The sequence below is a fragment of the Ursus americanus genome, chromosome 7 (genome assembly GCF_024610735.1).
Source record: "Ursus americanus isolate L20-20 chromosome 7, mUrsAme1.1.p, whole genome shotgun sequence".
In the NCBI taxonomy this organism is placed as follows: Eukaryota; Metazoa; Chordata; class Mammalia; order Carnivora; family Ursidae; genus Ursus; species Ursus americanus.
Window position 1 is genome coordinate 78,993,209 of NC_142133.1, and position 144,179 is coordinate 79,137,387.

At 44.4% G+C, this 144,179-nt stretch overlaps 1 protein-coding gene across 4 annotated transcripts; it reads right to left on the reverse strand.

Annotated features, from left to right (window-relative positions):
• Positions 1–10,554: 10,554 nt before the first annotated feature.
• TAF1B (TATA-box binding protein associated factor, RNA polymerase I subunit B) lies at positions 10,555–80,559 on the reverse strand. 4 transcript variants are annotated; one of them, XM_087863871.1, is made up of 16 exons: positions 80,476–80,559; positions 79,007–79,105; positions 74,442–74,529; positions 71,840–71,937; positions 69,879–69,974; positions 63,724–63,877; positions 57,145–57,301; positions 51,210–51,309; positions 50,665–50,768; positions 28,984–29,135; positions 27,180–27,357; positions 26,586–26,632; positions 24,625–24,715; positions 20,964–21,034; positions 20,170–20,392; positions 10,555–14,856 (listed from the first exon to the last, which is right to left on the reverse strand). In XM_087863871.1, the coding sequence occupies exons 1-16, from the start codon at positions 80,491–80,493 to the stop codon at positions 14,655–14,657; spliced, it is 1,878 nt and encodes a 625-aa protein (XP_087719997.1). In that variant the 5' UTR covers positions 80,494–80,559; the 3' UTR covers positions 10,555–14,654. The 4 variants fall into 4 exon arrangements, with proteins under 4 accessions (XP_087719997.1, XP_045631919.1, XP_045631920.1 ...); XM_045775963.2 differs by lacking the exon at positions 50,665–50,768 and having other exon boundaries at positions 28,984–29,131; XM_045775964.2 differs by lacking the exons at positions 50,665–50,768; positions 69,879–69,974 and having other exon boundaries at positions 28,984–29,131.
• Positions 80,560–144,179: the final 63,620 nt, after the last annotated feature.

A 144,179-nucleotide genomic window follows, 5' to 3' on the forward strand; every position in this document is an offset into this window, starting at 1 on the left:
GACGATTTAGCAGCATGGAAGCCCCTGGGGGCTTCATTCAGCACTGTCCCTCAGCGATCCCAGCCAGTTTCCTGCTCCCTGTTCTCCAGGCGCCTTGGGCTCTGAATCCACATCTACAGACACTTCTCACAGTCCCCTTTCTGCCAGTTCCCGTTTCCACCCCCTAATCCTAGGTACAACACTGCAGCACGGAGCCTGTCCTTTTTTCTTATTCACTAGTTTCCTGTTTAAATAGATTGTATGGTTTTAAATGAGACGATTTGAGGGCAAAATTAATAACAGTATAGGTGGAAATCATCAGCATTGCACTGCTTGAAGCGACTCACGGTGGGACCCTGTCTCTTCCTTGAATTTTCTCTTCTTCCTCTACCGCATCTCCAGCTGTGGCCAGGCTGGACTTCGTAAAGCACGCATTTGAGATCATGTCACTCTGGTGCATTCAAGATAAAGTTCAAACGCCTTAGCAGGGTGTGTAGGTGAATAGCTCAACCTGCCCTTTCGCTCTTCTGCTCCTTCCGGTGTTGCTCAGTACTGAGAACCATTCCTGCCCCAATTCCCTGCTCCTCCACTTCCCACTTGGCCCACTCCACTCAACCTTCCAGACTCAGCCAGGACTCCCCATTACTCCAGGAGGACCTCCCTGACCTCCTAGGCTGGGTCAAGTGTCCTGTGCACACCCATCGTCCCCCACGCATCACCCCATCACCTTTACCACATTCTGTTTGCACTATGCAATTTTCTGTTTGTGTCCAGCTCCATCATGGTGGGGGCTCTTCATGAGAGGGCAGGGATCGTATCGCTTCCATTTGAATGTCCCCAGCCTCATGCGATACACATAGAAAATATCCAGTAAGTGTTCATTGAATGGGTCTGAGTCTGGACCATGTCTGGGGTTGATCTAAATGGCCTTCCTGTTACAAAGACTAACAGCCTCATGCCTCAGTCCCACTGCCTGATACATGGTAGGCACAAAATAAATACGGGACGAATGAATAAATATCAAATCACAAAACCAAAAACAAGAACAGTAAGGGCCCGGGTTGTTAGACCTCAGATGTATTAATAAAAAACATTGGATCTATTTTGTAAATGTTAATACAGGTTTATTGAGCTTGTCTCTAAGAGGTCTCTAAAATAGAAGTTAAAATCCAGATCTATGAGCAATCCATCTATCTGTTGGCAATACCTTTATTTTTTTAAATTATAAAAATCATACATGGTCATAGTTTTTTTAAAAAGCAAAAAAGAAAGAAAGGGAGAAGTAAAGGAACAACAACCAAAAAAGGAAATAAGGGAAATTTAAGTAACGCAGAGGGTTTAGAGCACAGAGTGCCTCCCTCCTCCCTGCCGTCCCTCTCCCCAGAGACAATCACTGGGAACAGTTTTTGTGTCTCTTCCTAGATAATGCCTATGTTTCTACAAGCATACATATGTTTTATTTTCTTACACAAATGGGATTCACACTGTGCACAGCCCTCCTCAGCCTGCTTGCTTCCATCTTTAACGTCTTAAACATTTCCCATGTGAGCGTATCTACTGCCTTTTTAAAAAAAAATGGCTACATATTATGTCTTTCTATTGATGTGTGACAATGAGGTCCTATGGGTGAGCAATTATGGCTTTTCTCCCCAGTTTTTCACAATTATAAACGTTCTGCGATAAACATCCCTTTAACTATACACTTTGCACACCAGACTGGGTACGGCTATTGGGTAAATCCTAGAACTGGAGCTTCGGTGAAAAAGGCATGCAAAGTGCAGTTGTTATAGGTCTTACCAAACTGTTTTCCAAAAGGTTGCCCCATCTGGTTCCAACCAACAGGACGTCGGACAACCTGAAGGGCCACACACCCCCAACCACGGGCACTATCAAACTTTGCTCTGCCAGCCGGTTGGATAAAAAAAAAATCCCTCATTGTTTTGATTTGCATTTAAAAAAATTATGAGTGAGGTTTAGCATCTTTTTGTTTGTTTGGCAATAATTCTTTTTAGCTCATGGATGGGGTTGTGTGTTTTGTTTTGTTTTGTTTTGTTTTGTTTTTTTAAGAGAAGGAAGATCTTTGAGGCACCTTCTTAAGTCATGGGCTTCCAAGTAGGGAATGTGGCAGTAAGGAGCCCGGGTTGAATAGATCGAGTGGGTTCTAGCCCAGGTTCTTCTGCTTTCTGGGCCTCAGAAAAAGGAAGAGGTTGGACTGGCCATCTGGTCCCTTCCAGCTCCAGTGTCTCACGACTCAAAAGAATGATCGTGAGGAGTAGCTCTGATCTTAGCTATCCACCGTTTACAACCCGAGGTCCAGCCTCCTTAGCCTGGCATTTAAGTTCCTTCTCTATCTGGCCCCTATATACATTTCCGAATTTATGTCCCAGTGAAAAGCCCCCAGTGCTCTGGACGCCCTCACAGTGTTCCCTGAATATGTCCTACAATTTCCAGCCCCTGGTTGCCCCTGCTGTTCCTTTCCTTCTCTCCACCCCACCACCCCCTCCCACCTCTGCCTCCGAGGCCACCTGCAAGGCCATCTCCTGCAGACATCCCTCCCCTCCCATCTGAACGACTCCCGCAGCGCCTCAGCTGTCCTGTTATTAAACCGCTCAGCACAAGCTGCTCTGCTTTTCAGTTCATTCAGCTCTGCCTGAGTTCAGGAAAATGACTTTAAGGCCATCGGATCTGGATTCAAATCTCAGACCTGCCTCCTATTTTTACCTCAAGCAGTCTACCTCACTGCCAGTCCTCAGCTTTCCCTTCTGTAAAATGAGGAAAACAATACTGAGTTTTGTGGAGTCACATCAGATCACATGCTTAAAGAAGCTCCCACAATGCCCGGCACAAAGGCACTTGAGCTGTTGGCCTCCAACTTCCGTAGAGATTAGGTGGTCGGGAGGCCAGCCTGGTTCCTCCCCGTGCCTGTCTGCTGGCCATGTCACCTCACCATCACCTGACCAGCCAATTGCAGGGCTCGTCACATGCAGGGACCTCACTCTGAAGAAACAGTCCGTATCGGGGAGACATCTCAAGTAGTTGCCATGGTAGGGCCTCCATGCCTGCCACCCGAGAGTCAGTCCCGCCCAGCGTCCCACAGCCATCCTGTCTCTTGCTATTGTGACAGGAAAGTCTTCTGCTCTGGAGATACCGGGTGTGGAAGGGAGAGTGTGGAATCCCCACCCTTGCCTCCCAGCTCTGTGACTTAGGAAAGTTACGTAACCCTGAGCCTCAGTTTCCACAACTAGGGGATATGAGGTACTGATTCCTATCACCAGGGGATTTATCTGTTTTGTTTTGTGAAAAGTGTCTCAAACTATGCCAGGCCTATTGGAATTCAATAAATATGAAGCATTCCTCTCCCATTTTTCTTCACTGTATTTATTTTAAGCTGCTTAAGGGACAGAAACTATATCTCATATTTAAAACCCCCTCATCATCTAGCATGGCAATAAGCATTTTCTAGAGTATTGGTAGTTGTTATTCAGTTGTTAATGTGATGACATTAGCCTGCTTTGGGCAGTACTCATTGATCAGAGATCACATACCTCAGCCCCTTTGATCCTTAAAACAAGCCTCTGAGGTAGACAGGGTTATGCCCCACCTTGCAGATGAAGAAACGAGGTCCAAAGAGATCAAAACATGTATTCAGAGTCTCATAGTCAGTAAATTTGGGACTTGAATCAGAGTCTTGTTTCCAAATCCTGCACTTTCCCTTCTGGATAGTGGTACGGTCAATATGAGAGCATTTTGCCTGACATTCTGGGTTTAGCCTGTGGCCCCATTTTAAGGCAGCCTGGACACTTTAAATGTGGCGGAGGCATGGCCGGGGCTTCTAGTGACATCATCTGGTGTAGGGAATGGCGTTTGATTATTCTCCAAATTGATTGTCCAACTTAGAGAACATGGCAACCCGCAGAACTCTCGCTCCATCTTCCGACGTCCTTAAGGGCACTGTCCTGAACGTGCTTTTCCACGGAGGCTTCACCCCTTCCCTACCATGTCTGCCTGTCATGCCAGGATGACTGCAGTCTCAGGTGAGTCTTGTTAAATACCTGGGACTTGATCCAGACTCTCTCCCCATTTCTGAATGGAGGCAGAAGAAGCTATGTCAAGTTGGGTGTCACCCTCTTGCTGGCAACTGGAACCCAGATATCTCACATTCTTTTCTTATGGCTTCACACAGATCGATCATTCCAGCGAAGGCTCAACACTTGCAACACGGCTGCCAGAAAGCCCTTGGCTTAGACACGCTGGCCTTACCCTTCAGTAAACCTCTCTTGTCTGTGACTAATACTGAGTGGGGAGGAGCCATCATGCTTTGCGGCCATCTCAAGAAAGCGCTCCAGGCTTGGGAGTGGGAGGCCTTGGCTCTGCTCGCTGGTTCACATTTGCATATTTCACCCTTTGAAGAAAAGGTTACTAGTGATAAAACATCTTCATTATAAAATGGATATTTAAAATTGTAGCATCTCACCACTTTTTAATACGAGAAAGAGATTATCCTGCCTTTAGAGGAAGGAAACAAGGGATCAAGTTGTTTGCCCAAAGTTAACATTTCATTAACTCAATTTTTCTAGTAATTTTTCCCCAGGTGAGTTCCTTTTTACTTGAAATTTGAGTATTTTGTGACTCCCCTTTGGTTATCTTTCCTAAACACCCCAAAACTGTCAGTTCCAATATCTGGAATTTTGAGTTACTCCTGTTGGTGATAATTAGAAAAAGGAAGAACTAGGGGTTGGAAAAAGGAAAAGGAAAAAAACATCGGGAGAATTTCACAACAAGCATCAAGAGAGGGAAACGACGGGAAAGCAGGATTTGGAGTTGCAGGACTGCCTTTCACGAAGGGACAGGGCTGCTGTGTGCTCGGTCTGAAACCACCTCGAGCACCGCGCTGGTTCTCTCGCTTCGGAGTTGAGAGGCAGTGGGGCGTCACTTCTCAGGTATCCTTCCATCCTCTGAGTCAGCGCTCCTCAGGGCATCACAAAACTCCAAGTGACTCTACTCTGGGGCCGTCGTGGGGATCAGCAGATGGGGACAGGAACTCTGAGACAGGAAGTCAGAGGGCTTTTAACACAGAGACAGAGTGGGCAAAGCACAGAAAGTGCTTGTTGGGATGCAAAACAACGTACTGGCATCGCACCGAGAACGCACAGAAGAGAGACCCTACGAAGTTTCTGGTGGGTGGCAAGTAGAAATTAATTGTATGGGGCACCTGGGTGGCTCAGTCGGTGAAGCGTCTGCCTTCAGCTCAGGTCATGATCCCAGGGTCCTGGGATTGAGCCCCAAGTCAGGCTCCTTGCTCAGCAGGGAGTCTACTTCTCACTCTGCTGCTCCCCCTGCGTGTGCTCTCTCTCTCTGCCAAATAAATAAATAATAAAAAATTAAAAAAAATATATTTTCTGCCCTCTCCTCCCTCCCTAAATAAATAAATGCTTGCATTTAAAAAAAAGAAATTAATTGTATGAAGTTCATTATTATAAATCAGGCGTGTGAAATCTCCTAAATGATCTTCTTTGGCATGTTACCTATACTTTTTAAATCTTTGTGAGCTCTATTTTTCATATAAGATCTCAGGTTTCTTAGCCGCCAGATCTACGCGGCCCGTGGGTGCGTGTATCCAGGACTAACTCACGGTCTGGTGCCCAAGTTGCTCGACCTGGAGACCTGGGCACATTCATGCAAATGCTGTAAGTGCCCTAATGGGGATGCGTGTCGAACGCTTAGGGAATGATGGATTCTGCCTGGGGGAGCGGAGGGAGCAAAGAGAGGACATGGCATTTGAGCAGGGTCATAAAGGAAGGAAAAGGGGTCACCTGAGATGAGAGAGGATGTTTCTGATAAGGAATATGGCACGAGCAAAGGCCCTGAGGTGGGAGATGTCATGGTCGTTCAGGATTCCCTTGTCTGTGTTGGAGGGAGCCGGGGAGGGGGCAGGTGACTGCAGGGGCTATGTGGGGGCCACACTCTGAGGGACCGCCCAGGCCAAGCCATCAGGTTGTGGGCAGCAAGGAGCCATCAAAGGATGCTGAGCCTCAGAGTGTCATTAGATCTATTTTGGGGACAAAACTGGCGGGGGCAGGACAGGGAGAGATGCTTGGAAATTAGAGTGGTTTTGCACACACCAGGAGGGAAATGGTGAGGGCCTGAGCTGGGCAGTGACTATGTTGTCATAGGATTGGAGACTGGCCAGAGAGGCCGTTGGTGATGAAACTGTCAGGGCTGAGTGACAGAGATGTGGGGTGACAGACTGGGAGGGGTTGGCGATTTATGGTGATGAGGTGAATGGTGCCGTAATTGAGAGCCAGGGAGCATGGAGGACGAACAGGTTCAGGGCGGGGGTTTGGAGGAGGGGCTGGTGAGGAAACATGTCAGTCATAAACGCTAATGTTTTCTCCTTCACGGTAACATTTGGGCTCCTTTGATTCCAAACTGACATCACCAGGGCCGGAGCTGAGAGGCAGGGCTGTAAGCCAAAGGCCACGGATTCAGGATCAGAACTTCTCAGTGTCTTTATTTGTCAAATAACATACTGCATCATGGGATCAGTCAGGGGATGAGAGGGGAGGGATTTGTAAGTGCTGAGACCAGTGTCTGGCACATTCCCAGTGCCGCGGAGACATGTGATCTCTGTGGTATTGTCACAGGTGTACCTCGAGCAAAAGTGAGGCCCCTGTTTCCCCGTTCTGTTTTACAAATACTTCCATTTGATTCAAAACCCACATTTGGAAGGCAGACAACCAGGTTCATTCGTCAGGCAGTGACCCTTGCAGTGCCTAGCTGATAAGAATGTAGGAAGGTTTTCATAATCGTTCCCTTTTTATCCCCATTCCGTCCGTCGGACCCCTTTCTTGAGCGTCTGTGGGATGTGGGGTTTTATACGGAGCATGAGAAATGGCCCCCGGTCTCAAAGCCTTCCCGGGTGGCTGGGACAACAGGACGCGTGCAGAAGTAGGCTCCCTTAAATGCCAAACATAGGCTGTGTTCCTTTTTGAGTGCTGAGGAACGGGAAAGAGCTCTCCCCGATGCTGTGGAAGGACTCGGTGCCCTTTCAGACGGGGAGGATGAGATCAGTCAAGGGACTGAGTGAGTTGGGGACCAGGAGGCGGGGACCAAGTAGTGGAACAGACAGCAGAATTATGGTGCGTGGGGGCTAGGGGTGGCTGGGTGATAAAATGCAGACTCTGGGGCCACCCCACCCACTAGGAGCCCCAGGCCGTGCTGAAGAGGAGGCTGGCAGGGGGGTCAGGAAGGGTCTTAACAAGCACCACCTACATGAGACGCCGATCCCTGGGCTGCACTTGGACAAACTCAGCGGATTGACCGGGAGACGTGGAGAGGGGCTGACATGTGCACATGGTGTTTTGGCAGAATGGCCAAGTGGGGAGTGGGAGGAGAGGGCCCAAGCAGGGTGACAAGGGACCCCAGGCAGAGGAGACCTTCCCAGGGAGACTTTTATTCTGGTGTGGATTTCTAAGGAGAGAAAGGTAAAAATAAGTAAACATGTTTATAATATTTTTTTATTCTCCAACATGGTAAGGAACACATCTTTCCTACTTAAAACCTTTGAGTTAAAATCAGAGACCACCTCTTCCATTTTAGGTAATGTTTAACTTAATCACTTAATCTGGATTAATGCAGACAACAATGGTGACAAAAGGTAATTACATTTAAGTGGAATTCTAACTTAAAAATTCTTTTGGCAATATCTGTGAGTCACCCAGTTCAACGCAAACATCCATAAAACATGTACTAATTGTTCCAGAGGAAATAATTGTCGCAGAAGGGCAAAAGGCCAAGTGAGCTGAAATACCAGGTTCTTAATTTATAAAGTCACTAAAAGCACTCTTTTGTAAGTTCTTCTCAAGTCGTAGCCTATTATCAGGTAAGTCTGGCACTAAGATCGCTTTATGCTTCAATACTTCACGAGGGCACAAAACAAGGGAACACACACTAAGAGCTTCTTGAAAACATTTTGTGAGAGACTTAATACTATGTGAATTTACTCAGCTTTCAAGAATAGAGAGGTATTTAAAATGAAAAAAAAAAAAAAGTCACTGGCTCTATGCCCAACATGAAAATACACACTTTTAACTATCTGCAATATATAATGATTTATAGAACTTTGGAAATTCTACTCAGTTTTCCTTAAGACTTGGAAATAATGCTCCTTCTCTCCTAATAGCGCTTTCTGTATAAATACAAGGTTGAATTAATACTGCTTTTTTCCCCCCTCGGCTTTGTGCCAATGGAGGGAAAAAGCAAAAACCAAAAAAGAGAGAACAAAGAACTACAGACACTCTACGGGTAAAGGTGCAACCCTTGCTGCCCCAGCCCTGGGCTCTCCTCTCCTCCTTCCTTTGGGCTATAGAAGGTTCCACTTCTGTGTGGCAATGACAAGCCTGTTGTGGCCCCAGAGAAATGCTACCCTTCGGCGAGGTAAGGCACGCAGAAGCTCTTCGCCCTGTTAACCAGCATCGCACTCTCATGATGATGTCCATTTACCCACTGCAAGAGGAGCCAAGGCTGGCAGGTGGAAGGCCCTCCTTCTCCTTTCAAGTCTAACCCAGAATCTCAAACTGCCTGAAGAAATCCACATTCTCTGAAGGCTTGTCCCCCACCAAACACAACCCCCAAACACCCAACACCTATGTTCAGAATTTATGAGGTATCTTTGTAGAGTAACAAAATATTTAGGCTAGTGTTCTGTATTCTTATGGGAAAGGATTCTCATCGTACTTCACTGGTTTAATTTCTTAGTTTTAAAAATGTAGAAGTTTTTATGTTCATTTACTATGATCAAACTTTTAATTGCCACAGATGTAGACACAGTAAATGAAAGACTTAGCGTATGAAAAAATAGATTGGTATGTCTGGTAAATAGTATATAGTGGTAGTAGATAGAGTAAAGGAAAAAACACGCACAACGTTTGGTAGGTAGATAGGTGCAGAATAAGTGTGTTCACAACTGTGTTTTTCACGAGGTTCTGATGATCCAAATTTGATAGACAACTAAGAACATGAAATTTTCTCCACTTCAGCACACATATGCTGTACTTGCATGGCTTTGAGCTTAGACGCATCACTGACAGACACACAATTTAAAGACTTTTTCTAGAAGTACCTATTGCATTCTACTCTCACCCCCGCCCCCCGGAAGTATCTGCTTCACACGATTACAATAGTTTTACAATAAAACTTGGTTTTATTTCCCTTTAGGGTGGTCACCTAATCTGTAAAATTATATTTCGTTGCAGTGGTAGGGAATCTAATGGGGGAAAAAAAAGGTAAAATAAGTTTTGTTCGTAAAAGAGATTCCACCCAAATCAACAAATATCACACGTCACTCTAGTCGCAAAATAATTTATTGCTTCCCCTGAAAGGAAAAGAAAAATCTGCTTCCTGCCCCGGGCAGGGGCAGCCTGGGAACTGGGCACCCCTCCCTGGGAGCCGAGCTCCGCCGTGCTGCCCCCGCCCGCTCTGCTCTCCCTTCCTCCTCCCTGCTCCTGCGGCTCCATTTGCACCGCCATCATGGCCCTCAGCCTCCTTCTGCCTTATCTCATCATGGTGCACTTCGTAGTTTAGAAATAGCTGAGGCAAGTATTCAGGCAGAGCTAGTTCTTGAGGAGAACCTACAGGGCGCCCTGTGCCGATCCGGGGGTACCACAGCAAAGGAGAAGCGCTGCCCCCTGTGCTAAGGCATCCCTGAGAGTGGAGGTGATCCAGAAGCACCTTCGTTCTCTTGGTTGGAGTATGGGGGGCGCCGGGGGAGCTGAGCCAGCATTCCTTGTGGATGACCCAAGCCAGGGGGAGCGGAGCGGAGCCATCCGCACGCACGACCACCTGCGTCAGAGCCTGGCTGGGACACATACAGGGTGGGGGCTCCTCCTGCATCTCACCCTTGAACCCAGAGGCCATCTAGGGAAGGAGATGGATGTGAGCAACGGCCTTAATAGGGACTTCAACTTTCACTTTGCCCAATATTTATTCCAAAGTGGCTGTTTCCACCCTGAAGAGGTGAAGATATCTGTAATTGGTAAGATTAAGGATTCAAAGCAGTATCTTGGCTGCCCACCACCCCCACCCAACAGGATGGAGGCTAGGGAAAATTTACAGATAATAAAACTGAGTGGCATTAATTTTGTATATTGAATGTGGTGAAATGAACTTTGACTCTTCTGGGGCGCCAGGCTGGCTCAGTCGGCGGAGCAGGCGACGCTTGATTTTGGAGTTGCGAGTCTGAGTCCCACATTGGGTGCAGAGATTACTTAAAAACAAAACTCTTAAAAAAAACTTTTTTTTTGACTCTTCAAATATCGTAAGTTCCTTGGGAGCGAAGGCTGATTAAGTCTCAGGAGAGACAGCGTAGTGCAGTTTATTCTGGACTAGCTGTGTGACTTTGGGCGAGTTATGCAACCCCACTGTGGCTCAGGTTCCCCATCCGTAAAATGGAATAATAGTACCTACATCATGCGGTTATTGTGAGGATAAATTAATAACTCATTTATTAATTTAACTCCATTGTTAATATACATGAAAAATATACGAAGCACTGAGAAAAAGGTCTGGCACGTAATAGACATTATGCAAGCATTTATTATTAGGTTATTCCGTAAGACTAGAACAAATCCAGATGCTAATACAAAGTTTCTAACAGGATGCCCTGGTGGCAGACGATCAATAGATGTTAAGAATTGTTTTACCCATAATAGCATAGCATCATATTTTGCACATGAGATGTTGAGACTTTGAACTAGAGAAGAAAGACCACATGTACAGACATTGCTCATTGACTATCAACAAAGAGTCCCCCCGCCTTTCCCTGCTAATAGTACCCTAATTTTGCTCAAATATTAGAGAAAGATCCTTAATCCTGGGGAAGGTAGGAATGCATCATGATAATCTAAAGCAGTCATGGCGATCCTATTCCCCTGGTGCAGTTCTGGCCAATGGAATGTAAAGGAAACTCTACCGGGGGGCTTCTAGAAACGGTTTTCTCACCAAAGAGACCCTTGAGGAAGTGGTTAGTCCTAGTTCCCTCCTTCGACCAGGATTTGTGTGGAATTGTAGTATCCATCTTGTGACCAAGAGGTAGTGAGCTGAAGAAGAGACCAACATGCTGAGAACGGCAGAGCAAAACCAGTCTGAGTCCTTGCTAACACTGTTGGGCCACTGAACCAAATCTGGAATGACTTACCTCCAGAACTTGCGTTATGTAAAAAACCAACCAACCAACCAATCTCTGGTTTAATAATTGGAGGGGATTCTGTTAATTGCAGCCTAAAAGCATTCCTTACTTTCCATTCCATGTCATTTATTTTTGAACTTTACTGATATGTGATGGAACCAACGGTGGTTCTCACACTAGTGTGTGTGCATCAGAATCGCCGGGACGGCTCGCGGAAACATACGTGGCTGGGCTCCATGCTGAGTTTCCGAATTGGCAGGTCAGCGATAGGGCCTGGAATTTTGCATTTCTAATAAGTTTCCAGGGAATTTCAATGTTGTTGGCTCAAGGATCACACTTTGAGAACCACTGTGATAGATCATCAAGACATTTTTATTGGATTATATTTACTGAAATGTCCACAAATCTTCCTTCTAGTAATGGAGAAACAACGTATCTTACAAACACGGATGGAAAAATTCTTCATATTTCAACCAATCAAATTCAACAATACGTAAAAAGGATCATAGATCGTGACCAAGTGGGGTTTATCCTAGGAATGCAAGGCTGGTTTAACATTTGAAACTCAATTGAATTTCACATTAACCATATTGAAAGCCATATTGACTGGCTAAAAAAGAAAAAAAAAATACCACCATCTCATAGATGCAAGAAAAGCATCTAAAAAAAAAAACAAAAAAACCCAGAAACAAATCAACATTAATTCCTGATTAAAAAAAAAAAAAAAAACAAACCTCTGCAATCCAGGAGCAGAAGGGAACTTGCTGCAGCACAGACAGCGTCCATGGAGACCGCGTCTGTCTATACAAACTCTAGGAGATCCCATCTGGCCTCACAGTTTTTAAATTGTACTTATATTCTGAGGTTTCCTACATTTACATGACCCCAGACCCCTGAACTATAGACGCCTGCCCCTCCAACTTCAGACTTTGATGTCTCTCCAATGTCTAACAGGCATCTCAAACTCAATATGCCCCAAACAACACTCATTTCCCAATAGCCACTCTTCCGAGTTCCCCTGTGGCGTATGGCCTAAAATTTAGGCCTGATACCATGACCGGCCTTAACATCTGGTGAAACTGGGAGGGCCCCAAGGTGGCCTAACTTTGACTTCCCCTCCCCACTCTGCTCCCAAGGATAGGGTCCCCTAACCAAACATGCCTTATTAAGAGGACCAGAGGAGTTCCTGCCTGCCCATGGGATTCTTCAAATAAGCCAATCATACCCTTGTGCAGGAACCAGGGACCACTCCATCCCTCTGATACGACAAAGCCTGCCTCCCTGTCCCTGGTTGTTCTCTGCTCCCGAGCGTGACCCCACTGGCCCTGCCTAGTGTGCTGCATCCTCTCCCAGGTGCTAAGTATATGTGATTAATTGGCTGCTGTCAATCCCATCTATTCAATCTTGGGTACCCTGTGTTTGGCTATTCCCACAGCTCTATAACCAACCCAGTTAACTTCCCTCACAAACAGGGTAAATAGGGGGAAATTAAAGCAGCCCCATCTTGATAAATGGTACAGGGGGAATAAATTGGGGCATTTTCATTTCTCACACCTACAACCAACCCATCACCAAATCCTTATTTATTTCATATGTAAACTGTATCTGGGATCTAATCCCTTCCTCCCACTTCCATTTCCACTACAATCTCTGTAGTCCAAACCACCACCTCTTGCCCAAACCAGAACAGCAGTCTCTGTTGTGGCCTCTACCTCTGCCCATTTCCCCCTGCAATCTATTCACCACAGAGCAACATGGTCCTTTTATGACATAGATCTGATCACACCACTCTTTTTTTTTTTTTAAGATTTTATTTCTTTCTTTGACAGAGAGCGAGAGAGAGCACAAGCAGGGGGAGAAGCAGAGGGATAGGGAGAAGCAGGCTCCCTGCTGAGCAGGAAGTCCAATGTGGGGCTCGATTCCAGGACCCCAGGATCATGACCTGAGGCGAAGGCAAACGTCCGACTGAGCCACCCAGGCGTCCCAGATCACACCATTCTTCTGCTCAGAATTGTCTAATGGCTTCCCATGACGCCCTTGGGATAAAAGCCAAAGTCCTTACTGTGGCCCCGAATGCAAACTCTTCCATTTCACATGCTACTAGTCTCCCTACAACCCTAACACTCCAGCTGCCTGAACAACTTGCTATTCCTTGGCTCCATCAAGCACTCTTGCCTCAGAGCCTTTGCCTGTTTCCTTTGCTCGGAATAACCTTCCCCTGGAGAGCAGCATGGCTTGGCCATACCAGTTGATCTCTGCTCAAGGTCACCGCCCAGAGGCCTTCCTCAAACGCCTTTTATAAAAAGGACCCCCTTCTCACCCTTACCTTGCGTTTCCTTTGTTGCACCTCATTAGCCCGACTGCTGCATTTATCTGCTTCCTCTCTGCCCCCACCCAATTAGCATAGAAGATCCTTAAAGGCAGGGACCTTGTTTACTGCTATAGCTCCAGTGCCTAGAATATGCCTGGAACACAGCCGGCCAGTGTTTGTTGCATGAATAAACTGCGAACGAGAATGCCTCATTTTCCAATACCCTCACCAGGTATTATAAAGCTTTATATATCTTTGGTAATCTATTTTAATTTGTATCATTTTTTTGGGTTGGCCTTTGTATTTCTTTTTTCCAGAAAGCTATCTTTTCATATTCCTTGCTCAGCTTGTCTTTTTCCTATCGCTTTGCAGGATCTATTGATACATTAAAGAAATTATTCCTTTGTCTGTCCTATGCTGCGAATATATTTTCCTACTTGCTATTTGCCTGTGACTTTGCAGTCACATTACCAATTTTTCCCTTTTGGCTTTTCGTTTTGGGCCATGTTTGGAAAGTCCCTCCCTGTTCCAAGATCATCAAAGCAGCCATACTTATTTTCTTCTAATACTATAATATATGCATATGTAAAAGATTATGATGTTTAGATCTTTGACCCATGTGGGATTTCCTCTCGAGCATAAAAAGTAAGGAAGCGATCTAGTTTAAAAGCAAATTTAGCTTTAAAATACAATGAATACAAGTTTCTGGATACCATTTTATAAAATTTACTGTTTAAATCTTCTCAAAGAATATTCATAATTTAGGGGCGCCTGGGTGGTACAGCGGTTAAGCATCTGCCTTCGGCTCAGGGCGTGATCCCAGCGTTATGGGATCGAGCCCCACATCAGGCTCCTCCGCTATGAGCCTGCTTCTTCCTCTCCCACTCCCCCTGCTTGTGTTCCCTCTCTCGCTGGCTGTCTCTCTCTCTCTGTCAAATAAATAAATAAAATCTTAAAAAAAAAAAAAAAGAATATTGATAATTTAAAAAATAAATTCAAACACAATTCACTTATTTTCCAATACACATTTTTATAAACACATTTGATACATATATATGTATCTATGTATGCATGGATAGATGATAAAATTCTATTTCCCATAATTATCTGGGATATTATAATTTCACATTATTGTCACTATTAAAATACTTTCCCAATAAAGTTTCTATTTCATTTTTCTCAGTATTTTCTCCCTTTCCTGGATCTTGATTTCTTTTTCGTTTTACCATACTTTCTTTTAAAAAGTATCTTTTCAATTAAGCTCACTTCTTCATGGAGAGAAGAGGTCTTTATTCTCAGGAGGAAGGAGAAGAGATTTATTATGAACTGATAACTCAGTGAAAAATTTGATTCTTCATAGGTTGTCACATGTTTACAATAGCTAGAAAGGGAAGAAAAAGGAAGAAGTTATCTTAAAATGACCATTTAAAATGTATGCATCTATCCCTGAAACATCCCCCAAACTAGCAAATATATATGGGTAGGTTTAAAACAGTACTCAGAGTTGGATGGAAACCTGGAAAAATTTGGCAAAACAACTTAATTTTACAGAGGCAAACACGTTAGCACCATCCATGGGGGCTACCATGCCAGGGTAACAGATGGTACTAGAGCCCGGTTTCACAACTCCTCGCCCAGAAGTCCTTCCATTCCAAATGGGCTGCTTCTTTTTACCATGCTCAAAGCAAACAACAGCACACAGGAAGAGATTCTGGGCATAGTTTTAAAATAAAAGAAAATAAATAATCTCTAATCCCCACCCGAAATAAGACACCAGACTTGAAAATGTAGCCTACAATCTGGTACCTACTATAGAAAGAAGAGTTTACAAAGCTATTTCGCTTATCTTAAAAGTAGTAGATCAAGTCTCCAACCACCACCAAATCTCTAATCACGAATCTCTAACTCTGACACTCCATCTCTAACTCTACCAAGGTGTAGGCCATCCAGGGCACAGAGGAACATGTTAAATGCTATCACTGGTTGTAATCAGCAAAATGCAGACTATGGGAAATTGTATAGGACACAAGACCTGGATTATTCAACAAGTAATTTTTTCCCTAAAGCAGAAAAAAAAAATGACATAAAAGGGGAATTTACCAGCCAAAACACTTAAGGGATATCTTAGCTACTTGCAACGAATGGGCCTTATTTGGATTGAATTATATTAAAAATTTCATAGCAATTGGGAAAATCTAAACATTGACGGCATGTTTGATAATATTAAGGAATTACCATTAGGTTTTTAATGTCTGATTGACATTTGTTATGGTTTTGTTTTTAAAAATATTATGACATTTGAGATATGCTTCCAAATAATCTGGGGGCGGGGGTGGAGGAGCGGGTTGGCATGGGCGAAGCAAGTCTAGTCATGTTGACAATTGTTAAGGCTGAATGACAGGTACAGGGGGGTTCATTATGCTATTCTATTTTTGAATATACTTGAAATTTTCCATAGTAAAAAGCTTAAAAAAACAGGTAAAAAACATACAGAAGATATAAACTTCGATATTGGATTTATATAACACAGATGGTCCCAAGTTCCTGAAAGAAAGTTTATGTGTGCACCACAAAACTCCACCCCCACCAGTTGTGACTATGGATAACTAGCCTTGGTTAGTTGTGACTACGGATAACTAGCCTTGGTTCTCTCACCTGTAAAACAGGAAAAAACAACAGTGCCTACCTCGTACAGTGAACACAAGTATCGAATGAGAAGATATATTAAGCACTTAACCCACTGGTCAGTACACAGTATGGGCTCAAAAATGTTCACCTCCGCTATACTTCTTTAAAATTGATTTTTGTTTTCACTTAAAATCTTAAGACTAATTTAATGATCCATAATAAAGCCAAAACCCTACCATATTCAGTAATAGGACATTTAAAAGCCTCAACTACTCATTGGTTTAACAGAAATCAAGTATAAGCCATGTACAGGAATTCTCACAAACTGGTGGCCTCTTGCTCTTATTTTCTTTTCAATTTCAGCTATTTCAAGAGAGATTCTTCCAGACAAATGGTTACAACAAAAAGGGTAAAAAGTATTGTTTCTCTTACCTAGGGAAGCTCTTTTTCTACATCAGAAAGATAAGAAAAGGTATACAAACTATTTGCTCCCATAATAAGGACTTCTATTTTTAAGCTGAATCACTAACAATACCGTATAAGGATTACATTCTTTATCACAAACTCAGAAAACTATCCTAGAGTTATAAGCCATAAAACCGGATATAACATAATTTGTTACTGCCAAGTATTTTGCTGTGAGTAGAACACGTGCAGACGGATGTTCCTTGAGCTCTGACATGGAAAATGAATGTGTGGCAAACGGATGCTGTAAGAATATGTTTATAGAAACAATTTTATGTGAAGGGATAGGCACAGGTTTACATTTAAAAGGGGGTATAAGGTACATCTGAATTTCCTTATGAGAACTTCCTTGTGAGATTTCAATGTATGCAAAAAGAATGGTCTCTCAAGTCTGCATACATACAAAATTAAATAAACCTGCTAACATAAGCTAAAGTTTTGGTGGTCTGAAAGATGTTCACATTTGGCATATGACACACATATTTGAGTACTGTTTTTTTACTCTAGTTTAAGATATTCGTTAAAATAAAATTTTTAAAATTCAAATCAAATTTTTGTGGGACCAAAAAAAAATTTTGTGTGTGTATGGGGGGCAGGGGGGCACCCAAAGCCTCTCCATTTCCTGTGGCTGGCAATGCAGTACCTCGGCTGTTCTTCTTGTAGAAGGAGAGAGGAACCACTGCCCCTCTCAGGGAGGCCAGGGATAGACACTGATTAGCCACTGCCTGCAGCGGGTCTTTAGACCTAGCTAATTGTCAGTAACTGGCCTACCTACAGACGGGTACTTCTATAAATGCGAGGAATATTAAGGGCGTTTAAATTCATGAAGACTGTTCATTCTGCCTCAGAAAAGAAGCATAAACAGCCTCTCATATCTGAAGTGCTCTTACAGCCTTTCTCTGCTTAGTTCTCAAGGCCTGAGTGTTCTCACAAGTATTTTACTGGACGTTTGTCTCTTGAACCCTCAGACATGAGTCCTTCTGTGTAATAAAATTCTCTATACAGCTGAAGATCTGCTCTCTTAAGCATCAAAATACTTCATTTACACCATTTTGTATGGACATCTTTTAAAACTGAGTTATACGTTATTAGTATAAATTACAAATTTAAAGTATAGTATAAATGAGTATAAAATGAGATTAATATAAAAATATAAAGTATATTATTATAAGTTGCTCATTTTTACTGTAAAAATATTAGAAAATACAGCTAAGAAAAACAAACCCAAAGAGAACGCACACAGCATTCTGGGTTACGCTCTGTGTTAAAGCTGAGACCCCATCAGGCTTACTTTGTTAGGGGAGCAATCTAAGCAGTGTGTCACGAGTGAACGTCAGACTGCTGTAACTTGAGTTCTTTTGTCTGCTTCCGATTCTGATGCTGGCTCCTCTCTCGTTTGTCAAGTGGATGTCATTTATGTTTGCTGTCAAGATGCCTATCAGCAGAGCACCTCTCAGTCTCCCTCCTACTCTGTTTCTTTTGATGGTTAGGAGTTTGGAAGTCAGACAGCTGAGCCTGACAGAAACACACCCGCAGGCAGAGCGCGCTGGCTCCGAGTGAGGCGCTAAGGGGCTTTCTGAGAAGAGCGCGTTAGCTCCAGTCATGGGCTTTGCGACATTTTTACTGGTTGGCAAAAGCCTTTTTTGCTTACTCTGTGGTTCTAGGCTAAGGTCTAAATAGGCGAAGTTGACAGAATTTTGGTGCTTAAAGTCATGGTATCACTGATGCTTCATCTATAGGTTATAATTTTTAGCCTTATAGTTCATGCAGAGAAAAAAAAAATCTCAGCTGTTTCATCCCTGACTATACAAGGTCCATTTGTAACTAATTGTCTTACATTACTGTATTAAGTCTGTGAAGATTTAGAAAGATCTAGAAATCCACAGACTGCACCATGGGAAAAGCATAAAGGTATAAGCTCCCCCCTAACGAACTCGGGACCGATTCTGCAGGCATTAGAGACAGAAGGGCACCAGAACACCACTTCCTAACTTACTGGTCTCATGCGGGTGCTCTTCACCGGCCAGGACTGCAACCTTTTCTCTTCCTTTTGATGAAATCTTAACATCGGAAAAAGCCATCGCACTGACCACTGCACAGGAATGTAACACCTCAGATGGGGAGCTGACCCTGGGGTTTGGATTCCAGCCTTTCCCTGTTGCTGCTGCTAGGACAGTGCCACTCTGTAATCATTCCAGACTCAGCTAAACTTTTGTTGAGTAGTAAATTTTCATACAGATAACTTCATTTTGTTATCTCCTATTGTATTTTCTAGATTTTACTTATCCTTGATTGATAACTCAGGAAGAGAAACTCTTTAATAGAAAATTAGTTTTATTTAAAGTAATGATCAGAATTATCATGTATTGAGATTTACTATGTGACGACACTAAATTCTCATTCTCTACTTTTCATACATTCATTCAACAAATAACTGGTGAGCACCTACTATGTGCTAGGCTCTGCTCTAGCCTCTGGGATTTTTTAAGACAGACAGAGTCCCTGCACTCAAGGACCTTACATTTTTTCTAGTGGGGGGAGGCAGACAAAAAAGCAAAACAAAGCTATAATAATCTAGTCAATACGGACAAGAGCTGTAAGAAAGAAAACACAGGCGGGGGGCGGGTGGTAGAGAGTGATGAGGTGTGCCCGTTAGGGTGAGGGGAGAGCTGCTGCTATTTCAGACAGCATGGTGAAGTGTAATGTGAGCAAAAACCGGACAGGAGTGAGTCCGAGTGGGTATGTGGGGGAAGAGCATTCCAGGCTGGAGGCACAACATGCGCCAAGGCCTGTGTGGGGCGTGTGCTCGGCAAGTTCAAGGAACAGCTAGGAGGCGGTGTGAACAGGGGCAGTGAATGTGGAGCAAAGGAGGCGAGCAGGGAAGCTCAGAGAACTGCAGGGGCCTGTAAGCTCCTTAGGGTCTTTTAACTTTATTCTGCGTGAGATGGGAGCCACTGGAGGTTTTGAGAAGAGGAGAAAGATCAGTATTACACGCTGTCTGTGCCATGGGGAAGATATAAACACATAAGCTTCCCCCGAACTCACTTGTACACTGTTTTCACAACTGGGACAACAGAGCTGTAAAGATGGTAAATAACTTGCCCACAGGAGCAAGCAGCAGAGCTGGGGTATGAACAGCCTGATTCATTAGCACGTCCTCCTCACTACTGGGAAACTGCCTTATCAACAGTTTCTAGGTACAAACAGTGAGATTAGTATAAAATGAAATTGGTATGAAAATATAAAGGCACCATGAAAAAAGTCTTTAAAAATCTAAAACCTTTTCCAGCTTTATTGAGATACTATCAACATCACATATGTTAAGTTTAAAGTGTGCAACGCGTGTTGTGAAATGATTATCACGGTAAGGTTAGTTAACACCTCCATCCCTAAAACTCTTAAACAAGACTCAATATATAATTCCAATTTTCTTGATTATAAGCCCAGTATCTTCTAATTCCAACAAATAACCTATCTGGTTCTTATCATAGTCAACTGTAATTTTATGTGACTTTTTTAAATTAGAAAAGAATACTACTTCATACCAAACTAGAGATTTCATGATGTTTTTTATCCTTTGATTTCTAAGAGCATCCCATACCTTCTACAGAATTTCTGTGTACTAAGCCAATATAGTGAATTCTTGGTTGTCAGTGACTGGCCTTTCTTCTTCAGGATCCCCTGGAGGCCATGTCCATGGAAACAGGTTCTAGCAGAGTCTCCTTCAGTCCAGTTGAACTGAAAACTTGAAGGACTTTTTTTGTCAACAGTGGGTGTTGAATCAACCAGTGCGCTAAATTGCTTTTGTAGACTCACCACCATTTCTGGAAACAGAGGGAAAAAGGAAAGGAATAAAATAAAAACTAATGTTAAATCACAGATAAGTTTACTTGTTAGCAATGCACTAATGTTGGTTTCTTAGTTTTGATAAATGCACCACGATAATGCAAGACGTAACAATGGAGGGAGCTGAAACTGGATGAGGGGCATTGGGGAACTACTTAGAAAAGGTTAAAATGCTAAATCTTTTGTATTTTTATCACAATTAGGAAAAAAAAGAATGAACAAGACAACCTACAGGCAATTCTCCACAGAAAGAGTTCTGAAAGTCATGGAAACACAGGATGATTTTAGATTTTGGTGGGAACTTAAGTTCTGTTTTAAAGAATGCAATGTTCCTAAAACAGATTCCTCTGGAGACTTCTTACGAAGGACGATACTTCTTTGGATGGGCACTGGACATGGGGCTCGAAACACAACCCCGAGATCAAGAGCTGCGGGCTCTATAGACTGAGCCAGTCAGGTCCCCCTAGGCACTCACATTTCAAGAAGTCAAGATATTTAGCTTTTCTACCACAGTACAGCTACATGGAGTTAAGAGAAAATGCAACTCACCTCTCCTTTTATACACCACTGCTCTGTCAATGGATGAGTGGTAGAGTGGCTTTTCACTTTTCCACAGATACCTGTACAATGTAGAAAAACATTTGGAGCAGGATGGAGAAGAAATGGACCCAAACCCATTTCAGAGAAGTTTCTCTGAAGCAACATCTGAAATTCTAGATACTCAGTGTAACAGCTGTGCCTTAGAATGACCTACTGACACAGGTCGATAGAGCTTACGTCACAGATGTAAGCAAGTAGCACCGAAGGAGACGGCAGGCCAACAGAATGGCGTGCTCATCCCTAAAGCCTCCCAGATGTCATAAGGTCCTGCACAAAAATGTAGAAAAGATTTCCTTCACCACAGAATTCTCTTGCTGTCTGTTCTCAGAAAGTGAAACCACCGCCTAAGAAACAACTGTTCTCTTGCCTTTGCCCAACCGCCCTCCTGCTGAGGATTAAATCAGAGGTACTTCTGGTAACTCACACAAAGTGAACAGTAAGTACCAGTCTTCTGATGCAGAGATGCAATCGGCGTTAGTAAGTGACAGTTTTCCTGAAAATTAGTGTGAATGAAATTTTAGTGAACATACCACATTTAAAATATATCAGAGAACTTGTCATTGAGCCCTATGGTAAAGGAGTTTGTGATTCTTTCAAATCTTTTTTGTTATTTGTTTGCTTAAGTAATAAATGTAACAATATACTCAAGGTAAAACATAATAAAGAAGTTCCCTAAATAGTCTAATCCCAATCAGTGGATAAACCCACTACTACAAATCCCTTGCAAACACCTCATTTAGACAGATCTTCATCTATAAAGCCTATACAGGTGGCAATTATGCTATAGTCAAGGAGGCATTACTTCCTTGGGTGGGGTAAAGTGAAACAGACAGGTAACAGACCACACACACAGGGGCTCTGTGCGCAAGCACTAGTCAGTAGTGATTTACACATGGTATTTCACGCATTTCACTCAGCTCAAAGCATCTACTCCATACAGAAGGATCTTGACATATCTCCAAAGGCAAGAGAAACAAAAGATAAAATGAACTTGTGGGACTTCATCAAGATAAAAGCTTCTGCACAGCCAAGGAAACAGTAAAAAAAACTAAGAGGCAGCCCATGGAATGGGAGAATATATTTGCAAATGATACTACAGATAAAAGACTGGTATCCAAGATCTACAAAGAACTTCTCAAACTCAATACGCGAGAAACAAATAAACAAATCATAAAATGGGCAGAAGATATGAACAGACACTTTTCCAATGAAGACATACAAATGGCTAACAGACACATGAAAAAAGGTTCAAAATCATTAGCCATCAGGGAAATTCAAATCAAAACCACACTAAGATACCACGTTATGCCAGTTAGAATGGCAAAAATTGACAAGGCAAGAAACAACAATTGTTGGAGAGGATGTGGAGAAAGGGGATCCCTCCTACATTGTTGGTGGGAATGCAAGTTGGTACAACCACTCTGGAAAACAGTGTGGAGGTCCCTTAAAAAGTTAAAAATTGAGCTACCCTATGATCCAGCCATTGCACTACTGGGTATTTACCCCAAAGATACAGATGTAGTGAAGAGAAGGGCCATGTGCACCCCAATGTTCATAGCAGCTTTGTCCACAATAGCTAAATCGTGGAAGGAGCCGAGATGCCCTTCAACAGATGACTGGATTAAGAAGTTGTGGTCCATATATACAATGGAATATTACTCAGCTATCAAAAAAAAAAAGATTTCTCAACATTTGCTGCACCATGGACGGGACTGGAGGAGATAATGCTAAGTGAAATAAGTCAAGCAGAGAAAGACAATTATCATATGGTTTCTCTCATCTATGGAACATAAGAACTAGGAAGATCGGTAGAAGAAAGGGATAAAGAAAGGGGGGGTAATCAGAAGGGGGAATGAAGCATGAGAGACTATGGACTCTGAGAAACAAACTGAGGGCTTCAGAGGGAAGGGGGGTGGGGGAATGGGATAGGCTGGTGATGGGTAGTAAGGAGGGCACGTATTGCATGGTGCACTGGGTGTTCTACGCAACTAATGAATCATCGAACTTTACATCGGAAACCAGGGATGTACTGCATGGTGACTAACATAATAAAAAACCATTAAAAAAATAAAATAAAATATTACATCTTCATCTTACAAAATAAAACCAAACATCATGAAAATAAAAAAAAAATAAAAATAAAAAAGAAGGATCTTGGTAATGTATCCCCTGGACAATTTCTTCCCTGAGCCCTGGTCTCTCTCTGGAAGATGCCATTTTGGAAATAGACATACTCTCTTTGGTTATTAAATTCTGCCCTAAAGTACCTAAAAGTCAGTAAGTCTAAGATGTGTAACTGAGCGCTAAAATATCAATTTGGGCTCTAATAGTTATGTCTGCAGTGTAAGCTGGTGCCTGGCTTGAGCTAATGAATTCCTAGTTGCCACTGAGATGCCTGAGTGGCATGGTCCTTGAATACCAAGCCTTTCAGTATCAGTCAGGACAACCCGTGCCGGCACCATAAAAAGGAAGGCCCAATGGCTGGTACTCCAAAGATAACCTAAGACAACAGAATGAACTTCTGTTCTTCCTGATACTCTTGTAACCACTGAGATCCAATGACCAAAGAGACACTCCTTCTCGGACAAGGAAGAGGAAGGACCCAGTTTCCTGGGTACCCACAGGCTGTCAGAATAAGTCCACACCCCACCTCTTTTCTTTCATCATTGTGTATCAAACCTGAATAGTGAGAAACTACTACACCTCTCCCCTTTCTGGCAAGGATCCTCTTCCCCACAGTGCTTTATTCATCCCCGTAAGTCTGTTTCTCTATTTAAAAGCTCTCGTAAATGTAGAGGAAAAATAATCCAGTTCTACCTGTGAAAACTGAAATTCAGTTCTTAGAGCACAAAGCAGGCATTATTATCCCTATTTCATTGATGAAGAACCTGGAACTGAATGAATTATTTTAACTAATTTGAGGAGCCTTGATTTTTCTCAAAGTATACAAAATTAGTTGATCAACTGAGTATTATTATAAATTTACATAAAATACAGAGACATTAACTTTTTCTTCAAAGTCTTGCAAAGACTCAAAGTTCTAAGAATAAATACAAAACTGTTCAAATCAGAGATCAATAGAAATATACTCTATGTTATGTAAGATATAGCGTCTATGAGAATTTATGAGCAAACTAAATTTCAGTGTGCCGAGGCTAAGAAATCAAGTAACTTGCCCATGGTTACACAACTAGTCCACAATACAATCAGGATTCAAACCCAGCACTGTCTGTCTCGACAGCTATGCTCCTGGTAAGCTACCAGAAAGCAGACGGGAAATGATCAACTTTGAGAAATGAGGAGGAGGAATATTAGAAATGTAGGTGTGACTCATGCAAATTATAAAAAAATTAATAACTAAATACAATATGGTACTCTGGATTGAATCCTGGATTGGAAAGAGGACATTAATGAAAACACTGGTGAAATCCAAATAAAATCTGGGATTTGGTTAATAGTAATTCCAAAAAAAAAAAGTCGATTAGAACATACTTCTAGAAAAAATGTCATAATGCTAAGGAGTCTAACTGCTGAAACTTCAGCTTTCAAATATAAGGTAACAGACTTGGAAATCAAGCAGATAAACCTAAAACCAGAAGAGATAACATACTTTGCCCTGGCTTCCTCCCATTTTTGTTTCTTCTCATCAATAGATTTCTTCATAACTTGGTACCATTTTCTGAAGTCAAACCATGGCTTATCTGAAAGAAATGAAATCCATGATTAGTAACCAAATAAGTCACATTATAACCATATACATTATTCATTGGAGTCTTCATTCATTGGTACAACTAAACATTATGGAGTCAACATTGTGGGAATTATGGAGTCACTGTCTCCATACTTTTTTTTTTTAAATTTTTTTTAAAAGATTTTATTTATTTATTCGACAGAGATAGAAACAGCCAGCGAGAGAGGGAACACAAGCAGGGGGAGTGGGAGAGGAAGAAGCAGGCTCATAGCGTAAGAGCCTGATGTGGGGCTCGATCCCACAACGCCGGGATCACGCCCTGAGCTGAAGGCAGACGCTTAACCGCTGTGCCACTCAGGAGCCCCACTGTCTCCATACTTTAACACGACTCCTAGCAATCCGTCACTGAGTTCCTATCTGTATTGTGGCCCTAACTAGATTATACTAAAACCATCTTTTTTTTTTTTTTTTTTTTGAGACAGAGGGAGCATGAGAAGAGACATTAGAAGACACCTTGTTCAACCTTTCCCACTGTGTAGAGGCTGACATAAAGCAATGTGTAGAAAGAAGTATTTTGGATATATTCTGGAAAGAACTCACAAATTGATTTCTACCATTAAATCCAGGCTCTTAAAACTAATGAACATGTATGTGAAATCTTGGGGGAGGGGGGAGTCAAACTCTTAGAAACAGTAGTTTCTACTCTAACAGAGTAGAAAAGTAGTTCCCAGGGGCTGAGAGGGAAGAGACAGGGAGAGGCTGGTAAAAGCGTACAAAGTTAAGGTCTGAGAATCTCACGTAAAACATGGTAACTGTAGTTGATCACACTGTATTATATCAAGGAAGTTTGCTAAGCGAATAGGACTTAACTGTTCACACACACACACACACACACGATTAAAATATGAGGTGATAAATGTATAACCAGATGAGAGAATCCTTTCACAGTGTACACATATATCAAATGATCGCAATATGCACTTTAAATATCTTACATTTTTATGTGTCAATTATAAAGCTGATTTAAAAAAAAAAACCAATGAACATAAATCTGATTTAAAAAAAAAAAACCAATGAACATAAATCCTAATGAAGGACCTAAGAAACTGGAATTGAATTTAAGATCTCATATACCTACCCAACTTCACTGAATTGTTCTTAGGCCAGACACTACGTCAGGCACTAAAGATCCATTAAAAAATAAAAAAAGAAAGAAAGATATGGTTCCTCCCTCTAGAAGCTCACAATCTACCTTATCAATCTATCATTTATGTTGTGCTTTTATTCTATGTCACCTATTCTTAGCACTTTATAGACACTAGCAATGTAACGGGACAGACACACGTAGTCCACCAGGTCTAATTCAGCGTGCTAAATCCCTAACAGATGTTTGGATAGGAGCGGCTGTGGCAGGAGTGATTCGTTCTGATTTGGGAAGTGGTAGGGTCGGGAATGGGTATGAAGAGAAGGTAGAATCTTGAAGAATAAAGGCAGATTTGTCAGGGATTGAGGGAGTTGGGGGGTAAGAAGGAAAACATTTCAGGTAGAAGAACCAGCGTGAGCAAAGGCTGAGGCATCACAACAGGTGGTACAGTCACGGAACTGCCAGGGCGTTCACACTCCAGCACGGCTAGTGAGGAGAAGCCGGGAATAACAAAGCAGGCTGTCTTTACACATCAGAGGAAATCACTGAAGTTTAGCAGGCCAGATGCAGAATTAGATAATTATATGAAGAAATAATTCTGGTATAAGGCACGATTTGTACACAAGTGTTTGTATATGTGTACTTGTATATTTTTCAAAGTCTTCCTTACATTTATTGCATCTTTTAATCCATTACTTACAATCACGTTGAATTTGAATGATAAAAAATTAAGTACCTTCTTTGTTCTTTTCATTATATTTCTCAGCAATATTAGACAAAGTCCTGGAAAAACCAAAAAGCAAGTCCATTTATTTGGAAGTCACTTATTTGAAGACAGCTAAATTTTGAATTCTTCTGAAAGTATAGAACAGTACTTGAAACCGATGCTAGCTTTTAATGGAGAAGCAATCACTATACACGCTGCCATTGTTTATTGGCATTTGGGAGAAGTGATGCTTCAAGTTTCATTTACCTTCCAAAATAATCTTTGAAGTCACATAGAGCCCGAAGCCTAAAGGCATACGGATAAACTGCTACAAGATTCTTTAGGATTTGTGTATGACGATTTAAAGTCGGGAAGCAGTGACGCAATGAGAACATGTGTACCTACTTAGGAATACAACATGAGACAAACAACTTACTAAGGTAGAATTAACTCTCTGACAACTAGCTGAGTCAAAATTCATGTAAGAAGTAATTGCTGCTACTAGTCAGTGTTCTACAACTGAGAGGCTCTATTTGCTCTTGAGATAATATAAGGATTCCTTTACTCCAAATAATTAGGTAAAAACAGTATAATTTTTTCCTCATAAAACTGACATACACTTACCATTCTAAACTGTCATCCAATAAAAAGAGCAGTTTCAATACTACTACAATGACAGCGACAGCTTGTACATCATATTTAACAGTTTTTGCCATTTTAGCTATGGGATCGAACGTCAGAAAATCCACTTCTCCTATTCCAGTCATTTTTACCACTTGGCAGGTTAAATCATTCATTTCATCTGTTGAAGTAAAAAACAGCAAAATGTGAATTAAATTCTCTGCCTCACTAGACCATACTAATGTGTACCTCTCTAAGATAAGCTTTATCATCTTAAAACATGGTACGATGCTAGAACTGAGACACTCATTTTATGAATAAAATTAACCAAAAATGGTATCTGTATAGAAACACTAATGGTAGAATCCTGGCAAGGCCTCTCTTTTCCTATTTGGATTTCCTAAAATATCTGCTATGTATAGGACACATTCTGGTATCTAAACACTGTGTTTCTACAGCAATTTGCACTTGCTGGAAACAAAATCCCCGCGAGACCAAAAGCTTCTCTAGGAACGTACACTAACTTGCTGGCTGGCACCCTGGCTAGCACACTAGAGGCTTCGTGTATATTAAATCTGATGTACTGCTTTCCCAAAGAAATTATATGGTCGGCTTAGCCTCCATCTATTATTCAAGGCTGAATAATGGGCACTTGGAACCAGAAAGCCTAGCTAGGGCCTATATATTTAGGTTTCCAATCATTAGCTTTGTGACTCTGTGTTAGTCACTTAACCTCAGTTTCTTCACTTGTAAAACGGGTTGTGGGAGGATCAACTGAGATTAAATTAGATAAGTGAATATACTCTGAAAACTCTAAATTACTAAGCAAATTTCTTTACCCACTAATCTAAGTACCCAAGATGTACAATATTCTATTTTAATTAATTTTAAGTGAACAGCTAGTATTTATAAAAGCATAATAAATTGTACTGAATTAAGCGGCATTTCCTACATGCATTCAGTCGCCATGTCCGATGGACTCTATTCCCCTTCTCCATCCAACAGCAAGCACAGAACCAGATGCTTGCCATGAGCCAGCCTGTGTCAGTTCCATTTTGGGAATCCCTTGTGTTCCTTCTATTACCTACTATTACATTTGTGTGTGTGTGTGTGTGTGTGTGTGTGTGTATTACTACATATTTATATTTATTTTTACCATTGGAATTACACTATACATACACAGTTCTGTATATTGCTTTCTGCATTAACATATGCATTTTCCTCCCCTATTAAAAATATATCCAATCGCATTTTTTATATTGCTTAAGCAACAGGCTAACCACACCATGTTTGTATTTTCTCTTACGAATGTAAGTCCTGAATTTCTCACATTACTCGTTTTGCAAGAAATTCAGGAATGGGTTCCATTGGCAGATTCCATTGCCTGCATCTTGGTATATTGTGAAGGTCTAGGGAGGCTGTCTTCACATTCTGTCTTTCATTGCCTTAAAGAGTTCACTGTGATCCTACAAATGGTGAAACGCTGCCTTTTTTTCAGAAGGGGGGGCATCCAGCTCATTAACACATACTGAAACCTTTGTTACTTTAATTGCACTTAGCAAACTTACTGTAAAAACCAAGCATATCCCTCACATCAAAACAGAATTCTTTATTTCTGAACAATGTCCTTTTAACCTTTTTAAATAGTCTGGAATATTTTAAGAAAGGATTCTGAAATTAAGCTTCATGTTATGATGGCCCCTGTCAGGTGGCTCTAATTGTCTGTGATTTGAGAGGAATTCTATACTTTGTTCATTGTAATTTTACAATTCTATAAAAGCTCCCTCACCACATATACCACACTTACCAGGAAGATTGACTTCCATCAAGTATTTCATACACAAGATGTTTGGATGAAGATACGAGTCTTCAGTTATATCTGGAAAACGTGGCAAATCTAAGAATTTGGCAATTTCGATCACTTTTTTATAGATATCCTCATAGGTAGGCCAAGACTGAAATAAAAAATAATCAAGGTAGCAACTTGAGCAACATAAATTATTTTAAAAAACATTTTCTGATTTTAAAAGTAATATGCATTTACTGAATGAAATTTGGAATGTGGAGAAAAGCATTAAGGAGAAAACACACATAAATCCCTAATATCCCAACTTAGCAGTTTAAAACAGTAGTAACGCTAAATTAAAAAGCCACTAAAATTCCATTGGCTCATAAAACTCCTCCTGGCGATAGAGTGAAATCATTACTTCTTGCCAGTCACAGAAGAACCGGGGGGAAGGGACAAAGCTGTGACCCAAACTGGAGTTCAGAGCCTTCACGACTGCTCCACTGCACGACTGCCCTCTCACACTTCCTCACCACACCCTTTCATTCACCTGCAAGTTCATGGCTAACAAATTTAGTTCCCTGTTTCACAATATTCACAAGCTTCCATGTGAGAGCTAACACCAGGATTTAAGTCTAATAGTTAAAAATACACAATTCAACTTCATATTCTCCCATATAATCACATATAAAATTTTATAGAATCCAGGAAAATCTATGAGCTACTATTAATAAATTTATTCTGTTCACTTTAAGATCATCCCTTTAGTTTATCTGGTATGCTATTTTCATTTTTGCAATTTATAAACATCCTTGAAATTAACACTGCATATAATTTTTCCTCATTTCCTCATCCATTCACATAAAAATATTAAATTTGGAGTCTACGTTATGCAAAGTACTTTGGGAAATGTAAAGATGAATTAAACAATGCCTTCAAGGAGTTTATAACCTAGAAAGGGAGATAAAATATGTGAAAATATAATATAAAATAGAAAGTTATCAAGTACCTCAAGTAAGATTTTTTTTTTTATAAGGCTTATGGAATTTCGGAAAAACCAATATTTCTCATACAACAGGACCCTATTAAAATTGGGCCTGAAGACAGACATTTTGGCCACCTGTTTGGCCGTATTAAGTTGAGCATGTGTACATTCTGTGGCAAAGCAATTCTACCCTAGCTACCTATCCTCAACAGAAATGTGTATGATGTCCATGGAAAGACATATACTAGAATATTCTCAACAACACTATTTGCAAAAGCCCCAAGCTGGAAACTACCCCAATGCCATTACGAAAAGTAAATTTTGATATAGTCTCATAATGAAACACTTTATGGCAAGGAAATAAATGCTCTGCCTGCAACGACATGAATGAATCTTCCAAACATCACTTTAAAAGGAAGAAGCCAGATGCAAAAGAGAATGATTCCAGGTATATAAAGTACAAAGCCCAGCAACTCAGCACCAAGCCTCCAAGCTTCTACAGAGTGAGCACTGACTACTCAGGAGTGGGGGAAGTGATGACGCAGTGAGTACCAGGGCGGAGCTTCAGGGCTAGTAATGTTTCCCGCTAGGGACTGGTTCCAGTTGGAAAATTCATCAAGCTATGTACATTTGTGATATGTTCACTTTTCTGTATGTCGAGTGTACCTCAAAAAGTGGCAAGAAGGATAATACCAGTTAAGTAAACCATTTCGTGTAACAGAAATACTTCATACATCACTTTGTAGGAGAAATAACCTAACTGGCATATTCAGAGTTGGAAACACCCTTAGGAAGTTTGTGGTCCAACTTTACAAAATCCCTAGCAGGCAGATGTCTGGCCCTTCTTACAAATCTCCAGGGACAGGAACCCAATACCTTCCCCAGATGTAGTCTGTCCTATTTGTAATGGGTTTAAGTCATTAGGAAGTTCTGTATTCTAAGTAAAAATTTTCCCAATTCTGAGCTAATAGTCAATTAAGATCCCCCCGGTTGCTTGTGAAAGCATTGCTGTTAAATCATGTCTTGCCCATCTTCTAGGTGTGTGAGTGTGTTTGGGAGCCAACTAAAGGAATGACCATTTCTCTGTTAAATTTTACTTTGGTAAATTCAGCTCAGGTGCAATTGTAAAGCACAAGGAAATGCTTCATTAATGGTACAGGGATATGCTTATAGAAGATAACCATACTGTTAATTTCTAGAAATTATAACTGTGCTTGATTTTACTTTGCCTGAAGCTACAATCTCGTTTGTATTATATTTACTCTGAGTTTTATTACCAAAAAAAGGCCTTTGGTTTATGCTGTATTATTAACATATGATTAACCTGTAGCTGAAGACTACAACGTAAATTTCTGTCGATCCAAAGTAGCAGTGTTGCCTTTTAAGTTTTTTAAAATGTTGAGACAGAGTGATTCTACTTGTACACTAAAGTACTACAAATTGCCTTCTAATCTGTGAATTTAAAAGTGAAAAAAGGAAAATATAAATTCTCAGTGGCCTTTGGGAGGAAGTGGTCTTTTCTTTTTTACAAGGTTAATTCATTTAGAATGCTGGGATGGAGTGCTAAGCAAACAGGCTTCATTTTGCACAAGATTTGAAGCATCTCTTCAAGTTAAGATAATCTTAACATTACTGACAAGATTTATGGCAACTCTAATCCTTTCAAATAATGCAGGTAGGAGATGTAATTAAGCACTTTTATCTGCAAACAAAATAAATACCAGAGCAGTGAATATTTCCCTTAGAAAAATAATCATCTCAAAAAAACCCAATTTAATTTATGATAAATTCATGACTAGTGATTGTAAGGTCCTTAATGAAAAGGAGTCTGATAAACTACAAAGATTTAATATATTTTCAAATGTCCACACTAAAAGCTGGTATGTCAAACTACATATTTGGTGACAAATAGGCTACCATTCTATCACGTATGAACTGAGGATAAAATAATTAATTATCAATAATGCAAGCCTATAGATTTATATTACAGTTTACAACAGATTCTAGATTCACCTAGTCTCAAGTCAGTATGGCAGACTTCACTTTTAAAATTTTCATTTATTTTTAAACAGACTTTTCCTTTTTGAATAACACTGAAACCCCCTTTTTAAAAGGTGACTACAGGGTTTTCAAGATCATTCTACTTATTTTTTACCCATCTTCTATAACTGTTATACATATAAGTTGTTTCCAATTTTTATACTACTATAAATAATTCCAAGAGACTGTATTCTAGCAACACTTAAATTTGATTATAAAAATACATGATCATTACAGAAAATTTACAAAATATAAAATACTATAATAAAGACAATAAAAATTGCTCATAACTTACAGCATGTTGGAGGACTTTTCCCTTAGCCCTTTGGGGCATATCCACATTTATAACATTGGGATTTCAATTCAACAGCCTCCTTGACACCTCCACTGGAATATCTTTCCACTATGTCAAACGTACATGTTCCAAACTGAGTTTTTCATCCCCCATACCCCTGAATTTTATCCCTCCATCAGGGCTCCTCATCCCGTCACAAAAACCATTTAGGAACCATCCTTGGCGGCTCCATTTCCTTGCACACCACGTGCACACAGACTGTCTACCTCAAAGCTGGGTCTGGAATGCTGCTATTTCTCATCACGTCTACAACTACTATCTTCGTCTAAGCCTCCATCACCCCAGACTGGACTGCCAACCAAACAGTATCCCCATATCTGCTTTTGCCGCTTTAAAGCTAGCACCAAGAGTGATATTTCAAAATGCAAATCTGATATGTCACTCCTCTACTAAAATCTAATAGTTTACCTTGCTCTTAGGCTAAGCTCCCATCTGTCCGAGAACCGCTGTGCAAACTGAACTGGATGCACACGGCTTGGTCTCCTGCACTTTCACCTAACATTATATTTTGTGAGTATTTTCTAACATCATGAGATCGCCTTTGAAAACATCATTTTGAGTGACTGGAAAATATTCCCCTCTATGAACCCATCGCTTCCTTATTATCGGACATCTATGTTTGATACACATTACATGCATACATACTAAGCAGCTATTAAAAAGCATATTCATAGGCTGTTCTATGACTTAGGAAAATATTCATAGTACAATTCTGAGTTTAAAAAATCAAGGGAGAAATTTGTATATAGTCTTCAAGCCTAATTTTGCAAATATGTTTATGTACATTAGACAATCAAAAGTACTGAATGTTAAATGTTAATGGCATTCATAAGAAATTGGATTGTGGGTGATTTTTACTTCCTTCTCTATACATTTCATTGTTTTCTACATTTCTTTTAATCACTCTGAATATATTTCTTTCATAAGAAAAAATAAGTATTCAAAAACGTATTACAGTGATCTAAAAAATTACACATAGAATTACCATATGATACAGCAACTGTGCTTCTGTGTAGGTGCCCAAAAGAACTGAAAGAAGGGACTCTAACAGGTATTTGTACACTAATGTTCATAGCGGCATTATTCACTACAGCCAAAGGTAAAAACAACCCAAATGTCCATGGATGAATAAACAAAATGTAGTATATACATACAATGGGATATTTAGCCTTAAAAAGAAATTTTCATTTCTGACACATGCTACAACACGGATAAACCTTAAAGACATTATCCTGTGTGAGATAAGTCTGACATAAAAAGACAAATACTGTATTATTTCACTTGGACGGGGTACTAGAATAGGTTCACAGAGACAGGAAATAGAATGGCAGACCTTAGGGGCTGGGGCGTTAGGAGTCAGGGCGCAGTGGGGAGCTGGGGTTTCTTGGGGACAGTTTCAGTTTGTGAAGATGAAAAAGGTCTGGAGAGGGATGGTGGTGGTGGTGTTTGCACAACATTGTGAATGTACTTAATTCCACTGAACTGCGTACTTACAAATGGTTTAAATGCTAAGTTTTATGTTATGTATATTTTGCCACAATTCTTAAGAAGTATAAAAGAGCAACCTAAATAACATCTAAAGGGAAAAAATCAACAACATATAGAGAGGTCATAATTAGAAGTAATAAAAAAGATGAAGATTATAAAAAATCAATATATAAAATCTACTACAAACATTCGACATCTATTACTACATGCTAATATCCACCTTTATCCTCTGTAAAATACCTTAACAAAAGAACCCTACATAGGGGAGATGGAGTTTATGAAATTATAATTTATTAGATATGTGACACTAAAGTATGGGTCTGCCTTTCCCAGAAGACAAAATATACTGAGCAAAAAGAAAATATAATATCTGCAGACTCTCTTGCTCCAGGTCTCTTTATACGGAAATGACTACTTAATGGTTCTAGCACAGTACCAAAAGGGATTGTCTTCCTAGTACCTCAAATGAGGGAAGAGTCAGAACTGAACGTGACCACTGCATGCCATTCCTATCCCAAAGGACATCATCAAAAGGCCAGAATGCTACCCTCTGCCCCCAACAACACTTGTTCCCCAATTGTCCCTACAGGGCTTGGCTATGGACTAACCTCCCTATGCATCTATCTGCTCCTGTCCCAACTAAGACAGGCCAGTTTGCAGGGCAGCAGAGCACGTAACCTCGGGCAGGAGACTGGGAGCACGTTACACACAGCACTGCTGTACAGAGTAAGACCACAGCGGAACATTTTTGGTTCCTGTCCCGTTGTCCTCAGCCCACAGAGGGGAATCAGGCTCTAATTCTGACAGGATTCTGAAACATGGATAACTACGACATAATAATTATAGTAAACATTTATAGTATAGCCTTACTTTGACTTGGAAAAACGCATTCCTTAGAACACACCCAAGGAAAGGGTCTCACAGAAGCTGCTGGTATTCGTACTGTATTTTCATCTGGTGTGTGGAATCTCTGGTGTATTCAAGTGGAATAAGAGGACTACCAGAATCCTGTTTAAAACTTTGCAGGTGTCAGGGCGACTGGGTAGCGCAGTCGTTAAGCGTCTGCCTTCGGCTCAGGGCATGATCCCGGCGTTCCGGGATCGAGTCCCACATCGGGGTCCTCGGCTAGGAGCCTGCTTCTTCCTCTCCCACTCCCCCTGCTTGTGTTCCCTCTCTCGCTGGCTGTCTCTCTGTCCCATAAATAAATAAAAAATCTTTAAAAAAAAAACCAAAAACTTTGCAGGTGTCATAAAGTATAATGACATTTTGTTTGATACTGGCTCTTTGGTTATCTGACTAGTCTAATTCTACCTGGAGTCTTTTGTGCAACAAGATGGAATAATAACAAAAGAAAGAAAGAGGCAGAGAGATACAGCTAGTCTGTACTGCCCAAAGCACCACCTTTATCAGAATCATTGCAGGACAGCTGTTAAAAATGCATATTCCTAGATCCCACTCCAGACTTAATGAACCAATCCCTGAAGAATCTGTGCTTTAAACAAGCTCTCCAGGATATTCTTATGCACGCACTCAAAAAATAATTAAAAAAAAAATAGCAGTGGCTTCCCATCCTCATTTTTCCTGCAGTCTAGAAGACAGCCTCCGATGGCTTAACTCAAAGCTTGAAGAGGGAAGTGTGCCCACAACTCCCAGTGATGGTTAGGATACTGTGGGAGGAGAGGAACAAAAGAAAACATCAGTTGGTTTCTATCCATGCTGTCTGGCAGTGGTGACTCTGGAAGGAGGGGTGGGAGTGAGGGAAACTGAGAACACCTGTTCTTATTACACTCACCTAAATTTCCCTCGGGTAGATTTAAACTCGCCACATTACTCTAGCACAGGTTGCGTAACAATCCGAAGCACGGCACATGGCCTACAGAGTAAGACGGCGAACAAAGCTAGAGTGAAGTTGGAAGACTCGAAGACCTTCACTTGGAGGTGCTCGAGGAGTGACTGACAGCTCTGGGGCAGTCTTTTTCCTCCTTCAACCGACAGGGACCTAGTTTCACAAAGCGTGTAAGATCGCTCCGAGGCAGGATGAATCATCTTGGCAAAGTGCCACTCAGTGGGTTTGGCTGAACCAGCATTACATCTTTTCTTTTTACTCATTCAGAGAGGAGATCAGAATGTTGCTGATCAACATTCAAAATACTGGAGATGTACTTCAAAACGAATTTCCAGTTTCCTTCTTATCCCTTCTTGCTGAGTCTAGTGAGGGATGACGAAATGCGTAATTCTTGAGAGGATTTAGAAACACTGTCAAGGAGCAGAGCAGAATAACATGTATGTGACATATTCTCTGTGTAGAAACTGGTCTGGTGGTTTAACATGTCTAAAAATAAAGAAAATCAATACTGAAAAGATATATGTACCCTACCGTCTGTAAGTCCTCAGCAGATCAAGCAGTATCTATAACAGAGACACAAGGGTGTCTAGGCCCAGCTTTGGTTCGAGCTGCAATCTGATCATCTGGGACTCTGCACAGAGATGGTCCTTGAAAGAGACTACATTTTTAGCTTATTCCACAGATGAACTGAAAGATTTTTTTGCTAGAAGTTTAAACGATGCTTTCAATCAGCACCATACTCCAGAAACTTCTGTCAAAAATAAAGCAGCAGAAGAGGCAGAGGCAGAAAAAAGAGGAGGTTATTTTTAAATTAAATAAGTAAACAAAATGAAAAGCCTATCCACCCGGAGTTGGGAATCATAACTCAGAAAGAGGAGATGGTGTGAAACACTAAAACTTAACTCGCACTAAAACTTAACCTCTTCTCCTGAGCTTTGCTCTTCAGGGAGGGTAGTGGCAGGAAGACTCAAGTGTTTATGGCCCGCTTGGAAAAAGAAAACAAACCACAGCAATACTCTGTATTCCATTCCCCTCGGTTTTAAGTGAGTTCTGTCAGATTTGTTGTCATTGGGACAGAAAGGCCCACTTAAATACTAACAGAACAACCTAATGGAAAAAAAAGAGGTCGCCCAGGATAAAGGTTTAAGGGTCTTTAAAGCTCTTTTTGGGAGTGGTGGTTTGTTCTTAAGGTGTGCTCAACTTTCTAGAATAACAAAAACAAAACAAAACCAAACACAGAAGAAAAACAGTCCCCAGCAGCCCACACACAAAACACTCCACCAGCATTATCTTCACCGCCATCTCCTAGAACAATTGCACCTTTTGTCGTTTCTGGTGGAGGTACAGCTGCTGAAGAAGCCAAGACTTACTGGAGAAAGCGAAGACATGGACGGAGGGAAGAAAATGCTTCCTTTGTTAACCAAAAGCCATTTCCATTGAAAAGTTTCAACATACTATGGAACAGTGAATGCACTTTTGTGAGCAAAGGCAAAGCATACAATGAAGAAAAGCTGCCTGTCAATTAAATAAACAGTCATTTGAAGAAATCTCAAACCTTCCCCCCTTTTCTTGAAAAAAGGAGGGGAAAGGAGAGGGAATGTGAACTATTACCAGACATGGCCAAAGATGTGTCTAAAAGGTATAGCAAATATACATAGGGCTTCTGGAGTGATACAAATTCATTTAATTACAATAATAAGAAATCACCAGGTTAATATGTTTTTTAAAAGACCACAAAGCTATAATAAATTCTTGTAGCATGCATTAAAAACGAAGTGCTTGGGAAAGCATTTTATTGAATTTCACAAATATTCCAGCGAGTTTATTTTCCTTCATGAAGCAATGCCTTGAGACAGGTAAGGACAAGCTAGAGTTTCTGTTACACAACAGCAGGCTCTGGTGATAAACCTGATTACAATACCCTGTCAGAGGTGAACTTCCTGCTTAGCTATTAAAAAAAAAAAAAGAGTACAGTGCCTCACCCTTACTTATTCTTATGATTGTTTTGAAGCACAGATTCAGCTGAGAAAAAGCTAATGCTACATGCACCTGTTAGTCCAAATTTAAAACAAGACTTTCTATTACAATGGAAAATTAATAAGAAATAAAAGTAATGTCAGGAGCAATGACAAAGCATGTCAAATATTGTTTATGGAGGAAAGATAAAATGATTTCCACATGTATCATGATTCACAAAACAGTCCACTTTGCGTTTTTAGTTTGCTGGAATTATCTTAATGGTTGCAAATCTACCATGTAGTAACATAAAATACTTTTTTATGTTCAGAGTCTAGTCTGAAAGTTTGTGGTGAACACATTATGTGAAATATAGTCTTGGTCCTGGGGATGAGACTATTTTAGAAATACATTGTCAAATTGCACAAAGACAAACCTCATGAACAAACACAAATTTATGAACTGATAACCAATGAGGGCTTGCCAACTAAACAGGGAATCACAGTTTGTTTTGGGCCCAGGATGAGCGCTGGGAAAAACCTACTGGAGTCCTCCTTCTTAAGATTTGTCTGTTCTCCAAATATTCTCCTGATTGTTGCACACCTATGTTCAAACTTCACATATTTGTACTAACAAAGATTAAATGATATCCAGAAAGCAGATGATTCCCAAGTAATTTCTATTTGATTTTGGAAGGGTTATGTGGTTATTTTTGCTGCAGATTGACCTTTGTCATTACCCAGTTTTCTTTCGGCTAGTGTAAAACCTAGGTCCCATCTCTCTTCTCCTGAGAAGCAAAGGTGGGGGAGACCCGGGCTGAGCATGCTGGGTCCTGGGGGTACTGGCCAAGGATCAAACTAAAGCACAGATAATCCACATGAAATCACCAGTTTCACAAAGCAAATATGAAGTACAAAGATTTTCCCAAAAGAAGTATCCTCAGTGTAGCCTCACACATGTATTTTCTAACCAGAGTAATTTATTATTGGTTTTAGTATATTCGTGAACAGTACAAATTAACTGATGAGATTATTTATCTCACACACGGGTTTTCACGAGTGATACTGACACACCATAACTCGCATTTTCAATGTCCTTGCTTATACATCGAAGTTATGTCCCTTTATACACTGATTGCTAAAATATTAGGATGCTTTTTTATTTTTTCCATCAAATGCCACTATTTAATGGCCTCCTCATATTTTATGTAATAAATACATCTGAAAGTTTCCTACTTAGGTGGAAAAAAAACCCCAACAGATCAATTTGAATTCTCCTGAAACTGAATTATTTAAACTTACTGTTTTTTAGCTATTTCAAATCATCTAATTGATAAACACAGACTGAATCCTTACCATGTATACAGAATTATGTTAGGTCTTATGGATAAAAAATAGAAACATTAAATATGGTTCAAAGAGTAGTTGGGGATTCAGGACATAGACAAACAAACCCATGCACCACACATTGCCTTTTATTTCCGTTTTAGAAATTCTATTTGGACCACATCCTCTAGTTGCCTTTAAAATCTTGAAAATACAAAAGAATACATGTAACATACCTGTAATCTTGAAGCATGATAATAAAATGAACACCCATGAATCTCCTACTTGACTTAAGACCTAGAGCACTGCTGACACCGCTGCATCTACCACTACACTCCTTCCCTACCCTTCCCTCTGCCTCTCCTCCCTCTAGAGATACAACTAGTATCCTGAATTTTGCTCATCACAAACTTACTTTTTAAAAAATACTATCATACACTTAAGCACACCTAAATAAATAGTTTACCTCTTTTTAGGACTGAATACAAATGGCATCATACTATATGTAGTTTCATGAATCTTGCCTTCTACACTCAATAGAATGTCTTTTAGATTCATTCATGTTGCCTGTGGCTGTAGCTGTTTAATACACCAGCGTCTGTCCCATTTTATCCATTTTCCTGTTGACAGACATTTAGATGTTTCTAGTTTTGTTTCCTTTTTTTTTTCATTAGCTAGCTGCCTTCTTTAGCCTTTTATCGCCAAGTACAAAACTCATCAATAAAGAACTAGTTAAGTAAACTGTGGCATATCATATAGTGTAGCTCTTAGAAAAATGAAGAGTTAACTAAATTGTAGTTCTATAAGAGAATATCTCTATTCTTAGAATATATACACCAAAATATTTAGGGGTAATGGGCCATGATAGTTGTAACTTACTCTCAATGATTCCGAAATAGAATTGCACAGACAGATAGACCAATAGACAGTAAGAACAGCACAAATGATAAAACAAATGGGATAAAATGTTAACAGCAGTTGATCTGGGTTAACGATATATGGGTGTCCTTTGTACTATTTTTATTTTTGTAACTTTTCTGTAAATCTAAAATTATTCCAAAATGAAAAGTTTATTTCAAAAAGATACTCTCCAAGATATAAGCAGAAAAGGCAAAGTGCAATGGTTATTATTACCAAGACATAATCTCATATTATTTTTATGTTTATACTTTCTACCAAAATCTGTAGAAGAAATCACTCCCCAGGGGCGCCTGGGTGGCACAGCGGTTAGGTGTCTGCCTTTGGCTCAGGGCGTGATCCCGGCGTTATGGGATCAAGCCCCACATCAGGCTCCTCCGCTGTGAGCCTGCTTCTTCCTCTCCCACTCCCCCTGCTTGTGTTCCCTCTCTCGCTGGCTGTCTCTATCTCTGTCAAATAAATAAATAAAATCTTAAAAAAAAAAAAAAAAGAAATCACTCCCCTATCTTACCCTTGTCCCCTCACTCAAGATTAACTTAAAATAGTCAACAAAAGATATCATCACTAGGGGAAGTATTTTGTGTAAACAAAAGCCCATAACCAAGACCTTACAATAATATGGTCCAGCTGGGGGAAAATTTTTAAGCAAAGATCAGACTAGTGATAACATTCATTAACAGCGATTATAATTTTTTTTTTTTGCATTTCATTCTTCCTTTTTTTAAAAAATATTTTTTTATTATATTATGTTAGTCACCATACAGTACAGTACATCCCTGGTTTTTGATGTGAAGTTCGATGATTCATTAGTTGCGTATAACACCCAGTGCACCATGCAATACGTGCCCTCCCCACCACCCATCACCAGCCTATCCCATTCCCCCACCCTCCTCCCCTCTGAAGCCCTCAGTTTGTTTCTCAGAGTCCATAGTCTCTCATGCTTCATTCCCCCTTCTGATTACCCCCCTTTCTTTATCCCTTTCTTCTCCTACAGATCTTCCTAGTTCTTATGTTCCAGAGATGAGAGAAACCTTATGATAATTGCCTTTCTCTGCTTGACTTATTTCACGTAGTGATTATAATTTTTAAAAAAAATCCAAGAATGAATGAGCAGTGAGATACTTTAGGCATTCAAGAAAGAATTTTTTTAGGTAACACTTTCCTAAAAAAAAAAAAATCTGAATATTGAATCTACTTCTAAATGTCTAAAAATTAGTATCTGGCATGCTTCCATTTGTGCCCATCAAGGATTAAATACAATGGAAACTGATTTCCCACCAAAAACACAGACTGGAAAAATCCATGAAATAACAGTTTCAAGCAATGGACAACAGGAAGCATAGGAATACAATGCCTGAAAGAAAAGAAATAAATGGCCCAGTTTAGTGCCTGGAGGCAGTTTCCAAGCTGCAGTGCAGGGAGCCAAGGAGTGAAACAGAGCCCTGTGGACTTGTCGAGTTGAGGAGACAGAGGCTGCAGCTCGTGAAAGCTGAGGTGGCTACACTTTGCAGGCAGAGTAACAGCTAGGATGAAATCATACATAGAGAGAACTCTGGAGAACTGCAAAGGGTCCTCTCAAGTCTTTGGCTGAGTACTGATTCATGCTGTGTGAGGAAAAACCTAAGGCCAAGGGAAAAAAAAAAATCACTGGATTCTTTCCCAATGAATCCAAACAATTCCCAGAGCTCATACAAGGCACCAGCTGCAGTGCAAAGGCTGCATAACACTGGGGCACTAGATGGAGTCGTCTGAGGGAACATGCCATAGTAGCAAGGATAAGTTAGTCCCAGAATAAAGGCCCTGGACAAGCAATGAAAAACTTAAAAACAAGCTTCTACAGGATCAAATATTACCTAATCTCCATATTACCTAATTATACACCAGAACTAAAACCCAGTATTCAACAACATAAAATTCACAATGTCTAAGCATGAAAAGCAGGAAAAATCCGACACATAATCAAGAGATAAACCAATCAACAGAAACATACCCAGCAACAACAGAGACAATAGAATATAGTAGACAAGAACCTTAAAACATCTGTTATAAATATGGTCAATATGCTCAAGGATGTAAAAGAAAACAAATATAATGAGGGAAATGGAAAAAAATAAGATTAAAATGAAACCTCTAAAAATGAAAAGCACAGGATCTAAAATAAGAAACACACTTAACAGCAGATTAGACACTCAAAAAGTAAAAATCAGTGAAACTGAAGACATGACTATAGAAACTGTCCCAAACAAAACACACTGAGGAAGATCTAAAAAACAAACAAATAAAAAACCCTGAAGCCTTAGTGAGCTGTGGGCACTATCAAATGGTCTCATTTGTAACTGGTATCCCAGAAAACAAATCAAGGGGAGGACAGAAAAAAATATTTGAAGAAATAATGAATGAAAAATTTCCAAATTTGATGAAAACTATACGCCCACAGATCTGAGGTCAATGAACCCTAAGCAGAAGAAACATAAAGAAAACCATGCCAAGGCACATCGCAATCCAACTGATGAAAAACAGTGATAAAAAGAAAACTTTAAAAGCAGCTGGAGGAAAAAAAGACACGTTACACAGAGAATAGAAAAGATAAGACTGACAGAATAGAAAAGATAAGAATCAGAAATCAGGCAGGCCTATATCGGACAAGCCCACAGCTAACAGCATACTCAATGATGAAAAGCTAAAAACTTTTCTTCTAAGATCAGGAACAAGACAAGGATGCCTACTCTCACCACTTTTATTCCACATAGTATTAGAAGTCCTAGCTAGAACAATTAGGCAGGAAAAAGAAATAAAACGCATCAAATCAGAAAGCAAGTAAAACTGTCTCTTTGCAGATGACATATTATCTAAAAACCCTAAAGACTCCACCAAAAAACTATTAGAACTAGTAAAGAAATTCAGTAAATTGCAGAATATAAAATCAATACATGAAAATCAGTTGGGTTTCTATACACTAACAGAAAACGGTATCAGAAAGAGAAATTAAGAAAACAATCCCATTTACAATGGCATCAAAAAGAATAAGGGCCACCTGGGTGGCTCAGTTAGTTAAGTGTCTGTCTTCAGCTCAGATTGTGATCCTAGGGTCCTGCTCCGTGGGGAACCTCTTTCTCCCTCTCTTTCCTGCTTGTGCTCTCTCTCTCAAATAAATTAATAAAATCTTAAAAAAAAGAAAGAATAAAATACCTAGGAATAAATTTAACCAAGGAGGTAAAAGATCTGTAACTGAAAACTATAAGACACTGATGAAAGAAATTGAAGACACGGGTAAATGGAAAGATATTCTGTGCATGTGGATCAGAAGGATTACCAGTGTTAAAATGTCCATATTATCCAAAGCAATCTACAGATTCAATGCAATTCCTATCAAAATTTCAATAGCATTTCTTCACAGAAATAGAAAAAAAATCCCTAACATTTGTGTGGACTCACACAAGACCCCAAATAGGCAAAACAATCTTGAGAAAAAAGAACAAAGCTGAGGGCATCACACTTTGATTTCAAGCTATGTAACAAAGCTATAGTAATCAAAACAGTATGGTATCGACATAAAAACAGACACATAGATCAAAGGAACAGAATAAAGAGCCCAGCAATAAACCCATGCATATGTGGTGAATTAATTTACAACAAAGAAGCCAAGACTATACATGGGAAAGGATAGTGTCTTCAATAAATGGTGCTGGGAAAACTGGATAGCCACAGGCAAAAGTGGGAAATTGGACCACTATTTAACACACACACAAAAATCAACTCAAAATGGATTAAGGACTTAAATGGATGACCTAAAACCCTCAAACTCCTAGAAGAAAACGTAGGGGGTATGCACTTTGACATCAGTCTTGGCACTGAGTTTTTGGATTTGACACCAAAAGTAAAGACAAGAGCAAAAATAAACAAATTTTTACAGGATTACATCAAATGAAGAAGTTTCTTTTTTTTTCATGAGATTCCTTTTTTATGTTTTTATAATAATATTTTTTATTATATTATGTTAGTCACCATACAGTACATCCCTAGTTTTTGATGTAAAGTTCCATGATTCATTACTTGCGTATAACTAAGAAGTTTCTGCACAGCAAAGACAGGCATCAACAAAATGAAAAGGCAACCCATGGAATGGGAAAAAATATTTGCAAATCTTGTATCTGATATATCCAAAAAACATAAAGAATTCATACACCCCTCATAGCATAAATAATCCAATTTAAAAAGTAGCAGAGGAACTAAATAGACATTTTTCCAAAGAAGACATACAAAGAAGACACACCAATGAATACCAGGTACACGAATAGGTGTTCAATATCACTAATCATCAGGGAAATACAAATCAAAACATCGCCTCACACCTGTTAGAATGGTTACCATCAAAAAAACAAGATCACAAGTGTTGGTGAGATTGTGCAGGAAAAGGGAACCCTTGTGCACTGTTAGTGGGAATGTAATTTGGTGCAGCCATTATGAAAAACAGTATGGAGATTCCTCAAAAAATTAAAAATATAATTACCATATGATCCATCAATCCCATTTCTTGGTATACATCTAAAGGAAACAAAAACAGGATCTCAAAAAGATACCACACTTTCATGTTCATTGCAGCATTATTCACAATAGCCAAGATATGGAAATAACCTAAGTGTCCACCCACAGATAAATGGAGAAGGTATGAGATACACACACACACATACACACACACAAAGACACACACAATGTAACATTATTCAGCCCCAAGAAAGAAGGAAATCTTGCCATTTGTGACAACATGGATGGACTTTGAGAGCATTAAGCTAAGATGGATAATCAGAGAAAAGACAACTACTTCATGGTATCACTTATATGGCGAATCTCAAAAAACCAAAACCAATAACAACAAAAAACACCCCATCGAACTTATAGAAACAGTGAGTAGAAAAGTGGTTGCCAGGGCCTGGGGGTAGGGGGAACAGGAAGACATCAGTAAAAGGGTACAAACTTTCTGCTATGAGTAAGGTCTGAGGATCCAATGTAAAACATGGTGACTATAGTTGATAACACTGTATTATATAATTGAAATTTGCTAGGAAGGTAGAATTTAAATGACTTCATACACACACAAAAAGACAACTGTGTGAGGGATGGATGTGTTAGTTAACTCATGGGGGAATCCCTTCACGAGCTACATACAGAGCAAATCACCATGACGTACACTTCAAATATCTTACTGTTTTGTCCATTATACTTCAATAAAGCTGGGGGGAAAAAGAAAGAAAGAAACCAGGCAGGCCTGTTGAAAATGAAACTTCTTTGAAGTGCTGAAAGAAATTAAGTATAAACCCAGAATTCTGTACTAGTGAAAATGTCTTTTCAAAAATGAGGGCAAGGGGTGCCTGGGTGGCTCAGTAGGTTAAGCATCTGCCTTCGGGTCAGGTCGTGATCTCGAGGTCCTGGAATCGAGCCCCATGTCCAGCTCCCTGCTCAGCGGGGAGTCTGCTTCTCCCTCTCCCTCTGCCCCTCACCCCTGCTCATGTGCACGCTCTCACTCTCTCAAATAAATTAAAAAATCTTTTAAAAAAATGAGGGCAAATAAAGACTTTTTTAGAAGAAGAAATGCCAAAAAATAATTCACTGCCAACAGATCTGTACTTAAAGAAATGTTAAAGGACTTTTTTAGACAAGAAGAGTGTCAGAAACAACAAATATGTAGGTAAATATAAAATCATTTTACCCATTCTAATTTCTTAAAAAGATACGTGAATTTTTAAAGCAAAAATAATCCAATGCATTGTGAAAATTATAACCAATAAAAGTAAAATGTTTGAGGGGCACGTGGGTGGCTCAGTTGATTAAGTGTCCAACTCTTGATTTTGGCTCAGGTCATGGTCTCAGGGTTGTGAGACTGAGCCCGGCATCGGCACCACGTTGAGTGGGGAGTCTGCTTGGGATTCTCCCTCTCTCCCTTTCCCTCTGCCCCTTCCCCCTCAAGCTCTCTTTCTCTCTCAAATAAAAAATAAACCGTAAAACAAAAATTAATAAATAAAATATCTGACACTAGAAGATGGGAGCAGGGAAATGAAAGTATATTGTTGAAAGGGTCCTACATTATACATGTACTGGTTTACTAGTACTTGAGGTAGACTGTGATAAGTTAAAGACGAATGTTATAAACTCCAGAGCAATCTCACACACACAAAAATCCAGAGGTATAGTTAATACATCGATAATGGAGATAAAATAGAATCATTAAAAAAAAAGTCAATTCAAAAGAAGGTAGGAAAAGAAGAAAAACAGAATAAAGACTAGATGGAAGAAATAACAGCAGGATGGTAGATTTAAACCCAATCATATTTATGTTTAATTAAATGTCAGTTGTCAGACATACAATTCTAAGGCAGAGAATATCAGACTGCATAAATAAAAAAAATCAAGACAATTACAAACTGTCTACCAGGAAGCCACTTTAAATATAAAGACGCAGATAAGTTAAAAATAAAAGATTTCCAAAAGGTTGATTAGGCGAACATTTTTTTTAATTAACACTGAACAAGATAGATATGAAAACAAATATTATTGGGGGGAAGAAAAGGACATTACATAGTGAGAAGAGCCAGTTCATCAAGAAGACAAAATATCCTAATTATTATGCACTTGAGCTCCAAAATACTTGAAGCAAAAACCGATAGAACATGAAAGAAAAAGCTGTAATCCTAGGATATTGGCAATCTCAACACACCTCTCTCGGTAACTGATAGGATGAGTAAAAATTAGTATCTGAACAGTTTCAGAGCAAAAACAAAACATGCAAGTAAATATAAAATAACTGATTTTGACTCTTAATTTATAAAATTTAAGTCTCAAATTACAAAAATTTCAGAGGGGCAGAGAACAGTCTAGATTTGATACCATAGTGAGAACATAGTATTTCAGGCTGAAACCCCGAATCACCACCAGAAATAAATGTGGCTATAATTGCAGGCACCCTTCCCACAATGCCTATCGGAGGGTGAAGCCAATCTCAGCTAAAGGCTTGAGCGAGGCTTCCGGGAAACATAAGCCACACTGGCTATGACTGCAGCAGTCTCTTGGTTCTACGCATTATACGTCACTCTTGCAGTCATTTCAACATTTGGGAATAATGGGATCTATTACTATCTGAAAGGACAAGGTGTATATTTTTTAAAATAATTATTTTTATAGAGTGAAATTTGAGTGTCTATTTGAGTATAAAGTGAAACCAAATTTCTTAATTCAAAAGGAAATTACTGGTTAGCTACCACTCCCAAGCATATAAACTCAGCCCAGGAAGCAATATGCTTTCCAAGAAGCTGAATTTATGGTAACCAAAATTATAAAACACTGTAACGAAAAGCAAGAGTCATATCCATGAACGTCCTGGCACCTCCTTGTAGCAAACTCAGAAATGGGCATATTCAAAGGTTTTTCGTTTTGTTTATAACAGAGCTTTAAAATGAAAACTTTACACCCCAATGTTCATAGCAGCATTGTCCACAATAGCTAAATTGTGGAAGGAGCCGAGATGCCCTTCAACAGATGACTGGATTAAGAAGATGTGGTCTATATATACAATGGAATATTACTCAGCCATCAGAAAGAACGATTACACAACATTTGCAGCAACATGGATGGGACTGGAGGAGATTATGCTAAGTGAGATAAGTCAAACAGAGAAAGACAATTATCATATGGTTTCACTCATTTATGGAACATAAGAAATAGGAAGATCGGTAGGAGAAGGAAAGGAAGAATGAAGGGGGGCTAAACAGAAGGGGGAATGAACCATGAAAGACTGTGGACTCTGGGAAACAAACTGAGGGCTTCAGAGGGGTGGGGGGTGGGGGATTGGGATAGGCCAGTGAGGGGTATTAAGGAGGGCACATATTGCATGGTGCACTGGGTGTTATACGCAAATAATGAATCATGGAACACTGCATCAAAAACTGGGGATGTATTGTATGGTGACTAATATAACAAAATAAAAATTATTAAAAAATAAAAAAATAAAATGAAAATTTTAATTTCCAAAAATGATACATTTTTTTCTTCTGAGTAGCTTGAGGATAACTCTTAATCTTTTCCTTAGAGGAAAAGCTTTTCCATCCTGGGACCTAGAAGGAATGTCCATTTCAATGTCTATGACATACCTGCATTTTGAAGATATTATCTCAAATAATCCTCATGAAAACCCTAATGAAGTAGAGGTTTACCTATTCCCAAATCACTTTTTTTCTTAGGCCTGTTTCCTTACTGAAAAACTAAGAAATGTAGACTAAGTGATATCTAAATTTCCTTCCAGCTTTAATATTTCATAATTCCATATAAAAGATTCTGGTTTTTATTCCTGAGAGTTGAATACAAGTAAGTAATTTTAGGACCAGCACAAAGTACAAATAACCCAAACTAAGCAAAAATGATCAATATAACTTGAGTAGTAAATGGTTCTGAGAAATCAGGCTAAAGCCCAGTCAGTTAGAATGTAAGATAAAGACTGGACTGGAGGCTAAGGGAGAGGAGAAGGAAGGGGGGAAGGGAGGGGAGGGAAAGAAGGGCAGGGGGAGAGTGAAAGAGGGAAAGAGAGGAAAGAGAGAATTTTTTGTTAGCCAAGACCACACTGGAGAGATTTAAGCAAAAACGATTAACTGAGTTCCACTGGTCCCTCTAGAAACACTGAACTGTAAAGATACACACCAAGAATTACTGAACTAAGTGTCTAGCCATGAACAATTTTTTAGCAGCTAAATCTGAAATTACTAATTAGTGAATTATACAGATTTTCAATAATTTAAAAAAAAAACCTTCCATGTGACAGTTTTAGGGTAGCATCAGTATTGTCTGAGGCATGCCCAGGAAATCCAGATGCGTCTCATTGAACACGGGATGCTATTTAAAGATGAAAAACTAATCAACCTTGAATTCAGGCTAGTTCTGAAACTAAAAACTTGTGCTTTTCTTTTCCTAGAAGCAAACAGGGCTCCTGAGGTGGTAGGGGCACCTTATACTTTGTAAATACCTCCCTGACTTTACTATTCCGCCACATCTCTGAAAAATTAGTTGGGAGTCTGGAGTGCTGACTGGAAAACGGGATGTGTCCTCTGTGCCCCTAGTCCTTTAAATAAATTATCGCAACCCTCCAGTTACGGAATGAATAAGTCATTGGAATAAGACGTACAGCATAGGTACTATAGTCAGTGATCCTGTAATATGGTGACAGATGGCAGCCACGCTCGTAGTGAGCATAGCGAAAACACACAAACATGCTGAATCACTCTGTTGTACACCTGAAACTAATGTAACACTGTATGTCAACTGTACTCATATTTAAAATTTTAAAAATAAAATTAAAAATTAATTATCACAACCCTGGCCAAGCTAAGAAAATTTTCATAAAGACCCATCTTTCAGGAAGACTATTCGGGCTACCTAACCTGTGCTTCATGCCAGGACACATGTACCCACACTGTCACTTCTAGCCTGGACCATCCTCCAGCTGGATCCTCTAACCCCTGCCTTCCCGTTCTGGTTGCCATGTCTACCACAGGGCTACCTCTTGGTTTTGGTAACCAGTCCGGAGCCCAATGAGGGGCTCAAACTCACGACCCTGAGATCAAGAGCTGAGCTAAGATCAAGAGTTGGACGCTTAGCTGATGGAGCCACTCAGGAGCACCCCAGTCCGGAGCTTCTTTATTGCCTCGATAACCTACTTCCACTTCTTGCCGCTGCTCTCCCTGCCCCACCCCTCACCCTACCCTCACTGCTTCGTATGGTCCCACTTTTTTTGTCTCCCTCCAAACTAAGGCTGCCTTGGCCATGCTGGACTATGTTCAGAGTGAGGGTACCAGGCAAGTTACCTAATCTGTGTCTCAGTTTCCTCATCTGTAGAATAAGCATAATAATAATAATAATAATAATAATAATAATAATAATAATAATAATATGTACTTCATAGGGTTGATACGAATAATAAAAGAGTTTATAAAATATGTAAAACAGGGCTTGGTACAGAATAAGAACGACCACTATTACTATTTCTTCTTTGTTTTTTCTAGGTTAAGTGGTAGCTGCAGCCACACCCGCCTTCCCTGTGCTGCCCGTGGACAAGTGCCGCCGCAAGGGCACGTGGCGCTGTCCCATCACCTCTCCTGGCTGTGAGATAAATGGTGACAACGTGGAAGCAGCCCTGGGAACCCGCCTCCAAACTTGCTTCCTCTCTCTAAATCCACAGGAACTGCTCCTGCATGAGATGTTCTCAAAGTAGAGCCATTTCTGCTTTAAAACTCGAATGTTACCTACAAATCATTCGTAGTGGCCAATACTCTAAATTCAATGCGATGTAAAAGGTTATGGAATGTTGAGAGCTTGTTTATCTGCATTTCCAATCATGCATCACTTCTGGCTCAATGCTTAAAAAATAGTACTTTATATAATTATATTTTCACAGCACCTACGTTAAGTGTTTAGAAGAACTAGTGTAAAAAGGAGGGCAGAGCGGCAGGCAAACAGAGCCAAATATGATATAACGAGTAAAAGGCTACAAGTACTTCAGTTCCAAGTCTGGGACCACCGACCGTATGGCCTTGGCATTCATTCTGTCTTCCCGAGGTGTCTGCTTATATGTCCAACTAGGATGACGGTGAACCACACTTAGGCAGGCGTTTCGTAAGGATCACAAACATCTCCTGAATTAAACCATGAACAGCATAAGGCTGTGAAGGTTAGGAGGACCTATAAAAATAATTTCTTAAGTGGACAAACAGGATATTATTTAATGTTAATATTTAGTATACTGAAAACCTGATGAAGAACAAAGAGAAGATAATATTCGAGCACTACACATAGTGATAAAGACTTGTAATTAAAGGACAGAAGCTCTTCCATTGGAGACATCTGAAAACAGATCTAGAAAAAGACCAAGAAGCAAAGGACTTAAAATTGCACCTCTTGAAACAACAGAATAACTTTCTTCTCTTTTCTCAAAAGCAATATAATATGCAAATAACAAAACACATTTTTTAAAAATTTGAAATCACCTAAAGGTCTCTATAGAAACCTTCTAAAATTTAGTCTCAACCTAATACCTATTAACAGTGCACACACCTCACACCATGCCTGTATGTTCAGGACAACCTAAAGGATTAGAAGAGACCACATGAGGAAAGTAAAAAATAATCCCACTCCTCATTAAATCATGACTAATGTTCTACACATGAGCTGAACAAAAACTAGATGCCATTTTTTAAAACTCCCAACACCAAATAATAAGTCAGGAAAAGAATACAAATCACCATACTATTTTTGCGTCTTATTAGTGATTACAGAGTAAAAAAGAAAGTAACTTGCCTCTATAGCAAAGATTCCTTTGTCACGCCCATATAATTTCATCTCTTCTGGAAAATGCTGAAAAGCATTTATGTAAGGAATATGGCCCTCTTCAACAAATCTGTATTTTCAAAAAGAAAGTGTCAATAAGAGATATGTACTGATTTAGCAAAACGGGACAAAAGAGCTGAAGATGTGTTTCAAAGACCAGGTTAGAAGCAGTTGAGCATGCTGCCATCTCCCACATGTTTTTAAGGAGGATAAATCTGAAAAGATCAGTTATTCTCTGCATTCATGTGTGGAGAAAACATTTAGCCAATTATCTAATGATATCTTAAGTTTCTGACTAACTAGATGAAATATTCCTATGAAGTATGATTCTCACTTGTCAATTCACCACCGGGCTTGCAGACATGGCATCCTTCTATCCCTAGCTCCCCTCACATGACGCGCATCTACTCTTCTAAATCACCCTCTTGAAGAGATCTTCCTGGGTCCATTTTCCTTGTTAGAATACCTCCCTTGTCTACCCGCCTGTCCTCAGTCCCTATGCTAGTGCCCAGTAGATGCTTGCCCCTAGAGATAATTCAGGGAAGGGACCGTGCCCGTTTGCTTACCATTCCATTCCAACGTCCAGCACACAGCAGCTGATCAAATATTTTGAGTAAATTATTGAGTTTGGAGAAAATAGCACATATATATAAATACATACACATACATATTTATTTACAATTCATTCACTAAGTCAACAGACATCGAGTACAAAAACCCAGCACTACTTCAGGCTGTGGGCATATAGCAATGAACAAAATAGGAAAATATGCTTGTTCCCAAGGAGTTTTATGTTCTCATGAAAAGAGATGACAAACAAATGTATGAAATCTGTAGTATGCTAAGTAGGTAAAGATGGTAAGGAGAAAAATAAAGTAGGGAAGAACACGGAGTGAGGAATGGGGGTATTACAACCTAGGCCATATATACATGTCTATTAGATTTTTTTTTTAAGTTTATTTATTTATTTGACAGAGAGAGAGCGCGAGCAGGGAGGAGGAGCAGAGGGAGAGGGAGAAGCAGGCTCCTTGCTGAGCAGAGAGTCTGACATGGGGCTCAATCCCAGGACCCCGGGATCACCACCTGAGTTGAAGGCAAGTAACCAACTAAGCCACCCAGGCACCCCTATCTATTAGATTTTTAAAATATGAAAATGGTTAAAGAAAATAAGATAAAGACAGGAATAAGTTAGTTTACAAATGTATCGCATTAAAATCTTTGTTGTTATAGCTAAACTGACACCTAGCTTTCAGTTTTCTGTGTGTGAATGAATAATATTGATTCAACTTTAATTTCGAATTAAAAATGTGATTTAATTTTTTAAGCTACTGAAAGTTGAGAATTAAAGTAAATATTATGTAAAAATGGTGTTTTATGAAGTTTAACGATAAAGCAGGCTTCTTTAGAATAGCACTAGAGGGAAAACCGTCCTCATCCAGGTTTTCATTCATTTCTTTCATTTACATAAAAGTATGTGTGCATAGTAATCAGTATTCATATTATTTTAGAACTACATTCTTGGTTTAATATTATTTCATATACAGGATGTATTGCATGTTTATCATTTTATAATTACGTAGTATTCCATGGTGTTAATATATTCATAATCTAAGTAGTCATCGCCCGCATGTGATAATACACATATGCCAGCCCTGTGTGAGGGTTAGTTCAGAGTCAATAAAACATGAAAAGCCCCCACCATGGCTCTAGCAGGACAGGCAGACAGCCTATGGATGCGTCGGTAAAGACAGTGCCACAGTGCCGCACAGAGTGCCGTAGGAGCAGAGGAAGGAATGAGAAACCTGACCAGGGAAGCAGAGACATCTACACAGAGAAGGTCTTGGCCATCTGGGGTTTTAACAATTTTCACCATTTATAATAGTGCTGCTCATAATCTCTTTTCAAGTTTGGTGGGTTTTTAAAAAATTTCCTCTTAGAAAAATATATATTTTTCCAAAAAAATAGTTACTGAATCAAAGTTCTGAATAACTGATTTCATTTTGTTAAGTATTATCAGATGAGTCTCTGAATCAATCCAGAGAAGTTGGCAGAGGAATTGCCATAGATTAAGAGCATCCCATATGCCCCTCCTGGCCATGTCCCCTGAAAACATAGTCTCTATTTATAATTTTGTAATATTTCTCAAGAGTTTCAATCTGTGATTGATTGGAAATTTGATTGGAAATGGTTCTTCATCACAGATAATTTAAGAAGCACTGCATTGGAGTTAGGTCATGTCTACCTGTAACATACCCAGAGCCCATTCACCCTGCTCCATTTCAACTGCCACCAACCTACTCCAAATCACTATCTCTTGCCGGAAATATAGCAAAAGACTACTTGGTCTCTCTGCTTTCACCCTTGCCTCCCTAGAATCCACTTCCTCATAGCTGCCTGAATGGTCAGAGAATGTCTCCCCTGCTAAAATCTTCTAGGGCCTTACTATCACACTCAAAAGCCAAATTGCTAATGCATATGGGGTTTCCTTCCGGAGTGATGATGATGCTCTGGAAGTAGAGGTGATGGTTGTACAACGTTGTAAATATCCTGAAAACCACTGAATTGCACATTTAAAAGGCTGAATTTTACTGTATATGAATTATACCTCAATTAAAAAAAAATCCAAACTCCTAGCCTGGCTCACAAAGACCTGTACCTGGCCCCTGCTTATTATTTCTCTGTCCTCACCCTCCTACTGCTCCTTCAAATTCTTACTCCTGTCGCAAGAGCCTCCTCTGCTCCTTGATCACACAGACCCTGCTCTTGCTTGAGGGCTCGACACTAGCAACCTCCCTCTACTTGGAGTGCTAGTACTGCTGACACTCACCTGCTGGCTCTACTTCCACTCAAAGTGCTTCTCAGTGAGGCCTTCCCTAATGACCAGTCTAAAGTAGCCATCATCTGATTTCAATCTTCTGCACAGCACTTCACTGTTTAATCATTATTTATTTAAATGCTTGTCTGGTTCCTCCTTTAGTCCTGAACTTCATGAGAGCAGGAACTTGTTCTCTATAGTTCACAACTGTGACTCAAGGGTCTAGACTCTAGAACAATACCTGCATCTAGTCGGTATTCAATAAATATTTGTGGAATGAATACACGTTGACTATTTTTATTTATTATTGTTGTTATCACTAGGTAGGCAGGGTTCTTTATTTTTATTCTTTTAAAGATTTATTTGAGGGGCACCTGGGTGGCTCAGTTGGTTAAGCATCTGCCTTCAGCTCAGGTCATGATCCCAGGATCCTGGGATCAAGCCCCACATCGGACTCCCTGCTCAGCAGGGAGTCTGCTTCTCCCTCTCCCTCTGCCTCTCCCCCTGCTTGTGCTCTCTCTTTCAAATAAATAAAATCTTTAAAAAGATATTTATTTGAGAGAGAAAGAGACTGATTGGGCAGAAGGAAGGGCAGAGGGAGAGAGAGAATCCCAAGTAGACTCAGCCTGACACGGGGCTTCATCCCACAACCCTGAGATCATGATGTGAACTGAAATTAAGAGCCGGATGCTCAAACAACTGAGCCACCTAGGCACCCAAACAGGGTCAATTAAAGGCTACTTTAAGAATTATGAATTTATCCTAAGGACTATGGATGTTGCTAAAGGACTTAAACTGGGGAATGACATGCAGGATGAGTATAAAATATAGGGGTATTGGGGCCAGATTAATAATGTATTTCCTTCACATCAATGTTTTTTAAATACTTTTTCCCAGTTTGGCAGTAGTTCTCAAACATTAGCATCCTTAAGAATCCCCTAGATGGCTTATTAAAAGAGAGTTACCAGGCCCTACCTCCAGAGCTTCTGATTCAGGTTAGAATGGGTTAGAATCTGTTTAGAATTTACACACTCTTAAGTTCCTAGGTGATGCTGATGCTGCTGGTCAGGGAAGCACACTTTGAGAACCTGTGACTTAGAGTTCCTTTTCTGAGAAAAACAGAGAAAGAAGATCAGTCGTAACAGTCCCCTTTCCTGTTGCTCCAAGCACTTAGGCTCGGTTCCCAAATTTGTATGTCCCACAGAGCAAAATGAAAGCCCTCCAGCTAATTAGATCCAATCTCCTTGAAGGCACTTCAGAATTCTCCTTTAAGGGAGGGGAGGAAAGAGGGAGGAGGGGAAATGGAGAGGGACAGGGAAAGAGACAAATGTGTAGGATCATACTCCCATCCTTCCAACCACATCTAATAGTCTCCCTAAGAAGAATTACGGGTGAATATTATTTTCTCCATCTTGTTAGGTTTCTAGGAGTCTCGTTACTCCGTTATAGATTGCCCTGGGTAGTTGGACAGCCCCTCTACCCAGCTCCAATGACACTGTTGTTTCTGTAAGACCCCTGGGCTCTGGAAAGGAAAATGGCTAGAAGAGGCACAAGACTGTAGGCACAGGGCCCACTTGGGAGGTTGCTAAGTAATCCAGGTGAAGATATGAAGGGAATGGGGAGAAAAATGGTTTCAAGGGTTGTTTTGGAAGTATAGCTGACAGGACATAATGACTGACTGTAGCTCTGGAGAGAGGAAAAGAGTCAAGGATGAATCTTAAGTTTCTGGATAGGAAGAAACGGAGTGTGTGATATTTACAAGGAGAAGGAGAAGGAGCTGGATTGAGGAGAAAGATGATGAAAGATGAACTTCTTTTCATCATGCTGATTATGAGATACCATAAAGAAACCCAAGTAGTGTCCAACAGGCAGTTGTATGTATGAATATATGAGTCTGACCCTCACTAGACAAGTCTGGGCTGCAGATATAAATTTGGGCGTCGTCACCATCATATAGATGGTAATTAAAGCCTTGGGAGAAGATGAGATCACCCAATGAAGGCATATAGAGCAAGATGAGGTTTTTAACTTAACAGTAAAATTCACTGAATCATGGACTATCTGCACACAGAATTAATCACTCTGAGAAAAGCCTTGTTATTTGGTTGATGTGGCCAAATTCAAAGGCACTACCATCATTTACTGGAGGCATTTTATTTAATCAAAGGGCCTGGTACTGATGATGATGATGATGATGAAGAAAACAAAACAATAATAACTAGCATTCTTATTATGTGCTAGGCACTGTCCTGAGTGCTTTTCATGCAGTAGTAATTACTGGAAGTAGTTACAACTCTGTGAAGTAGATGTCATTATCAGCTCCATTTCACCAAGGATGAAACAGAGGCAAAGAGAAATTAAATAAGTTACTCAAGGTCACATATAAGTGTCACAGCTAGGATTCAAACCTAGGAGTCTGGTTCCAAATCTGTGCTCTTAAAATCACTCTGCACACTGATTAAACCCAAACGTTATTATTTAGAATACATATAAAACAAGAGAAATATGAACACACTAATGATTTTGGCACATCTATTTAATGAGAAAGTCTTACACACAATGCCCTAATTAACTCATTAACTATAAGACACTGTAAATCACCTTGAAAAACGTAAATACTAACCATCCACTAACAGATTTTTCTAATAGTTTTGTCTTCATTTTACCCTATAAATACAGAAAACCTATATTCTAGCTCTTACCAACACCAATGTAAGCTGCTGTGGAGCTACCAACAATCATTTGCCAATATGAAGGTCATTTGTACATCTTCTCTCTTAGAAATGCAAAATTCTTAATACAACCACTAAGGTACTTAAGTGTCATTTTTCATCTTTAGAACATTAGATAATTAATTTTCCAACACCCCGTGTAAAGTAAATACCATTATTTCACTATGTGAAAAAGGAAACCAGGGAGATGAGTTACCAGCCAGAAGATTTCATTTCAGAACTAGAACTCAGGCTACCCCATCTTTCCTGTCTCTCCTTCAATTTAAGCCTCCCTGTAAAATTCAAGATATCCAAAGGTTGTCCCCTAGTTCACACAGATAATCAGCAAAGACATCATTATACGACAGGTCAAGCTTACCTCAAAAGATCTGAAAGAGTAATTGTCTCTCTCTGCCACAGTAATGACAGATAGCAGAAAGCAAGTGTCCTTGGCATCGTCATCTTCACGATTCCCTTCTCCTTTCGTAGCGAATATTCGACTCCATCGAGAGATCCAGAACAGATGGAAGCTGTTTCTTAGGGGATAAACGGAGATTTTTTTTTTTTAAGTGGAAGTAACTACTTGGACAACTAAAGAAGAAAAACAACAACAAAAAAATCCAAAGAAGCATTTTCAATACCTTAAAATCGAGTTATAACTGATACAATCTTTACAAAGAACAATTTGGCAATAAAAAGCAATGATGGCTTAGAGGAAATTGACCACGAAGGTAATTATTGGTTCTTTATGGGAGTGGGATGGGCTGAGATTCTAAAGAGGGATGTGATCTGCTTGAAATTTTTATAGTGAATAGAAACAATTTTTCAAATAAATATAAGAACAAACCATTGCAAAGCAAAGCAAAATGTATGTAACTGCTTCGATGCAGGCCCCAACCCACATGTCCCTTTAAGGGTCTGAGAGGCTCTCCAAAACCCTAGCGAGGGCAGCACCTCCTCCCACTCCCATCCTCCAGGCTCCCTAACCATAGGATATTACTTGTCCTCGTTCATTCATTCAACATCCATTTATCTCACTTTTGTGCCACCCTTCTAGGTCTGGGGAAATGACAGGGAACAGTGTCTCACATCCCTTAGAACCTACATTCTAGTAACGGGAGACAGTCACTAAACAGGAAAAAAATTACAACTGACAGACTGTGGCAAATGCTACACAGATAAATAGCAATGTAGGGGCATATAAAGTGATGGAAAGAGAAAAGACAGGTGCTACTTTATATGGGTGGTCAGTGAAGCTTCTTGGGGAAGATAGCATCTGAGCAGAGACCTGAATGAATTCAGAGTAAGTCTTGAGAATCTCAGGAAGAACACCAAGTTCATCAGCAGAAGTGAACTTAAAGGAAAAGCAAGGAAGCGGGGTTGGGGGGGAGGGGTGTGCCTGGTTGGCTCATTCGGTTGAGTGTCTGACTCTTGGTTTCAGCTCAGGTCATGGTCTTATGGGCGTGGACTCCAGCTTGCATAGGGCTACAAGCTCAGTGTGGAGTTTGCTTGAGATTCTGTCTCCCTCTGCTCCTGCCCCTGCTCACACTCTCTCTCTCTAAATAAAATCTTAGGGGCGCCTGGGTGGCTCAGTTGTTGAGCATCTGCCTTTGGCTCAGGGCGTGATCCCAGGGTCCTGGGATCGAGCCCCACATCGGGCTCCTCCGCTGGAAGCCTGCTTCTTCCTCTCCCACTCGTGGCCCTTGCTTGTGTTCCCTCTCTCGCTGGCTGTCTCTCTGTCAAAAAAATAAATAAAATCTTAAAAAAAATAAATAAATAAATAGAATAAATAAATAAAATCTTAAAAAAAAAAAAGGAACAGCAAGAAAGTCAGTGTGGTGAGAGCATCATGGATGAAAAAAAAGTGATAGGAAATGATATAAGAAAGAGAGTAAGAGGGCACATGGGTGGCTGAGTTGGTTAAGCACCTGACTCTTGATTTCAGCTCAGGTCATGATCTCAGAGTTGTGAGATCGAGCCCCATGTGGGCTCTGCGCTGGGTATAGAGTCCGCTTAAGATTCTCTCTCTTCCTCTGCCTCTTTCTGTCTATAAATAAATAAATAAATAAAAAAGATATCGAGAAAGGGGACTTTGTAGATCACGTTTTGTACTTTGGATTTTATTCTGGATATCATAAGAAGTTTCTGGACAGTTTTAAACAGAGGAACAACCTGATTTCATTTGTATCTTTAAAAAGTTCTCTCTGGATGCTGTAGGAAAAATGGAGCTATAGGAGGGCAAGAATGGACATCCAGGGCAGTGACGACAAGCACTTGGAATGGAGTGGCGGCAGTGACGGTGGTGAGAAGTGGCTGGAATCTGGACATATTTTGGAGCCAGGGTCAGAAGAATTTGCTGGTGGGCTGAATGTGAAGTATGACAAAAAAAGAGAAGACAAGTGTGATCCTGAGAGTTTGGGCCTGAGCAACCAGGAGAATGAAAATACCATTTACTGAGACAAGGGAGATGGCAAAAGAGCAGGACTGATGAAAGCAATCAGGGTTTTAGAACTGCACGTGTCAAGTGTAAGAACCTATTAACTGTACAAATGGAAATGGTTAAGTAGGCAGTTGAATATAAAAATCTGTAGTTGAGAAGAGCACCTAGAGATAGAAATTTCTGAGTCATCAGGATATAGCTGGTATTTAATGCCAGAAGTAGGGTAAGTAAAAAGCAGGACTAAGAATGACCCCAAGAGACTCCACACTTTCTTGGACAAAACTCTTCAAATTGTTTCTCAAAATTCCTCTTTCCAAATCCTATAAATCCTTTCTTCATAGCATTTATCAGTAACTGAACTTTTTAGTAAATGTGTGCACTTACTGTCCAGTTCCTCCTACGAAGATCTAAGCACCTTGAAGGCAGACAACCTTGTTCATCACTGTGTCCCCAGGGCCCCAAGCAGGCTCTAGCACGAAGGAGGAACCCAATAAATATCTGGTGACAAAGAGGCTAGCAGTTCAAGATTTTCACCAGAGTGAAAACATTTTTAAAATGTGCAAAGAGGGACGACTGGGTGGCTCAGTTGGTTAAGCATCTGCCTTCGGCTCAGGTCATGATCCCGGGGTCCTGGGGCTGGGTTCTTTGCTCATCGGGGAGTATGCTTCTCCTTCTGCCTGCCACTCCCCCTGCCTATGCTCTCCCTCTCTCTCTGACAAAATAAGATCTTTAAAAATCAATCAATCAATCGTGCAAAGATTCAAGGTCAAGGCGTGTTGTGGCAGTACTGTTTATAATATGAAACAAATTTAAAACAACCAAAGTACAGGAGTAGAAATTTAATTAAATAACTCTACACAGCACTGGAGGAGGTAATGCTAAGTGAAATAAGTCAAGCAGAGAAAGACAACTATCATATGATTTCTCTCATCTATGGAACATAAGAACTAGGATGATCAGTAGGGGAAGAAAGGGATAAAGAAAGGGGGGTAATCAGAAGGGGGAATGAAACATGAGAGACGATGGACTATGAGAAACAAACTGAGGGCCTCAGAGGGGCGGGGGGTGGGGGAATGGGATAGGCTGGTGATGTGTAGTAAGGAGGGCACGTATTGCATGGTGCACTGGGTGTTATACACAACTAATGAATCATCGAGCCTTACATCGGAAACCGGGGATGTACTGTATGGTGACTAACATAATATAATAAAAAATCATTAAAAAAAAAATAACTCTACACAATGGAATACCACATACCAATTCACTCAGTGCTTAAGTCGGTGGTTCTCAAAGTACAGTCCCTAGACCAGGTGTATTAGCACCACCTGAGAATGTATTAGAGATGCAAATCATTGAGCCTACCAATCTGTGGTCTAACAAGGCTTCCAGGTGATTCTGAGAGATGTTAAAGTTTGAGGATGACTGTTCAAAAAGAATTTATAAAGACACAGATTTCAATAAAGTACTATGTTAAAATATATATATAAAAGCATATATATACACACACATATATATTAGAGAGGCTCTCCAACATATAGAGGCTTCCAGTTTAGATGGCAGACCGAAAATACATAGTAGCCTCTGATCTGTCCCATTACAACAATTATACAGGAATTTTTAAAAGATAGCTATAAACTCAAGAACAAACAATATGGAGGAGGAGACAACAGCAACAAAATTTTAAAAGCTGGAAAGCATATGTACAGGTGATTACTGCCTCAGCAGTGCTGAGAAAGCTGGATTCAAAGCTGGCAGAAGGGAAAACCATAACCCAATGTAACTTTCCCCTGGAGATTTCTAAAGAAAGCTCCAGAATTGGTTATATCGTGGAAATTGGGTGAAGTAGGTCTAATACCGGACAGATTGCCTGTAGGTTGACTGAGAAGCAGTCTGACACGCACACTCCCGCCCCAACTCTGTGCAGCAAATGCCTGCCCCCACCTTGCTCATCTGGGCAGAAAACTGGAAGTTTTTCCTCTGGAGAGAGTAAAACAAAGGGTCTCTGGAATAGGGCATGTCAATCATATACACAGTTGAGAATAGGGTATATTATTAAACACAGGAGGATTAAGTGAAAGTGTACATATTGGTACTGAGACAGCCCCCAACCCCCACACTCCCCTTAGGCCTTCTACCCACCCAGTTCCTAGAACAGCCAGGATTACACCCTCCAAACAGATGACTCAAAGAGATTTCTCTTGAAAATCCTATCAGCTCAGGGGGAAAAGATTTAAAGATGATAATGCTGGAGGCTTGCTAAGAAAATAATCCAGCTAGGTCACGCACAGCACAAATGACAAAACTCACAGTGGGTACAAGGCTTTCACTCAATTTTTTAATCTCCATTCTTAAGAAGACCAGCCATAGTAGGCTCATAAGCAATTGAAGAAACCCTCTAATACAAAAAGCAGAGAACAAAAGAATCAAGTCAAGGGGAAATATTATCAATATCCTATCAATATCCTCAGTAAAATAAGAAAAGATGCACCACAAAAATGAGGGAGTAAACCAGGAAAAGATGAAACACAGTCAAGGAAATAAGGAATTTAACAAAAGAAGGGTAAGAGAATCTTCAGGATGTTGGTAAAGAGATCCCAAAGACAGCCAGGTCATAGGTTTAGAGACACATCATTGTAGATTCGAGTAGGTCAGAAGTTCCACAAAGACTTCTTCCAGAATATGAAACTGGTAGACTATCTAAGAAATCGAGAGATTTTCAGAACTGGGAGGAGATGTGGAGATACACTAGTAATAAATTATAGATTAGTAATAAAATAAATAGAAAACTAAACAAGTAACAAGGCAATTATCAATTCTGGGAAACAAAAATATCTACAGAAAATGTAATCACAGTAAGCTATATGGCTCACACTAAAAATTGGGCTAGTAAAAAAATTTTAATTATATTGGGAAGATAGAGAAAAAGAAATGCAGAATTGTGTGCTGGTGACTACATGGAGAGAGGGGCAGTGAGGAATGTGTGGAAGAGCCAACACTTCATCTTTTACAGTGGGAATTTAACAGCTAATGTCCAAAAGCAGAAATCAAGATGTAGTACTAGAAGCGTATGATATGGAGCCATGGAAGTTGCAGAAGAGCTGAAAATGAATACCTCTCGGGAACAGCACATTTAGGGGAATAAGGGATTATAATCTTTTCATAACAAGGTTTATAAATCTTTTTTAATTACATGCATGTAGGATTTTGATTAAAACATGTAAAGAAGGAAAAAATAGCACACATTTTTGTAAAAACAAATAATAAAACTCTTTCCCTTTCTCTCTCTGTATACACGAATAAGAAGCTTTCTGGAATGATCTACCACAGCAAAGTGGTTATTTTTGGATGGCACAATAACTGGCGATTTTGTGTGTGTGTGTGACCATTTGTATTTTGGAGTTTTGAAATAAGGGTTATATTCGTAGTTACTTTATATGTAAAAACTAAAATAAAGCTCTAAGGATCATCATTTACTAAAAAACACACAAACAAAAACAAGTCTTAACATAGGTAAACAATCCCGGTGCTCTAAAAGGCTTGGATGATTTGAGAGTCCTAGTTGTCTGGGACAGTCTGAGTTCAGGCCTGCCCGAAAGCATGGAGCCAGAAACTCCAGAGATTCACTGCTGCCCAATTATTCTACGATCCTAACTTCTTTGCTTCTTGGACACAGAAAGTAACTTATCTGATATCTGTGTCACTGTGCAGTCCAGCAAGTAATGCGGATATACTGATAAAAGGAATTTTTACTCTTTGGAGGGCAAGAGGCATGCAAAGCAGCAGTCCATACAAAAAATGTTTTGTTGAAAATTTTATATAACCACACAATCCATACTTCCACAATCCCTAACACCAGACAGTTTGGAAGCTGTTTTCCAAAGAACCCTGTCAGCACACATCAAGAGTCCAGTAATCTATAATAAGAGCCTGGTCTGTTCTTTGAGGTCTGTTTTCCATCATGTTGTTTAAAAAAAAATGTAGTGTGGAAACAATGAAAATCATGAATAAATGCTTTGAGAAGATCTACAGCTGTTACCTTAAATATACTCCTTATCTATTTTAAATTATGGAATTAAGTCAGAAAGTAGAACTCACACACATACACATGATATGGCAAGTTTTACTTCAGTCTATGCTTCGAAACTGGACACACCGTCTTTGACGTATCTGACCATGTGGCTAAGATCTACCATCTCTCTATTGCAACTTTTTTTTGAAAAATTCTGAGCCCACGCACATATGATCTTTGTTGAGCTAGCTTCCTTCTCTCTGGATCCACGTACTGTTTAAGTTCCTTTAAAAAATCACACAAAAATTCTCATGTGGAAACAATGTACCTTTTCAAAAATTGCAATAAGATTTCATTTAATTTACCTTTCTCCTAGCCAAATGATTAAGCAAATCATTTTTCTTGCTAGGCCAAGTTCCTTTCCTTGGAATAAGAAAAGATTGGACTAAACTATTTTTAAGGTACATTACCAGCTTTAAAATTCTAGAGAGGCTGATTCTCATTTTTACCTGACTGTGATACTTTGCTGATGGGGAAAGGCTTCGGAGTGTGGCCATCAGGCTGAGAGTCTGTTCCACTTTCAACAAAAGAAGGGCAGCTGAAGTCACTCAGCAGGTCAGGCTCACTATCCCAGTCTGAATGACTTGGGTTATCTTCTAATACCTATTTGCAAAATAACATACATGAAATTATTACATTGGAATTTAAAATGCAATTAATTTCTATGAGCTTCCAAGTCCTGCCCATCTGAAACACCGTAACCTACTCTAGAGAACTGCAACCATCTGCTACGTTCCTAAAACCAAAATACTTTTACCTCTACGATGTGTTGCCTGGCTGCTCCTGGAACGCTCCTACAGAAAGGCTACACACAGGGTGAGCAAGGAAACAGGTTGCCAACAGACACATCAGGCTTCCTTCTCCATCTAACATCTCTCTTGTAGCCCAGTAGCTACACCAATAAAAACATCAATAATGACTCCTGCGCAATGTTGGCTTCTCTTCACTGAGCCTACCTGGGAATTTCTGCTTTGTATCTTTGCTAATTCCATTTCTCCTGTCTGGACTATACTTTCTTCTCTTTCTCTCCAATTCGTTACTTACTCTATCATGCTGTCTTTCCAACCAACACTTCTTCAATGAGTTCTCAATTCCAGAACTCCTGTGGCACTTTACTATTTGTAATACTTAACTGACAAGGATATACTACCTGATACCATTGTTTAATTTTTCACACATGTATTGTTGAAATGGTGGTCAGTGTTCCTAAGAAAGGTCAGCTGACTGGTTACCTAAGGGCCTCATTAGCTGACATAACCTCAGGGAAACTGATCACAGTTAAAAAGCCACACTATCAGCCACGCAGACCAAGAAACTCAATCTTATCAAGAGGAGGTAAGACTCATGTTAAGGAAACTCACAAGAGAATAAAGAAACAAACAAACAAAAAACCCCAAAAAACATCAGGGATGAGATGCATGTGTCATCTGTCAAGTACTTCCCCTCTCTACAGGTAAGCATATGAGACAAGGTACACCATAAAACTGGCAAACAAGCATGGACTCGTTGAGAAAACTGAAGCCAATCACAGAAGAAAATGTCCACAAGCTTATGCAGGCAACCATTTGCCAGGAACTTGACCACGTACTCTACTTTCTGTCTGATTGTTCTGGTGGACAAAGCTGCCATCTAAAAAGCCAGTTTTGGGGCACCTGGGTAGGTCAGTCAGTTAAGCAACTGCCTTTGGCTCAGGTCATGATCCCAGCATCCTGGGATCAAGATCCACACTGGGCTCCCTGCTCAGTGGAGAGCCTGCTTCTCCCTCTCCCTCTGCCCCTCCCCACCAGTTGTGTGCGTCTTCTCTCTCTCTCAAATAAATAAATAAAATCTTACAAAGAAAAAAAGCCAGTTTCTCCCTCTGGGCACCCAATCCCACCTTTTCTACTTAAAGATTATCCCTCATTTCTATTTTCCCTCTCTCCATTGAGAATTTCTTCTCTCCTGTATCATTCCTATCAATACACAAATATGCTATCATTTATCCCACTTAAAAAAAAAAACCCCTCCTTGACTCCAGCTACAATATAATTTCTCTGTACTTCTTTGCAGCGAAATGCCGTGGAGGAGTTATCCAGACTTGCAGTCTCCAATTTCTCTCTTCCCGGTCTATACTATATCTCATTCTAACCAAACTTGCGACTCCACTGCTCCGCTCATCCATTTTTAGCTCTTTTCCTTCCTGACTGGGCAGCAGCATTTCCCAGTTGATCACTCCCCTCTTCTCGAAACATTTTGCTCCTTGGATTAGAGAATGCCCCCTCACTCTCTAGGCTTCCTCCTAATTTACCGGGTGCTCCTCAGACTTCTTTGCAGGCTCTGCTCTTACCCCAGACATCTTCATCCTAGAGTGGCACAGAGCTCAGTCCTTGGTCCCCTTCTCTGTCTTCACTCCTCAGTGATGTCATCTGGTCTTGTGGTTTTAAACACTACCTACCTTGCTGTTTTCAATTCTAAAATGCACTGCCTCTTCCCCATATTTTAGTATCCGTGACAACAGGGTGTATCTTACAACCAATGGTATGTCACGGTTTCATCTGCAGCATTATTTTCTTTCTTGGAGATATTTAAAATAATGGTGCATCTTCCAAATAATGGCATTAAGATTTGATGATTATAATGTACATTAACAACATCCAAATTTTTATCTCTAACATAGTCCTCTCCTGAATTGAAGACCTGTAAATCTGAGTACTTGTAAGCTGCTCTTAGATGTCTAACAGCTGTCTCAAATTTAACATGTCCAAAACCGAACTATAGATCTTTACGTTCTACCTGTTGTATCAGGCCCCAAACTTAAGTCATCCTTGATGACTCCTCTCTTTCTCTCACACCCTACTTCCAAACCATCAGGAAATTCTGATGACCCCATCCAAAGTTCATCTAGAATCCTAGCACTTACCATTTCCATTGCTACCACCTTGTCGCAGCCACCACCATGTCTCATCTGGAAGAGGGCTTCTCAAACTTTAGTGTGCACAGGAAACAGCTAGGAAACTGTGTTAAAATGCAGATTCTGATTCAGTTGGTCTGGGTGAGGCCTGAAATTCTGCATTTCTTCCCCTGGATATCCTTATGGCTTACTGTCACCTAAGATTCCTCATCAGGGAGGGGAGGCCTTCCCTGATCACACCACAAATAGTACCCATTCCTGCCACCCCATTTTCTATCTCCCTTATCCTACCCTGGTTTATAATCATTGCTTGTTCATTTTTTCTGGAAGTTTTAAGTAATTTATCTCACCCAAGATCACACAAGTCACAGTAGTGGAGCCAAGATTCAGATACAGGCCTCTTACTATTCTTGCTGCAGTCACATTCAAAGCATGAAGAAATTACTGAATATTTGAGAAGACTAAGCTTCTTTTTTTAAAAATTCTTTTAAAAAAAATATATTCAATTAACATATAGTGTATTAGTTTCAAAGGTAGAGTTCAGTGATTCATCGGTCTTACATAATACCCAGCACGCATCACATCACGTGCCCTCCTTAATGTCCATCGCCCAGTTACCCCATCCCCCCAGTCCCCTCCCCTCCAGCAACCCTCAGTTTGTTCCCTATAGTTAAGAGTCTCTTATGGTTTGTCTCCCTTTCTGATTTCATATTGTCTTATTTTCCCATCCCTTCCCCTATGATCCTCCGTTTTGTTTCTTAAATTCCACATGAGATCATATGATAATTCTCTTTCTCTGATTGGTTTGTTTCACTTAGCCTAATACCCTCTAGTTCCATCCATGTCGTTGCAAATTGCAAGATTTCATTTTTTTTGATGGCTGAGTAAACACTCCATTGTATATCTATACCACATCTTCTTTATCCATTAATCTGTCAATGGACATCTGGGCTCTTTCCATAGTTTGGCTATTGTGGACATTGCTGCTATAAACATTGGGGTGCAGGTGCCCCTTCAGATCACTACATTTGTGTCTTTGGGGTAAATCCCTAGTAGTGCAATTTCTGGGTCATAGGGTAGCTCTATTTTCAACTTTTTGAGGAAGCTCCACACTGTTTTCCAGAGTGGCTGTACCAGCTTGGATTCCCACCAACAGTGTAAGAGGGTTCCCCTTTCCCTACATCCTCGCCAACATCTGTTGTTTCCTAACTTGTTACTTTTAGCCATTCTGAACAGTGTAAGGTGGTATCTCATTGTGGTTTTGATCTGAATTTCCCTGATGCCAAGTGATGTTGAGCATTTTTTCATGTGTCTTGGTCATTTGTATGTCTTTGGAGAAATGTCTGTTCATGTCTTCTCCCCATTTTTTGATTGGATTATTATTTTTTGGGTCTTGAGTTTGATAAGTTCTTTATAGATTTTGGATACTAGCCATTTACCTGATAAGACATTTGCAAGTATCTTCTCCCATCCTGTCGGTTGTCTTTTGGTTTTATCGATTGTTTCCTTTGCTGTGCAAAAGTTTTTTATCTTGCTGAAGTCCTAATAGATCATTTTTGCCTTTGTTTCCCCTGCCTTTGGAGACATGTCTAGCTAGAAGTTGCTGCAACCGAGGTCACAGAGGTTGCTGTGTTCTCCTCTACGATTTTAATGGATTCCTGTCTCACATTTAGGTCTTTCATCCACTTTGAGTCTATTTTTGTGTATGGTGTAAGAAAATGGTCTAGTTTCATTTTTCTGCATGTGGCTGTCCAATTTTCCCAACACCTGTTGAAGAGACTGTCTTTTTTCCATTGGATGTTCTTTCCTGCTTTGTTGAAGATTAGTCGACCATAGAGTTGAGGGTCCATTTCTGGATTCTCTATTCTGTTCCACTGATGTATGTGTCTCTTTTGGTGCCAACAGCATACTGGAGAAGACAAAGCTTCTTCTTCTTCTTTTTTTTTTTTAAGATTTATTTATTTATTTGACAGAAAAAAAGAGAGAGAATGGGAGCACAAGCAGGGAGAGTGGCAGGCAGAGGGAGAGGGAGAAGCAGGCTCCCCGCAGAACAGAGAACCTGATGCAGGTCTCGATCTCAGGACCCTGGTATCATGACCCGAGCCAAAAGCATACGCTTAACCAACTGAGCCATCCAGGCACCCCAAAGATTAAATTTCTGACTTAAAAGTTCTTGTTCCTTTTTCCTTTCAAAATAGAGTATATTCAACATAGCTGTACTCTTTAATAAACACTATATTACCAATTTGTACATTAGGTTAAAGTTTTGCTTACTGCTTATTTATTCATCAAGAAGATTTTAGTGTGATGCTAATACTACTTTAGACAGGTGTTTATTCAAGTAAACAAAACCTTTTTAAATACCTTAAAATGTTAACCTAAAAATGTTAAAATGTCAGAGAGAATTCCAGGTTCTGATTCAAAATTTCTATGTGCTAGGCAAACCCACAATGTACAAATATAACCAACTAATACCTTAGCTAAGTAATTCTAAAGATCAGATTTTTTTAAAAGATTTTATTCATTTATTTGAGAGAGTGTGTGTGCATGTGTGTGCAAGGGTGGGGGCAGGGGCAGAGGGAGAAGCAGGCTCCCTGCTGAGCAGGGAGCCTGACATAGGGCTTAATCCCAGGACCCTGGGATCATGACCTGAGGCAAAGGCAGATGCTTAACCGAAGCCCCCTAGGTGCCCCAAGATCAGATTCTTATTAGCCTGGATGGCTCTTTTCTGTTCTTTTCTTTTCTCTTTCAAAGTGTCACCTTAGAACCACATAGCATCTTTTGTTTTTCTTGAGAAGCACCTGCTGCCTGAATCCAGAGAGGACAATGTTTCATAACTCTATCATTATAAAATTGTCTGTTCTAGTAAATTCAAGTTACTCCTCTTGAGTTTATTTAAATCCACTGTCCCAGATTCAAAAAGGAAGTTTCCTACACTAATTGCTTAGGCCAGTCCCCCTTCCATCGTTGCCTCTCACACGGCTTAGCGCCTCTAAACTTCTCGTTCTCAGGACCTATTCCTTTCACTCAGACCTGGGCTTCTCAGTCCTGGATCACTCAATTCTCCATGTGGAACGTAGGCAACCCCAACCAAACAAGGAAACACTGGGCCAAGTCTCCGAGCTCTTAAGAAATGTGTGTCAAACAGATTCAGAATCTCTTCCCAGCCCTGGAGAATAAGTACCACACATCAAACATACCACAGTTTATCAAACTTTCTCAGTGGTGGAATCCTCCTCTACCCCAAATAAAATGTCCCATGGTACATTCTTAAAGCAGGTAAAAGCAAACTAAAAATATAAATGCTCTGGGGGATATGAGAGAGGGTGGTGAGGCATCCAGACTATTTTTCTTCACATAAAGACTGCTGAGTAGAGATAACTGAGCTGAATCATGAAATGCCAGGTAAGGTAAGAGGGTATTCCAAGCAAAAGAAAAAACATGCAAAAAAAAAATTTTTTTTAAATAATACAATTAATAAAATTCCTTAAGCTTCTATTTAGAACTACAAATTGGTTTCAACTACGTACACAAGAAGTCAAAATTGATTCCAATGTCTAGATCAGTGATCCTGTCTTTCTGGACTACAAGAGAAACCTCTTCACTGGCAATTCTCTGACAAACATCATAAATCCAGGTGAGGTTGAACCTGTCTTCATCTTTACCTCACACTAGAAATGGCTTTTCATCCTGCTTCTCAGACTTGTGACTTACCGTAGCTTTTCTTCCACTGGTATAAATTGGGTTTTTACAATATGCCTGCTTGCTCTTCTGAAGGTAGCGCTTCCAAAAATTATGTAAAACTTCATTCTAAGGTAGAAGGGAAATGAGTGTTGATTCAGGTTGTGACTAATACACTCGTATATCTATAAACTTGTACTTTATATATTGCCCTCCATCTAAATGTATTCTTACCTTTCTTACCTACTTTTCTTAAGAATTAGCATCACAAAATCAGGTATATGGGAAACACTGAATAAATTCTTCATAATCTTAGATTTTTAAAGAAGAGACTAATTCCATAGAGATCACCTAGTTGAATCCCTTCCTTTTGCAAGTTTAGTATATTAAGAATGAGAGAAAGAAAGCAACTTATATATGACCACACCTCTAGTTAGAGGCAAAGCTGCTACTGGGTCCAAGTAGAAGTAAAATAAGGTAAGAAAACAAAATAACTTTTCTATTTATTCATCACCTACTAGGTATGAGGCATCCATTAGCTCTAATACAACACTGCAAGATAGCTACTATCTCCATTTTACCACTAAAGAAACTCAGTAAATTGGCCAAAATGATCCAGTCAATAAGCAGAACATCCATGAACAGGATTTGGAGTCAGTTTTTATTCCAGAGGCTGTGTTCTTAGTATAATGCCATTTCTGTGCCATTTAAATGGTCAGGTCTAAACAGTTACGTTCATTGGCTAATTTCAGATAAATTGTTTTCATACCCTGATGAAGTGGGTGGAAAACTATATGGGAGTAAACCCTACCATAGTTATTTGGCATAACCATATGAAACTATAAGTTACAAAGCATTTATAACATAGGATGACTTGAAAGAAACCAGATTCACAAACCCCCAGACTACCACCACGGGTGCCATCTGGTCTCTCATGTTTTTGTATTTTTAATTCCTATAATACTTTTCAGGGTAGGCCCAGAGTCCTCTTAGGCCATGCATCAACCTAGAGGGCATTCTTGCTGGCTTGCCCTTAACACTGGTTTGAACAGCAAAGTCTCCTTTACAAATCTTTCCTTGGTGACTTCAGTCCACATTGATCTTTCTACTTTCTCTTTTTGCCCTTAATGTCACTTATAAGCACATCGTCCTATCATTTCATGTTTACTCATTCCACATCTGCATAAAACCCTCTCTCCAACTAGGCTGGATCCCTTAGCACCTGGTTTCCAATAACGGGCACAAAGCAGGTGTACGAGAACCACTTGCTGCTAAATAACTGGCTTTTTAAAGAAGTCCTGAAATGGCTTCAACCAGATGAAGAAGGATGAGGTTCACACAACAGCAGGGATACTGCGGTGCTCTGGAGGGGCAGCAAAGTCCAAGTGCGGTCCCTGGACCAGCTGCATCAGTGTCACCTGGGAACTTGTTAGAAATGCCCTACTCCAGACCTCCTGAATTAGAAACTCTAGAATGAGGTTGAGTAACCTGTGTTTTAACCAGCCTTTCAGGTGATTCTGGTACACTTTCAAGGTTGAGAACCACTGGTTTAATGTATCACTCCCCAAAGCACATTCTGGAACTCAAGTCCTGATTAATGCTACATACATATACACGCTAAAGGATTTTGTTCTCAAATTGTGAATACTGCAATACCACATCCCCTTGGAAATCAAACAAGCACGTTAACACATAAGACACCAAAAAGTCTGCAAAGTTATTTGTTTTACTTTATTTAATACAATGTTTCCCAAATAGCTGAAGATTAAAAACCTTTTTTATTTTCTTTTGGTTGTATTGCTTATTCATACCCTGTAGAACACACTCTGGGAATTATCAGTCTACCAAAAGAATTAAAGCAAAAACATCAGAAAAAATGATTCTTCCAGGAGCCCTAGTGTCATCACTGATAACCCTACTTTTCTCCTTAGTTTCACTCCAAATCTTAATGTCCTTCAAACAAAAGGCTACCGTCTAGACACAAATGGACTTACCTTTAATTCTGGGCCTACTCCAAGGGTCTTTAAGGCTTCTGCTTGTTGATAAAGTATCTGCTGAAAACCTTCACACACATACCAATCCCAGCCTTTCTCTAAATGACAAATGACATGGTTCAGACATTTGCACTCCTATTTACTACATGCTACTAGAGAGTTACAACTGTGTTTTACACATTACAGCTGGAATTGTTCTGTACTCCTGTATAGGGTTTCCATCCTCATACTCTCCTGCTTCCAATCCAGCAAATATGTACACAAATGCTAAAGCTAAACCCCATTTTTATAATTTTTCAGATTTCAAATACTTTAAATTATCTACAATTTTTTTCTGAAATATCAATGTAAAGGACAGAAAAGTGAATAGTCACCATGTTAAAAAAGGAAGCAACTTTTAAAAGTTATGTACTGAACAATGAAATCTATTGTACTGGACAATACCCAGCAGAATCCTAAAGGAAAGAATACTCAATACTCAGCCTCTGCTTCTCCCCTCCTTTGTTCCAACTCACAAAGAAAGCGAACACTGAGTATATGGAGAATGAATGAACAAAAGCCAAGATGTGATGGTCCAGGAGTGTAGGAAAGAGAAATTAGAACATTCGGAGAAAATAAACTTGCTCGATGGCATTCTGTTTCTCTGGAAATAGTTCCAGGTTACAGGGAGACATTAGAAGCAAGGCAACTAATACTTACTGAGCTCTGCCTAGGCATCAGGTATGTACAAGGTATTTTAAATAGGTTATTTTCTTTAATCCTCAAAATAACCCTAAGAGATTATGAAGAAATGTGCCACCACCACAGACAGAGCTACGTGTTTAAAGAGAACTAGAAGGTAAAGAAAATATTAAAATCTGCTAAGAGCCTAATGTCTTACTCCTCCCTGCTGGATAAATATTACAACTCTTTGAAAAACATGTTATCAGCACCTTTTACACTTAGCTTATGAAGTCTGTTACTAGGACCCAAGCTCCCCCTCCCCTGCAGAATATCACAGGAGTCCTACTCCTCACCCTGCTGACTGACCTCCATTTCTTGGGTTGTATAGGAGTAAAAGAGAAAGCCTCTAATTCTGATGCACTCTGAAGTTGAGCAAGTTTAAACTCTTCAAACTGTACCGTGTGCACCCTTCTTCCAGAACACTGCTCTTACAAACCGGTAAAGTCTTAATTTTAAATTCGGAGTTTCTATTTTACATAACAAATGGTATTACATTCTCATTTTACAGATGAAGAAACTATGCAGGGTCAAAGAAGTTGAATATAAGACACTTGACAGCTAATTTGAAGCACCTAAATTTCCTGCAGCAATTTAAGTCGAAAGTATACATTTTAGTTACTTAAGTCAAAACCAAATTAATCAAGTTTTACTCCAACAAAATTTAGTTAAACAGTAACCAGCTTCTAGCCTAATAAAGATAGTCACTATTAAGGTTAAACAGAAACACAAGTTGGCATTTAGGCATTCTCTCTGTTATTCACCTAAGAATATCAATGTATTTCATAGAGATATTTCACTAACACTTACGTATCTATATTTCATGTGTGTGCGTCCTTAAAGCTACCTCACCTACAAGAATCCACCGCTATCATTAACCTGGTTTCAAACTGGAGAAACTGGCCCTAGGCAGTCACAGAAATAAAAAACATCAGTTCGACTTTACCTCAGATTCTTCTCAATAATGGTTAGTTATATGTACTCACTGGATTAATGAAGTAGATTACCTTTCAGAGCACACCCATGCTGAGATTATTTTAAGGAAAATAATTTTCCTATTTTAAAAGGAAAATAATTTTCCTATTTTAAAGGAAAATAATTTTCCTATTTTAAAGGAAAATAATTTTCCTATTTTAAAGGAAAATAATTTTCCTATTTTAAAGGAAAATAATTTTCCTATTTTAAAGGAAAATAATTTTCCTATTTTAAAGGAAAATAATTTTCCTATTTTAAAGGAAAATAATTTTCCTATTTTAAAGGAAAATAATTTTCCTATTTTAAAGGAAAATAATTTTCCTATTTTAAAGGAAAATAATTTTCCTATTTTAAAGGAAAATAATTTTCCTATTTTAAAGGAAAATAATTTTCCTATTTTAAAGGAAAATAATTTTCCTATTTTAAAGGAAAATAATTTTCCTATTTTAAAGGAAAATAATTTTCCTATTTTAAAAGGAAAATTTTTAAAGTGTGTGTTCAAAATTCATGAGAAAAATAGATGTCTAAAAGTTGAACATCATGTTGAACTTGCCTAACCTGACAATTCCATATTATCATTTCAGAAAGTAAGCATTTTTCTTTAAAAGCACAGAAAATCATATTCTGAATAGATGACATAGAATGGAGAAACATATGCCAACAGATAAGAAGGAATACACTCCATTATGATTTTTTGCATACTAGTTGCTCCACTGAAAAAGCAACTCACAACCATAAGCAGGATAAAAACAGGATATGCTTAAAGACATTTACTTCCAATTTTACTATCAACAATCATCCACTTTAATTCCACTTTGGATGACCTGTTTACAACTCTGGCAACCTCTCGAGAATCTATTTAAAATTCCATTGCATATCCCTAAGCACATATGAAGAAAGGGCTTACCAAGTTTTCTTTTTCTTTTAAGTCCCCGGTTGATGGCTTGTATTTTAGTATTAGGAATAGCCCCAGTGTTTATGACTTCCTTAGATCTCTGCAGGAGACAGAGAGACCATTAAAAAGATAGTTTTACATCTCCCAAAAGGTATTTCTAAGCACACTCTGGGAAGTACAATGACCCAAACTGTGAGTGCCAGGACCAAGGACAGTAACATTTTGGGAAAATTATATCAACTGTAACATTTTGGTTAACCTTTACGTTGCTTTTTCATTTAAAAATTTTCATTACTCAAAACAGTACCTGGAACACAGTAAATACTAAATAAAAGTCTGGCAAATGAATAAACTTTTATTTTAAGTCACTTTCTAATTTTTTCAAATGAAACTTAATGTTAAAATCTAATTTGTTCCCTTTTTCCTCCATCCAAACACACTCTGGAATTAAAAGAACTGTATTTATTGTAACCAGCAATAACTATGCTGCATACAGATTCATTTCATCCTGCTTTTCTATATATTTGAGTAAGTTTTCATTTCTGAAATTATAAAAGTACTACTTTTTATTTTTAATCAAACCTACACAATTTTAGGATGACAAAATAGTATAATTCATCCCATTATCTTCAACTCCAAGTGCTCTCAAGGGCTGGTCCCTAAGATTCTGCCTCTCTCACAACCAAAATAAAAGAATTAAGTCTTAACGAGGGAAGAGAGGTGAAGATTTTTTTTTTTTTTTAAAGATTTTATTTATTTATTTGACAGAGATAGAGACAGCCAGCGAGAGAGGGAACACAAGCAGGGGGAGTGGGAGAGGAAGAAGCAGGCTCATAGCAGAGGAGCCTGATGTGGGGCTCGATCCCGTAACGCCGGGATCACGCCCTGAGCCGAAGGCAGGCGCTTAACCGCTGTGCCACCCAGGCGCCCCGAGAGGTGAAGATTTTTAACCAACAGATAGCATTTATATATTTCTCTAAACTTAGAGATTGGAATGAAGTTTATCTTCAGCCTTCATTAAGAGTAAAAGAAACATCTTTAACAATAGGATTTGGGGAATGTATTTCCTCTAGCCACAGAAACCACATTTGAAGCCATTCTGGTGGACTGGGTTAGCCACACTGAAAACATAAGACACATCAGAATACATACCAAAGCAGTTACCCTACAAAGACAGGTACAATGTATAAAGAGTAGGCAGGGATAAATAAGGCTTAAAATCTGAACTCCATGAAATGAGAAATAACAAAAAGCTAGAAAAAGCTAAATATCTAAAACTGGATCCATAGTTAATTAAGTTACTGAATGGTTACATTGTGGGATATTTATACAGGCAATAAAACTGTCCACAAATGTTTAGAATAACACAGGAAAATATTTAATCAAGACAGAAGATTCAAAAATGCTCATCCACATCCCCTTTCCCTTCAATACATAGAAAAAAAAAAGTGTCTAAAAGGAAGTGATTAAAATGCTGTATATTAAGATAACTGGTGACTTTATCTTTATTATTTTTTTAAAGATTTTATTTATTTGACAGAAAGAGAGAGAAAACACAAGCAGGGAAGTGACAAAGGGAGAGGGAGAAGGAGACTCCCCACTGAGCAGGGAGCTGGACACAGAACTTGATCCCAGGACCCTGGGCTCATGACCTAAGCCGAAGGCAGCCACTTAACCAACTGAGCCACCCAGGCACCCCAAGATTCCTGGTGATTTTAGCTTTCACCTTCATAATTTATAGATTTTCTACAATAAATCTGATGTTATAAAAATCTACTGAACTCATGCAATTTTAGCCTACACCTTTATGAAATACCTACAAGAACATCTATTGTCTAAATGGGCCAGATTTAAGACCTGAAAAAAGTTTTCCTGTTTAAAACACACCAACGTAACATTCTCATTCTTTTACTAATTCAGAAGGCTTTTTTCCAGATTATAGTGAGTATCCACAGCTTCAGAATTACAAATAGGGTAAGAGCTGGAGGGCAATGAGGGTGCAGAAATATAGGGAAAGTTGCACCATGACCTCTACTCTTCATAGCTAGACTATGGCTCATTGGCCATCCTCCACCTACTGGATATCAACCCTGCCACACTACAGCACACACTCCAGGCAGCACGGATCACATCGTATCCTACATGAAGAACATGCCTGAGGTACCATAAAGCCAAGAATAACCACTGAAGTTGTACAATACACAGCTCTGCCTATCATATGGAATGCACCGAGTTAGGTTCTTGGCCTATATGCAGATGCTGCCCATCTTCAGGAACGCCACATTCTTGGGGCACCTGGATAGCATAGTCAGTTAAGCGTCGGAGTCCTGGTTTCAGCTCAGGTCATGATCTCGGGATCGTGAGATCAAGCCCAGCACCAGGCTCTGCGCTCAGCTCAGAGTCTGCTGGAAATTATCTTCCTCTGCCCCTCCCCCTGCTCTCATTCTCTCTCTCTCTCTCTCTCAAATAGATACATAAATCTTTAAAAAAGGAAAGAATGCCACATTCTTGACAAGTTACTCTATACAGGTTGTCTTTCAAATGTGGAACTAGGTAGTGTAGTGGTATTAGGATCTTTCAAGTTAAAATGACTACAGATTTTATCAGACAGAATCAAATAGGAACATTACCAAAGACAGAAATAAAAGAGGCAATTAGTTAATGTAGTTTAATTTCCACAAAAATAGCATGCTGACTTCATCTACTAATGGCAATTAGTCCAATTAGACACATCATCCTTCGCTGTGTTTACATTTGCACTGCTGCTGCGAAAACAATCCTGGGTAAAACTGCTAGTGCCCCACATGCATCAAAGCAGAGAAGGTCAAACTGCACACGTCTAAAGTGCACACGCTGGGGCACCTGGGTGGCTCAGTCGGTTGGGGTCTGGTTCTTGATTTCGGCTCAGGTCGTGATCTCATGGTCATGTGATTAAGCCACAAGTCAGATCCACGCTCAGCGAGGAGTCTGCCTGAGATTCTCCCCCTCTGCCCCTCCCTCCACCCATGCTCACACAGGCTCTCTCCCTCTCTCCCTAAAATAAATAAGTAAATATTAAAAAAAAAAAAAAAAGTGTAGGGGCGCCTGGGTGGCTCAGTTGCTTAAGCATTTGCCTTTGGCTCAGGTCATGGTTCCAGGGTCCTGGGATCGAGCATCGGGGGTCCCTGCTCAGCAGGGAGTCTGCTTCTGCCTCTCCCTCTGCCCCCCGACCATGCTCTCTCACTCTTACGTGTGTGCATTCTCTCTCTCTCTCATATAAATAAATAAAATCTTTAAAAAAAATAAAGTGTATGAGTGTATACATATGCATGTGTGTATCTATACATATATACATACATATACACACATCTTTACGAAACCATCACCATAATCAAGATAATGAAACATCCACCACCCACAAAATTTCACTGAGCTAGCATTTTTTTAATATTCTGTGTGACTTAAGTGGGAGGCAGGCATAAGAACTTCGGCTGCGTCCTGAAGAACAAGGATTGTTTCAGGAAAAGCTCTGTGTGAACAACAAGGTAAATTAGCCACTTTCGTCAAAGGAAAGGTTTTTTTAGTTGTTTTATATATTTTGCCCAAGTTTTTAGTTGTTTAAGGTAGGAGGGTAAATCTGGTTCCTGTTACTCCATCTTGGCCAAAAGCAGAAGTCTACGTGGTTACTTTCATCTGTCCCAAATTTGCCTTTCTTAAGTCTACATGGTAAATGTAATACTTGTACCTTCCTGGCTTTGCAGACTTTGAGCAAATCTTTTTCCAGAGAGGAGTCCTAGCATGTTCAGCCTGTCCAGTAGCAGACTGTCCACAGCCTTGATTATTTTGGTTATATTGTCCTGAATGTGTGGTAACTGGAATAGAACCTAGCACTCCCCATGTGAACGGGGCCTTATTTACCAAGGGTACACATAAGACAATATAACAAGCTCTAGTGTAAGAGGCAGGTGTGATGGGGTAAAATGACCACAGTAGTCAGAAGACTCAGGTTCACGTTCTGGCTCAACACTTTGTACTTGTGTGACTTTGGCAAGCTCTCTCAACTCGTGAGCCCTACTTGCCCCATTGAGGGATAGGCATAATAGTATATCTCACAATGGTTATGAGGAGAAAATGAAATAATGGATAAGAAAACACTTTGTAATCTCTAAGGTACTATACAAAGATAAAATGATAATGAAGCATATTTCCAATATTCCTAATAGTCCTCAATCTTTATAACATTCCATCTTCCAAACCTCTAAGCTACCACAACATATTAAAAACTCTTACATGAGTATTAACTAATAAAAAGAAATGCATCACCTTCTAAGTACAATTTTAATTATTTTCCCTTATACTACGCAGTTTGAATCATGAAAGTATTTACAAATAAGGCCCAACATCATTTAAAAAACCCATCCTAAATCTAATTTATTCATTCCTTAGCTCATGTGTAAGCACTTGAGGACCACTTACATTCTCGGAATTTGGGAATTGCAGGAGTGACAAAAATGGATTATTTGGGAACTATGCCACATATCAGGCTAAAACCGTAATTTTTAAAACATTAGTAGATTCATAAGTGATATGTTACTTACCTCTGTAACGTTGTGGCAAGAAGTGCAATAATATTTGCCTTCATCAGTAAGACCCCAAGAGACAGCAGCACACTGAGTGCATCTTTCTCTGAACTCTTTCTATAGAAGATAGAAAAGGTGTTACTATCAAACCATATTCAATACATTGCACCTAAACCTTGCAGTTCCACCTACAGGGTTCCCTGCAATTTTACCCTACAGATAAAAAAAACCCAAAAAACAAAAAACATAGAAAATAAAAAATGTATCAGAGAGACTATAAACAAAGAGAAGAACAGTTCAGTCTTTTGAACAGTTTGAAATGCAATGATTAAAAAAGTTTCTAAAATATGCTGTGAGGGGGGAAAAAAAAGAAGAAAAAGGTGGTAGGGGTAAAGTGGAAAAAAAGGATGAGTTAATAAAACTGGAAAGTGCCGTGAGGAAGAAAGAGGACAATATTTAAGTAAAGACAAGACTTTAAAAATAGAAATTGCATACCATTTGGAACTTTCTCAATGACACTAAAAACACATACCACAAAAGAACCAGATTTTTATTGGGGTTGTTCCAAGTTTCGACTTATTCATTCAGCAATATAAGGAGAATCACCTATGTATGCACTAGGCACTTAACTAGGTGCCGGGGATTCAGTGGTGAGCAAAACAGACATGATCCCTACTCACAGCAAATGCAGGTTAATGGTGAGATATAATTACTAATTTCATTCACCTAGATGTACAGACATTAGCCATCCATCATTCGATAAACATTTATTGAGCATTTATAATGAGCAAGGCCTTCTATCACCGTAATGCTTCGGTATGTACACAGAGGGGACTAAACTATTGGTCCCGAACTCTCTGATCTTTGACCTTATCGTTGACATAATTGCCCAATATTCCCTTAATACGGCCGAAGAGTGCCGCATTTTATGCAGTTTGTCAAAAATGAACGCCGAAATTATTTCATCAAGTCCGTAAAGTTTGCAATGGCCCCGTAGCATTACCCTGGCGTGGCCCAAACCCGAATTTGGAATCCCTCGCCAGGGCGTGGCGACGATGCCCAGTGAGACCGGAGTTGGGGAGGGGGGGAGCTCAGGAGCCAGCCCGTTCCAACCCCGGCCCTCCCACGGCCCCCTCCGCATCAAAGGGAACTCGCGGGTGGCCCGGCCGAGAGGGGATGGGCCATGTGGGTGGCCACCCCATAAAACGCACAACTCCATCCCCCTCCTGAAACACACCCACATGGACTGACGCCCCGCCCTCCCTTCACCCACAACCTCACCCGGCCAGAAACTCCAGCCTCACTCCCCAAAAGGTGGGCACAACCGGCCCGCCAGCCCCATCCCTTTCCCCGCCCCGCAGCCTTCCGCCCGCCCTCCTCCGACCAGTGGCCACCCCCAAAGCCAGTCGGCGTCCTGCGGCCCCTTCCCTCAGCCTCACTCCCCTCCCGCCCCGCTGTGGGGCCCGCAGGGCGCCCAGCTGCCTCACCGCCTCCTCCAGGTCCATAACGGCACCGCCACCGCCGCCGCCCCCGCCCCCGCCGGGCCCGTTACCCCGGCAGCGAGCGCAGCTTCCGGGAGCGCAGGGAGGAGCCCGCCGGGCGGAAACCGAGACTGCGGCTTTGGATTCCGGGCGCCTGGGTCCGCGGGTTCATCCCTGCTCGCTTGGGGAAGGAAGCTCCGCAACCCCTGCCGCCCCCTCCCAGACTTCATTCCTTCCCCAGTCGAGGTAACTGGAACCGACCTCGGGAAGAAACGGGGCGCGCCTGCTGCTGAGCTGATTCGTTCCCGCTGGGCTTGTTGCAAGACCGTCCTCGTCCTGCAAGCTGCTGGGGAGGCGGTGGCGGCCCACCCTCCGCAGCGTGGGGGAAGACAGCTCTCCGTGCTCCTCGCGGTTCTGGCTTTTACTGGCACGGGAGAGGCGTGGGGTTCCGGAGGAAAGAACACGCTTGTTGAGGTAGACCTGGGTGCAGTGACCGTTTTCCGCTCCCTGTGCCTCAGTTTCCTCCTCTGTAAGAATCAGAGACGAAGTACTAGTACTGGGGGAGGATTTTACTTGGAAGCTATTGGAGGAGTTACAAGATCGGCCTTAGGTTCGGCAGACCAGTCTGACCCTTGTGGGGAGAAGAGACTGATGGGGGCAACGGCAGCAGTGGAGACAAGTCAGGAGACTAGTAAAATAATCCATACAAGATCCAGGGGTAGCTTGAACCAGGTGAAAGCGCAGGAGACAGTGAGAAGTATAGAGATTCTGGAAATACAGATTGTGAAGGTAGAGCCTTACGGATATCCTGATGGACAGGAAGTGGGCGGTAGGAGAAAGAACAGAGTTAAGGGTGACTTCAAGATTTTTGACCTGAACACTGGAAGGGTGAAGTTACCCTTAACAGAGTAGGAGCAGGCTGTGGGTGGAACAGTTTGGGAGTGGGGTAGAGGAGGAACCAGGAGTTTGATTTTGGAACTGGTAAGTTGGAGATGCTGGTAAAACGTCCAGGTAGGATGAGAGGACAATTTGATATTGGAGTCTAGCATTCTCAGACTGGAGACCTCTCAGACTCCAGAGTTCTGGACTGGAGATAGACACTTGGGTGTTCTCTCTGTCTAGACGGTATTTAAAGTCATGAGACTAGATGAGATTATCAAGAGAACGGTTCTTTATTCACTCATTTACTTGTCAATTCATTTATTTCACAAAGCTATTAAACACCCACTATATGCCAGGCACTGTGCCAGCAATTGGGAAATGAGACATAAAGAGTCCCTGCCTTCAAGAGACCCCCAGTCCAGTAGAGCAGTCAGTCTTGTTATTTTATCATGTGAGACAAATGCTCTGTCCAGTCATTTGCCAGGCTTGGCTTTGTGCAACTTCAGACTCTTTTCTGAAAAACCTTCCCTATCTTTACAGCATTAGGGACTGTCCTAGGAACAGCTTGGTCATAAGCCTTTTATTTTCTAGATCAGCCCTGATTTCAAATGTTGACATATTAGAACAGGAAGGGGCAGAACTGAATGTGCAGCTGAAGAGTTAATGTATTGAATGAAAATATGGGATCAGGAATCTTTGTCTTTTTGTTTATTGCTGTCTATCCAGGGCCTGGATAGCTCACAGGATGTGATCAATAAATATTTGTTGGATGAATGAGTTTGTAAGATTTTCATGTATATGCAAAATAGTTGAAACAGATTTCGTACCTTGATTTGAGACTTTGGACGTGTGTGGTTGCGCAGAAATCACAGATTTTTCCAGTCATTCCTTCACAGAAAATTGAGTGTTTTGAGCAAAGTCAGCCCTTTGGAAGAAAATGTTTTCTTAGACTGTAAGACTTATTAGAGGAGGGTTTTAACAGAGAAGGTTTAGTATGCAGTTCTTAAAACTCTGGCGCAGGTGCCGTTTTTGCCTAGCAGATTGGCACACATTTTTTTTTGTCTACTGGAAATGATCAGGAGCATAAGTACTCAGTGAGCTAGATTCTGCCTTATGCTGCAGATGAGTGTGAATGTGGGTATATTTCTTTTTTTTTTTTCTTTAAAGACTTTATTTATCCATTTTAGAGAGACAGAAGGAGACAGAGAGCAGGGGGAGAGGGAGAAGCAGACCCCCCACTGGGCCAGGAGCCTGATGTGGGGCTTGATCCCAGGACACACACACACCCCCCCCACCAGATCATGACCTGAGCCAAAGGCAGATGCTTAACAAACTGTGCCATCCAGGAGCCCTGCAGGTAAATTTCTGGAAAATACCTGAGCTACATACAGGTGGTCTGGCAGAGCAACATTGAGGTAACCCCGAGAAGAGGAAACAAGGAAATAAAATTAGAACAGAGATAATAAACCTTTAAAGGGACTGAGGTGTCTGGGCCAAGATTTGATTGACCACCTTGGTTGAACATATTAACATATCTAAAGAAAGAATGTGTTCATCAGAAAGAGATATGTTTAAAAAAAAAAAAAAAAAGAAAGAGATATGTTTAGCCCTTCAAGCCTAGTAAAGGTGGACCTAAATCTTTGCCAAAAACATGTAAGATAACCTGATTTACAACAAAGGTGCTACTAAAATTCAGTGGGGAAAATATAGTTTTTCTGTAAGTGATTCTGGATCAGTTGGACGTTCATATGAAAAAAATATTGACCCCCTACATTACACCACATACAAAAATGAATTTGAAATGGATCACAGTCCCACATGTACTAAGTAAAGGCGTAGAGCTTCTAGGGGAAAAAAATCAGAAAATGCCTTTCTGACTTGAGATAGGACAGAAATCCGAAAAGCACAGTCCTAAAAGCAGTATTCATGAAAGAAGATTGTTATGTTGAACTTCATTGAAATTAAGAACTTTAGTTCATCAAAAGACATTGTTAAGGCATCCCAAAGCCTGAGAAAAGGTAATTACAATGGATAAATTCAACAAAAGACTTATATCCACTACAAATAAATTCCCACAGATCAATAAAAAAAAAACAATTAAAAGATAGGCAAAAGACTGTAACAACTATTTCACAAAAAGAGGATAGTTAAAAGATCAATGAATACATGAAAAGCGGCTCAACATCATGACTCATCAGAAAAATGCAAATTAAAACTGCAATGAGGCTACAACACATTCATGGGGATGACTAAAGTTAAAAAGATGGCATCGAGGTTTGGCAAAAACGTGGATAAACTCGGTCTCTTCTACATTGCTGATGGGAGTAAAAATTGGCAGAAATATTTTAGAAAATTGTTTGGAAGTAATGCCAACTGTATGCTAATTATGACTCAGCAGTTCTACCCTTAGACGTATACCCAAGAGAAATTAGTACATATGATCACCAAAAGATGCAGGTATTTTCATTAAGCTTTCTTTATAATAGCCCAAAATTACAACCAGCCAAGTGTCCATCAGTGGGAGAATCAATAGCAAATTGTGACAGTCATACCATGGAATCCTATGCAGTAATGAGAAGGAATGGATACTTGCTAAGGCAACAACGCGGATGAAACTCACAAAATTATAACATGCAAAGAAGCCTGTGGTAGATTTAAAGTAGGCTTATGTTCTTTGCCTCTCTTCCCATTGAAAGATAAGGTCCATCTCCCTGCCCCTTGAATGGGCCGTGGTCTCGTGGCCAGCTTTTTTTTTTTTTTTTAAAGATTTTATTTATTTATTTATTTGACAGAGATAGAGACGGCCAGCGAGAGAGGGAACACAAGCAGGGGGAGTGGGAGAGGAAGAAGCAGGCTCATAGCAGAGGAGCCTGATGTGGGACTCGATCCCATAACGCCGGGATCACACCCTGAGCTGAAGGCAGACGCCCAACCGCCGTGCCACCCAGGCGCCCCTCGTGGCCAGCTTTGAGCACCAGAACGCTGAGTCAATGGTGTTTATAACTTCCAAGCAGCGTCTTTGCAGCTTTTGCTTTTCCTCAAATGTGCTGTCCTGAAAGCCAGCAGCAAGAAGTCCAACTCCCTTGAGACAGCCATGCTGTGAGGAAGCCCAGTCTCGCCATGTGTACTAGCAAGGCGACACAGAGGACTGAGGTGTCAGACACATGAGTGAAGCCTTCTGGGATCTCCCAGCCTAGCCCAGTCACTAGCTACATGCAGCCCCCGCCCCATGCTAGGTGGAACAGAAAACCACCCAGCCAAGTCCGGCCCAGACTCCTGACTGACAGAATTCCAAGTCAACAAAATGGTTATTGTTTTTAAGCCACTAAATTCTGACATACTTTGCTATTATAAGAATAGTTAGTTAGAAAATAATAGATAAGCCACAGAAATTGGTCATCAGGGGTGCCTGGGTGGCTCAGCCATTAAGCGTCTGCCTTCGGCTTGGGTCATGATCCCAGGGTCCTGGGATCGAGCCCCGCATTGGGCTCCCTGCTCGGCAGGAAGCCTGCTTCTCCCTCTCACACTCTCCTTGCTTGTGTTCCCTCTCTCGCTGTCTGTCTCTGTCAAATAAATAAATAAAATCTTAAAAAAAAAAAAGAAATTGGTTATCAAAGTACAATGTTATGTAACAAAACCCTAAACTACGTCGCCAGAGCTAAGCCTACCCAACACCTCCTTCTCTGGACAGCAGCCTCTCAGAAAAGAATTCTGAGCATAAATCCCCGTTATACAGATACGTATTTTTGTATAAATTATACATATTCAGGACTGTTATATGGATGTATATTATAGGACATTCATAAATATCAAAATAAGCTAACAATATAAATTATTTATTAATGTAAGTAACCTCCCTTTCAATGAAAATATTAGTAATATTGTAATTAGAGTCATCCTGTCTTAACACTATGTGATACAGAGATTTGTAGTTCTCGTCCTAAATTTGGTTTACTTTAGTACATCTTTTCAATGACGATCATAACAGAAGAAAATATACGTCACAAAGATACAGAAAACCAAATATTTTCATACCAATGAAAACATTTGCAAACATTCATTCTCAAAATGTGGTCTCCATAGCACATAGGTCATCCAAAAAAGTGATTACTTTTTCATTCCTTAGACAAAGGAGTGCCCAGCATGTGCCAGTCACTGTTGTAGGCACAGGGAATAAAGCAATGAACAGGGGCGCCTGGGTGGCACAGCGGTTAAGCGTCTGCCTTTGGCTCAGGGCGTGATCCTGGCGTTATGGGATCGAGCCCCACGTCAGGCTCTTCCACCGGGAGCCTGCAAGACTCCTCTCCCACTACCCCTGCCTGTGTTCCCTCTCTCCCTGGCTGTCTCTATCTCTGTCAAATAAATAAATAAATAAATAAAATCTTTAAAAAAAAAAAGCAATGAACAAAAACAATCCCCACCTTGTGAAGTTTACGATCTAGCCAGCAGAGTCACATAATAAATACCTAAGTAAGTCATTATAAAATAGGTCAGGTGGCAAAAACCTTCCATGAGGAAAAAGAAAGCAGAATATGAAAATAGAATAGATAGGAGGAAAGGTTGGAGGTGGGAGTTGCTATTTTATTTTAAGATTTATTTATTTGTTTTAGAGAGAGGGGAGGGGCAGAGGGAGCTGGAGAGAGAAATCCCCAAGCAGACTCCCTGCTGAGTGTGGAGCCCGACACGGGGCTCGATCCCAGCACCCTGGGATCACGACCTGAGCCAAAATCAAGAGTCAGACACCCAACTACCTGAGCCACGCAGGCACACTGGGAGTTGCTATTTTAGACAGAGTGGTCTGGGAAGGCCTGTCAAATCCAAGTGGCATTTGAGAGGAGATTTAAAAGAAGGAGGGGACTGAGCCGTGCGGATAGGCGGGGGATCAGCACTTCAGGTGCAAAGACCCTGAGACAGCGAGGTGGCCCTGAGTAAGCAAGGAGGTGTGTGGTAGAGGCCATGAGGTCGGAGAGGCGGCCCGGCCAGATCAGGGATAAGGTCTTGGGGATTATAGGAAGGACATCAGGTTTTATTCTCAGTGAGATGGAAAGCAGAAGAGTGACAGCAGCTGACTCATATTTTAGAAGGGTCCCTCTGGGATGTGGAGAGTAGGGGGCAGCAGGAGGAGCAGGGAGATCACTTAAGAGGCCACTGAAGTGGCCCACGTGTGGGCGGAGGGCAGGGCGAGGGTGCAGACGCTGAGGAGAAACAGTCAGCCTCTGGATAGATTTCAAAGGCGCAGACAGTCTTCCTGATGGATCGGATGCAGGGGTGAGGGAGAGGAGCGTGAAGGTGACAGCAAAGTTCTGGGTCTGAACCCACACGAGAATGCAGTTGCCATTTGTGGAGACCGGGGAGACACGTGTGGGCTTATGATAGAGTGTGGAGGAAAGAATCAAGAGTTTGCTGGGATCTTTAAGTTTGTGATGCCTACTCAGTACCCAGGTAGGGATGCTGACTGTTGAGTAGGTGAGTTTGATGTTCGGGGGAAAGCTAACAACTGGAAGTAGGCATCTGGGAATCAGGAGGCTGGATAAAATCATCAAGGGCGTGTGGATAGAAAGTTCCGAGGACTGAGACCCAGCCACTCCAACATACTGACGTAGGGAGCAAGTAGGGGGCTGAGAATGAATGCCCAAGAAGCAGAAGAGAGCCAGGAGAATGTGGTGTCCTGGAAGCCAAGCGAAGAAAGTGTGTCCAAAGGTGGGAGCTATCAGCCTCCTCAACGTCTCCTCTGAGAACTACAGCAAGATGAAGACCAGGATGTGAGCATCAGATTTGGACATGGGGTCATCAGTGCCCTTGACAAGAGTGATTTCGGTGTTGGGGATGAAACAGAATGGGTTCAGGGAGAAGGGCAGAAGAGTGTAGAGCGCTCTGGTGAGGGTTTTCGTCATAGACAGAAGCAGGGGTGCCATCACTGGGAGGCAACGTAAAGCCAAGGCAGATTTTTGTTTGTCTTGTTTTGTTTCTTTGCTTGCTTAAGATGTGGGAAGACAGGGAATGATTTCAGGGGTTATCACTGAGCTGGGGAGAGGGGATGGGGCCACAGCTCAGGCAGAGGGATTGGCCAGAGCATAGACAATTCGCCTGGGACAGGACCAGGAAGGGAGGGCCTGTGGCACAGGCATGGTGGGGACGTGGAGAAAGGGCTCTTCTGACTATTTCGGTGCAATGGGAAGGAGGTCATGAGCTGAGTGTGAGAGTTGGTCCAAGGAGAGGTCAGAGGTGTAATACCTCTGGGGAAAGGGAGAGCTAAATCAGAAATCTACTAAATTGTCAGGCACCTTTAGGGGCCCCCCTGGATATCTGAGATCGTAAATACGAAGATAAGGCCAGTCAACACACCCAGCCATTCAGCTGCTCACCTTGGTGAAATAACCCCTTTACCCCGAAGGGACAAATTAAGTGTATTCACAATTTCAAAAAGACCTCCCAGGCGGTAATACTACTGACAGCCACTTGTCATTGCAGGAATACTCGCCTTTTTGTTTCACGAGAAAAAAGATAAGTAAGTCTGACAGGTCTTTTAAGTATTTTGCCACGAGATAGGCAACAGCCTTCTGTGTGGAACAAAGGACATTTATGGATGTTTGGCTCATTACAGGTTACGGTAAGGATCCCATGACACCTGAAAGGTCTATGTTTATAAAATCAACTACGTCCAGGGCATTCCACAGCCACACGTGCCCCTCCGCCTGTAGCCTCCGCTGCCATTTGCTGCTGGTTCTGAAGGAGGCGGCAGGCAAATCTCCCGCGGCCCCATCTGCAGCCCCATCCCAGAGCTCTTCCGCCATTCTACTCGAAGTGGTTCTAGTCAGTGGTTCCATGGACATGGTATCTCCAAGTAGCTCTTGTATGAAAGATATGATTTACTGTGGAGAACATACGTTCTCTGATGCGTCTTCCCACGAACGGCCCCTCAGAAGCTGTCCTTCCCGTGTCCCATGACTGAAATGGAATCCAGTGACTACCGCGTGCAGGAACCTGTTAGAAATATCTCTATTTTATCCTGCCGGATAGCAAACCTTCACATTGCAAACCTGTGACTTTCTAACACTCGTTTTCTTCCAATTTTTCAGCAGTTTCTGCATCTTTCAACAGTATTTGTCATCTGCTCTTTCAGCCATATCTATCATGGCAGAATGATAGAAAACAGATAAATATAAAACTTTAGGGAGTGATTCATGCTTTAAAGCCAGGTAAGCATATAGGGTGATTGGGGTGGAGTGAAGTGAACAGAATTTTTATAGGGTCATGAGGAAGACTTCTCTGAAGAAAGGCCAGTTGAGCAAAGATGGGAATGTGGTGAGAGCCTTCAGGAATGTGGGGAAATGTATCCCAGGGAGAGTGAAAAGGCCCTGAGGCTGGACTAGGCTTGGTGTGTTTGAGAAACAAAAGGAAGCCAGTGTGGCCAGGATAATGGGTAAGAGGTAGAGCTGTGGGCCTCAGGGTGAGAGCACTGGGCAGGGCCCTGACTGCCCAGAGGTCTCCTGGCCCCACAGGACAGATATCAGCCAGTACATCCACAGTCCGTCATGCATTACACCAGATGTCCCCAGTAGATCCCACCTCCTGGCTACCATCATTGGCTCCCACCAAGGAAGAGAGAAGGGGGAAGGGGCGCCTCATGGATCATGGGGCAGGGGGAGGGGGCAGTCAGCAGGCCATGGCTGGCTTCTACTTCCCACTTAACCCGTGCCAGCCTGTAGGGATGATAGCCTTCGTGAATTTTGGCTCAGAGAGAGCTGGGAAGAGCCTGGGGGAGCAGATAAGTGGGGGGTCCACACAGGCACTAGCCAGGCATTTGGGGCTTTGTTGGAGCAGCAGTACTCCCTCCATAGGAGGGAGGCTGCGAGGAAGGAAGGGCCTGAGGAGTCCAGAGTGTACCTCCCACTTTTCACGATTCATACTGAATTTCATTTCCATCGAAGGGCATATGTGTGTCAAAACCCACCACAGGCCTTCTTCTCAAGGGCATTAACAACAGAGTTTTCTTAGTAAAGAGAGAACGAATGCATATCTAGCATTTTCTGAGCCAGGCACCATTCTAAACTTGTTAACTCACCATGAGCCCCATTTTCCAGACAAGAAAACTAAAGCAAAGAGAGGTTATCTAAAATTTGTGTAAGCACCTGAGCCAGGAGTCAAAACTGAGTAGCCTCGTAGAGTATGCAGTTTTGGCCGCCGTGCTCTGAAACTCTCAGTAAGGATTGGGCTCAATATCATTAGACATTGCACTCCGCACAAGGTTTTCGTGACTTAGCCAATAATTAGATGTTGAATATGAAAGAGTCTCAGATGATACTGTAAGGATCAGAAAATATTTTAATATAATTGCTCTTGGTTAGGGGTGCCTGGGTGGTGCAGTCATTAAGCGTCTGCCTTCAGCTCAGGGCGTGATCCCGGCGTTATGGGATCGAGCCCCACATCAGGCTCCTCTGCTATGAGCCTGCTTCTTCCTCTCCCACTCCCCCTGCTTGTGTTCCCTCTCTCGCTGGCTGTCTCTATCTCTGTCAAATAAATAAATAAAATCTTTAAAAAAAAATAATTGCTCTTGGTTGAATAGCAGCTGAGAGACAATTCATTACCACAAACAATATTGTTATTGAGAGAAATTCCCTATTTTGAGACTATAAGTTAACCTAGTGGCTTCTGACTTATTGAGGAGGTTATTGGAAAAGTTGGGTGCATTTCCCTCTGTCTAACTATAGCTCCAATAGGGGCATTATTTAATTTGTGAGAACATATCAAAAGATCACACCAATAATTTCTGAAAACCAACAAATGACTTAGAAATTATTAGACTGATTTGGTGAATGCTCTAATTTACATCATTTTGTTGGCAGTTTTATTCTTTTTTTTTTTTTAAGATTTATTTATTTATTTCAGAGATGGTGGGGAAGGGGCAGAGGGAGAGGAAGAGATAGATTCTCAAGCAGACTCCACACCCAGCACAGAGCCCCACACGGGGCTTGATCTCATAACCCTGAGATCATGACCTGAGCCGAAATCAAGAGTTGATCACTTAACCGACGGAGCCACTCAGGTGCCCTGCAGTTTTATTCTATAAACAGATTTATTTTCGTTTATTTAGAAAATAAAAGGGAATACATTTTTAAATTTCTATTTATATAGACTCTTACACATGACTCTATTATTGAATATGGGTGTTTTGAATATTCCTTCTGAGGCCATGATTAGGCATTTCAATGTAATGCTAAGTGTGCTGAGAAGTTGTTGAAGGATTTTGAACAGAAGAGTGGTGTGGTCTAATTCACACTTTGAAGTATTGTTCAGGTCTCTGTGGGGAATGGACCACAGAGGAGAAGAAGGAATGAAGATGACTCACTGGGAGGACCAGTACTTGGTTTTGGGTGCCATAGTGGGCAAGGAGAAAGAGATATACTCTGAAGGTGGAACCAACAATGGATTGGGTGTGGTCGTGAGAAAAAGAGAGGAATCGGGGATGGCATAGTGAGGTCCTGGTGGAGCCCTTCACTGGGATGGTTATCGACAGTTTGGTGGGGGGGAGGAATCTAGATTTGGGACATGTCAAGTTTGATATGACTGAAAGAAATACAAGAGGAGATACCGAATAGAAAGTTGCACAAATGAGTCTGAAATTTAGGGGCGGTGTTCTGGCTGGAGATGTGAATTTGGGAGCCGTGGTGTAAACATGAGTTTGAAAGCCCAGGACTAAATGCAGGCACCTAGGGAGTGAGAGTAGATCGTAGATGAGGGGAAAGGGAGCAGGGCTGAGACGAGGGCACTGTAACAGGTAGAAGTCAGGCAGAACAGAACAATCCAGCAAAGATGGTGGAAGGAGAGAACCAGTGGAGGGCAGTGACCAGAGCCACATGAATAGAGTTTCAAGAAAGAAGAAATGGCAAATGCTATTAAGAGTTGGGTGAGCTTAGCCCAGGGCACAGCAAGATAGTCATCATGGACAAGATGATTTCAGTCGAGCAGGAAGGGTAGAAGTTTGATTGGCATGGGTTCAAGGCAGAAGGGCGGGAAAGAGTAGACAGTGAAGACAAGGCCTGTGGGAATTTCGCTGAAAGGAAGAGTAAAGAATTGGTCAGCCGCGCAGGGGGACACAGTGGGGTTAAACAGGGAAGGTTGCAGCATGCTTGTGTGCTCATGGAAAAGAAATATTGGCTAGTAGGAGAGAGAGGGGCGATTACAGGCAAAGTCCAAGCAAAGCCCTTGAGTGGATGAGAGGGACAGATCGGGCCCCTGATGAGCCTGAGGGGCTGTATTATTCTGTCCTGACCAGGCCATGGGAATTCCAGGAATGTGACCACCACTCCGCCAGTCAGGGGCCCTGGTCGGGGGCCCTGGTGGCCACATTAGAGCTGGTCCCACTGCCTCTTCCTGACTTCCTAATGCTGCCAGCATCCCAAGGCTTGGAACCCAGCACACCTCAGCTAACAGTTTAGTTAAGGAGACAACAGAACAGAGACTCTGCAATAAGGAGAGTAGATTTGAATCCTGGCTCTGATGCATATGGGGTAGCTACGTGACCCGGACAGGTCACTTCTCCAGGGCTCAGTTTTCTTATCTGCAATGTGGGGATAGTAACTGCAAAAAACACCTGCTGAGGCTGGAAGGATAAATGAGGTGATGGATGTGCAAAGGCTGTGCCAGAGCTCTGGCGACTGGACAGTGAGAACAAATGCCATGAAATGTCATGAGGCTGAATGTGCTAGATCATTCCCCCATTTATCTCACTGAACAGGGACGGCTTGTGGAAGAGGTATTTCTAAGGACACATTCCTGTGCCATGCCTCTCTGTGGGCTTAATTTTCATAACTAGACTTTTAAGGGTTTTTTTTTTCAATAAAGATAAGAGCAAGTCTTGGCTCCTTGCAAGAGCGTCCAAATTTCATTTCAGACATAAATGTATCACTTGAAGATCATCAGTTGAAAGATCATCATAGGTTGAAAGGGAGGGGAGACATATTATTAACTTCAAAGCTTTCATGGAACCTATTAAATATTAATCACAAAGCACAGGGATGTTCCTGAAAGCAGACACTGTCCGGACACTTCTCAGATGCATGAGCCTTCCTCCTTGGGCTCCCATCAACATTTCTGCTGAAGGGAAGAGAGAGTCTGGTACATCCCCCAATGAATGGACCTTTGGGGTATTCCAAGGCCTGCTGGTGGCCTTGTCTGTCCACAACTGAAGCTGAAATCTTTTGTGGTTTGCCTAGTGCTGGGAAGAAGCCTGGAGAAATGAGTACTTGCTGGGCAAGTTGTGTGTCAGGCACCGCACTAGACCCATTACACAAATCATCTCATCATTGACCTGGGAGGTAATTATTCTCTTCTCATCAAACAGGAAGAGAAACTGAGACTCAGGAGGTCAAGTGAGGTCATGCAGCCAGCAGGAGATAGAGGGGGAATCTTAACTCAGTTCTGCCTGCTCCAAAGAGCCTGCGCTCCCTGCTAATGAGAGTAGGTGCTTCGTAAAGGTTTCTTTAGTGATTGAGTAGACGGATGAATAAAGTCCTTTGGATCCAAAATTGCCTTGTCAAAGGACATCAACCGCCAGAAGGCACAGCCCCAATTAAACAGAAGCAAAACAACCTTCTAAGATTGTGTGAGGTACTCAGAGTTTGCCTTAAATAACTCAGGAGTTTCCCAGACTCTTGAGTGATAAGATCTCAGGCAAGTTGCAGAACCTGTTGTGGGCTGCTTTATCCATCTCTAGTCATGGGGCCCTCCTCTGCGTGCTCCTCCCTCCCTTTCAGGAAGCAGACTCAACAGAGACCCAGGGCTTGTAGCTCTGGCTACGGGCTCTAAAATCCTTGAAAGAGGAGTCCTGGCTGGTGACCATCCTGTGGCCAGAACTATCTACATAATTCGTGGGGCCCTGCACAAAATGAAAGTGGCACCCCTTGTTCAAAAATTAATAAAAATTTTCAGGAACAGCAGATCATGAAATAAAGCTCAGGACCCTTCTGAGTATAGGGTCCTGCGAGACTGTATAGGCTACACACCCATGAAGCCAGGCTTTGCCTGTAGCCCTTGATTTGGGAGAAGGGGAGAAGAAATCTTAGAAGGGGGTTGGTGGGGAGGTGCCTGCGTGGCTCAATCGGTTCAGCGTCAGACTCTTGATTTTGACTCAGGTCATAATCTCTGGGTCGTGAGATCGAGCACCGTGTCTGGGCTCTGCAATGAGTGTGGAGCCTGCTTAAGATCCTCTCTCTCCCTCTGCCCCTCCCCACCCCTCAAAAAAGAAGGGGATTGGTGGGACATCATGAAAGCACCAAAAATAGAACAAATAAAATAGCCATGGAGGGACATCTGGGTGGCTCAGTCAGTTAAGCATCTGACTCATGGTTTCAGTTCAGGTCATGCATGACCTCAGGGTCCGGAGATCAAGCCCCACATTGGGCTCCCTGCTCAATGGTGAGTCTGCTTCCCCCCTCTCTCTCCCTCTGCCCCTCCCCCCACTCCTGTGCGCACACACTCTCTCTAAAAATGAATAAATAAATCTTTAAAAAAATAGCCATGGAGATCATGTTCTGATTTCTTGAAACATACAATTCCAGAATATAAATTTTTTTGAAATTCATCTAGAACTACTCTTCCATTTTATGGATGAGGAAGTTGAGATCCAGACAGAAGCAGTGACCTGGGGAGTCATGGGGTCCCACAAAGAAGGCAACCCCTCTATGAATCTCAGTCTCCTTATCACTGAAATACCACAGGGCAGGCTGAATAATGCATCATTTCCTATTTCCACTAAAATGACAACCACATAAAAGGGCCAAGTCCCCAAGGACCAAGGAAATGGAAGGAGGAGGTGATGGCAGTTGAAGAGGAATTGAAAAGTGGATGGGTGGGGCAGGAGGAAGCACAGACTGGAAACTGGGGAACTGAGTGAAAATTGAGTGGAAACTTAACTTCCTTTCTAGAATGTCGGTAGCAAGTTTTACATCTCCCCATGTAGGAGATGAGAGTCTTCTCTGGTGTAAATTCCAGAAACTACCATTTGGGATTCTTCATAGTGAGCGGGTTTGAATTCTGTCCTATTAGGTGGAAGTCCTAGGGCCCACATCTGGCTTATGTACAAATAGCTTTCTAGGCTCCTGAGAGCTGATGGCCAAGCACTTTCAGATGTGGGGAAAGGCTTCTAACTTGAAAGACAGAAAACAAGTGGAAAAAAGAATTTGGAGAAATCAGACAGCTTAAAAAAATTAATATAAAAAATAAATTCAGAGAACATTCCAGAACAAAAAGATGAAAAAGATGTAAAATAGCAGAGAAAAGATAAAGCAAGAAAATAAGTCTACAGGGTTGAAAACCATCTGCTAGAAATGCCAGATAGAGAGTCAAGGGAATAAAATTATCAAGGAAATAATACAAGGAAATTTCTCAGAACTAAAGCATACATTTCCAACTCAAAAGGGCTAGCATAAGGAATGAAAAAGACCCAGAGTCAGGTACATCACAGTGAACTTTTTGAACATCAGGGATACAGAGGAGATGCTGTAAACTTCTTTTTTTTTTTTTTTAAAGATTTTATTTATTTGACAGGGATAGAGACAGCCAGCGAGAGAGGGAACACAAGCAGGGGGAGTGGGAGAGGAAGAAGCAGGCTCATAGCAGAAGAGCCTGATGTGGGGCTCGATCCCAGATCGCCGGGATCACGCCCTGAGCCAAAGGCAGACGCTTAACCGCTGTGCCACCCAGGCGCCCCGATGCTGTAAACTTCTAGGGAGAAAAAGAAAAGAATCAGAATCTACTGACTTCTCCACAACACACTGGAATCTAGTGGGCAAGGGACCAATGACTTCAGTGTTCTAATCTGCACCCTACACCTCTATATTCACCCAAACCATCCATCAGATAAGGGTAAAATATTTCAGGCATGCAAGAATTAATATCATTTCCTTCCCTTGTATCCTTTCCTTGTACCTTTAGCGGACTACTAGAGGTGATGATCCAATAAAGAAGGGAGTAAACCAAGAAAGGAACCCATAGAATCGAGGAAGCAAGGGATCTAAAGCGTAAGAGGCAATGTGAGTCCCCTTGATGATGATGAATGGGAATTTCCAAGCGACATCTGTATAATGTCCAGTCTAAATTGAAGAACATGGAAGGAAGGCTTCGAAAGGATGGTCTCTAGGAGTAAGATGCATATAACATATTGGAGATTATGGAAAACATTATTGATACAATTGAGGTAGACTTTGTTAGAACATTAGGGAAAATTAATGATGTACAGAAAATCAGGCACATGGGAAGAAAAGGAGGAAATGAGTAACTCCAGTAGAAGTGAAGGACTGAATAAGAAATTTGGTATGAACATAGTTTAATGTGGTTCTGTAGTAAATGCCATTTGTACAGTCATGATCAAGAATATATACTGACTATCTTTTATAACTGTGTTGGGGGGTAGGGAAGGAGAAGTAGGGAGATCCAGGGGATCTCAGTCCTTATTTATCATTGTAGGAACTTAATATAATATCTCAAAATGTAAAGTAATGCATTAAGAAATATGGATAGCTCCAGTCCATGGTTTTACAAGTTTAAGATGGTGAGGGGAAGACATTCCTACTTCTTTTTCTCTCAAAAATTACCTCAAAACAACAAGGAAAATAACAAACAGAAATACAAACTCTATCCTTGACATTAGAAGACACTGCAATTCTGAACCATTCATTACATGTGAAGCTAAGTGGCTAGAAGAATGAAAAATGACCAAAAAAAAAAAAAAGTGAACAAAGTTGAATCCAAATGCCAGTAGAAGTATAATTTATTTACAATAAAATTCGACAATTTAAAGTGTACATGATGAGTTTTGGCATATATATACATACATACATATGTATGTATGTATATATATGCCACCACTACCAAAAAATGATTTAGAACATTACAGTCAGTTCCCATTTCCAAGCCCCAAACCCCTAGCAACCACTGATCTGCTATCATCACCATAAACTTGCTTCTTCTAGAACTTTTCTAGAACTTAATATAAATACATATACAGTGTAGGGGCACCTAGGGGGCTCAGTTGGTTAAGCATCCAACTCTTGGTTTCAGCTCAGGTCATGATCTCAGGGTCATGGGATCCAGCCCTGCATCAGGCTCTGTGCTCAGTGCAGAGTCTGCTTGTCCCTCTCCCTCTTCTCCTCTTCCACCCCCCACCGTTCACTCTCTCTCAAATAAATAAATAAAATCTTTAAAAAAAACACATACGGTGTCTATTCATTTGGATCTGCCTTTTTTCACTTAGTAATGCTTTTGTGATTCATCCATGGCGTTGGGTGTATCAGTAGTTCATACCTATTAATTGCTAAGTATTCCGTGTAGATATAGGTTTTTCTTTACCTACTTACCAACGGATGGACATTTGGATTGCTTCCAGTTTTGGGCTACTCTGAGCAAAGCTGTTATGAGTCTTCATGTACAAATATTTGTTTGGACATAAGGTTTTCATTTTACTTGAAAAATACCCAAGATTGGAATTTCTGAGTCATATGGTAAGTGAATGTTTAACTTTGAAAGCAAATGCTAAACTGTTGCTTCACATTGTAGCCAAACCTTGGCGTTGTCAATCTTCTAAGCTTTCACTTCAATGGGTATATAGTGGTATCTCCTTTTGGTTTAAATTAACATTTTCCTAATGACCAATGATGTTGAACATCATTTCATGTGCTTATTTGGCATCTGTATTTTTACAATAAAATGTCCGCTCAAATCTTTTGCCTAATTTTAATTATTTTGTCTCATTATTGAGTTGTGAGAATTCTTTATATCTTGTGATCACAAATACTTTATTTTATGTATGTTTTGCTAACATAGTCTCCCAGTCTGTGGCTTGCTTTTTCATTTTCCTAATTGTGCTTTCAAAAAGCACACATTTTTAATTTTGATGGTCCAAAGTATTGATTTTTTTATGTATCCTATTTAAAATTTTTTTGCCTAATTCAAGGTCATTAAGATTTTCTGCTATTTTTTCAAAATAAGGTTTATAGTTTTAGTTCATTTTTGTGCATGCAGCCAACCAATTATTCCAGCACCTTTTATTGAAAAGATCATCCTTTCCCCCATTTAATTGTCTTGGCATCTTGCTAGAAAATCAATTGACCATATTTTTGTGGGGGTCTCTTTCTGGACTCTCTATTCTATTCCATTGGTCTATGTTATATGCTACCTTTAGTTCAGTACCATACTATCTTGATTACTGTTAGCTTTATAGTAGATCTGGAACCTAGGTAGTTTAAGTCCTCCAATTCTGCTCTTTTTCAGTATTATTTTGGATTTCCACATACATTTTAAATTTTGCTTACTGAACTTCAAAATAACCCTGCTAATATTTGAATGTCATCATGTTTAATCTATAGATGAGTTTGTGGGAGAACTGGCATTTGGCGGGGGTGGGGGGAGTAAGAATTCATATTTTAACAATAATGAATCTTCCAGTCCATGAATATGGTATATGTCACATTTATACTTATCTTTCTCTCAGTAATGTTTTGTAATTTTCAGAGTACATTTATTGCACATGTTTGTTCAATTTATTCCTTTTTCATAATTTTCTTTCTCTCTTTCCCTCTTCTGTGTGTGTGTGTGTGTGTGTGTGTGTGCGTGTGTGTTTGAGAGAGAGAGAAAAAGAGGGAGGGAGGAAGAGAGGGAGTTTCCTCTATGTTTTCCAAAGTTAAGTAAAAGAAAATTGGTTAATTAAGGATTGTGGTTAACTGAATTCCAGTTAAGTCAGATTTTACTGTATTTGGCCTTCACACTAATCGCTTTGGTTATGTCATGCCCATGTTCAAAAACCTTCATTGGGAAATAATTATGGGATGTGCTCAAAGAACGTAGTATCAATTTACAAAGGAGAAAATTGGAAACAACCGAGCAGACTTACAGGGTCAGGCAGGCGTCAGAGCCTCCACTCATGCTCTGATCACAGTAGCCTTATTTTTATCCTTTTTGGCATTTGCAGTTCCTGGTAGGATTTTGTTTAAACACAGAGTTCCAGTGCATCAAATGTTTAAAAACCATTATTGCAAAAGAATTTTTAATGACCAAGAAAGACATCCACGGAATGATAATCAGATTAGAAAAGAATCAGTGTGTTGTGTCTTTGGGGAAAAAAAGAAGATATGTGTACAGAAAGACATTGGACGGTTATACATGTATCAAACATTAATAGAAATTCTATTTGTGCAGATTGTGAATTATTTTTAAATGCTCTTGCTTGTATGTTTCTAAATGTGTGCAATGTATAGTGTAATATTCTTTAATGAGAATACAAATTCCTTGAGGGGCCATTCAAAGCTCTCCACCGTCAGACACAGAATGTCTTTCCAGACTCCCTGCTACATTGCAAATCCTCACTGAACCACAAGGTTAGCCTCAAAGAATTACTCACCATTTCCTGAGTATGCCCTGCCTTTCCCTGTCCCCACCTTTTCTCCAGCTAAGTTCTTAGCACAGCATTCCCTAATCACACACCATCAGTTCCTACTGGAGTTCAACCCATTCAAAATGTATATGATAAAATATAAGGTAAAGAGAGAAACAGTTCAAAACTATATCAAAAGTGTGATGGGTGGTAAGGAGGACACGTATTGCATGGTGCACTGGGTGTGATATGCAAGTAATGAATCATGGAACTTTGCATCAAAAACTAGGGATGTACTGTATGGTGACTAACATAATATAATAAAAAATATTATTTAAAAAAAAGTGTGATTTCAACTAGTTAAAGAAAAAAAAGCAAAGAAAACACCTGGAAGGAACGATATAAATCATTTACAGTGGCAGCACCTGTGTATTGGGATTATAAGTCTTTTAATTTTGTTTGTTAGCTTGGTTTTTGCATTTTATTATGCTTTCCAAATCTATGATGACCTATTCAAATAGTAAAAAAGGAAAAAAATTCATACTCATCTTAAGACCTATATCAAATCTTAACACCTCCAAGAGCCTTTCATAAAGAACAATAACAATACATTTCTTGAGCTCTCCAGGCTGTGTCTCCAAACAATTTAACTGTATCTGTGTCACGTGATACAGTCTGAACCGCCCTGACATGAGAGGCTGAAGCCCTCCTGTTTAACACTGGCCTTTCCGTATTGAAATCCCCTCACCTCTCTGAGTCTCTGATTCCTCCCAAGGTTGTAGTAAGGATGAACTGAGACCCCGTGAATATGCTATTCAAATGCAGCCACGTCTGATTCCCATACGAGGCTGAGGCTCAGTCACCCCAAACCATCTATTACAGGTGACACTCAACAAATGGCCGTTGATTTTAATCTCCCTGTGGTTCCAGAAATAAAGCAAAAACCTCTCTGTATCCTGAAATGATACCAGTAGACTGGGATTTGGTAAAGGTCTCCTCTCCACAGAGCCCACGATTTTTATCGATATTTGATTTTCCTTTGCTGTCCCCAGCACTTGGGGCTTTAATAAGCAGGCTAGCACTGGGTTAGCCAACACCTTGCTCCGGCACAACCCCAGGGGGTGGGGAAGTGTTGCTCTTCAGTGTTCATTAAAAATAGGACACAAGGCCAGCGCCACACTTACCCTGAAGATGCCTCTGCTACCTTGGGCAAAGTCTATTCCTTGTCTGCTTCTGGAAAAGAGATGACCCGGAACAGAGCCAGACTGTGGGCTGGCCCGGCCATGGCCTTTATTAACTGGACGGACTTCGGGAGAGACGGAGGCGCAGCCCCCTGCCTTGTCCAGTCCAGCTTCTCATTCCTCGGAGGGTTCTTGAAGCCCCAAGAGGGGAAGTGGCTTGCCAAGGGCGCATGCTAGTTAGTAACAACTAGCTATCCCTGGAACTAGAGCTTACACGTGTGTAATTTGGGTCAGCTGGGATCGCTCTGAGGCAGCAGGAATCCCCACTCCGTTCCATCCCCCTCCGCACCAGCTGGTCCTGAGTGAGTGTCTATGAACACAGCCGGGCACGAAGCAGCACATCTCTTTCCTTGAGATTCAGCTACGGCCCTCAGAAAAGATTCTTTCCAGACTAAGAAAGACTGAGCCACCTGTCCAGGACCAGAGCTCTCTAAGCTCTGGAGTGATTCACAAACATTGGCTACCATGGCTCTATTACAGGTAGAAGCAACCATGGAAATCACGATGATGAGAAATCAAGCAAAGCAGACACAGCAAAGAAGGAGGACCTGCTCGATACAACTGAGACAAGACTCCAGGGGCACCTGGGACTCAGATGGCTAAGCGTCTGCCTTCTGCTCAGGTCATGATCTCCGGGTCCTGGGATCAAGCCCCATGTCGGGATCCCTGCTCAGGGGTGGGTCTGCTTCTCCCTCTGCCCCTCACCCAGCTTGTGCTCTCTCATGCTTTCTCTCTCAAATAAGTAAATAAATAAAATCTTTAAAAAAAAAAAAAGTAAACAGGACTAAAAAATAGTAATAAAAAAATAAGATAAAAGTAAATAGAACTGAGGCAATAGATGCCAATGAGCTCCTTTCATGGCCCATTCTGGTATTTCTGGGAGGGAAGGGAAGAGCCCTTGACTCCCGCCAGCTCAGCTTTCTGGTACTCCAACCTGTACCCTGCTGTGGGGGCCCTGACTCTGCTGACCTGGCCTCTGTGACCTGGTGCTGTCACCTCATAGTCAGATGTCAAGAAGGCCCTTGAGAACACAAGGCCAATGTTCTAGAAACTTCTAAAAGTCCACGATTCACAAATGCCAACAGAGCCTACAACTTCGCCTAACAACAAAGGCAAACGCTAGAACTGAAAACAGTCACAGGACCCGTTGGCCCCTTGGTGAGCACAGCTTTGCTGCAGAGGCCTGGGAGCACCACAGCCACACTGGGGTCATGACTGGTTTTGCGCCTGTCCCCAGCTCTGTGCCCGGCCACCCCATAGTGTGTCAGGAAAGTGACACGTTACCATGTGTGGTGGCTTCTGGGAGAGCTCAGGTGAAACAGAGACTCTGAGGGCAGGACACCTCCAGGGAGCCTCTGGGTCTCTAAGCGTGAATCTGCACGGTCCTTGCTGCCAGGAAGCCTTTTTCAAGATTTCTCACAGTATATCCATCAATTTCCACATCTTTGAACTGTCCCCTGGAAAACGCTGATGACAAAAAAAAAAAAAATTGGGGTGTCTCACCACTGCCATGAGAATTCAGGGGCCCAGTGAGTGAGCTCCTTTTCCCTGCACATGGAACCAAGAGAATGAAACACAGGAAAAAACTCAGCATGCGTGACATCCTGTCTTGTGTGTGTGTGTCTACATCCTGGCAGAAGGAGATGCTTGGAGATGGAAAACCAAATGTGAGGTCTGGCTCTGTCACAATTCAGTTCCTTTCAGTTTGACAAATACTGATCAATGGCCTCCGTCTGCATGACTCGGTGCGAAGTACCTGGGGGAGCCACCCCAGTGAACTTCTAGAAGGAAAAGCAGCTGGACTGACCCAGACCCTGCTAGGCTCCCAGTGAGGTCCAATGCTTTTTACTTTGTTTTACTTCATCATCATGAAATCTTAAGAGGCTGGTTATGATCGTTACTGCTTTTAGAATGAGAAAACTAACACTGGACAAGAGAAAGCAGCCCAAATAACACCACTACTAAAATGAGTAATCCAGAATTTGAATGCATTTCTATGTGTCTCTAAAGCCTGGGAGTGAGAGAAAAGGAAAGGGCCATTTTCTGTAAGTGTAGAGAAAACACTAGAAGGAAACCCAAAATGTCAACGATGCTTCTTTCTGAGTGGTGGGGCCACAGGAATTTCTTGCGCATCCTTGTGCTTTTCCATCTCCCCCCTTTTCTCTTTCCTTGGACTTCAGGTGCAGACGATGACGTTGATCCACCCCTCAGTCCGTGGTAGACAGTCATCGTGGGTCTTTAAAAAACCCTTCTCAAGCTTTATTTAGGATGCTAAGCAAAATAGATCAGTCAGTCAGAGGAAGAAAAATACCATGTGATTTTACTCATGTGGGATTTAAGAAACAAAGCAAATGAGCAAAGGGGAAAAAGAGAGAATGAGAGACAGAAATCAAGAGACAGACTCCTACCTATTGAAAACAAACTGATGGTTACCAGAGGGCAGGTGGGGGGATGGGGTAAATAGGTGATGGGGATTAGGCGTGCACCTGTGATGAGCACCAGGTGATGTATGGACGTGTCGAGCACTAGATTGTACACCTGAAACTAATACGGCACAGCATGTTAACTAACTGGAATTTAAATAAAAACTTAAAAAAACTGAAAAAAAAATTCCCTTCATCTTCATTCCCTACATCACTTTGTGCTCTTGTAAAGTGTGTGCTGTTTTGTGTATAGGTATTTCATTTACCGAAGTGGGATCAACTAAAAAAAAATCTCATTTTGCTTATTATGTGTAAAAATACCCACCACAAGGTGTGTGGCTCAGTCGGTTAATCGTCTTACTCTTGATTTTGACTCAGGTCCTGGTCTCAGGGTCCTGAGATCGAGCCCCTCGTCAGTTTGGGCTCCTTCTCCCTCTGTCAAAAAAAAAAAAAATACAGTGCACACAAAATTGTTTTTATTATAGAAATTTTCAGGCGTTTAAAAGCAGAGAGAATAATACAACCCCAGACATACCCGTTACCAGCTTCAGCAACTGCCGATGCATGGCCAACCCTGTCTATCTGTCCTCCTCCCACTTCTTAACCCTCTGGATTATTTAGAACCAAATCACAGACCTACTATTTCATCCCAGACATAATATTTCATTCTGTATGTATCTTTAAAAGATAATCGCTCCTTAGTAAAAATAAATGTAATGCTATTTACGACACATAAAATACAATGCAATTCCTTCATATTATTAGAAGCCTAGTCAGTGTCCCCAGTTCCTTGATTGCCTTCAATTTTTTTTCTTTGTTAACATTTTCTTAAAGCTTCCTCCAATGTGATTATTTGCTAGATTTTTTCAGTCTCTTCCAATCCATTGGTGTCTCCTCTATTTTATTTTCCCAGTAATTTTTTGTTGAAAAATTTTTTGTTGAAAAAACCTAGTAATTTTTTGTTGTCAAACTTCCCACACTGGAGTCTGCTGATTGCATCCTGGGGTTTTGGTTAACAGATCCCTCTGACCCTCGTATTTCCTGTAAATTACTGGTTAGATCTAAAAGCTTTTCAGTCTCGGGGTTGTTTTGCTTTGTTTTGCTGTTTTTGTTAGTTTGGGGATGACTACCTAAGCGGTTCCATAGGCGATACCTCTCCCTGGTTCTTGCTCTTTTGTGATGTTATCAGTCACGATGAGCGCTGTCCAGATCTGTTAATTCACAGAGTTGCAAAATGCTGCGCGAGTTAATGAGTCCTCTTGGGCTGCCGTAACGGGATACCACAAACCAGCGGCCCCTGGGTGGCTCAGTCGGTTAAGCGTCCGACTCTGGATTTCGACTCAGGTCATGAGCACAGGGTCGTGGGATCGAGCCCTATGTCAGGCTCCCACTAAGCACGGAGTCTGCTCTTCCCTCCCACTCATGCTTGTGCTTGCTTTCTCTCTCTCGAATGAATGAATAAATAAATAAAATCTTAAAAAAAAATATCACAAACTCGGTGGCTTAAACAACCGAAATGTATTTTCTCACAGCTCTGGAGTCTGGAAGTCCAAGATCAAGGTCCCGGCAAGGTTGGTTTCTGGTGAGAACTCCCTCCTTGGGTCACAGATGATGACTTTCTCACAGCATCCTCATGTTGCCTTCCCTCTGTGAGCATGATAAAAGAGAGAAGATCTCTGGTGTCTCTTCCTCTCCTTAAAAGGACACTAGTCTTATTAGATCAGGGCCCAACCTTAATGCTCTCATTGCCTCCATAAAGGCCCTATCTCCACCCTGAGGGTTAGGGCTCCAACATGTGAATTTGGGGCGGCGGGGGGTGGGGGGGAGACAAAATTCAGGCCATAACAGTGATATTTTAATTTCTATCACTCCTTGTTTGTTTATTAGTTGGAATGTGTAAATAAAGAGAAACATTTCTTCTAAAACATTTGGTTTAACTCTGAGATACAATTCATATCAGGAAAGCAGGAAAAATACTTAATTCTTTCCCCTTATTTATCCATTTTCAAACTAATGAAGCAGTTTCCTAGTGTTGTCCTAGGGTGGTCAGTACTGTTTTTGTTTGTTCTTCCGGTATGATTATAAGCTCACGAATATAAACATGTTTGATTGTTTTCATCATTTGCAGTGATCAACCCTATTAATGTTCCAGTTGTCTTATCTTTGGCCTGTAGGGGTTCCTTCAGGTTGGATGCTGTCCTTTAACCTGACTGATATCTTCAGCTGCTTCCTTGTGAATCTGATCTGACCTACCTAGGCCTGGAATCACTCACGACCTTCCCCAGGGACGGGACCACAAACAAGGCCGCAAAGAACATCCTTGTCCATGTGGAAGGGTGGAATTGCTCGGTCATATACTGAAATAACCTCATTTAGAATTAGGTTAAGCAATTTGATTAAAAGTTTCCAGATCAGGGGCACCTAGGGGGCTTAGTGTCTGCCTTCAGCTCAGGTCACGATCTCGGGGCCCTGGGATCAGAGTCTCCCATCTGGCTCCCTGCTCAGCAGACAGTCTGCTTCTCCCTCTGCCTCTGCTCCTGCCCCCTGCTCATGCCCACTCTCTCTCTCTCTCTCTCTCAAATAAATAAATAAATAAACAAACAAACAAATAAAATACTAAAAAAAAAAATTCCAGATCACTCCAGAGGATGGCTACACAAATTCACACTCTCACCACACAGCATAAGGAGCCTTTACCCTCTTCCTGCCCCGCCCCAGCACTTGGTTTACTCAGCCCTTTGGTGTGGGAAACCAACATTTTGTTTTTCTGGTTTCCTTTTCTCTGATTACTGATTAATTTAACAGAGTATGTTTGCTTGCCTTTCAGGTTTCTTTCTTGTAAAGTGCCACTGTAACTTTGGAATAGATTATATGGTATTAGGTAAGGAAGAAGCTTGGGGTTTTTTTTCTCTCTATATAGGGAACCAGTTTTCCCAACACCATTTACCTAAATACATATTTATATATATAACCTCTTCCCTATTGATAGTGATGCCAAATTCTTGTACTAGGTTGCCAAATATTCATGGGTCTGTCAGTGTGCCATTCTTTGGCCTTGGTCTATGTGTTTTAGTGCTATTTTTACTAAAACGGCTTTGGAATCTGTCTTAATTTCTGGTAAGGGGTCAATCTTCTTTCCTTCCGGTTTTAGAAGTTGACTTACGGAGCGCCTGGGTGGCTCAGTCAGTTAAGCATCTGCCTTTGGCTCAGGTCATGATCTCAGGGTCCTGGGATCGAGTCCCACATTGGGCTCCCTGCTCAGTGGGGAGCCTACTTCTCCCTCTGCCTGCTGCTCTCCCTGCTTGTGTTCTTTCTCTGTGTCAAATAAATAAATAAAATCTTAAAAAAAAAAAAGGTGACTTACTTATTCAAGGATCTTTTATACCTCTATGTAAATTTTAGGGTAAATTTATAAGCATCTATAAAAAAAATCTCATCCTTTTAATCTGAAAAAATTTCTCAGCCTTCCTTTGTCTTTCATGACACTGACATATTTGAAGAATACAAACCTGTTACTTTGAGAATGTCTCTCAATTTGCTTTTGTTGGATTGTTTCCTCAAGATTTGATTGAAATTGCATTATTTTGGCAGAAATGCTACCTGACTGACCTCACGTTCTTCTCCACACGTCACACCAGGAGGCATGTGACGTCAGCCTATCTGCTACATTCATGTTTACTTTGAGCACTTGGCAAAGGTGGTGTCCTCCAGATTTCTCCACGGCAAAGATATCAGTTGTTTTATTTATTTGTTTGTTTATTTATTTATTTATTTATTTATTTATTTATTTATATGCAAACAGGGGGAGGAGGAGGGGGAGGGGGAGAAGCAGACTCCACACTGAGTATGGAGCCTGTGGGGCTTGATCCAACGACCCCCAGATCATGGTCTGAGCAGAAATTGAGAGTCGGACACTTAACCGACTGAGCCAGGCAAGCCCCTCTTTTTCTCTTTATACTTACTAAGTCATCTCTGGGGAAATTCTTTGAGACTGTAAAAATCTGGTTACCCAATACTCTTTCAGTCAATGGTTTTAGAATTCTTGTTTGAATCTGTTGTTTGACGATGGTTGTGAACTGTTTCTCAAGCTCTCATCCTTCTACATTTGTTGACTTTCTGCTATAAAGAAAAGTGTTCCAGTCTCCCCCAACTTTCTTGTATGTTTGTTTCATTTTTAGAATCAGCATGGACTCGTGTGTTCTGGTTGACTCCATGTGTTACCACGCATTGCTGTCATCATCCTTCTCGATGCTCAGATTGTCCCAGGTCTGGCCAGGATCACCCTCTCTGCGGACTTGCTCACGTGCTGTTGGTCCCCGTCTGTTACACATCACTTCCTTTACTCTCAGATGGAGCAAAAAGATCCGGTCTCATCTTGTACTTTTCCTTTCTCAACCCCGAAATAATCTATTTTTCCAAGAAATTCCAGTCCCTTTTAATGGAGAATGGTATTTAGGAACAAGATCTGGACGATGTTGCTTGTTGCTGCTGAGGTGACTTACAGACCGAGCTTGGAAATTGGTAAAAAAAAAAGCGTGAGTTCATTCTGACACCTGTCCCCCCAATCCAACATCACAAGGTTTTTCATTACCGTTATGGATTTAACTATTTCCCCCCAAAAGATGTTGAAGTCCCAACCCCCAGTAGTGAATGTGACATTATTTGGAAAGAGGGTTTTTGCAGATGATCAAGTTCATGTGAAGCCGTTAAGGTTGACTCCAATCCAATATGGCTGACATCCTTATAAAAAGAGGAAATTCAGACACAGACCCAGAGAGAACACCATATGAAGATGAGACAGAAATGAGGGAAATGCTTCTACAAGCCAAGGAATGCCACAATTGCCAGCAGACCACCAGAGGCTGGGCTAGAGGGCTGGAACAGATTCCGTCTCTCAGCCCTTAGAAGGAACCAACCCAACCTTGATCTTGGACTTCCAGCCTCCAGAACCATGAGACAGTAGATATCTGTTGTTTAAGCTCCCCCATCTGTCACCTGGGAAACAATCCACTGACCTTTCTCCGTTCCTTGCTTCTATCGCTTTTCTCCCACAGTGAAAACTCCAGCTCCTAATATCAATATATTTACCCATTTTCTCAGTCTTAAGATACACAGAAATTGTTTCAGAATTGTTACACTCATCTCTCTCCCAACCACAAAATTATTAAGATTCAAGATTTTTTTTCCAGTTCTTTTTTAAAAAAGACATATTTATTTATTTGAGAGAGATGGAGAGAGAGCAGTGGGAAGGAGCAGAGGGAGAGGGAGAGTCCCCACCAGACTCCCCGCTCAGTGCAGAGCCTGATGTGGCGCTCGATCTCACCACCTTGAGATCATGACCTGAGCCGAAATCAAGAGTCGGACACTCAACTGACTGAGCCACCCAGGCGCCCCTCCAGTTCTTTTTCTTGTGTGGTTATGTTATCCATTTGCTACAGAGGTTAGTTTAGTTGTTTAGGCTTTATTCAGTTTTAGGGCTGACCTCCCCATTCATACTGATTGAATTTTATTTACCGAATGTGTTACACATTAACAAGGTTCCAAAATTTGTTAAAACTATGCAAAAAAAATGAGGTCAGAGAAATATCATTCTCTCTCCCTTACCTTCCCCTCCATTCTGACCTGCTCCGTCAGGTTATTTGTTATATTAGTTTCTAGTTTACCCTCCCTCTGCTTCTTTTTTGCAAAAACAAACATAGTTATATGTATATCTCCTTATTTCTCTTTTTTACACGAGTTAGCATATCACATAGGCACTTTATTTTTTTCTACTTAATAGATTTTAGAAATCATTTCATGACAACTTTTAGAGCTCTTTCTCATATTTTTTCTACAGCTGCCTAGTACTCCGTTTTGTGGGCATACCACATTTGATTCATACTGTCTCGGATTATGGGCCTTGAGGCAGTTTCCAAGAATTTGCTGCTACAGTTAATGTTGCAATGAATGTCCACGTGCATATGTGTTTTCATGTTGTTGGAAACATATCTTCAGGATGAATTCCTAGAAATGGGATTGCTAGGGCAAAGGTTAAATACATAACTAGTCTTGTTTGATACTGTCAAATCATCCCCAAAAGGCTTTACCATTTTGATTTCCACCCGCAATGTATGAGAATGCCAACTTCTCCACAGCCTCTCCAGTACGGTGTGCTGTCAAGCTTCTGAATTTTTGCCAATCTGATGGGTGAAGATGCCATTTTAGCGTAGTTACAATTTGTATTTCTCTCATGATGCGCGAACATTTTTTCATACCTTTCAAAGACATTTTATTTCTTTTTTATTTTTTTGTGAATCATATGTTCATGGTTTTTTTTTTTCCCAGTTTGCTATTGGAATTTTGGTCTTTCTTTCAAATTTTAAACTTTTTTTTGTTTTAAAGTAGGCTCCACGCTGGGCATGGAGCCCAATGCAGGGCTTGAACTCACGACCTTGAGATGAGGACCTGAGCTGAGTTCAAGAGTCAGATGCTTAACCAACTGAACCACCCATGTGATCCTCTTTCAAATTTTAAAGAATTCTTTCATTATTGACCATATTAGTCCTTTATCTTTGATATATATTACAAATATCTTCCCCAGTGTGTCATTTTGTCTTCCCTTACACTTGCCATGTAAACGATTCTTTTCTTTTTTAACATGTATGTAGTTGGAGTGTCTGTTTTTACCACTGCATCTGGATTATATTCGAAGCGGTAGCTGGCTAAGCAGTAATAGCATCCCTGTTAAATCCTTTGCAAACAAAACACTGGCTTCACTAGATTTTGTCAAATGCCAGTAATTCTGGCCTGAGCTTTTCTGCTCCTCTGTCTGAAACTATTATGGCAAATAATAAGCAACAAGACTTCCTCCTACATATATTTGCCTTTGCCTTTGCTCTTACAAAGGCAAATACCGGTCTTAGAGCTACAGAGACACAATTCTGAGCTGGCCGGGATGAAGATGGATCACAGAACCCTGAGTAAGTGACTTCATCTCACTGAGCCACAAAATGGTCTCTTGCTCTGGGTTCAAAGTGTCACCACCTTCCAGCTCTAGGACAGGGATCTGGGGCAGGGCAGTGCTGAATGCTAACACGAGGCCAGCTGGCCAATGTGCTGTCCCTGTGAATTAAGCAGGAGATGGCCTTGGGAACCAGAGAAGAGTCCTGGGGTCAAAGGAAGCTGATTCTCCTGGTTGTTCCAACGGGCCTATTTCTCTGACAGGATTAGAGGCCCTTCAGAAGGCTTCTATCTTCCACAGTTGGTCATCCCCAAATATGGGCCTGCCATTCTGCCTGAAATTTCACTATTGGTCACTGTTTTGGACTAGGACACGGAATGCGGGAGGTTCCTGTTAAAATGCCTACGGTCACCAGGTAGCGCTGTGAGTGCATAACGGGCTGACACAGTGGCGCGGACTGACGGGAAGGCTCATCTGCTCTCTATTAGCAGAGTTTGAAGGAATGGGATGTACGGAGGACACACTTTGACGGGAAGACGGAGCCTGGGCTCAGGGCTGGGGAGGCACTGATCGGCGCACTGATCGCGGAGGATGTGCCCTTGCGTGGCCATCCAGAGAAGGATGTGGAGCTAGCAAAAACACTGGGCAGCAGTATCAGAGGAGTGGACCAATGGGCTTTGGGAAAGGGGGCAACGGGTACAGTCTCTGCTGACCTCCTCTCCCCCCCTTCCTCACCCAGTGCCCCAGTTCAGGACACAGCTTCTTCCTGCCTTTTTTTCCCATCCTTCGCTCACATGTAGCCTTTCTGAGGCTCCCCATGTCTTCTTGAACAAACTCCATACCCTGGCTTTTAAGGCCTGTCTGCCCAGGATCTTGTCCCTCCGGTTTTGCCCACAGACCTAGGAATATTCTCTGGACAACACTGAGGCATGTGAAATGACAAGGACAAGGTATCACGACTGGGGAATTGTGATTTTAAATTAAGACCTTTCTCGACAAATCCAGCTCAGGCCCATCAGGATTGGGAACTGTCTGAAAGACACACTTTCTCACCCCTAGGTTCTCACAGGGCTCCCTCGGCTTTGAGGACCCTTTCCCCATCATTGGGCTCCCAGAATTCTGCAAGGCTCCAGGTCTCAGCCTGGAGCCCGGCCCCCAGGCTCCTCGAGAATGCCGGTGGTCTCAGATGTCTCTGGGGGAGGGATGCGGGCGCCACCTTGTGGCCGTGCACCATCATCGCACCAAATGCAGACGCTTGACTCACGGATCTGTGGGTCCTAAAGCTTGGGGGCCCAGGATGCTGGGTGGGAAGACCCACTCTGCCAGCCCGCCTGTCCTGACACCCCACCCTTGCCAGGACAGGCCACAGGGGGTGCACAGGTCCTCCTTCCAGGGAAAGACGGTTTTAGCCCTTGGAAGGGGAGGGTCTCATTTGTTGGTCCTGTTCCTACAGGTCGTGATGCCTCTCCCTCCTCCTTCCCTTCCTCCTCCTCCCCCTACAGGGTTGCACTAACTCTGAGGCCACCAAGTAGGGTGCAGTGTGGGTGGGAGTGCAGTGTGGGGTGGGAGATGAGGGTGAGCTTGGGAGGCAGGGAGGCCTGGGGTGATCAGCTCTGCCATCTCTCAGGGCCTTGGGTTTTCATCTTTAAAAGAAGATAATTACTTATGCCCTGGAGGTTCCCTAAGAATGGAGATACGGATGTAAACACTTGGCACCTAATAGGTGCTAAAACTGGCAGCTGCTAACATTATGAACTTGAATGGCAGCCGTACATCCTCTCCAGGAGCGCAGTCCCTGCCCAGTCTGGGGGCATCTCCCCTCAGGGGCCCCTGGCCACCCTCGTCATACACGCACCTGTGCTGGGCTGCCGCCCACTTGGAGCCCCCACTCCCACCCCCAGCCTGGGAGGTGGTCAGTGGCAGGTACAAGATCATCTTCCATAGTGCCGGGCACCTGTCTCAGGTCAGAGGCAAGTCCTGACACCGGAGATGTGAGACGAGCCTATGATGGATATGAAGTTTGCCCGCAGGTCTCCTGAGAGATGGTCAGTGAGAGAAGTGGGGTGGCCAGCACTCCCAAAGTTCCTCTCAGGAGAACCTGAGTGTCGAGACGCCAACCCAGAGACCAGAGCACAGCACCATGGGATCCAAGCAAAGAGATGTCCGCCCCCCACTGCAAGACGACTACAGAAAATACCCCGCAGCCCTGGTGTTCACCAGCTCGAGGCCATGAGGATTGGCCCGCAGGGCTCCAGGGTCTGTGTGGGCTCCAGGAAAAAGTGAACTGGGATTATTTCCAGAACTGTCTGGAAAAAAGGACTCCTATTCCCAGCCTCCTCGCCTTATCTTTCCAAATAGCCTTCGATCTCCGTGTGGAAGAGGAGGCAGTGTAGGGCCAGAGGCAGAAACCCACCGTGCCGCCGAGCTCTCCAGCCCCAAATCCACCAGCAGGTTCACCACGGGGGACGCTGGGATGGCTGCACCAAGCCGGACCTCTGGAGGAAGGGGGTGCCTGGTGTGTGAGGCCCGAGCCCCGCCTTCATTGCGGCACCTTTGCCATGGTGCCCGGACATTCCCACAGAGCCTGCACAGGCTGCTGGCCTGGGGCTTCAGATGCATCCTTGAGGTGGGGAGAGGACCTGGCAGCTGGAGTCTTTCCTGTCAGGAGGACCACACTCAGCTGGCCTCCCCATGGATGCTGCCCCCAGATCCAGGCCAGGACCAGCGCCACCCCAGCATGCATCAGCTGCCCTGCCAAGCACCGCTCAGATGCCCCTTTTCTGTGGGCTGATGGGCTTCCCATCCTGAGCTCCAAGTGTGTTGGATCATTCCCAGAACCTTCCACAGGGCAAGGGAGAGGCCTCATCTAGCCAGCAGCCATGGCGGTGTTGGGGACACTAGTGTCAGAATGCCTTTGGGCCTCCATCAGGATGGGGAGGGAGAGGCCCTTGGCCCCCCAGCCTCTCTGCCCCACATCCCCAGACACTTGCTCCCACTCAGAACTCCCTGGAGCTGTTCCTACAGGAGAAATCGCCTTCCCCTTTCCTTCCACCTAGCTTGACTCACCTCCGCAAATAGTTACCAACGACCTACTCCACGCTAGGCCCTGTGCTGAGTTACCGTGACGATGGAGAACACAGACAGGCAAACAGATCATATCAATGAAGACACACCTCCCTAGCTTGGCCTGAACCCCACTTCCTCCAGACAACCTTCCCCCCGCTGTCATGTGTAGTTGGTTGGTTTGAGAACAGGGAGGCATCCAGTGCTCAGTGGCACCTGTAGCTGGTAGGGACAACTTGCCACCTCCAAGGGCAGGGCGCACAAGAAACTTCTCTGGGGTCTGGTCTGAAGCCCTCTCCACTAGTCTCAGTCCTGGTGGCCGAGGCAGCCAGAGGGCCCCGTGAGTCTGGTCAGCACCTCCTCCAAGCTCCTGGGCCATGAGAGCCTTGTGACCTCCCTGCCAGGCATCTGAGGACGAAGCCTGAGCTGCCATCCCTCCTCCAGGGCCTTAATCGGGAAGGGTATGTGGGCTTGTGACCCTGAGCCCCAGCCCCCCTCCGATGGTGGCCCAGATCTGGATTCCACTGTTAGAGTTACAAACACTAACAGCAGGACAGGAGCAGCAAACGTTCATAATGACACAGAGAGCATCTGCCAGGAACAGACCAGACACAAATGAAACAGAAACTGAGCTCGGAGTGGTGAAGTGACTTGCCCACGGTCACACAGCCAATGGGGACAGATGCTTGGTTTGGTAATAGGTCTGCCTGCTCCCTCTGGCCAACCTCAGGGCTATCCGCCCTTTTTGAAGTCAGGGGGGTATGTTAGTTTTCTAGGGCTGCTGGAATAAGGTTCCACAGACCAGGAGGCTTAAAACAACAGAGATGTATTCGCTCGAAGTTCTGGAGGCTGTAAGACCAAAATCGAGGTGTCTGAAGACCCTATTCCAAATAGCCACATTCACAGGATAAGAACATATCTTTCCAGAGCACAGGGCACAGTCCAACCCATAATAGGGAAAAAACTGAGCTGTGGTGAGACCAGGCGCAGAGGCTGGAGCTGTGAGTTCCAGATTTGACGTTTCTTTGAAGTCTCAGTTTTTAATCTTAAACATTCTTAGACTTTTAACACCATCTCTATTAGAAGTTATGTTTGTTTTAGTAGGACATTATATTTCTTCAGGTCTCTGACACTTTGGTGAAGTGTCCTATGGCTTCATGAACTTTTCCAAGTGAATTTATAGCCCAACTGGAAAAGTCTAAACCAACATAAATTCACTTAGTTCCCGTAAGAACCCAGCGAGGCCGGTATATTTAACAGAAGAGGAAACTGGTTCATAGTGGTTCATGAGCTGCTTAAGTCACATCCTAACTGATCAGGGGTCGGGATCAGAATTCAATTCTCTGGCTGCCTGATCAGCTTTTCTACTATACACATCTGACCAAGGGGAGCTGAGAGAAGGAGAGAGAGCACCTGTGCCCTCCCAACATTCCCACAGCGAGGAGAGGGATTTTGGTACTTGGGGAGAAAATCAATTCCATGAATTCCGAAACAAAAACAGTTTTCTGCATGGCAAAACCCGTAACATTTTCATCCAGATAGAAAAGAAAACCCACTCACACTACATTCAAATATTACATTCCCAAATATTCATGTGAGAAATGCCCTTCAAATTCCTATGTGAAAAGGAGGGGGCGCTCTATTATTAGTTCTGCTTGTATATTTGGAGGTTGCTTGAAAGATCATTTTTAGAGAGCGGTTTCTGGTCACTGTCAAGAGCGTGTCTAAGCGAAGCTTCTTGTTAGAGAGGTGTCACCACTACCTTGATCCCCCCGCCCCCGTCCATGCAGCAGGCCTCCGCTGGACATCTAGCTGCACCAGGAGGTTGGCCACTCAATGACATACTCCCCCGCCCCGGCAGGAAGCTCATACACGGAGAAACAAGCGTCCTTGTCCCTAAAGAGGAGCGAACGTTCAACCACGTGGTGGGGGGAGGTGCTGTGTAAATTGCGCTGTCAGCGTGTGGGCGAGGCTGAGTGTGCTTGTGCGCGCATGCGCGTGTGAGTGGGCGTGCACCCCCCCCCCCCCATTAGCTCCGTAACTGCCTGAGTGAGTACTCAGTTTCACTGTCATGCCAGGCCCCTCCCATTATCTACTTCCTTAGGGTGGGTGAAGCCAGGACACCTGCTGCGGACGTAAGCACCTGCCAGGTTGCTCTGCGCCTTTCCCCAGCCAGCACCCCCGGGGAATCCAGGCTGGGACACCTGCACAACCTCCCCCCTCCCTGGGGGTTTGGGCAGCCGAGTCCCGTCTTCTTCAGCGTTGCCAGACTGGGCCCAAACAGCCTGTGTCCCTTGTTGTTCCCAGAAGCCAACGACCTTTGTCTGGGGGTTGTGTGAGCCCCTGGTTTTCACCCACAGAGCCCAAAGGTTGTCCAGGAGGGATTTGCTAGAGGAAGGAGATAGTTAAGGCGGCACCCATTCTGGGTGGATCAGGGTGAGTCTGTGGTCTGTGTGGGAGGCTTTGTTTCTCAGTTGTACTATCTCATTGGGTGAGGGAACATTGACTGCTATTTCTGAGTAGCCGTGGGAGGCACGGTGCTTGCCCACTGCAGACACTGTTGCTAAGCCTCTCACAGGAGTTGCAAGGCAGGAATTACCTGTTTCGTTTTGCAGAGAGGTTGAGTAACTTGCTCCATGTCTCCCAGCCAGGAAGCGGTGGGGCTGCCTGCTATACCCTGTGGCCTCTCGGCGATTTCAGCTCCTTGGTCCTACCCTGGGAGAGAACAACCACTAGCCAGTCACTAGCCAGGGGCCACCTTGGGGACTGAGTGAATGCCCACCAAGTGGCTTCTGGAGCCCAAGGCCAGCGCCCCCAGCTCAGCTGCAGGGGCAAGTCGGGAGCAGCACAGGCAGCAGATGCCCAGGAGGGGCACCCAGAAGGAGTCCAAGGGACCCAGGGCATGTGGCTGGAACGCAGATGGTGTCTATTACAGGGAGCAAAGCTGAGGAAGGGGCCAAGGGCTGGCCAGGTCGATCCTCGGGCCTCAACGTGCCCCCACTCTGACTTTATCTCCATTGCCCTCTCAGTCCATCTCCAAGCCGGGGCCTCTTGCTCTGTTTTCTCCAGGGACTCTGACCGTCGACTCCCACGGAAGGGAGGGGATAGTCTCCGGGCGGCTGTCCTGCCCGGGAGGCCCTTATGTGAAACTGGTTTCACATCGGTCCCTTGCCTCATTTGCTTCCAAACAGTCTGTGAACTCTCACTCACTGTTGTTTCTTTGTCTTTGTGTCTGCGCCATCATCCGGGGGCTGCGAGCACCATGGGCGATACACATGTGGCCCAATCCGCTGTTGCATGGGGAGCCAGTGCCCTAGCTCTTCTCCCGTCGGCCTGCCTGGGAGCGATCCCCATCCCGGGGTCAGAGGCAGAAGCGGAGTCGGGGTTTGGAGCCAAGATTCTGAATCAAGCAGAGTCGGGGCTTGTGTGAGAAGTGAGGGTGGAAGGCTGAGGCTCCACGTGACTGCCAGGCCAGCCTGAGAAGTGGGCAGGCCAGGCTGGCCAGCACAGAGCACACAGAAGCTGGGGCTTTGACTAGGGCAGGGTGGCCGGGCAGGGCTGCCCTCGGAGGCCAGGCCTCAGTCTGTAGGGTCAGGACACATTCCAGGGAGCGGGCCTGAGGAAGCTGGAGGGAGGTGGTCAGCCGTGGAGCTCCAAACACCGCAGGAGCAGAACGCAGGAGTCAGAGAAGACAGGAGAGATGGAGGTGTGCGAGGGGCTTCGTAGGCACGGCGGGCAGAATCAGCGCCTCAAGTGGTCAGGACTGAGGGTGAGCTCTGCTTTGGAGCAGAAGCTGTTTGTCCACAGCCCTCCATGATGGCTCCTGGTCAAAGTGGGCCGTCGGCACTGCAGCCCGAGGGGAGGCTAAGCAAAGGTCATGGGCTGGGGAGAAGAGGCCAGTGGGCACAGGGTCACATAAGAGGAAGCAAATGAGATCCTCCAAGGGCTCGAGGGAGTGTCACTCTGGAGGAAGCCACCCAGTGGCAGGTGGGTAAAAACATGGCGGACTTTCCTTGGGGAAGCTTAGAGACCAGGGGGCTCTGCCCCTTGCGGGAGACTCTCGGAGGAGGGCCCATTTATTCAGAGTTCTATTGAGATTCATCTTTGACTGCACCATGGTGGGCAGCCTGTGCGGCACAGCCACAGAGCCCACACCGGGACCTTCTACAAAGCCCATCCTTAAACTCATCCTTTGGTGTGAAGGAACATTGAGCGAACAGCCAATGCGGACAGGGCAGGGAGGGGTGGTGCGCAGCCGGACAGACAGGCGTGCTCCCTCCCAGAAAGGCTGCTGCAGGGCCTTAAAGGACTTACCCCCTTACCTGAGCCTCTGGATGCCAGTCTTGCAGGCTCAGAACCAGATTTGTCAACTTGCCAAGATGGATCCTTCTCTCAGAGAAGGAGTCATACCGACCCAGTTCATGCGACTGGCGTACACGATGTCAACACATCCTTTTCTAATGAGAAATGAATGTCCTGAAGACCAGCTTTTTGCCTAGGCGTGATTAGTGCATTTTTATTTCTAGGGAGCAGAAGTTCACTTGATGAAAATGGAATCAGAATGTGGGAGTTGGACCACTTGGATGTTTAATGGCACCAGACTGTTGCGGCCGATGGAGTCGGCTCCTCGACGGCGATGGCTCTGCCAGCCAGTCAGCCAGATAGTCTCGACTTGTGTTAACTAAGCTCCTTGGGTGGTGTGTGAGGGATGTTGCCAGCTTTGGCCTCTGTTGTTTCTCTTTTTCCTATTTCCAGGCTTGAACAAGCTCTTAGCCCTACCGATGAGCACCTTTTAAGAAATAGCATTTTTAAAAAAATTCAATCAAAAGAGAAAAATCTTTCATTCTGTCCTATCAGGGTTTTTTGATTGCAAAAGGTGAAACTTTGGTTAAGGGAAGCAAAAGTTAATTTTTGGAAGATATGTGAGAGACTGTATTTGGGTTCTCTGGAGAAACAGACTGAGGCCAAGAGAGAGAAGGAGAGAGAGAGAGAGATAGGGAGGGAGAGAGAGAGATTTATTTTAAGCAGTTGTCTCACATGGTTGTGGGGGTTGGCAAGTTCAGATTTTGCAGGGCCTGGAAATTCAGGCAGGATTTCTCTGTGGTAGTCTTTTTTTTTTCTTTTTAAAGATTTTATTTGTTTATATGAGGTAGAGAGAACACGGCGGGGAGGTGGTGCAGAGGCAGAAGGGGAAGCAGACCCCCTGCTGAGCAGGGAGCCCACCATGGGGCTCGATCCCAGGACTCCGGGATCATGACCTGAGCTGAAAGCACATGCTTCACTGACTGAGCCCCCCAGGTGCCCCTCTCTGTGGCAGTCTCGAGGAGAATTCCTTCTGTCTATCTCGTTCTTCTCACATTTTAAGTTCTGGAGGCCAGAAGTCCAAGGTGAAGGTGTCAGCAGGGTTAGTTTCTTCGGAGGTTGTGAAGGAGAGTGTAGTCCAGGTGTCTCTCCTTGGCTCATAGATGCTGTCTTCATGTTCTCATAGTCTTCTCCTGATATGTGTGCCTGTGTCCAAATTCCCCTTTTATAGAGATAGCAGCCATATTGGATTAGGGTCCCACCCTACTGCAGTACCCCATTTCCAGATAAGCTCACATTCTGATGCACTGGGGGTTAAGACTTCAGTATATGAATTTAGGGGAACAATTCAACCCATCACAGAGACAAATTCGGAGGAGAGTAGAGAGAACCAGGCTCAGGCATGGCCAACAGCCAAGGCAGTTCTAGAGGCTTTGGAGCAGGCCTCCCATCTGACTGGGAGCCAGCAGCTGCCTCGTAGCTTCCCGGGAGGACTGGCTCACTATGTCCAAAGCTTCTGTCCCTCATTCAAAATTCAAATTCTAGGAGGGAGCAGGTGGCTGGCCTGGTTGAGGCACGAGCCTGTCCCTTAGCCGGGCTGGAGGCAGTGGGGAGGTAAGGAGTGGTGGTCCCAGCGGTGGTGCCACTAGCACGTGTCCCATGTGGGACAGATCATTCCCGTCTTGCACACTGGGGAGCTGTGAGGAAGAGGGAATGGAGGCAGATAGCAAGTACGTCCAGCCTGTCTCCCTTCAGAGGCTGTTACCCCTCTACTGAGGTCCGTGTGTGTTGAATTCATGGCCCGGTTCTGAGAGGTTTCGCGGATGTGGACTCTGGGGCTCCAAGGCATTCGAGCAGCCTGAGGTCTGGCCGGGAGCCAGGAGGCCCAGGTGGACTGGATGTCCTCCGGTTAAGCCCCGGGCCGGGGCCAGGCCTCTCTTACAGGGAACATTCGGGCCAGGTGAGCTCTCAACACCTTCTGGTCTGATATTGATACTTGTAGTGTGTGGAGAAAGCTCTGGGCTTGGCCTCTTGAGCCGTTGGCTAGCTGATGAGCCCCCTTTCCTAATCTCTTCCTAAAAAACGGAGGCAGCACCCCTCCTGGTGTCAGGGAGGGATCCGAGGCCCTATTTCGGGGTGGTCTGGCACAGTGAATGCAGCAGGCTGTCAGGACTTCTCTGCCAGGGCCCAGGAGGACCCAGCAGGCATCCCTTCTGGGTACACGGGCCCTCCACCTGCTGGCCCAGGCCAGGCCTCCCTTGGAAGCCAGCACCCTGTGCTGCCCAGACTCCCATCCAGTCTTCGACGGGGAAATGCGGAGCTTTTCTGAGTGTAGCCTGCCTACCACCATGCAGCCTACATTGGAGATCGAGAGAGGACTTGGAAGCGGAGAGGCAAGGCAGAGCCCCCCAGCCCCGGACACGGCCTTGCCTCCACCCCTACAGCCCAGTCTTTGCTCAGAGAAGATTCGTCCTGTGGCCAGCCTGCCATGCAGCCCCTCTGGGCACAGCCACAAGCCCAAAGCCCAGGGTCCGATGGGCCGTGGGGCCTGGGACTTGTCAGAGGCATCACAGACGTCTGAGCTGGAGGAGCCTTTGAGGCTCAGAGAGGTGTAGGCACTTGGACAACGGGCAGCAAACCAGACGCCAGGCTTGTCCCCAGTCACCGACTTCTGCTTTCTTCATGTTTCTCAAACAAGGTCCCATTTGGGAGTCCAGGAATTCTTTACAAAGAATTTTAATTGGGCGTTTGTAATCCAAGAAAAATCTAAACAGTATCATTTGCATGTTCCGGACCATCCAGACGAAGCTCTTATAACGGGGGCCTTGGTGGGGGGGCGACTGCCGTGGACTGTCAGGGCCCCCGCCCTGCACCGAGGGCACTAATCACGTGGGCCTGGTGGAACTGCGGCAGGCTGACAAGAGCTGAGAGAAGCCAGATGATGTCATGGCCCGAGCGAGGCCAGCAGGGAGGGTGAGGGTGAGGGTGAGGGTGAGGGTGGGGCCCAGCCCTGACGGAGGGGGGCAGGTGCTGGGGCTTTGCAGGCTCCGAGGTCTGTGGGTTCCCGACAGCCTCTGGCAGCTCCTTGGCATGTAGCTTCTCTGACACAACCCTATGATTCATGTCTCATCCTGGCTCGGCTACTGGAGCCCCAAGCCAGAGGCAGAATTTTCTAGGCTATGTGGCAACAAGATCAGCCATCCTGAGAGAATTGGCTGTGCCAAGGTTGGGGGGGCACCAGAAATGGGGAGCCTCTGAGTCATCCCAGGGCAGCGGTGGGGGGGCGGCTGGGACTGGAAGAGTCACAAGGAAGAACCAGCCCAAGACACAAACATCGCACCCTCCGTCCCGGGTTCTGAAATTTTCCATGCCCCCAAATGCCTCTGTTGGGTGCTGCCCACTCCCTACCCCCTGAGAGACACCTCACACGGACTTCTTCCTTCGCTGCCCTGAGGACAGCTCAGAGGGGAGAGGCTGAGCCAGGCAGGTACCAGGAAGCCCACAGCAGCCCTTTGTGCCCCGTGTGAAGCCAGACTCCTCTGGGGCAAGTGGATGTGCTCCCGTGGCAGGCTGGGCCTCTGTGATGTTGGTCATGGAATCTCTTTGGGCCTCCGAGAAGCCACGCTTTGCCCTGCCCTGGAGGTGTTGACAGAGTGGCCTGGAAATCTGGGTCAGCAACGGGCAAGTCCCTACAGGTGGGGCCCCGGGGCCAGGAGAGACAGGCCTGGCTCTAAGAAAGCTGTGAGCTCAGCTGGGGACCGAGAACCCGCTGGTGTGACACATCTCATTTCCGTGCCCACCCAGAAACCCTTCCTGGGGAGGCATCGTGGTATGAGGAGAGGACAGGAGCTTAGGACTCACCCGGATTCCGACCTGACTTGGAGGTTTGACTTTGTCGCATAGCCCTCCGTTCCCTGGGGCTTGCATTGGAGCCTCTTAGGGTCCCCTCTGGCTGACCCTTTGGCCAGTGACTTCCTCTGAAGCTGGCCAGCTCGTCCTGCAGCAGAACAAGTAAAATGGGTCTCAAAATCCTTATCCCTAGCCTCCCCAGGACAGCCTAGACCAAGGCCAAAGGCCCCCCTAAGGCCACTGACCATGGGAAATGCCAAAGAGACAAGGAGCTTCAAAAGGGGGACAGGCCCTCAATTGACTCCGATTGAGTCCAATCTCCAAGAAGTTTAAGAAGGCTTTAGGGTTCTGCAGGCAGTGGGCATGAAAATCCCTTTGCTACCAATGCTCTGAACAATTCATGATTTTTCTCTCATTTGTACCTTTATCCATCTGTTTATTCCTCTGGCTCATCTGTCCGGGACAGAGCGGACCCAGCTGATGGCCTTGCGTGGCTGCAGCAGCCCCCAGTTCAGCCTGGCTTGAGACCTCATCCACCAGGGGTCGGTGGGAGGCCTGTGCTGAGGGTCCCAGATCCCCAGGGGGAGAAACGCACAGTATTTTCCCATTTTACAGGTGAGAAATCTAAGAGAGAAAGGAGTCTGGCCCAAAGTCACACAAGGTCAAGACTGAGCCAGGAACCTAGAGGGCAGAGAGGCAAGAGAGGAGGGAAGGAGGGGAGTGGGGAGGGGAGGAAGAGAAAGGGAGATGTCTGGAGCTCAGGCTGAAATGAGCCCGGGGAAGTGCAGAGATGCTCCCCGCCCCAGACTGGCTCCACTGGACTTCCTCCACCCCATTCATCCCAACTGGAGGCCTGAGGCCTGGACCTTTGGGTCTGAGGTACCCATCCCGCCCCACCTGTCCCTGCGGCTCTCCAGCACTCCAGCGGCTGTGTGCCCCTGCCCTCTGGTGGCAAGATCTGGAAACGTCACCACTGCACAGTAGCGTGTGTGTCTAACGGAAACTGGGTGCAGGTCATTTCAGGCACTGAGCTGGAGGTCAGAGAAAGAGGGAAACGGCCTTGAGTCTGAGAGTGCGTGCTTTAGAGGAGAAACAGACCCGACAATACAACGAGGACGGGACTTGGCTGCGGGGAGCTTGGGGAGTCACATAATAGGACTGTTTTTAAACAATGTAGCCCCAAATCTATGAGTAGGAGCCTTTCCCCGCTGACGGCCCCACCAGATCCAGGACCATTTAGCCAGCCCCTGCTCTGGAGGCCCTAGGCTGCCCATCAGGGGTGGGAAGGGCCCAGGAGTGGGTTCTGATACTGGCCTGTGTGAGGCCAGAGCCCCGGAGCCAGAGGGGACATCTGAGAGGGGCTTTCAGCTGTGCCTGCAAAGGAGCCTCGGGGGCTGTGGCGTGAGCCGGATGGTCCCACTCCTTCTCTCTGTCTTAACCCAGCCTCACAGTGGAAAGGCCAAGTAACAAGCTGGTTAAGTGCTTGCTTGGGCTTTGGAGCCAGACTGCTTGGGGCCTTATGGAGTCCTGTGACCTCGAGCAGTTCTCTTGGGACTTCAGTGTCCCCATCAGTAAGATGCTGATAAGAAGGCTAGTGCCCACTCGGAAGGTTGCCATAAGGGTTAAAGGCATTGGCACAAGAGAAGCTTGTGGAACAGTGTTTGGCACATGGTGAGTGCTGTTTACACCAGCCCTTCTTTCTTTTGCAAGTGTTTGCTCTGTCATTGTCGCAGCAGATGGTACCCATGAGGGCAGAGGCCCAGGAAGAGAAGGTGTCTCACCTGAGGACACTGTGCAAGCCACGACCGTGCTGAGCCTGGGCCCCGAGAGTAGGGCACAGTCCTGTGTGTTCCAGGCACCGTGCCGCAGCCTGGAATTGGTTCAGCCCCTTGGGTGAGAGGCGCCGAGCTGAGGACTTTGCTCAGGAATCTCCCAGGGGACCCGCAGGGCAGCTGCCACCTGGCTTCAGAGCTGCGTTACCCACAGCTTGCACTGGCTAAGGGCTCCCCATCTACCGAGCTTGTCTTTCTGGAAGCTGACAAGCTCTCCAGCCTCACGACTCCAAGTATGGCTCTTGAACCAACAACACTGACATCACCTGGGAGCTGGCTGGAAATGCAGAACCCCAGGCCCTGCCCCAGACCCACAGAGTCGGAATCTGCTCTTTCCCAAGAGCCTGGCTGATTGGTGTGCACGCTACGGATGGAGGAGTGAGAGTGTCTTGAGCTCCTGGACTAAGGTGGGCGATGACCTGCGGGGTGATGCGTGTGCCTTCCCTGGGCAGCAACTGTGCCAGGATCTGGAAATTCTAGGGGTGTTGGCCAAGGTTGGGGCCCCCCCACAGTCCCCACAGCACTGGTGAGTGAGTGCTGAGATGGAAGAAGGCTTCAATTCCCTATGAGCCTCAGTCTGCCCCGGGGGAATCAGGAATCTGAGCTGACACTTGAGGGGAAAATTGGAATTGGCCAGGTAGACCCATGGTGTAGGGCGCTCCGGCCTGCACCAGTTCCCGAGCTGGTGTTTTTGGAGGACAGCGTTTTGCAGACCTCACCGAACACTGTCAGGGCCCAGGGCCACTGGAGGCACCGTACTCAATGTCTACACTTTCAGAAGTTATAAATCAAGCTCGCGAACTATTAAACTATGTTCCAGCCTCTTACCTTGACAAGTAAGCTTCACAGGGACCTAGAAGTCCAGGTTCACGTTTAGAATTTTTGGCCTCCTTGGAGTTACGTGCCAAAACAGATGGTGTGGCGTGAGCCAGCCCCTGCCCGCCCTCTTCCTGCCCCCACCCCCACCGCACCTCACCTGGAGGACACGTGCAGACAGGCACACGTGTGGTGGGCCCAGCCTCCTCCCCCCACAGCTCCCCTTGGCATATGACGAGGGATGGGTGGGCCCCAGGATGACAGATGGGGGCGGTGTGTGAAGCCCACGGAGTCCCTGGAAATGGGAGGGGCGGTCTGGGAAGACTCATCATAACCCCCCGAGGAGGGCCCCAGCTGGAGAGGCCCTGTGACAATTAGACTGTGACACACCCTCACTTATAAGATACACTGATTTCAGGGATGTTAAAATAATGGAAAAAAACATGCATCTTCTATTCAACACCCAGCTGCCTTCTGATTCTCTGCCCATGAGAATTTGTTTAAACCGAAGGTTGCATTGAATCTGTAGGTCAATTTGCATAACATTAACAATATTAACAATTTTAAATCTTTTTTTTTAAGATTTTATTTATTCATTGTACAGAGAGACAGCCAGTGCGAGAGGGAACACAAGCAGGGGGAGTGGGAGAGGAAGAAGCAGGCTCCCAGCGGAAGAGCCCGGCGTGGGGCTCAATCCCAGAACTCCGGGATCACTCCCTGAACTAAAGGCAGATGCTTAATGACTGAGCCACCCAGGTGCCCCTAACAATTTTAAATCTTAACAATATTAAGTCTTCCAATCTGTGAACATGGGTTGTCTTTTCATTTATGTAGGTCTTTAATGTCATTAAAAGATGTTTTGTAGTTTTCCAAGTAAAAGCCTTACTCTTCTTTACAAAGTGTTTTCATATTCATTTCCTCTATGGAGCCTTGAAAACCGTCTGTAAAGTGGGCTCGGTGGTCATTATTAACTCCATTTTGTAGATGAAAGAAGCCTCGACTAGTTAGTGGCAGAGCTGAGGTTTGAACCTGTGTCCCCCAGTCCCCCAGCAGAGCTGGGCCTGGACTTGCTCTGGTGGTGGCCGCGTATTCCAGCCCCTCCCTGCATGGGGGCGGGACATCTCTCCTCCATCCCCCAACCCCCCCCCCCCCCCCCCGTGGGGGAAGCTGACTGGACGGTGTCATTCTTCTCTTCCCCGCTGACCTGGACAGGGGACAGGGCTGGAGCCAGAAGCTCAGGGTCAGGGAAGGACTGTCCAGGGGAAGGTTCTCCTTGCAGGCCACAAGCAGGAAGGGAACCTCTTTGATTTAAACAGTGTCCTCCGCCCTTGGCTGCAATGAAAATCACCGAGTGCTTTGAAAATTCCCAATGTCCAGACTCCATATCAGACCGTTTCAAGCCGAACTCCTGGAAGCAGGGCCTGGAATCTGTGATTTTTAAGCGCGCAGGTGAGGCCGCAGCCAGGGCTGGAGACCACCGGTTAGGTGTTAAGTCTGCTGTCAGTCCTGACCCATGGCTCTGCCAGGGCACACGCCGTGAGAGACAGGCAGGTGGCAGGGCAGAGGAGTCCAGACTTTAGACCCAAACAGCCCAGCTACCATCTTGGGTGTGAACCTTGGTTCTGTCTCACAAGTGCTATAACCCTGGACACTTCACCTCTCTGAGCCTCGATCTGCTAATCCGGAGGATGGAGACAAGTACACCAGCCTTGAGAGGTGTGGTCTCACTCTTCTCCTCGAGTCTGAATTGGCCTGGGACTGCTTTGACCAGGAGGGTACAGAAGCAGGGACGCTGGGCCAGCTCTGGGCCTAGAATTCCGTCTCCTTAGCCTCCTGCCTGACTTTTCTTGTAAGGAGAATAAGACTGAGAGGCAACTTGCCCAAGTAGAAGGGGAAACAGTGCTCGACCCTTCGCTGCTTTCCTGGCTCTGAGGGAGGAAAAGGCAACATCTGGAGCAGCAGACTTGGTCAGTCATTCCAAGTCTGAGTCCTGGTTCTGCCACTCCCCAGCTGTGCAACCTTGGGCTGGCTCATTAACCTTTCTGTGCACATGCCTCTCTTTTGTTAAGAGATGATAATAATGGGCTGTTGTTGGGTTTAACTGGGAGTGACACCCAGCACTGGAAGGCCTGTATGTGTTAACTGTTCAGCTCCCTGACTTCCACGGGCTCCGACAGACATGAGGGGGCAGGGAGGCCTTCCCTGGGGGGGGCCCCCTTGGCTCTGGCCTGATGCAGCGGCTGCAGGTTGTTTGCAACTGGGAAGCTCTGGCGCCCTTGGGGGTGAGGTTATGTGAGGTCCAGCCACAGCTGTGCAAGTCTGTTGGCTTGTTTCTGTGGAGGAAGCCTGGAAGGGCCTGGGACAACCCCCTATTTCCCACTGGTCCCCTCTTTTCCCCTCTGGAAACAACACAGCCATCCAGCGGTGTTAGGGTGGGGCAGGATTTCCCCTCTTGGGGAGGGCCCTCACCTCCCCCCCCAGAGCTAGTACATCCGAAATCAGGTCGAAGCATCCGGAGGGACCTGTGAAGCAGTGGAGGGTCCATGTCTTTGCCAAGCCAAGGGCACTGGGACCCGAAGCCTGGGGTACTTCCTCTGGGTTCTTCCAGCTCATGGTGCTGCCCAACTCTGACTGATTCCCAAGAGCCTTGGGGCTGGTGCCTCTCTCAGTGAGTCTCGGCCCTTTTCTGTGCTTCTGCCTGAAGCCGTTCCTCTCACCACCCGGCCCCTTCCACCTTTCTGGCTTCTGCGTCTCTTCTGTTCACCCCTCCCCCACCTCAATGGGCTCCCTTCTCCCCTTTTTGGAACTAAAATCTCAAATCTTCCCTTTGTCCTACTCAGAAAAACTTCCACCCTCCTGGAGGCCCTGGGGCCTAGGGGTCACTTGAGGTATTTCCCCCTACTCAACAGGGGCAGTCCTTCCCTCTCCACCAAGAGGCATTAGGATACCAGTTGCTAAAATGATATTAGAAAGTCCTTTTCACCTCATTATGTAATATTTTTTTAAAGATTTTATTTATTTATTCGACAGAGATAGAGACAGCCAGCGAGAGAGGGAACACAAGCAGGGGGAGTGGGAGAGGAAGAAGCAGGCTCATAGCGGAGGAGCCTGAGGTGGGGCTCGATCCCAGAACGCCAGGATCATGCCCTGAGCCGAAGGCAGACGCCTAACCGCTGTGCCACCCAGACGCCCCTCATTATGTAATATTTGAATTTAACCTTTGTTATGTGTTTACTCCTTTGACTTCTATCCTATTTGGGAAACTGTGCGTGGAGACAACAAAAACTAGGAGAAGGGCTGTTCTCTATTTTTTAGCAGCAACGTCCCCCTTCCCCTCTCTGCCCACCAATTTTTCCACTATGGGCTGCGGTGCTCGCCAGGTACCCGGGACTTTGGCCGGCCCTCCCCCCCGTCTAACCACAGAATACCCACATTGCTTCAAAGTGCTCAGCAGAAGGGGGGCCTCTGGGAGGACTGGAGAAGGAGCCCAGCAGAGCAGACGGGGTATGGAATCTGCTGCCAGAAAGGGCCTTAGAGAGAGATGATCTGACCCAGCAACTGACCAGACCTTTGATTATGGTAAAATATAAAGGGGATTTACCATTTTAACCACGTTTAAGTGTTTATTCGGTGGTGATTGGTTTCTACAGCTAAGGTAACATTTACGCGGATGAAGTCTTACCAGAAGCCTGATATAGAACCGTGAATGCACGGCCGTCCTGTGGAGGGCTGGGTACAGGAGCAAGGACCAGCAGCCCTTCCTCAGGCAGGGAGGGACCGGGTGACATACAGGGAAAGGAGGGCAAAGGCTGCCCCCTATCAGACATTTGACCCCCCTCATCCCCTGCCCTCCAGGCCTGGTTCCACCCTCGAACCCCGTGTCTACTTGGGGATCCCCAGCCACAGGTAAAGGCACTTTGGGCAGTGGCTTACGGCGGATTTGGGTGATGAACAAGAAGGTACTAGACCTGAGCCTGCCAGAGAGGAAACAGGACCATGAGATGCTTCTGAAGCCTGTTCGGTGAGAGGAGGACTGAGGCCTGGCAGGACCTCCACAGAGGAGCACTTCTGAGACAACTGGGCATCCGTGGGGGCCGGGCGGTGACTCAAGATGCAGGCCCATGGGGGAAGGAACCTGGCCATGGGTCACCACCCCCTGCCCCCCACCCCAGGAGCCCCATCCAGGAATGTTTGGCCTGAACAGGGCAAACTGGCTCCACTGAACATTCGGGCAATGTTAAGACTTTGCCCATTTGGATGAATTTCTCCTGACTTCCTCTGAGTGGAAAGCAGGCCGAGAGTGAATCCCATGGGTGAGGTCCTCTGGTGCTCTGCCCCTGCCCAGAGGCGGTAGCAGACATGAACGAGGGAAGGGCCTGCAGGGAAGGAGAAGGAGGCGCCGTGACCTTGGTAGGCAGGTCGGGCTTCCAGCTGCCAAGGGAAGCACGAGGTCCAGAGAAGACACCTCAGGAGGGGATGTGGTACATTTGTCCTCTCTGCAGCACACACATCACACATCCCGACGTGCTCTCCAGCAGCGCAGGGGGCTCGGTGTGGCCCTGCTTCGGTCCCTAGGTCTCCTGGGGGGTCCGTTGGGGCTGGGGGTGGCTGAGCCGCAACAGCCCTGTCCACTGCCCTTGCGCACTGGGCGCAGAGCTGGTCCGTTTGGGCAGTGACCAGGGCAAAGGCAGAGGTAGAGCCCGGCCTCCCCTCCCTTAGCCCACCAGGGGTCTGTCCTGGTTTGGGGGCACTTGTCTGGGTCAGAGTTCTGGAACATTCCTCAGGGTTCCTTGTGGTCAGTTGTGGCAGAGAGGGACACAGCAAACACAGGCAGAGCTGTGGGGCCTTTTGGAGCCGAGGGGGGCCTGATGACAGCCCCCCAAATCCCTTCCCATTGGTCCTGGAGCCACTGTGCCAAGCTCTGCTGGTTTTGTTCAAAAACTTGAGACAGGGTCCAAGATTCTGGGTTTCCCTGGGCGCTTCTGGTATGCAGCACTATGATTGATTTTATAATAAAAGAGCCCACATAGTTTAAGGAGGGAGAAGAGCCAGCCAAGAGGTTTTCAGCCCGAGTGGAAAGCTGTGGTGAGTCCAGGGGGACTTTGAGTCTCCAGCACACAGCAGGCCCCTGTGCGCTGACAGCACTTCACGAAGATGCCCACAGACCCACTTCTTCACCTGACGCAGTCGACCTTCCGGAAAAAGAACAGAGAAGTAAGCCCCTGCGTCTTTGTTCCAGGGACCGATGCTGGCTGCCTTCCCACACAGACGATGCATTGAAATCCCTCCCATCCCGAGCGCCTGATGCCAGAAGCATCCTGAAGTCCTCTCAGAAGAACGGAGAACAACTTCAGAGACAAATATTGGACGTTTGGATGAAAACATTCATCTTTGGGAAAGCCATGGGACGGCAGGAGAAGGTTCTGGAAGAGAAGGCACACACAGGGAGAAAGGGTCTCTGAGGGGACGCAGGCTGAGGACACACTTTCCCGCTCACTTTGGAGAACATCGGACCTACGCTGCTAACCTGGAACCAGACAGAAAGAGTGAACTGGGAAAAGGAGACCAGAGCTATCTGTCAGCAGCCAGTTTGCAGAAACTCATGGATGCTGTCAGCTAGACCGCTTCCTCCCAAAGGCTTGGGAAGATGAGCGTGGGGAAGGTCTCTGAACAAAGCTTGACAGAGTCTCCCAACTGAGTGAGCATTTTAAACGCCAAAATTTCAAATTCTGCTTGAACTAGGAATGCATCAGGGAACTCCACAGAACCACAGTCGAGGAGGGAATTAACTGCTCTCAAAGGGAGAAGACACGTCCCACCCTGTGTGGCAAGGTCAGCAACACTCAGAAGGGGGACTCCCACGGGAAGACGGCCGAAGACCTGGAGGGAGAGAGACCTGGAAAGAACCACCTTCTTCTATTACAACCCGTTGTTGTCTTGGAGGAGAAGAAAGCTCCAGAAAGGTGGTGGGCAGACCTGCCCAGCTCAACGGGTAAAAAAATGGAGCCAGTCACACAGACACAAGTTGGTGGAGGCAGATTTAAGGCCCAGGTTTTCCCTCGTGGCCTCTGGCCCCCACCAGCCCAGGACAGAGGCTGGGGGACCAAGGGTTCTGGGGGCTCCTCAGGTCCCCAGGAGAGGAGGCTAGCTGTCACAAGGGCTCAGGGACCCAGGCCACGTGTGGGTGCAATTCACAGCAGCAGGCCCCACAGGTCCACACAGCAGAACGTTTGACCTGGTTCTGTCTTAAAAGCAATTTTGATCGGGGCGCCTGGGTGGCTCAGTCGGTTGAGCATCTCACTCTTTTTTTTTTTTTTAAGATTTTATTTATTTATTTATTTGACAGAGATAGAGACAGCCAGCGAGAGAGGGAACACAAGCAGGGGGAGTGGGAGAGGAAGAAGCAGGCTCATAGCAGAGGAGCCTGATGTGGGGCTCGATCCCAGAATGCCGGGATCACGCCCTGAGCTGAAGGCAGACGCTTAACCGCTGTGCCACCCAGGCGTCCCCTGACTCTTGATTTTGGCTCAGGTCATGATCTCTGGATCATGAGATCAAGACACACTTCAGGCTCCACGCTCAGTGCAGAATCTGCTTGTCCTTCTCCCTCCCCGTCTGCTCCCCCCTCCTTTCTCGCTCTAAAACAAGGAAATAAACCTTTTTAAAGAGTAATTTTGATCAGTCTTTTTAGTTTAGTTGCTGCTCTTTAATCGATACCACACTTACTCTTAATGAAGGCCGATAGAATTATATTTCCTAAGATAGTGTTCTTCAAATATAGATGGTTTTAATATAATTATTATGAATGTATTACTTCTACTTCATTGGACCTTCTAGAATTAGACGGGATAAGGATTGTATTTTGATTGAAACCAGATTCAGCAGACAGCCTCTTCTTTGCTGTCCTGCCCACCGCTCCCTGGCGGGGCACTCAATGAACTTCTATCACCTTTAAAAAAAAAAAAGAAACAAACAAAAGATCCACTATTACTTAAACCATAATGGAACTTGGACGTGCCCAGATGGAGACACATAAAACAACAAATACTTTCGATTTGCTATGAGCTGTTAGAAGAAATAGGTAGGCACCTCAGTAGATTCTGATGAGTTTTAAAAGCCATGCAACTCCCCCAAAGCCCAAACAATGACACCCCACCTAAACCTGTCAATCATGTTAACGGTTTTGCTGTAAATTCACAGACTAACTGAAAGGAGTTAACATTTTACCATCATCAGTTTCTTGTGTTTGATTTTCTTCCAACCTTCCTTATTCTATTTGGGGTTTTCTTGGCTGCTTAAGGGCTTTACATTGTATGCAGTCAAAATAACAGTTTTTTTTTTCCCTTGGGGGGAAAAACGGATGAAAGCTTCACGTCTACAGTGACTTTTGAGGGGGGCCCTGAAAGCCTGAGGACTTTTCCACGGATCCGTCTGACCCTTCGTGTTGCAGGCGGGGAGATGGGGGGGGGGGCGTGATTTGCCCCACAGCAGAGCCACATGGCGGCAGCGCGGAGATGAGGAGCCAGGCGTGCTCGCGTCCAGCCAGCTGCGATGCGAAGAAAATGTAATCAGCTTCCCGGTGATTTCCAAGGTGAGTAAGAAGGGCCAGCTGTTTCTACCTGTTTGCAGACTGGCCTGATGTTACTGTGGCGACAGCTGTCAACAGGAACATTGTCTCCCCTGGGCCAGCGCGTCCTTCCCGTCCTTCCCGCCAGAAGGGTGGTGCCTGTGTATGGGGCAAAGCGGGGTGGGCCTCCCAGCCCCAGCGTGCGGGCTCTCTTCCGCTGAGGTCTGCTTATTTATAACCTAAAGGAAATTTGCCCGAGAAACAGGATTTCCCTGCTCGCCTGAATGATTTTCTTTTTATATTCTATAAGGACTTAATGGAGAGAATTTCGCCATTTGAAGACATGGCTTATTTTTAACAACAGTATGAGAACGAGAGCCTAAAAATGGGATGTTCACAGTTCCGGGAGGAAAACCCGTTTCCCCTCATTGCACGGAGGAGGAAATTACAGTCCAGCAGGAGAGCTGATTTGCCCAAAGTCCGCATCACTTATTGGCAGCGTGGGACTCGAACTGGCTGCCTTTCGTGGGGTTGGCGTTACTGCAGATCTGGCTTGCTGACGACGCCTCTGGAACCATGCTCCCGATGGATGGGCACAGGCTTGTTCATGGACTTCGTTAGCCATGGAGATCAGTCTGGGGCTGCCTGAGACATCTTCCCCATTTTCCTGGCTTCCAACCTCTCCTTCCCTTGTCTGCCAACTGTCCACCAGCTGCTGGAAATCTGCAGTCTGCAGGGTTCGGTCGGAGGACGGCACTGAGTGGACTGGGCTGCGTGGGGCTGGCCAGCGGGCTTCTCTGTCCACTAGCACCACGCCCCACCCCTGCCTGTCCCTGCTCAGCCTGAGTGAGGTCAGAGCCCGAAGGACATGTGGTCTGCTCTCTCCCAGCTCAGCCAGGGCCCGAGGTCTGTCCTGGTCCTGAGGCTCCCCTGGACCTCTGCGGCGACCCCATCATCCTGGGTGACTCTCTGGTGCCTTCAAGGAGGCAGTTGAGACACGGTGTCCGCTGCGGGCTCTGAGTTAGGAGGGGAGCTTCCAGAGGCAGGGGCTGGCAGTCCAGAGCCACATCTCAGATCCCATCCAGCCCCCTCCTTCAGGCCATTCAGAGGGGCTCACTCCTACCACTTTACAAGGACTCTCCGAGCACGTTTTCCCTCCTTTCCCAGAAAAATTCTATTCATTCTTCTGGAACCGGTCACTGAGGAGCCATTTCTCCAAAAAATGTTCCACCAAATCGAGTCAGGGTCTAGCACTGGACAGACGTCTTCCTCCGGGCTTTCCGTCACCCCTCCCTGTGCACTGTGGCAGTCCCCAACACCTGCCTGCCTCCCACTATGGGCGCAGGAAGGCAGAAGTCCCCATCTCCCGCCTCTGGCTGCTGGGGGACCCGCAGTGTGGCCCAGGCCCTGACGCTGCCATCCGTGGTGACCATGACCGTGGCCCAGAAACGGAGACCAGCATGTGACAGCAGCAGGGCCTGGCCAGGCTGCGGCTGCCTCTGGCTGATCACCCTGGGGCTCCCTCTGTCTGCCTCAGTCTGCGAGCTTCCTGTCTCTTCTGTGAGCCCTCTGCAGTCCTAAATGGCAGTAGCAACAAGAACAAAACCAAAATCCCAAACAAACACCCCCGCCCCGCCCCAGTTTGCTGCAGGCGGCCGGAATTGGTTTCTGGTTTTGCAGCCAAGAGCCCCGAAGGTTGGAGAATCCTGCCTGAGCTCTGGAGAGTCTGTGCTCGGGCCTCCTCTGAGGCGGGCCAGGCTCTGTGATGCTTCTACCAGAAGCAATTGTCGTGACTCCTCGAGCTGAGAACTGGCAACTTGACAGATGTTCTCACATCCGTCCTCTGGGGTCTAAGATCTAGAGTGAAGCCCACGGGCTCGGAAGGAGCACGTGGAAACGCGCCGGAATCCCCAGAGACTCTTCCACACAAGAGCGGGTCATGAAGTGCCGCCTACCTGCCCAGACCTTCCGGCCCCCGCTGTGGGGAGGTCAAGTCTGGCTCCTGGGGCAGCCCGCATCTGTGGTGCATTAGTGACAGCCTTACATTCTTTGACATTCTTTCCATTGAAGAGTGAGGTCTATGACCCCTTCCCTGGAGCCTGGACACGCTCCAGGACTGCTTTGCCAATGGAACACAGCAGAAGGAAAGCAGGGCTGGTGTCTGGCAGGGCCTGGAGAGGCCAGCAGCCTCCCTTTCCTCCCTCCCGGTCACTCTCTCTGGGAGCCCTGAGCCACCCCCTGAGAAGACCACCCATCCTGGGGCTGCCGTGGGTGGAGTCTATAGCCAACAATCAGGATGGATCAGGCTGTGCGCTCAGTTTCTGTTTATGATCCCCAAAGTGTGTCTGGGGCCTTGGCAGCCAAGCTCAGGCTTGCGGACTTATCCTCTCGATGAGAATGAGCCTGTCAGGGTTTCTGAACAGGAGGGCAGTCCCTGTGGCTGTGAGTGGGAAGCACCGGGTGGCAGGCTGCATGGACCAGACGCTGTGTGAGGCTCACGGCCGGGAAGCCAGGCACGACCACCACCGACTTCCAGGCATCAGAACGTTGGCTGGGGTGACGTCCGTGGGGAGGAGGCAGGGACCTCTTCCCCAAGCTGTGACATGCTTAGACATTCTCTTACCCCCAAACTTCTTTGTCCAAGGGATCCCTGAAATCTCTGATTTGGTAATTCCAAGGATTCATGATTCCGTGATCCTGTGATGTGAAATGCCCATGTCCCTGGAGCTCTGTGATCTGGAGAACCTCCCAGTCAGTAATTCCAACATTCTCTGCTTCACACTGCTGAACCAGCCCACGGGTTCCTGCCAACCCCTGGCCTGTGACTTCTCCTAGGAGCGGAGGGAAGGCTTGGTTTGTGGTTTTTCTATTCCGTCAGGCAGGTGTCACCTCCCTGCGAGGTGGCGGAGATGGGGAGAGTACGTGTTGGGAAGGTCCAGGAGTAGGATGGAAGAACGAGGAGCCTGTGCCTGAGAGCAAAGGCAAGAGCAGAGCCCGACCTTCGGGGGGCACTGAGAAGTGCTGCCTGACCCCAGGCACATTACCCACTCCATCCATGCCCCTGTCGGCAGCGGCCCTCTTGGGACTGTGGTGCCCGGTAGCACCCTCTAGAGAACAGCACTTGGGGTGGTGGGGTCGTGCCTGATCTTAGGTCACAAGCAGGAGTCACCCATTGACAACCGTTACCACCATGGTGGACGATAGGTCTTAGGACATAGGACACAAGCGGGGTGACCTGTGATTTAGGTAAGAGGGGATGTAGGGAGACGGGTGTGGGGGATGCCAGGGAACAGGGTCAAGGGTGGGGTACAGCTAAAGAAATGTTGGACAGAGCTGAGTGTTCCACAGGTAAACTGGGCTGGGACTCAGGTGGTGATCAACAGCGTCTGATGTGAAAAGATGCCTTGCCCACCGTGACCCCGTTGCCATCCCCGACTCCCTGTGCCACTTCAGGCCAGTCCTCTCCCTTGGTGGCCTTCATCTCTCTGTGTAGGAACAAGAAGGCTGGATCAGAGGACTTTGAAAGGCCCTGCGGACTCTAATGGCTCAGAACCCCATGAGTTGGTCTTTGTTCCTCTCCCCTCAGCTCACCTCTCAGCATCCCATTCTGGGGATGAGGTGCCCTTGACAGGTTGAGGGATGCTCAGGGAAGCAGGAAAAGCCCTTGGCACAGTGCCTGGCACTCTTGCTCTCTGCTGCTAGGGGCTCTTTCCAGGCCTGTGTGTGGCCCTCTCTTCCCCGCCAGGCCACCCTGGCTCTGCACGTGTACAAGTCTCCATGCAAGTGGGGCTGCTCTGAGGCAGTAATGAGAGAAGGAGGCAGTGTGGAAGGACAGCTAGGCCCACCTCTCCTCCAGAGGTCCCTCCTGGTCTTTTCTGATCCAGTCTCAGGGGTTCAAGAGCAGCTCTGAGAAGGACATGAAATGGGATATAACTGTGGTCACTGTTGGTGATGAAAGTGGGGGAAATATGATCTAGCATCCATTTATCCATCCATTCCTCCATCCATCCATTTATCCGTCCACCCCTCATCTGTCTATTCACCATCCATTCATTCATCATCCTTTCATCCATCCATCCATCTTTCCATCCATCCATTCATCATCCATCATCCATTCATCCATCCATCCATCCATCTTTCCATCCATCCATTCATCATCCATCATCCATTCATCCGCCCATCCATCTTCCATCCATTCATACTTCCATCCTTGCATCCAACCATTTATCCATCCACCATCATCCATCCATTCATCATCCATTCATCTATCCATTCATCCTTCCTTCTATCATCCATGCTTCCATCCACCCTTCCATCTATTCATACTTCCATCCATCGATCCATCCATCCATCCATCCATCCAGTCAGGATTTATTAAGTCCCCACTACGTCTAAAAGAGTGCACACTACCCCATGAACAACGTTCTATGCTCCCACCCTACCCTGTTATTTATTCATGGCTTTGTCCATTTGTTCACTGTCTTTCTCCCCCACTAGAATGTTATTTCCATGAAGACTTTGTCTTATTCACCACTGCATCCTAAATGTCTAAAATCAAGCCTGGCACTTAATAGGTACTCAAAAGCATTTCAGCATATGAATTTAATCCCCCTCCCCCAGCAACCACAAGTATAAGTATCATTATCCTTAATTTATAGACAAGGAAACAGGCCCAGGGAGACCAAGTGACTTGCCCACAGTTTCACTGTTGGTAAGTTGCGACATGGGAGGTGAAGCCAGGTTTCCACAGCTGGGTCTCACTCTTCCACAGCTCCATGCTTCATGGCAGGGAGAGGAAAGGACAACTCCTTCCACCTGGGCAGTCAAGGCAGGCTTCCTGGAGCAGGGGGCCATGGACAGGCTGGAAGGTGGATAGGACTTGCCCAGGCAGGGGAGTAGGTAAGGAGAACCAGCTGAGGGGACATCTTTGGCCAAGCCCTGGGGGACAGGATGGTGTGGCTGGCCTCTTGGGTAAGGAGGGAGGACTCCTGCAAGATCCACCCAAAACCCTGCTTGACTTCTTGGGGAGGTAGAAGCAATCCTCAATCCCCATTGGTGTGTCTCGTTAGGAACTTGGTGCGCCATCCGGCCTGTCCTTGTCAAAGCAGCTGTCAGCAAGGTATGTCCCCAAACATGCTGAAAGTGCCTTTCTCCCAGGATGTGAGATCAAGGGCATCTCCGTGGCCCAAAGCAGGCTCCCCCAGCCCAGAGGAAGGGTCACTCAGCCAGCCCTGGGCAGACGTCTGGTCTGGGAGCCCTGCTTGTGCTGCCCCTATCTGCAGCCATACACCTTCCCCTCTCCGGACCTGAGTCCCCCCCCCCTTTTTTTAAAGATTTTATTTATTTATTTATTTATTTATTTATTTATTTATTTATTTATTTGACAGAGAGAGAGAGAGAGACAGCGAGAGAGGGAACACAAGCAGGGGGAGCGGGAGAGGAAGAAGCAGGCTCCCAGCAGAGGAGCCTGATGCAGGCATCGATCCCAGAACACCAGGATCACGCCCTGAGCCGAAGGCAGATGCCCAACGACTGAGCCACCCAGGCGCCCCCAGAGTCCCCATTTCTAATCAAAACGGTTTCTGCAGCCCTTTGTCCTCCTGCTACACGAGTGGCCTCACCCAAAGCTGACGCTTGTGTGCATTGCCCTGGGGTCGAGGCATCTTTTTATATCAGACACCGTTGACTTCCCTGGTCACCCCAGGAAGGAGGCTGGGCAGGATTAGTTACCTCCTTTTTCCCAGATGAGGGAACCAAGGTTGGAGAGAGAACGTCATTGCCTGAAGTCACTAAGTTTGGAATCCAAGCTCCCCCTCTGCATGCCTGAGGGCTGGGACCGCAGACAGAACGGTGATCGAATTCACTCGGGTTGCTGGCCGGGTGTCCATCTCTGAGCAATCCTGTCATGCCACCCTGCCCCCCAGGGAAAAGGCAAAGGGGCACCCCCTAAATACATTGGAAAAGACTTCCCTCTTCCTTTTCTCTAATCCCCAAGTTTACATTGGGGTCAATACACAGTGTCTCTATATGGAATTGCCCTGTTATTGGGACCAGCAATGGGTTCCCACACTGTCATCTGTCCCAGGGACGAAAACTCAGGCTAACTTACAACCTGACCTCATTTTCAGGGGAGTTCTTTTATCTTTAAACCCAGAGAAGCTAAACATAGCACGGAGGCATTCTTAGTTGGGAAGCAAGTTCTTGGGGCCAGACTGATGGCCTCAGCAGTGGCTTCTCTGGGTGGAGGTAGGGGTGACCATGCCTTGCCCCGGCTAATGATCCCTAGTTTGCTCCAGAACCTTGGCCACATACTTGACTTTGCTAGGCTTCTTTATCTATAACGTGGGGTAACAACCTCTCCCCAGGGCTGTCCAGGTCCAACTGGGTAAAGGAGGCCAGGAGAGAGTGGGAAGGCTGTGGAGTTCGGGTGGGGAGGCAGACGTTGATTTCTGCCCTGGTTCTGCCACTTCCCAGCTCCGTGTCCTCAAACAAGTTACTTAATAATACTGTTTACCTGCCAGGATTAGTGCGGGGGGTGGGGGTTAATTTGATAGAAAGCACTTTAAGACAGCAGAGCTCCCAGGGGGTGGGGTGCAGTGTTAGGGGTTATTGTAACCAACAGACCCTAGCAGCCAAACGTGGAAACAAGTGGGGAACGAATGCCCTGAACAGCCCGATGTGTTCGGGGCCAAAGGCTTAGGGCCTGATGACCTTCTTCAAGGGAGACGCGGGTGCTTAAGACAGGGTCTGGGGTGGAAGGTGAGAGAAGCGAGCGGGGTGTGTGTGGGTGCGACCTGGCTCTGGAGCGGCACCTCGAGCTGTGGGTACCCTCCGGGTAAGCTCCAGGGAGAAACCAGGACCGTTGAGCACGAGGAGAAAGTGCACGGGGCGGTAGCTGAGCACCTCGGCGAGGTGGTCTGTCTGGTGCTCCCAGGGCCGTGTTCTGAGACCTCTCCTTGGCTGGCTTCCCCTGGAAAAGACCCTGGTCCTTTCTGATCTGTGGCTTTGTAAGATGGCAAAGGAACGGGTGGGGGCTGTGGTGGGGACAGACAAGAGCCCCTAGCTGGTGGAGTTTTAGGGAGCTGGTCCAGATCGGAAGCCAGAGGATGGCCCCAGCGGAGGACCGCAGGCTTTCCCTCAAGCAGTGTTCTTTCCCTTCTGTGCCTCTGGGCCATTTGCTCCCCTGCTTTTTCTTGAAGGCCTGTCCCTGAGGGACAAACATTGCTGTAGGCTGTGGGCCTACTGCGCGTCAGGTCTGGGCAGAGACAGGACCACTGCGGACAGGGACCCGAAGAACTCTCCCAGTAACTCTGAGAGGAGGGTGTCATAACCCCCCTGGGGCCACGGGGAAAGGGAGGTTGAGGGACATGGGGACGACAGCCGTCCTGACCATCGCCTCTCTCCACTGCACCCAGGGCCCCCAGCCTCTTGCCCAGCTTTACTGAGGCTTCGGTCCTCTCATGCAGCCATTGCTGGGACAGGTGGGGACTGACCAAAGCCAGGGAGAGAGAAACTCAAAGTGAGAGCACTTCTCCAGCCAGAGGCTTGTGACTCAGGGACTGTCGGGGGTGCTGCTGCCACAAAGCCTTTCAAAGGCCCTTGCCTCAGCCCCTGCTCCCACATGCTACTTTAAAAAGAAAACTGGAATCAAAAAAGAAGACAGTTTCTATTTTTGGTGAGGCACCAATGAAATGGAGGCTTTTAAATTATTAAAATCCAGAACTAAATTATTTATTCGGGTCGGATATAAAGTCTCCTTTTATTTCCTGAACCTCAACCCCACCAGCACACTGCCACTAATTTGCTATCCGCCCGGACAAGTCTGGGCCTCGGTGTTCTCATCTGCAGAGTGGGTGGGGACCAGGCAGGGGGCTGGGCCGGATGGTCTCCACGGCTTCCAGGAGCTGGAGGAGCCTGCTGGGGCCCCTCAGTCTCTGTTCTCTCCTCCCTGTCTCTCTTCATCCTGCACGCTTTGCCCTGGATCAGACTCTCCCCCCTGCTCACACCTTCTCTGAGCAGCTCCGGTGGCAGGGAGGAGGCAAGCGATTATTGATAATAATATCGCCATGTGCCAGGCCCTGCCCAGCACACACAGTCCAACTTCGCCTCTGACAATCCCGAACTGTGGATAATGTTATGATTTCCATTTGACAGATGAGGAAATTGGGCGCCAGTAGGCAAGCACCTTGCCCAAGGTCACCCAGGTTGGGAGTGACACAGTATGGCCGTTCAGGTGTGGGCAGCTGGGCTCCCCAGCTGCCCTCTGTACCACAGGGCCTCAGACCCACCTACCCCCTGATGCGACTTCCTGGAGCTGTCGTGCCCCTTCTCCTCTCTGCCTGCACACTTGCTGTCCCCTCTGCCTGCAGTACTCTCCCTGGCCCAGACCAGCAAAATGGTCACCTCCTCCACGAAGCCTTCCCACTCTCCATCAGCATTCTCCCACTTCCCTGTGAAAGTCTTTACTTTCCAAATCCTCATCACTTACACACCTGTCTTTTCAGCAGACTGCGACCTCCTTGATGAATTCCTGCATCCCCAGGACCTAGCACAGTGCCTGGTACAGGCCAGTAAAGGGTGGTTGTGTGAATGAGTAAGTGAGTGAGTGTTTGAAGGGACGCGGGGGAGGGGGGATGTTATTGGTTGCTCCAGGGCCTGTGCCCAGGAAGCCCCCTAAATTTACCCATTCCTGGCATCTCGGAGATTATTCTCCCTCCAAGGGACTTAGCTTGGTAAAGAAGACATTGGGTTGCCATGGCAACAGAATTTTTTTCTGCCAGAGCAAACACTTCCACAGAAACCCCAATAGATGTCTGCCAGTGCAATGCCCCCTCCTCCCCCATCACGCCCACCTTCCCCCATGCCTCTGAGCCCAGAGCCAGCCCTTCTCCCTCTGTGGCCTTCTGCTGGGGTCCTCAAAGCCACCCTGTTCAAAGCTGCATCCAGCCCACTTCCCCTCACCCCGCCTGTGTAAGCAAGGGGCACCGCGGCCCTAGGCTCTCAGCACTGGGGAGTCCAGCCCTGCCATCCTCAGACAGGAAACGTTCGCCCAGAAAGGGGAAGCAATGGGGCTCCCACCCCCTGCCCAGGCTGGTTTCGCTCTGCCTCCTGCCAGACACAAGTGCCTTTCTTCCCCTCCCTTTTCCCTCATCCCCCAAGACCCACAGGCCTCACCTGACAGAAGCTAGGGAGGGGCACCTGGAAAAGTGCAAGGTCTCTGGCCAGGGAGGAGCAAGGGGCAGAAAAGGCATCTGCTGGTAGAAGCTCAGAGAGGTCCAGTGGCTTTCCCAAGGACACACAGCGAAGGAGTGGCTGAGACAGGATCTGAACCCTGGTCTCTGGGGGGACAAGGCCCAGCCTCTACCCACTATCCTGCCAGACTGGACTCCACCTTCTCCTGCACAGAAAGGGGAGAGAGATCCCCCCCACCCAATCAGGAAGCACAGACAGAGCCCCTGGTTGTGCACGTGGGGCGCTGACAGAACAAGGGTACAGCCCATGGTGCCCTGCACTCCCCATATGTGGACCGAAAGGCTCGTCAACCCTCTTGACTATCAGACCAGCAAAGAGGTGAAGTGACTCCACCCAAGCTCACAAGTGGTGACCCAGGAAGTAGGTAGCAGATCTGTCAGACTCTGTGAACACTTGCCATCTGTCTGCAACCCTGGACGCCAGGCGCTCCCTGCCTTGGCGGAGACAGTCAAGGAGGAGGGAGTGGGGCAGGTGGAGGTGGGGGGGCGGTTGGGGCAAGAGCCCAGCCCAGCACAGGCCAGGGACAAGCAGCCAGGAGAGCCCTTCGTGCAGGCAGGAGGGCCCGGGTGGCTAGGCAGGCTCCTTCCTGGAGGCGGGGGGGGGGGGGGCGTTGGGATGGCGAGGACAGGAGAAGCCAACGAGGAGGGACTGTGGGGACCTGTCAGAGGGGAGTTGAATCCCAGCTGCACCCTCACCAGGGGTGGGTTTGAGCTTGAGATTGTCATTTACTTGAGACAGCTACTTGTTCTCCCTGAACCTCAGTTTTTCTCACCTGTACAATGGGGATAATGCAGACTAACAACCTCCTGGCTTGTCATAACAGGTCAGCTTGCATTCGAGGGACGCTCCGCAGACTATATTGTTTTTCTCCGTGTTTTGCATCCTACAGAGTGCCGAAGCTTCTGCGGCTGCGCTTCCCTGTTTGTATCCCCTGCACGTGCCACTTAGTAGGTGCTCGTGGCAGCTGCTTAAACAGGCTGAGATGGGAGTGCATTTAAGCTGTCTCGTATTCTGTTACTTGTGTGCTGTTCTCTCCCTGCTCGCTGGTGAGCCTGACGACGGCAGAGCACTGGCTCACTCTTCTCCACTCACTCCCTGGAGCTCCGCGCCGTGCTGGCATGTGCCAGGGACTCAATGTCTGTCAAGTTGAATTTATTGGGGACAACCACAGGCTCTGCTCAGAGCCACTTGATGGGCCCTGCAAGCGGTCAGTGTTCTTCATCCCATCTCACAGCTGCGAAGACTAAGGTTCAGAAATGTTGGGTAGGTTGCTGACTCTCAGAATAGGTTGGCAGCACCTGTATCCTGATTTATTATCTGACCCCCGATCCTGTGTGCTCTCCATTCCACTGGCCTGCAGGGGGGAAGAGGACAGAGAGGCCGGGGAGCCGGCCAGACCCTCACTACAGTGCTGTTTTCCCAAAGCCAGTTACTGCCTTGCCCTTCCAAGCCCCTGCTCTGCCCTTGCTGCAGGCTTGCCCTTGGCACAGGACTCAGGCACAATTGCCGTTAAGGAATAGGGTGAGGGGTGGTGTGGCACCGATGGGAAGACAGAGGCCCCCTGGTCTGGCTTTGTGCAGCCAGCCAGAGACCAGCTAACGAGCTCGGCCCAGCCTGCAACTCAGGCAGCCGGTCCTGCCATCCCGGAGCACCTTGGTCCCGCCACCCCAACCCCAGGAGCCCACCTCCCCACCCAGCCCCTCCGAGGCTCGCCCTCCCTCCCCAGATCTGTGGATCTGTGCTGTTCTGCCGCCCACACAGAGCTGCCTCCTGACTGCATCTCTGGCTCTCATCTCCATGGCAACACTCACCACCCCCGTGCAGGACTGCTGTGCTCAGCCAACCTGAGGCCTGTGCCCTCCTCTCTGGCTGCCCGTTTGGGTCGAGGGGACACCCACGCACCTGCTCAGGCCAAGACTCGCTGCTCACTTGTACACCTGCTCCCTCCCCCACGGGCCAGGGGGGTAGTGGGGGGCGGGGCTGTGCACGGGTGTGTGTGTGCACCCCAGGCGCGGGTGTTGAAAGCACCGACACCTCATCCTGCTCCGGTCTGTGGAGCCCGGGGGCCCCCCGCAATGCCTCATTGTGTGTTGTGTGTGTCCTCTGTGTGTGTTCATATCTGACATCGTGCCTGCGCCTCTCGGGGTCTGGTTGTGGTCTGTGTGTCTGTGTCTCTGGCAGAGGTTGGGGAGGGGCCGGTCCATCTGCCCGTCTGTGCCAGAGACTCAGTGACCACAGCTCCTCTCACAGCCGGAGAAGGACCCCGGCTCCAGGCCATTCTCTAGGAAGTCCAGGGCCCAGCAGCGGCTGGCAGGGGCACCCACTGGCAGTGTTCGCTGTGCTCTCCGCCACGGCCAAGAGTTAATCCACAGACACTACAAGCTGGTCTTTGCCCTTAGAATCCACAGCACTTTCTCCCGAGCTACCACCTGATTCCATTTTCCCAAGCCAAGAACAGAAGCCGTGGAAAGGGCCACGGTCACGCATCAGGCAAGAAGGGACGTGCGATCTTGGTTCTGTTCACAACTGGCTGTGGGACCTTGCACCGGACACAGTGTCTCTGGGCCTCAGTTTCCCTGTTAATGATTTCTTACGGACTTTCTAGTTCTGACTACCCAGAATTCCATCAAATGACAATTGTCTGAATACTCCGTTCTCTTGACACGGAGTATTTCCTCTCCTCTTCATGACAGCCCCTGGCTTGTATGTTCTCTCCAGCAGCTAAGGAGGAAAGGGGAGCACAAAGGAGTGAGGTCACCCGGGGGCTTCGGAGGCAGGGATCAGCCCCATCAGCCTGACCCGGAGCCCTTGCTTCTTCCTCCCACCTGCTCCGTTCTCTGCCCACAGGCTCTGGGGCCAGACGGGCCTCCCCCTCTGCAGATGCTCTGGAGGGAGGGACAAAGGGCACGGGCCAGCTCTGCTAGGAGGCCCCTGCTCACCCCTGCTGCCGACAGGGCCATAAATCAGAGAGGGAAATGTCAGAAGGAAAAGAAAAAAGGCAGCGCAGTCATGTTCCCCCAGGCTGGGGAGTGATAACGCAGAATGCATGGAGGCAAGGACTTCACGGCGGGGGGCGGGGGGGGCGGCAAGGCTCAGACTCAGGGCAGATGCCTCAGAGCCGGTTCAGAAGGTGGGAAGGGGCGCGTGGGCGGGGCTGGGGCTGACAGGTGCTGGGTCAGGGCGGGCGGTGCCGAGCAGGGTGGTGGAGCAGTGCCGCTCAGACTCCCTGCACACACTGGTCCCTGGGACTCCTGTGTGAATGCACATTCTGGTCTGGCAGGTTGGGGGGGGTGGCGAGCTTCTGCATTTCTAATAAGCGCCCGGGTCAAGCTGCGGCCACTGTTTTGAGACTGCACTTAGAATTCCATGAGTCTGGGCTGAGACATCCCACTGGCACTTAGAATTCCATGAGTCTGGGCTGAGACGTCCCACTGGCTGGGTTTGAACTTAGATCTGCCCCTAATTAGCTGTGAGTGAGCAAGTGAGTCCCAACCCACCGTGCCTTAGTTTCCTTACCTGTAAAATGGGGATAACACTAGTAGCTACTTAGAGGAGGTGGTCGTGGGGGTTAAACAGTGAATCTATGGTAGTAAATGTGAAAGCACGTAGATGGTGATGGTGAGTGGGTTACGCTAAAATGCTGGGCTGAACACGTGCTTTTTGCTGAGGATAATGGGTTGCTGTTGAGTTTTAAGTGGGGAGTGACCTGACCGAAGTCTTGTTTAAAAGACTTTCTCTGGGTAGTGTTGGGAAATGAGTGGGAGGTGGAGGGCAAGCCCAGGAGAGAGCTGAGTCAGGCCTGTTACAGGAGGGGGTGGGGGGTGGGTGGGGAGAGAGGAAGCAGCGAGCAAGCCTGGAACAGCCGCAGGATGGAAGGAGAGAGGGGCAGGAAGGACATTTCTGAGTAGATTTAACTAGAGTTGGCCCCGGAGACCGGGAGTCAGCCTGAGGCTGCCCTGTAGCTGTGCACCAGGCCAGGCCAGGAAGCTTCTGGGCAGGGTTGGGGGCTCCCACCCTGCTGGGCTGCTGCTACTGTCCTGATGTGCCCCCAGCCCCCCCCCACACCGCTTTCCCTCCTCAGTCGCACCCGCCAGCAGGTTCTCAGGCCCCCAGCTCAGCCCACCTGCTGGGGCTCCAACTCTGCTTGCTCTGAGGGGCTTCGGTGGGAGGGTTTG

What these genes read in the sequence shown, in the direction of transcription:
- TAF1B (XM_087863871.1), bottom strand. An exon ending in CTTCTCTTTGTTCTTCATCA is followed by an intron (nt 29,136 to 50,664) that starts GGTTTTCAGTAT and finishes TTATTTTTTATT; the next exon opens with TCAGTCTTGGCCTACCTATG. An exon ending in ACACAGAAATTCTGTAGAAG is followed by an intron (nt 14,857 to 20,169) that starts GTATGGGATGCT and finishes TTCCCTTTCTAG; the next exon opens with CTATTGTAAACATGTGACAA.